Raw genomic sequence first — 134,127 nt, forward strand, 5'->3', positions numbered from 1 at the left:
ATATATTACCTGTTGTCGAATCAACATCAACATCTCATTTACATTCATTGTCAAGTGATTCCCAGTATGCAACTCGTACATTACTGAGTTGATAGCACGGCCACTCACTGGGTACGGGTACTTGCTCGACTATTGACTTGCTCAGGCGCGCCTCGCGGTGCTCAATTCTGTCATCTTGTTTTCAAGTGATATAAAAAGTAATGAGAATACAAATTATTATCATTAACCAGTTTAATTTAGTATAGGTGAAATAGAGATCGATAAGGGAACTGACAGTCCTTGGTTCTTCTGGTTCTCTCTTTTTGTTAACACATTGAGTGCTAGGGTTTTTTTTAAAACAGGGTACAGTCAGTGCCTGGATTTTTAACCATTTTTGGACCTTTTTCAAGTAGTCACAAAATATTTTCAGTGATCACCGTCCTCACGGTGATCCCCTCATTACACACACAGGGGTCTCGTACAATCCGGGGAAAAACATTAAAAACATTCGGTAATCCGTTCCATAGTTGCAGCCAGTTGAAAATAGTCAAAAATACATAGTATTTTTTCATATTTTTTCCCAAAAACGGTCATAACCGTTTTTGCACACCTCGTTTGGATTATGAAAAACGGTCCGGACCGTTTTTGACACTCAATGTGTTAAGCTCCGCCCCATTTAATTATTTATTATACTTATGTGTGTCATAGAGATCAGCCAATGAAATCCTGGAAACATCTGCATCACCCACGTGGGGCAGTGTTGGAGGCGTGGTTATGGCAGAAGTTGGTAGGGGAAAAAACGGGTGATAAAAATGGGTTTGAGTTTTTCCATGACTATGTAGCAACATAATATGAATACAGGGGAAAAGAGGACTGTGATTTTGATCCAGAATGAGTCAAATGAGAATGATTTGAGGGGGTTTTGTCGGGGGGGGGGGTTCATTGTCAGGGGAAGAGTGGCTGACATTTGGATTCTAATTTAAGTCAACATAATAGCACCAGGATCCCCTGCTATGAGATGTCAGTGCAGCACCAACAGAGGGGAAGAGAGGGTGTGGGGGGGGGGGCAAGAGGAAGGAGGAGGATGAGCAGAGAGAGAGGGGAAAGGAGGGTGTTGATATAGAGGAGCTTTGGGGGAGGTTGAAAGGAAAAAGTGTGAATGGGAACGGAAATAGAAAAGAAAGACAAACATAATTCAAAAGAAGAAGTAACACTGTGACATTTGGATAGTGACTGGAAAAAATCAGTACGGCCTGTTTTTTACCAGCAGGCTAAAAGTACTGATACACCACTTTACACACCAGGCAATCTAATTAACAGATTTGCAACAGTCACAACGCACACCTCATGCACAAACAATGAAATTCAAAGAGGATTTCAGAAAAGTATACGATTTTACCACATAGAGCTACAGTATCCTAAATTGATCTACAATCAAGTCTAGACTGTGGTGCTCAGAAGGAGTTTATTAGTGGCTTTTAGGCAATTTAATATTGCAGGTGCACTGTAATTTAACTTTTTTCATCCAGCTTAATCAAATATTTGCAATAGAGAGTAGATCATTGATCCTGTTGACCTGCCTCATGTCTCAGCTATCTGCCTCATGACAGCTCCCCTGGCCGGGCTTTTGAATGCAGAACTGCCAATACCTCACCCATCACTGATAAACATTTGGTTCCCTCTAATTAATTCTCTGACACATGAGTGCAGTGTTATTAACATTAGAGATAGATTCTCTTATACGAAAGGCCATGGACTTTATTCACACAGCAGGCATTTTTGTCTTGCTCTGGAGGCGGCTCTGGAGGTGGAAATGCCCGAGTATGACGTAAGGGCAAAATGGCCGCTATGTGAATATGGTCAATATTTAGATTTAGGATGCTTTGTTAAAACTCAACCTTCCAAAAATAAAGCTGTTTTCGACAGCAGTTTTTGTGCCATCAGTCTTGAATGTACAATGGCTATTGTTAACATGGATTTATTTCTGGGGTCCCTGATGTTTTTTCAAGATCTAAGATTGAATTGGTATAAGAATTAAAGTCTTTGACAGTGTTTGTTTGTATACATCAGAGTGTGGAACAATGAGAGACTGTCTATGTGTACAGCCGTGTTTATCCACTATAAGTGAAAATACAGATTTTTCACAGCTAGAGTAGTTGAAATGACCTGAGATACTGTATTTTTAACTTGTATGCGAGAAGCATTGTTTAAATGAAAAATTATTGTATATTGTCATATTTTTGATCCTTGAATTAAAAGGAGAGAGTTACAAACTGGTTGATTGATTGGCAATATATTGTCTTGTTTTTTTTTCCATGGATTTGTTGGGATGATGACAGCATCTAAATATAACTTGTTTGTCCCCACTGGTGGCTTTCCGTCAATGACAACGAGCACTGGAGCGAGACTGAACATCTGGCCACTACATGCTGTGGCAAAGACACCATCACACACTGAACACAAGCTCTTCACACAGACAGATATGTGAGAATCTATAAGCACACACACACACGCACACGCACACGCACGCACGCACACACACACACACACACACACACACACACACACACACACACACACACACACTATTAATTGCTGGTCTATTTTACTCACTCGGTGTGGGATTACTGTAAAATCTGGAGAACCACTTTGAGACTTGGAAAAAATGTTTATAATTGTATTTGTGTGTGCACGTCTGCGTTTCTGTTTATGTGTGCTGGTCAAGGGTGTCTGTGTGTCCATGTGTCTGTGTGGTTTGCCTGCACACTCACACTTCCGTGACAGAGACTGCCCACTAAAACCAGACTATAAACACTATGTTCCATCATGTGGGACCTGATGTTTACTGGATCCTGGTTCTTCCATACCATTCATTCACCTTTCACACCGAGTCCTCTCTGCACTGTTTCAGCCTGTCAGTGTGTCTGAAAGACTCGATTTTATTGTCTGGCTTGTCTGTCGTTATATGAGAGCGTACGAGCCCTTATAAAACTCTTTAAATATTACCGTACATGGTCAGTGTCTTTGATGGTCAGTAAACTCAATTAATAGGCTTCGCTTGGCACTGAGGAGTAAAGGAAATAGTCATGTACCACAGTGTGTGCCTTGTGGTGGGGACAGAAAGATCCCAACCACTTTCAACCTGGTGTCCCTATTTTGGGTTAGGTGAAGATTATCAACAAAAAAAAATATGAAAACAGCCAAAATAGTAGATCTACAAGCTCTCGACGCGATGAGTTGTAGAATGGCTATTAAATACGGTTAAAGTGGTTTAACCGTTTATACGTTATATACGTTGTTGACCAGAGTCCTCTATACTAGGCCCTCTTCTGTTTTCACTCTACACTCAAAATCATCACCGACAATAGCCAATCTACAAGCTCACCAAGTAGATCTGCTACTAAGGCCAGTTTTGCGGAATGTTCACCCCAGATTAGGGATATTGTGGTTCATGTGGTTAGGAAACAGACATATTCAGACTTAGATACACACACATAGCATCCAGGACCTTGACTGGTTGGATCTCCATAGCAACAAAGCCAGTTCAAGGGAAATGTGCTTTTGGAAGTTCACTGGAAATTCTGTTATCTGATTTCCTTCAGCATTCTTATTCGCCTGCCCCCCAGACCTCTGATATTAGTTTCAGCCTTTAGGTGCACCCCCCCCCCCCCCCCCCCCCCCCAACACAGAGGGCGTGGGCGTCTGTGTTGGGGGGGGGGGGGGGTGTATCTATAGTCTCACGTTGCCAGACGATCAGAGATGTCCCTCTTAATACAACGTATTAAGAGACTGAGTTGTTAGTCTAGTGCATCTCTGTCAATGTTTGTATTGAACTGCATGTGTGTGTGTGTGTGTGTGTGTGTGTGTGTGTGTGTGTGTGTGTGTGTGTGTGTGTGTGTGTGTGTGTGTGTGTGTGTGTGTGTGTGTGTGTGTGTGTGTGTGTGTGTGTGTGTGTGTTGCACATATACAGTACATGCACAACACAATGTATCTTTGGGCAACACAGTAAAACTAACATCTTCTCTTCAGTGTATTTTGTCCCAGAGACCGGAGGCATGGAAGCATTCCTAGCCATACACCACCCACCCACACACACCCACCCCCATCCCTCTTCGTCCCTGTCTCTCTCCCTCTCCATCTCTCCTGGCAAAGCGCTGAGGGATCTGACCTCCAGGCTTTGAAAGACAATGATTCCAGGGATGTGGTGGAAACTAAGATTAGAAGCTCAACAACTCACTTACTGCCTAAAGCCTGTAGGAACTCCCTGGAGAAGAAAAGACCCGACAGTTTTGCAGTAACCCTTCACATGCACACATATGCACACGCATATTTATAGAAGCTCACATAAGGAGGTGGGCAGAGAACAAGAAGCCCCCTCCCTATCTCTCTCTTTCTCTCTCTCTCTCACGCACGCACGCACGCACGCACACATACATGTATGTATGTGACGTCGCTCACAGCCCTCTCTCTCCCCCTTTATCTACCTATCAAATGTGAACACACACACACACACTCACACTCACACACCACTCCATCCATTTTGCCCGATAATGTCTCTGTCTCTCATCATGTTGAAATTGCTCTTGAAAAACCCTCACCAAGGCACGCCTCTTTAAAACAATTCAATGGGCAATCCCATGAAGCTGTCACCTTCTTACCACCTTGCTAGCATATCACTGAAGGTATAGCCTTTGTTACAAGCGTAATATTATCAAAACGAGGGATCACACACACGCACACAAAGCTATGCCTCTAAGTGTCATAAAAGCCATAACACCAGCTCTTTTATGATTCAGCCCTCAGCAGTGAAATGCCAATATCTCATTTGAGCAGTTGGCAGGCTGATGGAGTAGCAGGACAGGGGGGCTGGCTGTTGGGGTTTAGAAATGTCCAAGTGTTTACCAATCCTCGTGGGCCCTCTGGATGTGATGGAAGAATTGATATGACTCTCAATGACGTACTGCCTAGCCCCCCTCCCACTCCCCCTCCCGTGCCACACACAACACGCAGATAAACACATACACATACGCACAAGCATATGACACATGTTACAGTAGTACGTGTGGCGTGGGCAGTGGTACACAACTGTGCTGGATCGACCATTACTGTCATCGTGGTCATAGCCTGCGTCATCGGTGCAATCATCATCATCATCACTTTCATTGTTGCGTTCCTCTACTTCACTAGGTGAAATAGAGCAGAGAATGGATAGAGTAGCACATTACTTAGTATATCATATCCATGTAATGCATATTGGATATACAGTGCCACTCTGATGGCTGCTGTTGTCGTTTGGCTGTAGTGGGTGTCACAAATGTCTTTGTGTGCGCGTGAATGCGTGCGTGCATTCATGTGTGTGAACGAGGCAGAAAGTAGCCTATCACTCGTAACTCGTAATAATCACACTGGGGCTGCTGCTACTACAGTATACAGCCGGCAGATATTTATGTACCTACGACAGATTCTTTTCCTTTTATGGACTAGCTATAACTGTTAGAACACCATTCATCTTCTGACTCACCTTTCTTCTTGTTCTTGCACTTGGTTGTCCCCTCCCCCCCTCTCTCTCTCTCTTATTGGTATTGTTGGTATAAAAGGTGGCTGTGACCCTTGCGACTCTGATAGTAATTCATTAGATTTAGAGATTATCTGCCTCTGTTTGTCTCTGTCTCTCCCGCACACCACTCGGTACACCCCAAACATCCTCACAGCAATGCCGCACAACAGGATCCCCCCCCCCCCCCTTTCATGAGTGCTTCATTATTTATGAAGAAGTACTCCTGGCATCAAGTTCAAGCTCTCTGAAAAACTAAACATGACCATGTTAGACAGACATGCATAGTCAAGTGAACAGCAACATATTTATGGAACCCGATAGACTACTAGATCATAATAATAATAATAATAATAATAATGATAATAATAATAATAATAATAATAATAATACATTGAGTATAACGAAGACACTTTACAGAAAATTAAAATAACTATTAAAGACAAGCAAATAAAAGAAAGTAGGGCATAATGCCAAAAAATATATATAGTAATTAGAATGATAAGCTAATATGTACAGTCCTCTGAATTGAGGAACATCATGGTGTGCATTACTCTGTTTTAGATTTCTCCCAGTCTTTATTAGCATTATTGGCTAGTACCAGCCATTTACAATCACTGTTTCTTGTTCTGCAGTAAAGGTGTGGCCTCTGCCTCCCCTTGGTGGTAGTCTTTCAATTCTATGAAAAGAGGGTTTGGCTTTACTGCAATACTGTAAATGTAAAACACAAAACAATGTTACACTATATGCCATTCTCTACAGTCATGGTCAACCAATGTTGATAACATTGTTGAATAATGTCACTTGTATTTGATTTGAAATCTTCGCCCCTCTTATTCCTCTTCCTCTGCCTTATCCTCCTCCTCACATTCCATCTCTCCGCTAGTTGTGCTTCCATTGTTTCGAACACGGAAGAAGCCACCTGATGCCTCTTTTATGCTCTGACATATATGTGAAATATGTTAAGCTAGTTGAGTTTAAGCAGGTGTGGTGCCACAATCTTCGAATGCTCCAGAGACAGTGTGTAATTCAGCCCACAGAAATTTGAGAAGGGGAGGCTGTCATCTTCCACTGGAAAAGCTCTTCAGTCCACATGGTACTCAATCAATCAGTACACAGTGTTCAAGATAAAATGTATTTTAAAATAGCTTTTTGAATTTCCATTTCATGCTCAGCAGCAATAGCTCATTTGATTTCAAGTAAGGAAAATGACTGGATATCTGCCCTATTTAGTACTCTGTTTAGGCAAACTATGGCACAAGGTGGCGCAAGGTCTAAAATGCTGGGTGCTGGTATGTTCGGGTGTGTCCAGCTCCAATTTCGCTAGTTAAACAGTGCTTTATTCAGGGAGCAAAGTGAGGCACATGGTGCAAAGTGGTTGTATTTTAATCTCAGAACTATGTGTTTTGGACATAGTTAGACCAATCAGAGTGTCGTCTCCCACTCCCTTTAGTTATGTGCCCATGCACTATGGCATTAGCACATTGTTATTTAAATGACGCATACGGCAAGTTGGAGACGCACACTTTCTGCAAAATAAATTAATATACATGTGCATTAGCACATTAGCTTCAGGTTTTCACCATTGTGTGCAAGGTTCCAGTATTGATGTATAAACAATTGGATCAACTGGAGGGATCACCAGCTTTGATATTCACCTCCCATTTTGTTTCCTCCCTATTCATTCACCTCTGCCACTTTACTACTCCCCCTCCCTTTTCCTTACCCTTTTCTATCTCCATTTGTTTTTGTCTTTTAGCGAGCCGCACAGAGGCCTGCATGCTAATGACGTAGCGGTGGATTGGCGCATGCCGCTGTTGCATGGCTCACTGGAGCGAGGATGCATCACCTATACCCTCTCACAAGAAACATTCACCTGAGGTGCCCCCTCCTTTCACACCATCCATCCCATCCCATCTTCCATCCCCCCATTATGCCCCGGTGCTCAAACCCCACCCCCCGTCCCCCGTCCCCCGTCCGTCCGTCTCTCTCTTTCTCACCATCTATCTTTTTTTATCCCTCTCTTTCACTCCCCCACTGATCCCATGCCTAACACCCTGGATATATTAACATTTCAAATGCAGTCTAAATGGAAGCTAACCAGGATCCTGGGGCAGCACACTGCAATTATTATCTCTGCCAGGCTGAAGGCCGAGGGATGGAGATTATGTTTTCGCCCCTCTGTCTGTCTGTCTGTCTGCCTGACTGTCCAGAGCTAATCTCGCAAACCGTTGGACAGATCAGAGTCAAATTCCTTGTGCATGCTGTCAGTAGGCCAAGGGAAGACCAAAGAAAGTTTGCGCAGACAGTATTTGCCCCAAATTTAACATGGACAACTAAGTTAGTAACTAAGTTACTTTTAACAGCAGTAACTAGTAACTACTATAACTAGTTACTATTTTAAACTAGCTCCAAAACTGCATGTGATAAACATGCATCCTTCTATAAATGAGTCTCTGAGAGTGAGTGAGCTGTAATTTAGCCCACATAAATTTGAGAAGAGGAAGCTGTCATCTTCCACTGGAAAAGCTCCCCAGTCCAGATGGTATTCAACCAATCACTACACAGTTTTCATGATAATAATGTATTTTAAAATAGCTGAGTGAGCGAGTGAGTGTGTCCCTACATCATGCGTTCCCAACAGGCATTGTTCCCAACGAGCATTGGCCTGATTATACAAATTTGTGATAATCTATAACAATAAGCTGGCTTCCAAAGATTGTATGTGTGTGCACATGTACTGTATGTCTGGGTGTGTCCATGTGGCTGTTTTGTATCTGTCAGAGATCAATGTTAACATACAGTGGTAGGTGCGTGCGTGCATGTGTGCGCGTGTGTGTCTGTGCGTGCAGCATAGTTGCAGACAATGTTGTGATAACCCTACTTTCCCTGTAAGAAACCACAACTCTACTGAAGTTGATTTAATAACAAGAATGAAACGGGCAAGTACAGGTGAGGTGAGGAACCCATGCCAGGACGAGTCTCTTGGTGAGGATATAGTCTCAGGAGCTGGCGGCTGCTGAGGCTGTGCTCTGGAGCAGTTGGTCGTCCCCTTTTCTGTCCTACTGTGGGTCCCTAAAGAGATTAATGTAAAGCTGGAGAGACGTACAACTGTAGTGAGGAGGAGGACTGGGGAGAAATGAGGATGGGGAGTGGAGGGCAGGTGGGGAGGTTTAGAAACAGAGTTAACAGGTGAGGCATGCAATCGCAGATGTGTCTGTGATACAAGGAGGTTGGTCTCGCAACTCCTGAACTTGCATTCTCAAGTTCATGTACTGTAGCTCATCAAACATCAGGTGCGAGGGCACCCCGGTGGATCACAGAGTAAGAGCACATACAGTACCACATAAATAATCCTCCACTCATTCCCGCAGCTGAAATCGAATCGAATCTTAAACGAGGCTCTTTGCTGCATGTCATTCCCGATTTCTCTCCCGCATGTCTTGTCTCTGTACTCTGATCATTATCTCTATCCAAATAAAGTGGAAATGCCACACAAAAATAAACATCAGGTCCCTTGAATACCAAAAGAACCTTCTGGTTGACATTTTGATTTTGCCAACGATTGTTCTGTTCACAACAGCTCCCCACACGCCATCAAACATTTTATCCCATTATAAAAAGACATTAAAGGAGGTAGGGGGGGCACTGAATTCTCTCGGATGTCGCAGATGCTCTGTTCTTCAAGTTCTGTGACAGCTCTCTGGCTCATTGCCCGTCACTCTTCAAGGATCTGTTTACCCCCCTGATTGCCGGAGAAAACAAAACGCGACTGACGCTTTATTTCACAGAGATGAGAAACAATGTTTTGTGTTCTGGCAAGATAATTAACTGAATTGTTAATTATCAATTAAGAAGAATTACGCCTTCTTCTTCCCGAAGAAGGCGTTTGATGCGCTGGCAAAGAGAAAAACTATTTTGCAGGCAGAGTTTCGTGTGGCAGTTAAGGAGGGGTGGTGGGAGAAAATGAACACAATTGTGGAAAATATGGTGAGGGTGTGGTATTTGCACGTCATTGTTTAAGTCTCTTTTTGGAAGTAAGTCAGACAATAAATGTAACTTTACGGACAAACAAGATAAACGGAACTGAGCTGCTGCTGTGACCATAGGTGATCACTATTGTTTGGTGTGTGTGCAGCATGTGCAGTACAGTATACTGTATGTTTATTTATTTCCCTCTTTCTGTCACTACACTGGACCAGGATTTGCCCAGACAGCGAGAGAGACCGAAGAGAGAGATGGAGAGAGACTGAGAGAGAAAGAGAGAGAGAAGAGAAGAGAGGGAGAGAGAGAGAGAAAGAGTGAGCGTGTGTGTGTGTGTGTGTGTGTGTGTGTGTGTGTGTGTGTGTGTGTGTGTGTGTGTGTGTGTGTGTGTGTGTGTGTGTGTGTGTGTGTGTGTGTGTGTGTGTGTGTGTGTGTGTGTGTGTGTGTGTGTGTGTGTGTGTGGAGAAAGAGAGGATTTCGGTTGACATTTAATAAGAACACCTCAGCCCCATGGGATTAGCTCTCTGACACAGAGGCCAGTCAGCTATTTACAAAGGGGCTGCAGGGCCACTAGAGCTAAAATACTGTAGAGTTAGGTAAATCCTTTCAAATCCTCTGTGATGTTGAACTGACACATGAGTACTTCATTGTTCATTCAGATGCTTTTATCCAGCATTCTGCATTAGTTTAAGTGTCTGTGCGTCTAGTACCTTTTGGTGTCTCTCGATGTCTGGCAAATCCAGGTGTACAAAGTCAAAATCAGGCACAACACACGAACACAGTCTGCGTGTGTGCTGTGTGTATGGGTTGCGTTAAGGCTGCCAGTCCACCGGAAACTGAAAACCGATGGCCTCAGGCTATTGTGTACACAACAAAGTACAGACAGACACAGAGAAACAGATGGAGGACGGAGAGATCAGGACATGGAAGCAATGAGAGCAAAGGAAAGATGGGGATCTTATACACAGTAAAATCCTCTGTGTTCATTTAACTCTCAAAATGTTAACCAAATGGACCCATAACGGTCCATTCACATGTCTATTTGGTTACATTTGGATAAATTGTTAAATTTGGATACATTGGATAATAATCCTCAGTGACAAATGAACACTGAGGATTTGTACTGACTCAGCAGCTGACACACTCCACTGCTCCACTTACAGTAAGACACCATAAAACAGAGAGTTTACTACAAAGGAATAATAGCCAATGTATTTGCCATGTTACTGTTAATTGTTACTGTCTGGACATATTATTTTCTGTTTACTTTCTTGCAAGGAGAGAGAGAGAGAGAGAGAGAGAGAGAGAGAGAGAGAGAGAGAGAGAGAGAGAGAAGGGATAGAGCAGAAGATAGACCATAGAGACTAGGGGAAGGACTCCCATCTGTGTCTGAAAAATGACTTTGTTGTTCGGCAGATGCCGTTTCGTGCTGAGGAAAGCTGCAGAACCACATTACTGTTTCATGGAACGAGTCACAGCAGACAAGCCAATTTTGTCCCGACAGCCTTCCTCCCAGTGCTGTCAGCTCTGGGTGCACGTTGGAACGGCCTTCATTTAGCGCGTGCCTCCTGTTCTTGCTTGAACGCGTGGTCATTTAAAAGGGACTGGACCATAATGATGTGAGATATGAAGACGTACATCTTCCCTCGAATGTCAAATATATAGGAAATAACGAGCCGTGACTCAATTCTGCAGTCAGCTGACAGCATGGAGGTGCGTGCGTGCGTGCGTAGAAAGACAGAGGGAGAGAGAAGAGAGAGGGATGGAAAGGGAGGCTGTACACATGCTGTGCAGGCTATACATACATACATATACAGTACATACATAATCCCTGTTGACTTGCATGCACCTCCCAACTGGTTTGATTATGTCTCATCAGTGTAAGCACTAAGCTACCACTGGGCTCAGTCACTGTCTCAGTCACTGTGTCTGTCTCTCTCTCTCTCTCTCTCTCTCTCTCTCTCTCTCTCTCTCTCTCTCTCTCTCTCTCTCTCTCTCTCTCTCTCACACACACACACAGACAGACTCTTTCACTTTCTAAGACGACATCATTAAATTCAGGAAAGAGATGCAAAACTTCATTATATTATTTATCTTCAACTGGAGCTCCCTCTGCTTTATGGCTCAGCAGGGCTTTCTCTCTACTTTATATGGATTAAAGAATGGATTTAATAAAATAGAGAGAGGGGGAGAAAGAAAGGGAGAACATCAGTGGTAAAGAGAGGGATGTGAGTGCAGGACACAGGGAGAGACACAGATAGAGAAATACTACACCTTATAAATGTTTTCTCTATACCAAGTGATTACAGTGATAGAGTGTGTAGTAGTATAGACTCTGATTTGAATGAACTCGCTGGTAGGGAAGTCACTCCCTTTAAAAAGAAGTCGACCTTCCTACCCACTTACAACCTTAGCCCCTCCATTGTTGCTTTTGTTCAATTAATAGACAGAGATCTGGCCAAATTATGAGGACACCCTCGAAAACGGGATGATGCATCTCAAGGGGCTTATCCTCCAACTGACATTTCTAAATAAGATTATGCCAAACAAATAAAACGAGAATCTCTAACCTGACCAAAAGTGAAATGGAAGCTCTTCGTGAGTTAGAATCCAGAAAAGACATCATCATGTGCCCGGCTGACAAAGGGGGCGCCGTGGTAGTAATGAGTCAAGACAAATATGATTTCGGCATCAAATCTCAGCTAACTAATACAAATCATTATGTCCCACTCCCTTCCAATCCGATCACCAACATCAAAACTAAGATAGACACTTTTGTTGATGTTTCTCATAAAAGAGGCTTGATGAACAATTTCTGTCAAAAGACCACCCTGTTAGTCCTGTGTTTTATGGTGTACCTAAACTACATAAGTCTATCACTGACCCACCTCTCCGTCCCATTGTTTCCTCCATAGGCGGTATAACAGAACCCTTATCCCAATATGTTGACCATTTTCTGAGAAACCATGTTAAATACCGCAGTACCGTCACACCTTGGGGACACCACAGACGTTCTGAATATTATTGCAAACTCAAATGTGATGTGACAATGATGTTATACCAGCCAGTGTAGCCACGCTGGATGTACAGGGCCTGAATGCATCCCTCATGATGTAGGTCTCACAGCCATTCTACCTCCTCTACATTTCTTTTATTATTATTATTTTATCCAAAGACTATTTCAAATATGCTGGTAAATTCTATCTCCATGCAGTCGCAGGGTACTGCTATGGGCAGTGCGTTTGCTCCCTGCTATGCATGCCTTACTATGGGCTTCTGGGAAGAGAAATATATCTATAATCCCCAGAACAACATATTTCACTGCAAACTTGCACTGTGGCGCAGATACATAGATGATTTTGATTTGGAAAGGCACTGAAGAGGAACTAAATACTTCCTCACATATGCCAACTCCACTACCAACTACCTGTCTTTCATCTTGGAGTATGACAATAAAATCAATTTCTTAGACCATACCATTTTCAAAGGGGAATACGGTAAACTAGAAAATACAATCTACTATTAGCAGGAATACCCTTCTCAGAGCCGATAGTAACCACTCCAGTCGGCTTATAAGTAACATCCCCGTCTGTACATTTTTGTGCTTAAGGAGGAATTGTATTAGCTCTTGCCCAGATTTCACTAATAAAGCCACAGAATTAACAAACCGGTTTGTAGAAAGACGTTATGCCAAAGCAGAACTCGATTCTACATACTACAGAGCATTACTGACGAGAGACTTTATTAAACAAGAATTAATTGGATATAAACATGTCCAATTTGACTGTATATGTGTTGTTGCATGACACAGATTACATGTGTTTAAGACATGCAACATGACCTGTGATCCACAAGGCCCACAGCCTCTATCTAGCGGCGTTACAGAAATATAGCACCATCTAGCCTTTTTTTTTTTGCCCCCTTTCCACAGCCACGACCCCTTTGGTGTTACAGAGAGGACCTCTGTTACAAATGTGGCACATATATGATAACCCAGAGTTTCCTTAATTGCACAGCATATTGGCACTTTAATAATTTGCACAGCGTATTTTGCACAGTCATTATTTTATTGTTGAATACATTTGATTTGTTTCCTGTTTGACTGAGATGGCCACTCAGCCAAAGAGTTCCACCTGGGGAGACAAAAGTGTGGCAATCATGATGGGCAGGTGCAATGTATGTAATGGGTGCATTAGAGACTATTTGCAATATGGTTGACGTGCAATATAAGTTTTATTGTGTTGTGTATTGCGATGCTGCTATGACGAATGAATAAATGAATGAGTGGAAACCTGGTCAAGACGTCTCTCTTCTCCTCTACTTTTATAACATCTACCAGCCTGCTAACCGCAGTTTATGCCTCATCTGACACGACAATTGTTATGGTCTGATTGAATGCCTAACAATTGCCTGTGTGTTTCAGCATGATTGGGCTGGACCATATTAGGATAGCTGGGGGGGTTATGATGTGCTGGTGTGATTGAAATTATGTTGTAGTGTGAAGAAGGAATAACCTGTTAATGAGACTTGTAATACTTGTGTTTTAAGGCTATTTATATTCATGTATTTACTCTATGTTTAGTTAGGTATTTCTTATGTTTTAGAAACACCCCTGTCAATGGTGCAGTCTAATGGTTTAGTCCATGCTCATTAGCTCCAGCTGGCTATAAAATGCTGCTGCCATTCTACTAGAGAAGAGCTGAGGGTGAGAAGCTAAATGCCACCAGGTTTAGGTGTTTCTCCTATATGTCTTTGTCATGTTCTGTGAATAAATACACCTTCGGGTTAAACCCTACCTACTACGAGTGCCTCTGTACTGTTCCAGCTGCTAACACGGTACTCTTCCCACCTGGGTTGGGGTATATATATAAACGAAAGTGCACGCCCATTTTTTGAGGGCTGTCTATAGACGGGTTTCCGAGCGACGTCATCACAGAGCCGAATGCGCAATCTGCGCATGCCTGGGGGTGGAAGGCGCGTTCGAAAATACAGCCCTGAGCGGCAGTGAGCGCACTGGCCAATACAAACTAATAGGCGAGTGTGCTCCGGTGCGTAATTTCCAAACGCACCCATAGGCTTCCCCCCGCAGCTGCGCGGTCATATTCCTCTCAATGTTTACTAACAGGAAACCTGTCTATAGGACTGCATGTGTACTAGCCTGGTAAACCCTCCCTCCGGAAATCTCATTTCCATTTGATTTCAGGAGTGAGTCTGGCCTGAACGCCCATTCTGCAATATTGGCTGTTTCCGCCAAACTGACGAGCCTATCAGCGTCGTCGCACATCGTTCTGTGATTGACAGCGACAGTTGGCCAATCAGGTGGCGAGTACGAGTGAGCCCGAATTTGACCGAGTGCAGCCGACAAAAATGGAACGATCCGCCATTGTTTCTGTGGCCAGTTACTTTCGTTTTTAAAACGCTCTCAAACTTCGTTTTTGAGGCACGGAATTTACTTTTAAGATATCGTTTGGATAGAATTTAGTTGTTTAACTTCATATATGTGGTCAATTAATCATGACAGAGCCTATTTAAAAATTAAAATTTAGAGAACCGGGAGGGGCGGGCAGTGCCACGCATTTATCCGAATAAGGCAACCTATTTTGGGCATGGCCGTCTCAAAAGTCCCGTTGCGTCACATTAGTCTGGAGGTCTGCTGATTGGCTGGAGGGGAACAACGATCATTGGCTGAAGGGGTTGTCAGTCAATGATATTACTCCCGCCCAACTCCAGCCCACAGCCAATATTGCAGAATGGGCGATCAGGCCAGACTCACTCCTGAAATCAAATGGAAATGAGATTTCCGGAGGGAGGGTTTACCAGGCTACATGTGTACACACAGTCAAAAAGAAACCCAAGCAGCCATCAAATAGTCTGTTTCTCGAACCAATACAGGCATTATTAAAAACACAATCATAAAACACTGGCATGTCCTGCAGAGTGATCCACATATGTCCTACTGTATATCTGCTCTGACCCTCCTCTTTTCTATCTCAGATGCTGGAGCAGCCTGAGAGACCGTCTTGTGCAATCTGATCTACCACCCCCCCCCCCCCCCCCACATGGCTCCCCAAATCTCTATTACATTACGAGGTGGTGACACTATCAAGAAATTGCTATGCAGAGAGGCCTACTGGATACACACTTTCAATACTCTGGAGCCTACGGGCGTAAATGAGGAGCTTAGCTGATCGTGTTTTCTATAAACTCTCTACAAGTGCCCTTTGCAGACGGTCCCTCAGGCTGTCATTCTCTCCCTGCAGGGGTTCTCTATTAAATTGTCTCTGTCCCCTTTATTCTATTCCCAAATTCTGTTTGGTCTTCTGCTTTATACATGTTTTTTTAAGAAATATGAAAAAATGTAATACTGTATCTATTTATGTAATTTTGACAACCTTTTGTAATGCTGATATTTGCTATTTATAGTTGACTTATTTTGCCTAAACTGTAGGTCACTATTGGAAAATCCTCCACTTGAGTTCTCCACGTGTATAAAGATGTATGTATTCATTATTGCTGGCCTTTGGACATTGGCTAATTGAAGGGCCTGCTCCTGTTCCTCACCTGTATTTAAGCCATTTGTAGTCTCTTCATGGTATGACCTGATGAAGATGTATTGACATCAAAACGTTGTCATGTTATTTGCTCGCACCTTGTTATTAAAAAGGCTTTAATTGAAACAAAAATAGAAATAAATACATATAGGCCTATTAAAACATCTGTGCACATGAGTTGGTGTGTGCGTGCGTCCATGCATGTGTGTGTGTGTGTGTGTGTGTGTGTGTACAGAATGGGTGAGAAAAAACAATTAGATTAGCAATGTGTTTGCTTATGTTTGTTCTGAGAATGTACAGATCTAACCCCACTGGAACTCCAAGAGAATGGACACGAAAGAATCCTCGTACCTAATGGAACTAAAGAGGCGCGATGTGCAGAGTCAAGACTACATTAAGCAGCATTAGAAACAGAACAAGACATCAAGGAGCGTATATTTCCATGCCATATCACCTAATGTACTCTTGTTCTCTCTCTAAAATTTCCCTCTCTTTCTCTGGTCACCTCACCTGATGTCCAGGATGGAGCATGTCTATTGCCAACTTCACCCTGGAATTTCTCAAATATCCTGCTGGAATGTACTCACATGGACTTGAATAGTGGCAACAACACAAACTGGGTCAGGTTTGTGTGTGTGTGTGTGTGTGTGTGTGTGTGTGTGTGTGTGTGTGTGTGTGAGAGAGAGAGAGAGAGAAAGTGTGGAGTTTATGTGGGCACTCGCGCACATTTCTGTGTGCCTGAGGTATCTAATTGCCTTTGTGTGTGCATGTGAATACTTGACGATGTCGAGCATATAACAAGCCTGTAGCAAAGTCGGGAAAGAGTGTGACTTCCAAAAAGCAATAATAGTCGATGAGCTCCGTAACCGTCACAATTGCTGGTGTCTCTCCACATGTGTAAACATAGCTCCTGGCTGGATTTAAATTTCCCATGTGACATGCAGATACAGCTAGTCTCTGCTCTACAGTAAATCTTTTTAATGTAGCATAAAAAGTTGATATTGCACAGTGAGGTACTGCTGTACTTGTTTGTTGAACATGAGTGTCTGTATACTGTTGTTTTATAGTAGGTTATTTTCTGTGTGTGTGTGTGTGTGTGTGTGTGTGTGTGTGTGTGTGTGTGTGTGTGCGTGCATGAGTGCTAAGTCATGGAGTTTTACCAAAAATACTAGCATAATTCTATTACCATAGTTGCTTTGTTGCTGTATCCAAATGGCATGCAGACATGCTGTGAGTGTGCTGGTGAGTTTCACACGCACGCAGGGACACGCACACACACACACACACACACACACACACACACACACACACACACACACACACACACACACACACACACACACACACACACACACACACACAGCCCCTCTGTCCTTGCTCAGTGTTGCCGTCCAGTCGTCCTGTTGTCACACAACAGGTGGAGTTGAATATGAAACAGATGAGCCAAGCTTTCAGACCGCACACACACACAATAATATTTAAAACTACTTTCACATTCACAGCTAGACAGTATGTGTGCGTGCGTGCGTGCGTGCGTGCGAGAGAGAGTGGTAGAGAGTGATAGAGAGAGCTAGCCGGTGGTAGAGAGGTAGAGAGAGAGCTATCCGGGGGCTCAGACATCCAGCAGTGCAAATGAATCAAGCACTAGAGTAGGCTAAATAGATGACCTTCCTCTCACACTAAAGGTGGCTCTCCACTAAACAGACACACAACACGCACACACTGGACTAGCTCTGTTCTCTAGTCACCCCAGTGTGAGACATTCCCCACGGTCCCAGAAAAGGGTTTTGTCTCGCACTCAAATTAAGTGCTATATTTTGGAAATGAAATGGTGCATGGTGCATGGTGTGTGTGTGTGTGTGTGTGTGTGTGTGTGTGTGTGTGTGTGTGTGTGTGTGTGTGTGTGTGTGTGTGTGTGTGTGTGCGTGCGTGCGTGTGCGTGTGTGCCTGTCATCTGGAGACCCCCCCCCCCAAAGAAAATCCTGTGGGGACCCCCCTGGGGGTCCTGACCCACAGGTTGAGAACCACTGCTTTAGACAACAATGTGTCTCACACACACACACACACACACACACACACACACACACACACACACACACACACACACACACACACACACACACACACACACACTTCAGAGAGACGCGCAGCCAGCCAGTCGCGCACATCCCACAAGGCGGGGTACGAAGCTCTTATGGAGCTTTGGCGTTTTTGTCTACTCTTTTCTACCCCACCTCCCATTCTCTCATTATTCTCGCAACAACGGGTCGATATGCCTGTCGGGGCTTTCGCAGCTATAGCCTTGAGCTGACGGGGATCTAACCTAACCACACGCAGGCAGCATTTCTGGATATAAAAGTGGAGTCGGAGTGGAAGGACAGGCTGATTTGCCCCTTTTGCGCCCGCGGGTGTTTCCACTATAGTGCGTTGTCACTGACAGAGCATGATGCCGCACAGGGAATATGTGTGTTTAAGGGCTCTGGGCAGTCGCTTTTAAACTTCACCAGTTGAGCATTAACCTGCGGATACAGCAAGGTGACACCATATTGCTGATCATTTTTGCTGTTAAGAACAACTCGAGTTTGGCTGATCTTGATCGAATCCCAGCAAATTGGAATTTGGACGACAGGGCAGAATGCAAGTCTATAGACTCTTGCTGTAAGTTTTAATTGGAATTAAATCATGGATTTATTTGACCATGTCTGTTAAATGATAGCAACGTGTGAAAGGACTGGCGGTGTCATATATGGACCTTTGGCACAGCGTGATTGAGAGCACCAACCCACCGTCTCGCCACAGTGCGTAAAGTGACGGAGCTGTGGAAATGGGGGAATGAGAAACGGGGGTCTCTCATTCTTTACGGAATCTTTCCGCAGCACATAACCTACCAAAGTAAGTTCTCACCTACATCCACTCTTTAAAAAATCACCTAAAATAGACTATACTTAACTTGTGGCTGTGCGTAACTGGTGCAAATGATTTTACATTGCTGTTTACTTACATACCACATTGCATTCGCTTGCGTCGGTCAAATAAATGGATACAGGATGTGGGCACATCTGGGCACCTCGGTGTATATTGGCTCTTTTGTCCAAAATGTAAATATATATATATATTTGAAAAATGGTCTTAAGTAAAGTAAAGTATACATGATTAGAACATGCTTAAACTTTCAACAATTAAGGCCTGATATTTGTACAATTACAAAAAAATGCTACAAAACCTGTCATCTTGGGGCACCAGGGGCATACACAGAAGTTGAAGGGTATAATTAAGTCTGATAATGATGTACCGTGGTCCGTGCATGTTCACAATTCTCATCATCATGATGCCTTACATTACTTGAGACTTTTTTACATTTTGGACAAAATAGCCAATTTTACGCTGAGGTGCCCAGATGTCCCTAGTGCCCACCTATCCTGTTATCAAATACATGTGTCCAACAGTCCATAACATTTCAATGTGTCCTCCTGTCTAGTCGCAGGTTGCAGTCAGGGAGCCTGCAGAGCGCCATGCTGAGACAGCTCCTCCTGAATTCCACCGACGCCCCAGACTTCAACAACCTGGTGGCCATGGCCCAGACCTCCACTCACACCCCCGCCTCCTTGAACACCTCCTCCCACGATGGTTCGGTGAGTGTGGCCTCCCTCCTCAGACCCACCGCAGGGAGAGGAGGAGGGGGGCTACGGGAGGGCGAGTTCAACAAGCCTGACCTGGGCACCTATGTTGTCATGTGCCTGGTTCTCTTTCTGCTGGTGCTGCTCATCGTGTTCTTCATCAACTGCCAGCTCCGGAACTCTTTCTTCGCTTCCATGCCCTACGACAGGTCACTGAGAGAGGCCCGGACCACCTACAAGTAGATCCATAGGCGTCAGGGCTTTGGAACTACGCTTTTAATAACTTTGTGGGCACTCCAGCCATATGTGGATTGCTGGGGTAGACGGAGTCGTTGCATTGATGGGTTTGCTTGCCTTGACGTTTGACCCATTGGACTGAAAGGTCTGTAGCTATATGGACGACTAGGGCTTCGTCATGAATGGCGCTTAGGCCTAGCCCTAGGCTACTTAAAAACAACCCTCCCTCCTGTGATTAATTCCCTTTTGCTTGCAAATATGACCTGCCATCTGAGCTGGACCATTTTCAACCGAGTGCTTCATAACTCGACAGGAAAGGCACCTGTGGAAAGTGGCACGATACAAATGCTTTATGTATGTTAGCTTGATGTATATAAAATGTTTTATATGACTGTAAACGGAATTGTCTTGTATTGTGCAATGATGCAGCAAAACACTTGCTGCTTTCATTCTCATGTCCATTGTAAAACAATTAAACGATAAAATTGGGTACTTCTTCACATACATATTTTTAAATCTATTTTCAACTGGAAAATAGGTGGTATAGGTGTTTAGTTTCCGACATGTATAGGCTATTATAGGTTATGAGAGCCATATGGCTCTCATAACCTTAACCTCTCCTCTGGTCTACACTCTCCGAGGAAGTGTGCGCTATAAACTGCGTTTTAAATGCATTGGGTTTGCTGGTGGTGAGGTACAGTTGTCCCAAATCTTGTTGTTCCCAAACAAATCTCACATTCCATCACGGTCATATCTCTGTAATCCTCTCTCTGTGTGTGTGTGTGTGTGTGTGTGTGTGTGTGTGTGTGTGTGTGTGTGTGTGTGTGTGTGTGTGTGTGTGTGTGTGTGTGTGTGTGTGTGTGTGTGTGTGTGTGTGTGTGTGTGTGTGTGTGTGTGTGTGTGTGTGTGCGAGAGAGAGAGAGAGAGAGAGAGAGAGAGAGAGAGAGAGAGAGAGAGAGGGAGGGAGGGGGGGGCATATTGCATCTCCAATCTCGGACACAAACCTACCCTCAAATCTCGAGATTGTATATAGACTATTGTGAAGGAATTAATGCAACACATGCAATACTGTTCTTTGTGATAGCAGCAGGCTACTTACATGTTCAACATTGAGCTGACTGACTGCTGCTATAAGATATTAATCTCAACGGTGTCTCAGTTAAGCCGGCCTCTAAAGTCGTCCTGTGACTGTCAACAGTAATTTAGGGCAGCAGAGAACAAAATAGGTTTCAGAGAATGCTCGCACGCGCGGACACAAACTTGGAGACGCTTTGACCCGTCGTGCCACAGTATGATGGTATTATTCAACCACTTGGTGTCGCCCTAAACCTGATTATGCATTAAGGTGATTAGGAACTGATATACGATGCTGAATACATACAAATGATCCAACAAATGACCTTTTGAATGGCATGAGTTGAATAGTTTATTTATATTTATTTAGGGTTTAGGGCTACTTCGGCAAAACATGCAGTCATAATACGCCACAGAACCGTGCACTTACTGACTGTAGACGGAATGGTTTAAAGGTGCGACTTTAATTCACCAAGTGTCAGATAGTTTCAGGAAAATGTCTACATAGGAGGAAGTCATCATTGAACATTGACTCCTAAAACTCTCTGTAGTCCTCCTAACTGCCAAAGCCCCCTCTTTATTATCTTTGGACTTTTTGGAATTTTCACGTTTGGAATTTTGATTGATTGATTGAATACTTTATTGGTCAGAAATGTAAAGTAAACGGATAGATAGATAGATATGGAGACTCCAGCAGTCCAGCTCCAGTCCTCCTCAAATCAAATTAGCATGACATTGTTGTCAAATCCCCATGTGTAGTTCTAGAGCGCATGACCTCTCCACGTTACACTGGAATTGGTCTCTTGTAGGTGTTTGCGACTCCAGCCTGGCTGTTGGTTTTTGTTTTTCCCAAAATAGGAAAACTGCGACCTCTGGCGGCACGGAATTCTATAGGCAACCAATTTCCCTGTAACACCCCCACCGCTCCGGCCGAGCCAACCTGTCAGAACAGGAAGACACTTTGGTGAACGACGTGGTTACGCTGGCTGGTGACTGACAGCCTTCTCAGGGGAAAAAGTTAACTCAACTTACTGTTGCAGTCATGGAAACTAATTTGGGACGTACTTTTGTGGAATTTCACTGGTGACAGGACAGGAACACGCAGTCCCTGTCGCGTCGAAATAACTTGTGGAAGTTGGGGTGTAGGGTGCTTTTTCTTACACGGATATTTAGCAATACAAAAGCGAGCTAGGCTAGCTCGGGCTAACATTAGCTGGTTACTAACACACTGAAGCTGGACTTATACTTTGCGGGGACTTTGGTATGGTTCCGCTTGAGTAATATGCGTCGTTAATGTCCGAACTCTAAAAGTTTCAACAGCTGGTATTCATACTTTTACTGCCACTGTGTTTGTGGCTGTTCTTTGAATTTCCCTCCATTACTAAACATAGGCAGGCGGCTTACGGAGGGGGACTGTGCGCTTGGGGTAGTTGGCTCCGTACCAAGTCATTAGCCACTTTGTGCTAATTGTGGCTAGTTAGCCCAGGCACTTTTTAGCTTATACTCGGGTCCAAGACAACTAACTAGTCTTCTCTCCAGGGAAAAACAACTTGTGGGCGAAGTTTTTTTCTTTCCCTGTTCGAGAACAGGCAGGTTAACGTTACCACCCTACACCTTTTATTTTGACAACCAGTTTGTGGAAGCGCAGTGAATCCCAGGAGTAATGGATCCATACTCTGGAAATTCTGCCTCGGCTTCTGTTCCCAAGAAGGACAAGAAAGCAAAGAAGAACTACGAGGATGGAGATGGGAAAAAGAAATTTGTGAGTATCTCCCTGGTGTAGTCTTTTGCTGTTGTATTGCACAGAGTTGAGTTCCGCCCGGGTACAGCATCCTATCATGAACTTAAGTGATGGTTAGAACTTTCAGTTTCCTTCCTCCCCAGTCCCCCAAGTCACAGAACAGAAAACGGCAATCGCATCCCAGTTCTAAAGGCAATCTCAACCATCTTGCCAGTAAACCTCGAAAACATACCATTGCCCCCTATACACACCACCACAACACGTGCGTGTTTTGTGAACATTATGATGAGGAAGTGGCTGTTTCAAGTGTATATTTAGTGTTGCAACATTAACAAGTTGCAACACCGTGTATTGCATTCAACACCAGTTGAACTTGTCAGTTTTTAGAAGTTGTGTTAAATGAGTAAATACAAGCACAGCACGCATGGACTTGTGACCATTTCCAAAATGTTACCACTTTGACTTTACAGTGTTGGCTGTTGTAGGCTATGTTTTTATTTCGAAATATATCACTGGATTAATGTTCTTTTAGTTTAGACAAAATGACTAACCAACATTAATGTTACACCCTTAAGGCGTGGCATTGGCCCATGAGATCTCAAAATCGGTTAGTTCTGATGTCATCATGTGTAACATGTGTGATTCACTGTACTGTGTCCCTCCACTGTGTTGTCTCTGCGAAAGGGACAACACGAGGAGTGATCCGTAGGGATGCGTGTCATCAGGCATGGCCAAACATTCCAAACAAGATTGCGTAATTTAACCCCTTAGCCGGGTCTAGCAACAGTTGAAAACCGATATGTATGCGGAGACAAACGGTGTAACCATAGAGGGGCCTGAGACACACCTGGCCACTGAGTGCAATAAACCTACCACACACACACACACACACACACACACACACACACACACACACACACACAGGCACACATGCACGCACACGCACACACACACACACACACACACACACACACACACACACACACACACACACACACACACACACACAGGCACACACACAGGCACACATGCACACACACACTTTTCTGAGTCCTCCAAGTCCTTCATTAAAGGTGATGCTCAGTGACAGTCTGACATATGTTCCAAGCCCACTCTGTGTTCTGGTATGTTGCACCTTGCTGGCAGGGATGAACTTAAAAAACAAAACAAAAAGAACAACCCACATTGCCAATTTGGCCAGGTGTTTCAAGTCTTTTGCTATCAGGTGATTGTATTGAGTTTTTGCATTAGACAGCTTTATTCTGCATAGTTCAATGTGACTTGATGGGCCCAACACCTGTTTGCCTTGCAGCAGAGGGAGGAGACAGTATTTTGTCTTTATTAAAGGCATAGCAAAGTTGATTTGAGGAACTTGGAAATTTAACTGCATGGAACCAGCTCAACTAGCTTAATTTTCCATTGCCGGTACCAAGTACTTTTGCCTCATGAAAAACAAAAAAACATTACAAGTCGAGCCTGTTCCATAAAAGCAACAGTAGTCCGAATAGGATCTGATCTGTCTACAGTCTACAGTAGCCTCTGGACTAAACATATGATAGTGTGGATTATGCCAGTTTAGGCCACCTTGTGTGATGTTTCGATTTGTAGCTCCTTTAATATATAAAACTACATTGAAAGACCTCACTTTTTCTCTCTGTGCTGTGGTTGGTGCTGTCTGAGAAATGCGCTTTCTTGGAGTGAGATCAATGATTCTTACATATATCATACAATTATTACATAATCGCCTAATTGAAATTATTTGAGATACTCGCAACTATTTTCATTTAATTATTTCCATGTTGAAAAATGTTCATACATTAAAAAAAGATAGTGGAAATGGCAAATCTACATCTGCCAAGCATTGTGAGCTTGTAGATCTGCTTTTTCCACTATTTCTCAAATGTTGAGTTTAAAATGATTAAATATGGCCTATTTTGGCATAGTGCATTATTTATTTTGATTATTGGTATCGGTCATTGTCAGTCATTTGTTTCTTTGTGGATTTAAGTTACTAGAGGTTCGAATCGGGCCACTACGCTACTTTCTCTTGTCCCTGACATCATCAGTGCATGTTGAAAATCTCCAATATACAGTATACATGTGCATTTGACACGGTCGGTTTCCATTGTGTCTGCCATCAGTGCATGTTGAAAATGAAATCTCCATATAATTATGTGCATTTGGTTTATGTTGTGTATGACATCAATGCATATATTGATCTCGATATGTGCATTTGGTTTATGTTGTGGATGACATCAGTGCATTTTGATCTCTATATACACAAATCCACAGAGCGCTGCCATTGGTGCGGTGTCAGACTCGGTTAGCTGCTGCTGCGCGGTGTCAGTCAGCTGCAGTCACTGACTGCTCACGATACTCTTTTACCTGCTTTTTACAAACTTACTAACACTAACTTTACAAAGATGTACAGAAAATCGTGACGAACCTGTGTAGTTTATGGCTGCTCCAACAGCCAAGCAGGTAAAGAGTAACGTCAACAGACGGACAGAACCGCAGCAGCAGCTGATTGAGTCTGACACCGCAGCAATGGCGGCGCCACCTACAGGGCAGCGCTGTACTCCATATCTGCATTTGATGTTTGACAGTGGGATTTCACGTCATCTAGGCCAGGGACCATGGTTGACGTGGAGCTCCTTATATGGATCCTTATATCTTATGTTATGTCATGGCGACACGGTTTGTTTGGGTCTGATGCCATACTGTCACAGTCAGCATGATATACTGTGCATGCCATATTTGGGGTGTTTGCGAGTCTGGATTGCCTGTTTCAGCTTAACTTACATTATCATTTTGAATCAATGAAAGTGATGTTGTGTGACTCCTGTGTGCATTCAGTGAATCGGTTCTACACAGTCGGTCTTCTGAGGACAACGGGGGGGGGGGGGGGGGGGGGGGCATAACTTAAGGTGTAGCTTGCCTTGCAGTCTGCAGAGAGATGCCTCTGTGATCTCATGAGGCCAGGGCTGCTGTGCAAGCTTACAGTGGTCTAGGTCCACGTGATAACTCACAAGGCAAAAGCATACTTATTTAGTTATTCAGATCTTAATTTTCACATTTGAAATTCAAATATAGTTTTGACGATCAAATATGTGTTGACAGCCCTAATGCACACGTGGGCTAGTTCATGATAAGAGTAACAATCGGCATGAGTCACAGTCCCGAGATGGATTGAAAACAAACATTTGCATTGTGTGTCTGTGTGACATTGTGAGTGATTTGTCTCTGTAGTCTGTATGGGCTCACCTTTTGTGTGGTGAGTATGGCCTTGGCTTGACTAATCTGCTAGCGCTGCCTGCTAGTTGAACCCATACCTACGATGATATAATATACAACATGCTCATACTCAGAGTTAAGAGAGAGGTTAATTGCCATTGTGATGTAATACTTGGGTTTCCTTAACCTATGATGTCGTCTTTTGTCAAATAGTGACAATGAGACAGCAAGTATGTCATTATTAATGACAGACTAAGTGTAATTTGTGTGTGTGTGTGTGTTCCTGTGTGTGTCTGTGTGGGACTGGGAGATAGCCTGTCTGGTAAGCATTCCAAGGCTAATACGCCCTCTCTGAATCTCTGTGTCATGTTACGTGTGAGAGAGTTTATTGTAGTCTCATGCCATAGTAATACCTTAGTCATCATCTCCTCCGTTCCAGAGTGAGAATCCACTATGGCATTTATTTGGAAGCTATGACATGATACAAAGTAATACACTCAGCCTGAATTGTTGAGTTGGACAATAAATATATTGGAAAAATGTATTATGGAGGTAAAAAAGCCTCTAGAAGTTTCGACACTGACTGATTCAGTTCAAAGTGATGTCATCCTCTGTAATGATCCGTCTAGCCACCCAACAATTACTCTTTAGTTACTTTTATTTGTGTGTGTGTGTGTGTGTGTGTGTGTGTGTGTGTGTGTGTGTGTGTGTGTGTGTGTGTGTGTGTGTGTGTGTGTGTGTGTGTGTGTGTGTGTGTGTGTGTGTGTGTGTGTGTGTGTGTGTGTGTGTGTGTGTGTGTGTGTGTGTGTGTGTGTGTGTGTGTGTGTAATCCTCACACAGGCTGTGTGCTGTGCTCACTGCTTAGGTATACTGTATGTAACCTGTACTTATGTTCCACTGGAATGCCTGATTTCAGTCAACTTTGTAGCACAGAACAATTACGTAGCATGGCTGGCTTTGAAGCAAAAAACAGGTAGGTTATGTCGTAAACCCTGAAGCAGTCTAGGTTTTCTTTTTTTAGCTGGGAATCTGGGATCAGCATCCATATTATAATGTTTATGTCAACATTATATGATAGAACCCAGCAGACAGGCAGAGGCAGGAAGTTCAGGAACCCAACAGTCAAGCAACCATGAATTAGCCAGGGATCACTAACTTGGACAGTAGTTTGTGATACAAGTTTTATATCTCAGATTTCAGGCTGTGGTGTGTGGTGTGGTTATGTACTTGTCTGTTTTCTAGATCAAAAGTTAGATGAATGCTGAGGATTACCAAGATGCCAACTCTCCTCTTCTAATGCCCCTGCCTTCTTAAAATAATTTACTGTATGCAACAATTTGATCTTATAGACTTGAGATAGGATAACTGTCTGTTTTAGATTATATTATATAACAACATCAATAATAATAATAATAATAATAATAATATTATTTGAAATGAATAATTAATTATTACATTGAAAATGTAATAACTAGACCTTGGAATAGTCTTGAAAGTCAAAAGTCTTGAATTCAAATATTTTTTTAGCAGTAACTGCCACTGGGGAATTTTCAAATTTGAAATAGTCAAACATTTTTTAAGTAGGCTAATTAATTAGGGGGATTGAAGAAGAAATGGTGTCTCAAACATTACAAATACTATTCCAAAGCCTCCTAGATAGTATATCAGAGTCTGACAAAGGCACTTCTTTGTAGACTTACAGAACACAAACCAAAGGCTGAAGGAGCGTTTAATCAAGATTTGTATAAATCTATGTTCAGTGAAGACTGAAGAGTCATGTAATGTGTTTTGATTCCCTGTAAACAAAGAGCTTAATGATCGATCAGTTTCACCTGAGACGGTTGTAGATTTGGATACAGGTCAAGTAGGCATCTAAACATTGTGGACACCTCAAGCTTAAATTGGATTTTTTCCCCCCAAAATGTATAACAGATTAAGAATAAATGTATGCTTTGGAAAATGGTCTGAAATAATGTAAAGCATACATGGTATGAACATGCACGCCACGGTTCATCATTATCAGACCTAAATTTGCCCATCAACACCTTGTTTATCCCCAAAATGAAAATATTACAGGTTTTGTAGCCAGGTTTTGTAACTATCAACAACACTAGTGTTGATGATGGTCTGGGGACGTCCACTCTCGGTGTCTCTTTTTTCCCTCTACATCAAACCTCTTTGCCAAAAATAGCCGATCTACAAGCTCACAACACGTCATGCTGCGATGCGTTGTGAACTTGTAGATCGGCTAATTTTCAGAATAGGGATGCTAGGCTTCAAGTGGTTACATGGCGGCTTTCCGACATGTCGCCTTTACGACGTTAACGAACCCTATACCTAACCCTCACCCTAACCCTAACCGCACGCGGAAGCCACTAGTCGGAGTGGCGAGATGTCGGCATGGAAGACTGTTACCGCTTCAAGTGGTTAATGAAATAAAAGTTCCTATCACACAAAGATTTAGCGGCCACCCTGTAGTAACTCTGAGGACCCCCTAGGGGTCCTGGACCCCCTGTTGAAGACCCATGGTCTATAAGAAATGATGTGAATCTCAGGATCCACATAGAAACGACATGGCTCCAATGTGGATCTCAGACTTCATGTGACCAGCCTGTGACATCAGTCGTCTGAGGTATCTGTATGATGTATGAATCCAAATTTGAGCAAGGTTCCAGCGCTATCACAGCCGTATTGACTTCCATCATAAAATTAAAGTTAATATTTAAAAAATACAATACATGAACAACACCGCACCACACAACACCCCCCACACACACACACACACACACACACACACACACACACACACACACACACACACACACACACACACACACACACACACACACACACACACACACACACACACACACACACACACACACACACACACACACACACACACACACACACACACACACAGAGAGTGAGAGAGAGAGAGTATCTGTCATAGATGGCTAGCCTCTTGCAGAGCCATGGCATAAAAATAATAGGTCTTCAGGGGGTGTCTGGTGGGTCAGCCAGTTAGTGCACAGAAGGAATAGCTGACCTACTGTACAGTATGCTGCTTTATCTCTTGATGTTAATGGCCCTCACAAGGGTGACTTGGATGTTTCATACATTTTTTACACATAACAGAAAAACGCTAGAGGAAAACCACTGCCGCTGTTGGTGTGAATAGAAACCACTTGGCCCTAGGTTTACACTGAGCACAGTTTCACATCATTATTGTTCTACCCTAGATCTTTCTTTCTTTCTTTTTCCTTTATTTATTCAGGGAAACCCATTGAGGGCAAGCTCTCTTTTTCAAGGACGCCCTGATAACAAACATTTGAATCACATTACAATGTCAGATCAGCACTATACTTCTGATCAAGCATTCAATCATCTTCCTACACATCCCTACTGTATGTGCTCCACTGCACCTATACTTCCTGGGGAGCTATTGAGTCAACTAAAACATTTTCAAGATTCAAGATGTTTCTTTGAATAAGTCGGAGAATCCTGTAATTGACTTGCCAAAAATAGCTGATAAAATTATGCAAATCAGTTATTTTCAATGAACGGCACCGTCATGCAACAACAGATAAATACAAAAAGGTTTAAATCTTATGCTACATTTTAAAATGTATCTTTTTGTTGTGTGGGGCAATTTCAAAAGTCCTCTACACTTTGTCACTCTCTGACCTCTTCTCTCTCCATCACCCGTCCAACTCAGGGTAGCAGAACACATATTGTGGCCAAGCTAGGACGCTGAAAATGCCAGTGTGAAACTGGAGTCGTTACTGTGTAAGGGGCCTCTTGGCTCAGAATCAATCAAGGAAAGACTGTAGGAGGGAGAGTCCAGAAAGAAAGAGATGCAGATTAGGAGATTCCACAGTGGATTATAAGCCTGAGTGGGGTTACAGTCATAAAGGTAATGAGATGTATGCCATCTGGCCTCAAAGCAGGGTCCAAAATACCTGCCAAATATTGGTATATCTGCAAATGTAGCTGGTAGATTAAAAAATGTACTGGCCAAAAATGATAAATTGTGTTTTACTATTCAGGCATGCAAACTTTTCACCATTTGAATCCATAGGTCATAGCCATAGGTCATCTCTGCAAATACTATTACTAGAGTACTGAGCAACTCTATAGCCTAACACTGTTCTTCCCACCCCCAAAAAGGTTTTAGGGCCCCCAAAACACCCATACCCAGTTTGCATGCCTAACTATTGCAATTTGCTATTAGGCCCTATTAGCTACTATTTAGCATGTCATCTTGGTCTCGTGTGCGATTCTCAATCAATATTGTAGTAGTGTACAACAGTAGTAACACATACATAAATATTAATTTCACTGTTTCAACACTAAAGTGTTATGAGTATTAAAGCCTTGCTTAGCTAGTAGGGCTGTGAATTGTCTGCTATTTCACGATTCGATTCGATTTCGATTCTTGGGGTCACGATTCATTTTTTTCCCGATTTTCTTTAATTTATCAAAAATTTGAAAAGTAGTTTGAACAAATGTAAAATGCCAACATTTCTGAAAAACAAAATGAAAAGGAAAGTGTCACATTTGGTTCCTTAATCCATTAAGACCGGGAATGCATCTGTGTCATTTTAAGATTTCTTTGGCTATTCAAAAATAGCAGATCTACATACTATTTTTTGAATAGCCAAATAAAAGAAAATGACACCAATGCTTTCCCGTTCTTAATGTGTTAATTAATCATGAGTCTTCTGCAAAATGCCTAACATAAGTTCTACATTACAAGATGGGAGAAATGATTGGAGAGGCATAAGGCAGGAGCCAGGCTGCAGCTAGTCTCCTCTCCACATGTCCCCGTTATTTGTTTTCATACTCTCCTTACCTGTGACTTCTTTAGAGCTATATACAGTAATCATGGATTAAAGTTCTCAGTCGCTCCGACTGATTTAGTCATTTGGATTCCATAGAAGCTTGCGTGTCTTTCATGGAAGCACGTTGCGCAGTGAAAATAGCCGATCTACTGTACATGCAGCGTGACACATTGAGAGTGGGCTATTTTTGGTTATTATTTTAAGATGCATTTGAAGTGGTCAAACTAGCAATAATGTTCAGATGCAGCTTCGGTAAAACCCTAATGGTCTCAAAGCAAAGGTTAAAGCCTCAATCTGTGATTTCTTCACCTGGTTGGCAGTATGTAGAACTTTAGAAGACATCAGAATCCCCATTTGAGTTACAAATGTTTGCTTTAAAAATATATATATTCAAAGACCCACGATTTTCCCAAAAAATAGCAGATCTACAAGTTCATAGCACGGCACTCAGTAACATAACTGGCCCGGACTTTTGGATTTTTTAAAAACCTTTTTTTACCTCTTGGGAAATTTTTGAATAGCCCAAAGAAATCCAAAAAATGACACACAGATGCGTTCCCAGTCTTAATGGGTTAAAGAGAAGACAGAGGTTGAGGTGGGTACTTAAGTAGATATAAAGGCATCCCTGAGGAACAGTGATAATGTATTTTTCTTTGTGACCTGGGAGTTGTGGCGGATGAGTTTCATTTAGTTTTTCACAGTTTTTTTCATCTATCTTTGTCTAATATGAATTCATTGATAGCCACCAGCATAGGCTACAGCCGAGGGGAGGATTGAAGGAGAGAAAGTGGCGAGAGGAGGAGAAAATATATCGTATTGCATTAGTGGCACAGTTACATGAGATTAGGGATAGAAAAGAAAAAGTTAATATTTAATAGGGTTGTCCGATATTGGCTTTTTTACCGATAACCGATATACCGATATTGTCCAACTCTTAATTACCGATACCGATATCAACCGATACCGATATATGCGGGGATTATTGTGATTAGGGTAAGCTCAAATTTCATATCACACACACCATATACAGTAAGAACTCCTGTAACTTATTTATAAAGCAAAAAAAAAAAAAAAAAAAAAAAAAATTTTTTTTTTTTTTTCAAAAACTGATACCGATATTTTCCCGATATCAATTTTTATGCTAATATCGGCCGATAATATCGGGAGGCCGATAAAATCGGACATCCCTAATATTTAATATTTAAAGTTAACATTTTCCTGTTTGAATCCCATGGCATCTCAAGAAGCTTCGAAGTAATTGGGTTAGCCGGTCAGCTAATTATTTTTAATCTAACAGGCTAATTTCTTTTCTGATGTTTAGGTGAATGATAGACAAGTATTTGAAGACTCAATACACACACATTGAAGTCTAAACCAATAAGCGCATAGCTGTTGTGGCGGTTGCTTCCTATCCCCTGCGGCTGGCTTGTCAATAGCAAGGTATTGCAACATTGTGGCTATTATTTGGGACAGCCCTATGGTGAACTCTCTCTGCTTGGTCAATGGTTATTCAGAATGATACAATCCTTCACTAACAAAAGGGTGGGACCATAATGAAGCAAACATTAGTTGCAGCAAAAGTGAAGTGACTTTGCAAACCTTACTGGCCCATACAGTACAGACAATTTGTCATATTTGAGTAAACTATTGAACATGTATGGCATAGGCTACGTTGACGAACCCTAACTCTAGTCTGGACACCTCTACACCAATGCCTTCAAACACGTCATGAGATGGCTTTATTTTATTGCCAACCTTTATCCCAAGCTTAGCTCAGAAACTGCTTTTGGCTTAACCAATCACAGTCTCAGCCGACAGTCCCGTCCGCACAAGCTATGGGATAGAGGCAGTGAGAGAGAGAGATAGGCACTGCTGATGCTCATTTATGTACTCCATTGCTTATTTCTCTCCTCAAATTTCTTCAAATACATATTTTAAGTTTGATAAAGAACATGGCAGCCCAAGTGTGTCTCCCTAATGAAAATCAGATGCGAGGGGAGGAACATAAGCTAGGAATCACACTGGTGAATCAGGCTTCATATATATTCATATTAAAGGCTTGCCTATGTCATCACACAGTGCGTTTGACAGGAAGTAACACACAAGAATACACATGCATTCTGTCCTCATTATGACCATGGGTATGCTCTTAAAGTGTGAAAAACATTTTTAATTTAATTAGGTCTTTATGGGGTTTTCACAAATAGCACAGAAGTCACAGCTAGTAACCCATTTTGAAAGTGAGGTGATTGTTCAGGTAGTGGAGTGCAGACAATCTGACAGGCACAGCAAACAAGCGGGCCTGTTGCCGTGAAATTTCCGCGCAGTGCTTGTCTCATGTACATGCCAGCCAGGGTCAAGAGAGTTGAAATGTGTTGGACCTTTTACTGTGCAAGTGCGACCCCACGGATCCAAGTGAATGCAGGTGTTATGACGCTCCATGTGTGAAGAGCCCTTGGCCTCTGTCCATTTGATGCCGCTGCAGACTGCGGGAGCAAGACAGCAGTAAACTAGAGGCATGTGAAGCTCTGTCTTCTGCAGCTGCCTTTCAACTATGAGACATTGGGCCTATGAAACATTATAGGTGGAACAGTAATTAACACGACAATTTCACAAAAATCATTGATCACCAGTATCACAGCAATATAATGTGAGATTATTATTTTTGTCTGGCCCATATGGGAAAGTGAAATGCGTGGTCAGCTGCCCCAGAGTGTCAGGGCCAGCAGTGGGACATTTTTAAGGTCAAGTACTTCTCACAGAGGTTAGTGGACCGTTGTTGTCCATCTCCCGACTGCCTTCCAGGCAGAAAAATGAGCACGTCCTGTCAGTAGCTCAGCTGATGGTTGCGTCTAGTTTGCTCTGCAGCCTGTTCTGACTGGATATGAGAGCCGAGTTGTGCAATAAAAATTGCTGCTGGCCTATTTGTCAGGACAGGCACTCGGTGGAATGCACAGTCAACCACAGCACAGCACAGAAATGGCACAGCTAGCATGGAATGTCACCTCCACCTGCTTGCATTGAGTCTTCCTTCAAATGTTTTCTTTTGTCCTACTGTGCTATTTTTGGATTAGTTTGCTTCTTTCTCTCTCTATCCTCATCTTTTTATCCCCAAAATAGACCCACAAAACCTCTTCTTAGCCCAGGCCTTTTGATAGTACAGGCAGATAGTACTGTCTCAGAGGTAGGTAGGCATCCCCACAGTGTATCACGTCACTAGGTGTGATATTCATTGTGCGCACACACTATACAGACAGTACTTGGTGAATGGAATAATCATATTGTACGGTGCTAAACTTGTGTTAGGGTTTACCTCGGGCATGCATGCACCATGTTGGAATGGATTGTATCGTAACATTATTTGTCCAATCTGTAATCTTTATGTAGAGAGTATGTCAATATAATATAACTAATACTATTAAACTGGGGTGGTTGTATTTGGTCTCCCTGCTCTTCTATTAAGACATTTAGATCCTGGGTCTGGGTTTGACACGACTTGTTGACAGGTGGTACTGCCTGAAGGTCAATTTCCCCCGCCCCTGAGCAAGCAAGCAGGCGGGCTCTATTAGCTCAGTGGTAAAAATGTCAGCACTTACATGGGGTTCAGATCTGGTGTAGGACATGAAAATGTAGAGTGAAGCCTGATATATATTTTCGCCGTACGACAATGTTGCTTGCCAAAATGGGAAGATGCAACACATTGTGAACTTGTAGATCTAATATTTTTGGCAAGCAACGCCGTTGACATCGTATAAATAAGGGCTGTACCCGAATCAGAATTGAATTGGTTAAATCAGATTCGCGATATTAATATTAATGTGATCGTTTTATATAAAGCTCTATAAAAATAGTACTTTTGCAAGCGTTTCAGTGCTGATCAGAATCATCAGCTTTATTGTCACATCACAGGTTTACAGTTAAGTAAAAAAGTGGGTCAAATTAGTTTTCGTGTACTTCCCATCGTATCATTATTTTCCATAGACCATATTAATAACACAGTCAAGTGAACATGTTTTGAGCATTTAAAATCAATGCATCTGTTAAGATATAGGCGGAGGTTGAAAGAGAACACACTTCCAAAGTCGTCTTCGTTCCTACTCTTATCTATTGTCATAAAGTGTGTGTTATGAGTGAAAGAATAAGATCGCAGAAACAAGCGGACAAAATTAGTTTTCTCAGACCGGTGGCTGGTGTCTCCCTTAGGGTGATAGGGTGAGGTGTTCAGTCACCTGGGAGAGACTCAGAGACTCAGGCACTGCTCCTTCCTATGAAAGGTGCCAGTTAAGGTGGTTCGCGGGCGGCTAGGGTTTTGACATCCACCATATGGATTTTATGGCGACATTTGAGGTGGTTGTAGAGACTCAAGTGTTACCTTTCGGTGCCATGACGCTGCGATAACTTTAAAAACTTTAAGTTTTAAATTTAAAAGTTCCACACACTGAAATGTGCTTCTTTTCTCGTGTAAGCACAACATAATTCTCAGCCATGCCACTGGGATTTTCCTCAGTGTCGTCGCTCTTTTGAGGTGAGGATGCATTTGCACACTCACTTGTAAACCTGTTATGCAAAGTAGCTTGGGTGCTTCTTGGGCTTTATTTATAGTTTTACAGTAGAGACAGACAGGAAACAGGGAGAGAGATGGAGAGAGACATGCAGCAAAGATCGTCAGGAACGAGACTCGAACCCACGATGCGAACCCACGATGTCAGGCTACTTTGGAGCCTAGGTGCCCGGACCGCTACACCAACAGTCCGGGCCAGTTATGTTACTAGTTACTGCAAAAGGTAGTTACGCTACAGTAACACATTACTTTGTAGTTACCGCAAAAAGTAGTTGCGTTAAGGTGACTCTCCACCAAACAGACTACTTCAAACTGCAACAGACTGGTAGTCTGTTGGCAAAAGTTGGCATTTAGTTCAGCAGAAGCAGTCGGCCGATGTGCACATTGTTGTGCAAATGCATTTGAGCTGGCAGGCTGGCCTGCCAATGTTGCCAGGTCTGCTTATTATAAGCGACCTTGGACTTTTTTTCCTGTAAAGTCGCTTGTTGATTTATAGTTGCTGGTTGCTTTTGTTTGGGCTTGTTTCTGAAGTGAAGTTGCTTATTGGGCTTACTTTCAAGATTCTTTTGAAAATAGCTGATGCAATAGGGCTCAAGTGGTGAAATTGGTCGCTTCTTTTGGGCTTGTTTTCATAGACCTCATCGCTTGTTTCTCTCACAGAATCTGGCAACACGCTCAGCTCGACCAAAACATAAACACAGAGCATTGTTGCACTATTGTAGCCTACTGATTTGCGTTGGAGTTGATCGATTGGTATAGGAATTGAGAGTTGAGATGGAGAATATGTTATCTAGTTCAAATGTGCGACGGTAAAATGTCTCTGGCTTATTTAGGCTTGCTTCTGCACCAGTAGTAGCAGATGAGAGGTCTACTTTACGGAGCCTGTATGACCAAACAAGCTAAGCCAATCAGGGTGCTCTACAGAGCCTTCACCCACCTCTCTCCCCCTTCGTCACTACTCCACGGCTATCGACAGCTGTACCAGTCGGCCCAATGACTGAACATGCTCGGTTTGTCATCGTCGCGTCGATAGAGGTCCCGACGGACCTCTACCCGACGGAACAGCGATATCCGACACGTTTTTGGCAGCAGACGCTTTCCAACGCCGAGTCGGCCCAAAATCGGTGCGGTGGAGAGCTGGCTTTACAGTAACGCATTACTGTAACACGTAAAGGTTGTTACACACCGGGGCGATTTTTTCGTGCGAATAATGCGTGGAGCGAAAAAGCGAAGCGAAAAAGCGTCTTTTAATTATTCGGAACGAGTCCGAATTTTGCGTATATTCTCTATTTTCGCCGGTGTCGCCCGGTGTGTAAGGACCTTTAGTCCCAACACTGCTTACCACCTAGAGCGAGCTTTTTACTGGGGGAAACCATGTAGTAGTAAGTTGACAATGTCTATTTGGTTATTAATTATATTTGTCTGTTTCTACACAAGATTACCAAAGCTTGCCATGCTCCTGTGCATACTTTGTGGAATGTTGTCATGGGTGGCATTGACAACACAGAGAACAGTGCATGACTCAGTCTTTGATATGGTAGTGAGCTTCCTCTTTGCCTGAAGAGCAGCTCCCCTCCCACAGCATAGAACTTTGAACAAGTGCCCGTGTGTGCATATGGTGCGCTCTCAGCTATTGAATATTCTCCGCCTGTTACGGGTTCAGGCATTGTGGAGGATCCTGCATTCCTCCAGTCATTTCTACATTCTCATATGTTTGATAAAGACCTTTCTCTAGGGGTAAAGTCTGCACACTTTATTGAATTAACGGCTTGGTCCAGACAATGATTAGATTTGTCAATTGTTTGTCTTTTTCAGTCTCACATCGTGGGATTAAATAAATTGCTGACTTGTTTCACCACCTGTGGTGATTTAAGGCATAATTTGCTTCCTTGTTTTTCAACTACAAAAGCTGTTGTAGCCATATATCAAGTTTGTGTTTACTGTATGTAGTGTAGACTCCTGCTGGGCTCGGAGGCCCACAGTTATTAAGCTTCTCAAACACTGAATGCGTTGATGCTGCATCTAGACGCATCAGATCCGTAGGGGTTTCTGTGGTGGTGCTGTATGTAGTCACTTCATGTCTTGTTTTCCTTCCTCTTACTTTTGCTTAACCTTTTTTTTGTTTTTACTGTTTTGTTACAAATTACAGAAAATCTTCATAAAAACATAAATGATACAAGTAATGTATGTTACATAAGCTGTTCTTGAGGGTAAAATAGTTATTTGCACCACCGTGCATGGGCAATACGTTAAATACGTTTTAATAATTATCTGGCAAGACAAATGTATAATTACAGCAAGCTAAAAAGTCAAGCTAATGAGGATCATTTCCGACCTTTGATCTCAACGTAATGACGTCAGCACATACGGCACAGGAGTGCTGCTTTGATTGGGTGGACTGTTCCGTTGGATGGACCAGATTTGCATAAAGTTGTTTGAATGATATCCAACTTGCAAATCAGGTCTGTCCAACAAATACAGTAAATGGTCAGAAACCTCACAACCATCGCATGCTCTCCATTGAGTCCATTGAAAATTAATTGGATCCGTTGACTGATGTATTTGGTGTGAAAGAAGCTTTATTCAGTTTTATTTGTCCACTCACAAAGAACTTAATTCTTACTCTTGGTTTTTAGTTGTATTGTATTTTAGTTGTGTACACACACACACACACGGACACGGACACGGACAGAGAGAGTTCTGGAGAGCCTTTTTAGTTTTCAGCTTTATCTTGGTTTTCTGTTTTTAGTAAAACATCCACTGAGATATGTTGATGTTTCCACACGTGTATTACTGCATTTCTCAAATTTGGTGGAAGTTATGCAGAAACAGCAACAGGATGCTGCCCTTTTCTTCCTCATTTTGATGATTTGACTTTCCTCCTCTGTACTCTCTTCCCCTCCTTTCCATCTATTGTACCAGGACGTACCAGTGGGGCCTCTAAATATGTTCACACACACACACACACACACACACACACACACACACACACACACACACACACACACACACACACACACACACACACACACACACACACACACACACACACACACACACTCACACTCTCCCTATCAGGGCTTTGGAGACAAATGTTTATTACCATTAAGTGCAGTATGCCATCTTGTTACAATGCAGAACACACTCTTATCAGTGGAGGGCTGGCGGCTAATGAACAGAGTTGAACTAAAGAGACTGGATATACTCCCAAGATGGCCTTCCTTACCTGGTACCATGGGAAAATCATAAGACATTTCCAGAATGTTGTGATTGAAAAATGAATTAATTCATGGCTTATCTTGGTGGAAAAAGTTGCTAAATTAATACATTTGCCGACCTGGTAACATGTATGGATTTTGCCTAGCAGGCCTGCATTTTCACATCAAAGTGTGCGGGTACGAAGTACGCAAAATTAAAAGCTGACGACATTGAAGTTCACTGCATGAACTCTTTGTCTGTCACTCGCTCTCTCTCACTCTTCCCTCTATCCCTTTGTATGGTGCTGTGTGCGTCTTTGGGTACTTAGAAAAGCTCTATATAAATTTGAGATATTATTATTATAATTACATGTATGCCGTCCCATACGCGGGACGGATAGCAGCTTGTACACGATTCATTGGCTACTTCCGAGCTATTGTCCCATAGCAAGACAGATAGCTTCAACTCTATTGGCTACTTCCTCACAGAGGCGTACTCTACGATCCAGCAAGGATTTGTTTACTTCAACGGAGAGAGTACAGTGTGCGCGATGCATAAGTATTTTCTGCAACAGCGGTTATACCAAGTACATAATACACGTGTCTATACAATTGTGAATAAATACCACCTATAAATCTATACTGTACACAGCAGCAACAAATTGTAGGCTAATCGACAGATCTAATATGGATAAAAAGTGACACCGCCACCCGAAAATAAAACGTGTGTGCACGCGCCTCTGAACTTTATTGAAATCTTACTTTAGACAGATGGCCATGTGTTTTTTATGGTCTGCAAGACTGATATTAACGTCGGTCATCACCACTCATCAAAGATCAACTGGTAATAATTGAACATCAAATGATAGGGCCCGGAGGGCCACGGAGGGCAGCGATTCAGGAGTCCAGAGTTGTGTTGGCTGGACCGCACTTAAGCATCGCATCGCAATAGATATGCATTTTCAGAGCAATGTCTATATATTGGCTGGCAAGTGTTGTGCATTTATGGGGATACAATTTAATTATAGGGGTGTGTTGAATTAAAACCAGCCATGAATCACAAGCTAGCTCAGATATTGTGTGTGTTGTGTGGTTTTCCAGTGCTAATGAGCATGTGAGCAGTCTGACTGTACTTCACTGTCTTATTTTGTACATACATGTACTAGGCAATAGGCCTATGTCCATTAGGGCTCCATGATACTGATGAAATCAGTTTTATATTTGATTAAGTACTATAACGTATCAATATAATATTGTTATTGATCATGGTATCACAATATTTCAATGACTCATAAAAAGCTGAAACGATATGGGCAGAAATGCTGTGCACGAAAGTGGCACGAAAGCGTGCGAGTATGGTACTCAAAACATTTTCCCAATGTTGACAGGTCTGCAGATTATAGTAAAAAAAAAACATCCTATGGAACATACTTTTTTATAATGTAGTCAAGTACAACTCTGCAGTTTTGTTTTATAGCTGTACTGGAAAACATTCTTTATGTGAAATGATTCACAACGGCTAATCACAGCGTCTTATTTGTGTGTGTTTAATTGCCCTCTTGACCTGCTCTGTTACTTCCTGAATCCAAGTACCCCCTTTTATCAACTCATAACTAATGGAAATTCAGTCCCTGATGACTGAATTTCGGCGTACGTTTGTGAGAATTGCACATATTGTAAATAATTAGTATTTACTGTATAATGTATTGTGGGGCATTCCCGCACACTTTTACAGCAATGTTAATATAATCAGAGAGTCAACGTGAATGCGGGACTCGGTACTGGCTGGCACTGTATATATGGACCTCATGCACGCCGCTCTCGCTCCCTCTCTCCAGAGCGCCCTCCACCTTCCGTCTCCACTGGCACTGGCAATAGCGGCAGAGATAACGATATCTAACCTGCCTAATTCTACTGATCTTTAAAATCAATATTAAAACTGCAGGCTACTACAGTTTGTCCAACTCTCATCCCATGCTCTCTCTCTCTCTCGCTCTCTGTCTGTCTGTCACACACACACACACACACACACACACACACACACACACACACACACACACACACACACACACACACACACACACACACACACACACACACACACACACACACACACACACACACACACACTCACACACACACTCTCTCTTGAGCCTCCTATCATAGTGTTGGTCTGATTTGTGTGGATTGGAGTCTGACCTCTGTGACCCCTGTTCTAATACAGCAGAAGCCTTGGCCCTGAGAACGGCTCAGTCCAATACTGTTTGTGTGTTGTGCTAACAGATTAGCACAACACTGACTGTATACCTTGTTCCTAATGCACAGCTACACAAGCTGTCTGGGCTGCTAGGCAATTTACTGTCAAAATATGTCAGTGTGTGTAGGACTTTATCCAACCGTAAAACATGTTGGTTGCTGGTGGTGGTATCATGACTCAACACCATTAACTTCTCTTTCAGCATCTGGCAGTATTTACAATTGGCAACTCAATGCCAGTGTATGTGCTTGATGAAAGCCAGTCTTGAGCTTGTCATTGAGCTGTCTAGGATGTCTTAGGCTGAGGTCTCACAGGTTTATGTGTTACGTGTGTGGATGCCTACCCTGTGCAACATAGAAAATAAAACCTATTCTAAGATGATAGGCATAAAGTCAGTCCAAGTTTTTTTCTATTGTGCAACCTGACAATGGGCTTTTAAATTAGCCATTCCCCATGACTCTGCATGTGACACTTAACATGTAACATGAGGCGTGAGCTGAGGTTAGGGCTGAACGATTAATCGTTTTCAAACCAAAATCGCGATTTGAAACCACGCGATTAGCGAATCGCAAAGGCTGCTATTTATTATGATCTATTATAATCATAATATGCAACGGGAGCGAGTCTGACCCAGTGTTTACAACACTGCAACAAATTGGCCAAAACAGCCGACCCACAAGCATCAATGGCAATTGTCAATTCAGAAAATTTAGATCGGTGTCTATGTACTGTATTCGGCGGGCGACACTATCAGATTAATAAATAGGCATAATGATTAGCCTACGTGACGTTGTTGTTGTCCCCTCCACTCGTCGTAGCACGAGCTCATTAAAAGTTACTTCCATCAGACCACCAGTTCCAAGTCTGTGACTGCAGATATGGAATCTTCTTGTTAGCGTTGTAAGCACAACATCCTTAAAATCCTTATACAGAGATTAAAAGCCGACTTTAATTTGAAAGAAAAAAAACTAAACAAAAAAACAAAAGAATGTTCTTCCTGGCAGCGAACGTTAGCAAGTTAAATAACCTTCTATGTTTAATATTGACAATGTGACCATCTGGGAGACCAAGTAGAAGACACAAAGGATAAGGTAGGGGTTATGCAGGGACATTCTCCATTTCTTTCCTCGATTTTACTTTCAGCTAGAGTGGGTCTTTTTCACTCCCTCACTTCCTGTCCAATGCCCCCCCCTTCTCCCCACATAAGCACACACACTAAACCTTAAACGAAAAGTGTGTCACTATCTGTTTAGGGGACTAATTAAACTGAAATTTAAATATATAATAATTACTGACTGCCTTTCATGCAGGCCTTTGGATTGATTTCGAAAGTACCTTTGGTGGGACTCAAATGAGGAGGGGCTGCTGAGCCTGTGGGGGATTTGTTTTGGTGTCCGTCCACTGATTACTTGGATTTACAGAAAACCGTGTGCGCTTAACCTCCGATCCGCCGGTAGTCGGAACACGTCGCTTTTTCACAGGTGAAATAAAAATTACATACCGCCCTAATGCTACGGGTAACCAAGGTGATGTCTGTTGTTGTCTTGACTCGTTGTAGCTTGATTTTGTTCAAAAGATTTTTTTTCCCAACATAACAGCTCGAGCAAAGTACTCCATGTCAGCAGAGAGAGACTCTTGTAAGTGTTGTAAGCGTAACATTTTGAAATCCTTATACAGTGATTAACTCATTTAGACCTGAGGCAGATTCTAAAAATGCCTACTAAATCCTGACCTGATCTATTTTTCTGAAAACGTTTTTATTCTAAATAAATAAATACATATACTGTATATAGCAACACACAGAGGCGTTACCGGCTTGAAAGGCAAAACAACACGTATAGGTGTTCCAGGTCTAAAACAAACAAAAACGCTGAAGTTTTATTGCCGTAAAGTGATGTTATTCTTTGCGACTGCCCCTCCTTCAACATAACGACAGGAAGACTATGATGTTGTCGTACTGAAATGTGTCTGAAAGGGATTTTTTGTTTTTGTTAATGTGCAAAAACAGTATATTTTTTCAAACTGTACGAAAACTGAACCTGTGACCCAAACTCTGAGGTTCAAACTGAATCGTGGGCCTATTGAGACATTGCATTCCTAACACAGAGAGCATGCACTGAAGACTGATTCATGCTGTTGTGGTCAGTACTTTACTATTAGACAGCATTTGGCGACTGAATTTCCCTCGCTGGATCAATAAAGGGCTTATCTTGAAGCATGTCAGTCGTTGGCTCCATTATGGCAATAATACTTCTGCTTCTTGATGGCCTAAATTATAAAAGCATGTCAAGCTGTTACTACCACCCAGGACATGCACAGGACTTGGTTTAGTTGCAAACAATGAGAGAGCACACTTATAGTTGAGCCGTTTTTTAAATCACAGCACGCAACCACTGTACTGTAAGTATTCAGCTGAATAGCCAGAGACGCGGCGTCTGATTGTCAATAGACATGAATGGTTTAGACTGTCTGTGAGCGTGTGTAATTAGCTGTTTGTGCTTTGGACTTAATTAGGATTATGCTGTCAGTGTCAGCCTCTCTGCTAATCTTCCTGTGCCCTGCGCGACCACAGTGCCTCTGCATGTAAACAACACAGGACTGACTGACATTGCTGAAATTGTGTGTGTGTGTGCATGTTGAGGGGGGACATTTTGCGCAATTAGTATTGCTATAGGCCTGTCACAATTATTACTTAATCGCCTGATCGCAATTATGCGAGCTAATCACAATTATTTTGTATAATCATTCAAATTGTTTCCATTCATCCAGATCATCATTATTTTCACAATTATAATCTAATATAATGAGTCAATATGAATGCAGGAGGAGTGGTTGGAAGCACTGTGGCAGACACTTTCTTCCTCACGTGCTTCCTTTCCCTCTCTCCAGGAACATGTCTGTCTCCCCCCTCCCCCCAGGGCTTAATTAATGCCGGAGATGACCGGAGCTCAGCTACAGGACCTGGCTCCTGTGCTCTGCTACCTCTAGAAGGAGCTCCGTCACCTCATATGCACATACATACTGTACATACAAAATGCTTTTTTAAAAACTATTATTAATTAAACGTTGTCGTTTTCCCCTCCATGTCCCTTCCTGATTTGCCCATAATTGAAAAAAGTACCATGGACAACGTTAATTATTGTGTGTATGTGCGAAATCAATACAGAGACAGACAGAACACAACACTGTTTGGTTTCTCCTAAAACAGTAAGGTGCGTTCGGAAGTACACACTGAGCAGGGCTTGTGATTGTGACTGTTTTGTTCACCTATGTGCCTGAAATGTAATCATTGTGACAACAAAATATAATTGAGAGCGAAGAAGGAGAGACCACTAGAGCAACTCAGACATTTAAGCCTTTTTTATTGACTAGAGGTTCGGGTCGCTATGCGGCCCTCACACCTACATCTCACCGCCAATCCAACCAATTTGGCTGAGTCAAAGTGTCGGGGGCTTTACCCGTTGTACCCGTCTGTCTGTGTCCCTCTTCTGCCTATATATGGAGATCTCTGATGGACAACCACACTCCCTCGAGTCCTTTCCGATGCACGCGTCGAGTTTGAGGTCGATCGGTCCCATATTTGCATATGGCCATATATGGGCATAGAGGTCGGATCTGTGGTTCTGGACAACCGGATCTCCATATATGCCTATATATGGGCAATTTGGGCATATCTTATCATAGTGACATGCCTATATATAGGTGTATCGGGTTTGTTTTTGGTTATGTCTAATCGCCGGTCCTCCCATTATCCAATTTTAGTATAGGATAAAAATGCTAGCAAAGGTGGCTGACGTTTCGATGTCAACTACATAATGGCGTTTCAATGTCAACTACGTCTGATGTTTCGATGTCGTTTCAATGTCAACTACATCTGACGTTTCGATGTCAACTACATATGTTTTGATGTCGACTACATCTGACGTTTCAATGTCAACTACATCTTCCTCCGGGTCTTTACTCTGACTTTTGCTTTTAACTAGGAAATTGTTGGAAAAACATTTCCAGAAAGACAGATTACTGTTTAACTTTATTTGGACGCTGTTCACCTTGTAGGCTCACTGATTAAAGATTGCATAGAAAACGCTGGAATGTCTGTGCAGCAACTGTGGGGTTTCTTTAGTTTTTTTTATGCGTTCGGACATATAGCACTGAGCGCACTGGCCAATACAAACTAATATGTGAGTGCGCTCCCTGTGCGCATTTCCGAACCCTAAGATAGATGTTGTTTGCAATGTACCATTATTAAGGTAAAGATCAGGCGTGTCTAAGGGTGTCACGATACTCGATACGTACGATACATTGATAGTTGCTCCGTCCTCTCTTTTTCCCCTCTACACCTATACCTCTCGCCCAAAAATAGCCGATCTACAAGCTCACAACGCCTTGCAGCGTGAGGCGTTGTGAGCTTGTAGATCTGCTATGTTTGGCTAAAGTTCACCTCAGAAAAGGGATGGGGTTAAGGTAAAAAAAAAAAAAAACCTGTTGAAGACCCCTGGCTTAGCTTATTATTCACATTTCTTGTTTGTTAAAGCTCTTACCTGTTCAAACAATGTGAACATACTTTAAGATGTTTAAGAACATGTAGCCAAATAACAGTTGTCTTTTGATCCTTTTTTATTACATTTTCAACTTTGTATTTAGATTTTATTTAGTTATAGAGCTTCACAAGAATGTTGTTGTTAACTCATCTTAAAGAAGAATCTGAAAATGACAGTTGTTGTAAGGGCATAAAACCCTTTTTGTTATTCTCATTTGATATTATTCAAATAAAAGGGACTTATTGAGAAACATGTGTTTTTCTTTACAAATCAAGACAATAGCCTAAATTAATAATCATATAGCCCTCAAAGCTGAAAAAAATGAAGTTTTGAAAATATATATTGTATCGAAAATCGAATCGAATCGTGACCTTAAAATCGAAAGTCGAATCGAATCATGGATTAGGCGTATCGTGACACCCCTAGGCGTGTCCCCTCAACGCATCAATAGAGTTGATAGAGACTCACCTTTCGGATTTGTATGTGTCAGACGCTGGATGTGTGCCTAGCAACATTATTCATAAAAAATTACATTGTGTAAATATTTTGTGAAAGCACTAATAGTCATCCCCACAACATGGTCCTAATATCGATGTTATGGTATTTAACTATGGTAGTTAGTTAAACAAATATTGCACCCGTTGGAGGACAAGCGGGGGCAGACAGAGCCTTAGACATAGAGAGACAGAGATGGATGGACAGAGGTGAAGGGAGGAGCAGTGAGACTGAGGAATGACGGTAGCGCTCGAGGGAAAGGGAGGGATGCAGGGCCTGGCAATGATGGAGCCCTGGTGGATGGGGAGTGCTGTTGACCTTTTGAATGGTTGACCACACCAGCCAACTGAGCTCTCTCTCTCTCTGTGAATAAAATGAAAACACACTCTAGAAGTTCACAACACGTAAGATGTAGATCATTCAATTATCTATTATTACATGAAAATGTTTAAGAATCAGGGAGGGAGTCTTCATTCTCTACTGCACTGACAGGGCCCATACCTTTGCAAATTAAATGATTGAGTAAAGCCTAATTCAATAAGCCCGATTGCAATGTATACTCCATAGTGTGACTGTCTCATGCATCGGACAATCTGCAAACAAGCACACATGTTGCATCCAATGTGTTTTGAGATTATAGATCTCAAAACGCAAGACTTTTGTGATCCCTCTAGTATGTTTTAAAAGGATTACCATGGACACTTCCCAGACATTGCTCCTGCTTTGATGTGTAGCAAATGTTGTTGCTCTTAATTTTGTATTGGGTCACTTTGTAGATTTTTTATTTTTTTTCTCCTTAACTCATTGAGTGCCACAATCCGTCAAATCCGTCACGTGGCCTGACGCCCAGAGCGCCACGATCCGTCAAATCCGTCATAAAAAAATTTTCAAAATAAAAAAAGAATTTCAAAATAAAAGTTTTTTTTTTTTTTTTTTTTTTGGGGGGGAAAAACATGTACAGAACCCAAGATATGATGATTTGAAGATTTGCTGCTCCATCCACTCCTTGTTTAACCTATAACTTAAAAAGGCTGTATCTCGCTTCCTAAGCACTTTTTTTTTACAATGAATTTTGGCTGTGGCACTCAGAACCAAAATTCCATTAACATGAATAAATAAGTTTGGCACTGAATGAGTTAAGATCAATGCATTTCTACACCCCTAGAACTGGCATTAACTTTGTAGTAACTTCACTCTTTTTCTCTGCTCTCATGCTTTTGCGGTCTTAAAGGACCACACTTCCATTTCATTTTCAAACTATCTTATATTATTGATCCTCACTAATGCTTATTATAAGATGGCACGATTTATGTCTACTCATTCTGTGTCTCAGAGGATGGCTGTGAACAGTTCAGACACAGAGTGAGTAGAATGAAATGGTGACACCTTATAATGAACATTGGTGAGGACCATATCATATATATAATGATAGGTTGAAGTAGTCCTTTAAGTTTCATGGCCCCTCCCTTTTATGTCGCTCTCTGTCTTTCTGTCATTTTACTTTCTATCTGGGTCCCTTTCTTTCTCAGCAGGGGGTTATTATATAGGACTGAGTCATGTGTGACCAGCTGGTTTTGTTGTGTGGGTCATAACGCTGCCTCTGTCTCCACTGAGGCAGAATGCTGCAGTCATCATCGGAGGAAGTCAACTATGCGTGCATAACATATCAGCTGTGTGTGTGTGTGTGTGTGTGTGTGTGTGTGTGTGTGTGTGTGTGTGTGTGTGTGTGTGTGTGTGTGTGTGTGTGTGTGTGTGTGTGTGTGCGCACTGGCACAACAGACAGTAGGCTGTGGATTTGTGAGGGTAGCGCAGAGAATGTGAGTGTGTGTGGGGGTGGGAGCAGAAATTGTGTAGTCTCTTGTGGTAGAGTACAGGTCATATGGTATATGGACGACGTACACTGTGTGTATCTGAGAGGTGTGTGTGTGTGTGCACGTGCTGCTGTGCTCAGCTCTGGTTGCCAATAAACAGAGGTAGCACTAGTGGCCATCAGGTGCAGCCTCATCACCTTTATATAATACAGTATACTGTATATGTAATGATTTATTGAAATGTTAAAGGTAAGACCACTTTGGTAGAGGTTTTGGTTATGTACGTAGTTACCTTGCCATGATGTAACTCCAGAGGTGGACAAGAAATAAAAAATAATTGCTCCATTGATTAGAAATTGATCATTCAAAAATATGCTCCTCATTGACTTACATTGCAGGGTAAAACAGCTCTCAAAGTCACTCTTTTAGCACATAAATGAACGCAAACAAAGTTGATTCAGACAATACAGAAAATCACAAAACCTAGTACTCTAGTACGTTTTGTTTTTTTTAAATAAAAATAACTTCCTGTTGAATTTGACCCAGACTGGATCTGCGGATCCGGATCTTCAATAGTAAAATCAGCAGGAAATTGTTCTTTTTAATTTTTTTGTTTAAAGCATTTTTTTATCTGAAGCCCAGAGCTATTTGAAGCCCAGACCTTCGAAGGTCAGCTCTAGTGTACCATGAAAGATGGTACACAAGAGAGCTGATTCACAAAAAAGATAAGTCATTAGGACGTCACGTCATTGACATTTCCAGTTGGCATTGATTTAACCAAAATTCACCCTAGCTTTTACTGGCAGCTGTCTGTGTATAAAGGACTTTTAAGGTGAGGTGAGACTAGTGTTGGCTGGGTATCATTTTTAGATTTTTGATATACCGGTGCTGATACCTATACCTGGGATGTGTTACCGATATCAAAATTATACTTTTTGACTGGAGAGTAGCTCCAGTCTAATGAAGAGATGTGTAGTAATGATCGGAATGTGGGAGTTAACCTCTCTAGCCTTATAAAGAGGGGCGGGGCGTCAGTGGAAAAGGGGCGGGGTTGGGTAAGAAATTCTCTGTTTGTAGGAAAAAGGGGGCGGGTAAACTAAAAAAGGGTCTGGAATGTGTCATCATTTGTTGGCCGTCCACCGATTGGTTGTGATATTGCCCTGACAACCAACAACAACCAATCAAACCTATGACTGTCCCTTCGGGCTATAGCATCTAGCTCCATGCTAGTAGCCCCTCCCCCGTGACAATCTTGTGTGTGTGTGTGTGTGTGTGTGTGTGTGTGTGTGTGTGTGTGTGTGTGTGTGTGTGTGTGCGTGTGCGTGTGTGTGTCTGCAAGGCAACAGCGCGAGCATTGTTACTCCTCCTCCCTCTCTGTCCCTCTCGTGTCTGTCTCTCCCCCTCTCTCCCTCCCCCTCTCTTTCTCTCTCCCTCCCCCTCTCTTTCTCTCTCCCTCTGTCCCTTTCTTTCTCTCTCTCTCTCGCTCTCTCTCTCCCTCTCTGTCTGGGACGCTCCGTGCTCACTTTTTGTCTGTGTGTGTGTGTGTGTGTGTGTGTGTGTGTGTGTGTGTGCTCGCGCGCGCGAGCCCTGCCAGCAGCCACGCTAGTAGTAGTCACGTGACAACAACACACACACATGTTGCACACACACATTAAGCCTGCACTTTTTCTTCACGGCGCTTGTGACTCAAAATGAGGAGTTTTTGTTTGTGTGTTACACACTGGATTGGAACTATTTTTGCAATATTATTCTTCACAGTTGACCTCAAAGAAAGGTAGGCCATAATCTTTTTTTGTTGCTGGCTGGGGTGAGGATCATGACGCTGCTGTCTTGACTTCTTGTGGTGTGTGTGTGTGTGTGTGTGTGTGTGTGTGTGTGTGTGTGTGTGTGTGTGTGTGTGTGTGTGTGTGTGTGTGTGTGTGTGTGTGTGTGTGTGTGTGTGTGTGTGTGTGTGTGTGTGTGTGTGTGTGTGTGCGTGCGTGCGTGCGTGCGTATGCGTGTGTGTATGCGCGTGTGTAGCATGCGTTATTGTGTTTGCCAGAGATGTCGTATATGTATGGTTCCTCATCCGTTTATTCCGTGTTGTTCAATACAAAGCATTTTAATTCGATCGACGGCCATTTCCTCATACAGTTACAATGTATCAGAGTGCAATACACCTCCCAACCGCTAGGGTCGCTTAGTTGAATGCATGGAGAAAATTTGGAGAAAGAGGCCACTGATCGAATTAGAATGCTTTTCATTGAACAATACGGGTGACACGGGTACTTCTGATGGCCCATATATAATTGTAACATCCATGGCCATGTGGTAAGCACTTTATATTTGGAACCTGAACGTTTATGTAGATGTACGGGTTGTAATGGAGAAAGTGCAAAAAACAGGTTGACGTTCAGCCATGACGCTGATGACGGACGATGCGATCGTGTTTCCACAGTGTGTTTCTTTTTTTCTGTATAGTTATTGTTTTGACAAGGTGTCACCTGAACTACAACAGTACTAGGCTAATGTTAACCTTGCTAGTTATAGTGTTATGTGCACACTACAGTAGGTCTATGTACATTATGTGAAGGCCTGTTATGTGCGCAATAGGCCTACCTTTTATTATTTGACAACTTCAGTTACTAGTTCCTTTGTAGATTTCGATTATTATTACAAAACTTACATTAACCACTTCACCTTCATATACATTTTGTCCATTCGAAAATAGCTGATCTACAAGCTCACAGATCTTGTAGATCTGCTATTTTCAAAAGATGTCATACATTTGACAACTTTTGCAATGGGATATTCTGCATAATGAGTAGCCTACTTTCTAGTTTTGGTACTTTAAGTACATTTAGATACCAATGTTTTTGTACTTTTACTCAAGTACATTTTTAATTCCGGACATTTACTTCTAACATAGTATTTCTGCGTTTTCTACATTGCAGTATTGATACTTTTACTAAAGTAAAAAATGTGAATTCTTTTTCCACTGACTGTATGTCCATGTCCAACCACAAGGTTAGTGCCAGGGACCAGCATAACATTTGTGGTCTAAAAATGTTTGCAAAAACATTCCACGTTTTTCACATTTTGTCAAAAGTTTTTGTAAATAGCAGATCTACAAGCCCACAACGCGTCACATACTCTCACATTGGATAATATGTTATTCAATGTATTAATTCAGATCCAAACTATGGTAAGTACGTAGCTACAAAATACTACATTTCACCATAGCAGATCCAAACTATGCCATCAAAATGTATTGAAAGTATTAAACGTAAAAATGCTATATGTCACAATAGCAGATCCAAACTATGCTAAGTAGGTAGCTAAGCTACCGATCGTCCATACTGCCAGTAAGTACATGTTTACCATAAATAAATAAACTTCCTCTATTGTCTACATGACGAAAATGTGCTAATATATGTAGGGCTAAATCACCTGTTGTCGTGGGTTCCTTTTGTGGACCTGTAATGTTCATATAATCATCATAACAATAACTTGATATAACATGCTACTTGTGGCCACAATTAATTTTGTAAGAACAAATAAAACATTATCAACCTGTAGATTCATGTTACTTGAATGCTGTGATTGGTAAGCTAGGAAGACATAATAGTCTACTATGTGGTCATTAGCCTAAATGACTATCTAGGCCAGTGATTCTGGCTCTTTAATTTATAGGACCCCCGTTTCATATGTACCAGGGCACAGGTCCCAACATTTTCAGAGAGAGAGAGAGAGAGAGAGAGAGAGAGAGAGAGAGAGAGAGAGAGAGAGAGAGAGAGAGAGAGAGAGAGAGAGAGAGAGAGAGAGAGAGAGAGAGAGAGAGAGAGAGAGAGAGAGAGAGAGAGAGAGAGAGAGAGAGAGAGAGAGAGAGAGAGAGAACACACAACTTTGTGTGCAGCTCATTCACACCTCGCGGTTAATTCGCTCATGCGTTAATGTGTCAATAACGCGCTAACTTTGACAGCACTAGTTCTGTGTCTTTCCTCCAGGATCCTTCTCAGATCATGAACACAGAAGCCACGTCCTAGCTCTCCAGTCAAAATGACATCTATTGTATGTCATTCCTCCTTGTTTCTATACCTTTGGCTTAGTGTTTATTAATAATTCTTTCCATTTAGCAATGCTTTAACATCTAAACTTAGGGGTGCAGCTAAACCACAGGCTTTATCATGATAAAGTGTCCCTTTTAGTTGCTGGTGGTTTATTTGTTACAGTACATTTGTACATAATGTTGAATTTCTCTCTTTTTAGTTTTTACCCATCCTAACTAATAGGAGCAGTTAGCAGGGGAGCAGTTAGGAGTTAAAAGGATCCCTGACTAATAAGCCAAATATGCGTTAATACATTATAATTGCCCTCTTTAACTAAAATATTTTATATTAAAAACCTTACAATTTTTTATATTTTATAAATAGGCAATCTTTTACTCAAGGGGGAGTCGGGGACAACGCTGATGTCATTTGTCCATGTGTGGTCCAGCCCTAAGGAATATTATTTGCATGTCTTAATAAAAAACTACTTAATACTTCCTTTTAAGTGTCTAATTTTAGTTATAGAGGGCTATTATAATGTATTAAGGCATATTTGGCTCATTATCCAGGGATCCTTTTAGGTGTCTTGCTCAGGGACACTTCAACACATAGACCGGAGCCAGGGGGTGAACCCAAATAAGCCCCCAGAACCAGGAGGGATTTGTTAAGCGCTAGTCTCTCTGACTCTGGTAGTGCAGTTTAATCCAGTTTGACCACAGAGGTTCATGGCTATTTTCAATATTTTTTAAATGTGCTGAAACTTTTAAATTAAGTTTAAATTCTCTGTTCAGACTGTATAATAATGTATTCTTTGTCTGCAGGTGCTACTTTAACACAGGTCTGTCTGTAGTCTCTCAAAATGAACTAATAAGTAACGCTAATGATTAGGCTCAAGAGATTAAGTTTGATGCTTTTTATTTACACAGCAAATCCAAGATGGTGGGTGAAAAACCAAGTTGAAACCATGAATTAATCACTGGTTAAAGTTAATCACAGGTTAAGGATTTAATCGCCAATTTGTTAAGCAATGCTTAAAATTAAGTGCTGCAACACAAGTCGGATTAAAATAAATCCTAGATCAACAAATCCTTCATTAGCTCTAAACTATGCTTTATTTAATCCTTGTTGGTGCAACTGGGCCTCTGTTTGAACCTACAGTGGGCTGCTCACAGCACAGAGCGGAGTAATTCTGTCAGTCACTGCAGCGTAGTAGGGGGAGAGTAGGGGGAGAAAGAAAGCTATATGGTTTACTTTGACAACAGCTTTTTTTTTAACTAAGTACAATATTATACTGTACCTACAATATGAGCTGCTTCCATTTCCGCCCTCTTTTTCTGGTAGAAAGCCTTGAGTGGAGACCTCTCCCTTCTGCTTTATTTACTTCTGTAGACACTGCTCTCAACCAATAATTTGATGACCGGCGGAGTTCCCGGTAGGAGACTCAATGGAGACCCTTTTGAGTCTCCACCGTCATCAAATTATTGGCTCAGGAATGCGAAAAATAAAATAAAAATCATGGCGTGTGTGCAATTGATAGAAAATAAGTCATTTTTTGGGTGAACTACTCCTTTAAAGCAGACCGGAGGCAAATTGTTAAGTAAAGTAGGCTTTGCGCATGCACATCTTTAGTTATGAGTTATTAGTTACGCGTTTAATAGTTGTTGGGAAAGTCTCCACACCGCAGCAACCTTAATGTGTGCACATTGTACAGGTGTGTGTGATGTGGATATAGATGTTGTGAATAGCCTTGTTGATGATAAAAGAGATTTCGATTGTAGTTGGTTTTGAAGGGGGTTGTCAACTTGTCATTGTTATCTTGTAGAGCCCCTTTTGTTCCTCCTGACCGATAAAACCCCCTCTGACGCATGCACACACACACACACACACACACACACACACACACACACACACACACACTCTGACGTTGAACCGAACTCAATCGTTTTCAATGGCCATTCAGTGGCTCCCAGGGAAATTGAATTGGTTCCCAATGTTTTTAGCCGCATGCGCTAGCGTCGGCTCTATAAACAGCACTAGTCTTAGACCGACACCCGAGTGAAAAGTGTCGACACCTGAGTCAAAAGTGTCGACACCTAAGTCTCATTGGCTGTCCTGGCTGTCCATCACACTTCCCCCATTTTAAGCTCCCCTTTTAAGCCAATGGGGAGACGAAAATGTAATGGACACGTTAGTCAACGAATTAGACGAGACAAAAATGTTAGGGCGGGACGAATGGAGAAGAGATCCAATCAGAATTACTCTTTTTGAGGGACTAGTTGGGAAGGGAACCAATCAGAACGATCCTCATTGTTAGTTAGGTCTATCCACCCGGAAGCAGACCATATTAGGGGCCAGCATGGACGAACACAATTCACAACAAGGCAACGCACGGAGTTACACGACACAGGAGGAGGGTTAGCCTAAATGCTAGCGTGCTTCATTAGACCTAGTTTGGCTATTAAGTTATTATTTTGCCATGTTCACAATGACTTCAATCTTAGCTATTGTTGGGAAGACCCGTGTGGTGTCACAAAATGTTGCCACCACTTATATAAAAAACATTAGAGCCTTAATCTGCGATGCTAATGTTGCCAGGTTTGGCGAGAGAAACAAGCAATCCAAAAAACAAGTAATCAGGTCTATGAAAAGATTGGGGCCAAAAAAGCCTGCCCCATGCGGCTTTATTATGACTTAGGTCATTCTTGTTTTTCTTTAGATTTATATTCATGTATGTTGAACTGGTCAGGAAATGAAACAAATGGCACAGATGATCATGCTTCAGGTCGCTGCTATGTTGAAACCTCTTGTGTCTGCGCAACAGTAATAAACGCTTCAACCCGGTGTTATGTCAACATTGTTACTTGTAGAAAAGCGTCAGTGTCTGCGCAAAATGGTGACATCCGCTGGAATGATTTCAACTAGGGGTGTTCGATATTGTGATAACTATCGTCGAGACGATAGAATGTCCCCACGATATGCGTTTTCAGAGATATCGTATCTATCGTCATAAAGTGAGTCACTCAGTCATAGAGTGTGCACTCACATTCTATGATTTGCAGTTCTATACCTTAATTTATACTTCTGCAGTACGACGGTTTCGTTCGCCAAAAATAGCAGATCTACAAGCTAACAACGCGTCTCGACCGCACGTCCGGACCGCATTGATTGCTTGAAGATCTGTTGTGTTCATCACAGATGCTCCCAAAGTCCCCGCCCCCTTTCTTCTTGGCAGCGAGTGGACCGTCGTACTTGTTAGTCTGCACAACAGCAGTAATGGACGGAGACTGAGTCAGGCTCACCGACACGGTGCAAACTAAAGTTAATTGCAAAGTTTGCAATGTTCGAACGTCACTCGATATAACTTTTAACCTAACGCGGGTGAAACAGCGAAGATATCACCGCTGCCCGCATAAAGAGTGCACGCACGCACATGGACCGACGGACCTCGCGTATCGATTACAAACAATTCGTACCTCGCTTACAAAAGCTTATCAACACCATGAATTAACATTAGCTGGATGCATATCAATGATCCATTGTGTGACCTGCTAGTCTACTGTTACTAGGTAGGTAGGTGTAATAGGCTACTGTCAGCAGTGGTGGAAAAAGTACTTAATAAGTAAAAGTATCAGTACTGCAATGCAGAAATACTCACAAGCTCACAACGGGTCGCAAAGCGCCGCCTTGTGAGCTTGTAGATCGGCTATTTTCAAATAGCCGAAGTATATAGGGATAAAGTGGTTAATGCGTGTTTTGTAATAATACAAATCTACAAAGTAACTAAATTGTAGTGGAGTAAAAGAACAATATTTGCCTCTGAGATGTAGTGGAGTAGAAGTAAAAGTACTGAAAATTTAAGATAATCCAGTAAAGTGAAAATTCCTCAAATTTGTACTTAAGTACATGTACTTAGTTACATTCCACCACTGACTGTCAGATGTTCTGTCTGAAGCAGTCTGTTACACTAACTCACCATCAAGCAGCCTACACTGAATGTCACATGATACAACAGCTGGATAAAAGGAATAGATTATCTATCTATCAGCAGCATAAAAACTAATATTATATCTCTATCTATCTATCTATCTATCTATCTATCTATCTATCTATCTATCTATCTATCTATCTATCTATCTATCTATCTATCTATCTATCTATCTATCTATCTATCTATTTACATATATCTATCTATCAGCATAAAAACTCATATTATATCTACATATATCTATCTATCTATCAGCAGCATAAAAACTAATATTATATCTATATCTATCTATCTACCTATCAGCAGCATAAAAACGAATATTATATCCATCTATCTATCTATCTGTATGTAGATAAGATAAGATATGATGATTCATTATATTATATAATATAATGATTATACGTGCCCCATGATCATATCTTATAAAAATGTTATAATCATATAATATAATATAATTAATCATCATATATGTTATTAATAATCATAAAATAATAATACTCCTAAAAACGAAAATTAAAAAAAATATGATGATATATATCGTCTATCGTGATATTTCTTGAAAAATATCGTGATAGTTTTTTTTTCAATATCGAACACCCCTAATTTCAACATGGATTTGTTCATAACATAGCAGGGTAAAGTAGGATGAGTCCCGTGGACGCATCAATGGTGAGTTTAATACGTCCTGTCTTAATAACATGTCAGAGATGCAGGACATGCTTTGCTCAGCATCACCACGTATGATTTACAATTTAGGCATTTAGCTGTCGATCTTAATCCATAGTGATTTACAGTAAGCAAGGTAAAACACATACATCAAATACATAGACAGTGTAGTGCCTCAGTAATCTAGGATCAGAGGTAAACCAAGAACCTGGCACCAGTCTAAACTATAAAACCAATTTTTTTTTTTTTTTAACTAAATTGAAATATATACAGTATATAAACTATAGGATGCCACTGCAGGTCAACAATTGAACCCGGCATCTGTGTAAATAACATGAAACAACATCTAAATTACATTTGAACCTTTGCATAAGACTGCATGGTTGTCAAGATTAGGTATTCAGATTACGGTGGAACACACACACAGTCACACGCGCACACACACACACACACACACACACACACACACACACACACACACACACACACACACACACACACACACACACACACACACACACACACACACACACACACACACACACACACACACACACACACACACACACACACAGATCTATTCAGGCCATAGTTGAATTATGTGGCCTTACCACCAGTGATTCAGATGTATTTCCTGTGTGAGTTTTAGAACAAATATAGGGACAGATTTAGCCCATTCTAGGGGTGTGTGATATGACGATAATAAACCGTGATGGATTTGGTTCCTAACTTTAAGTCATTTTGGTGGAGACCCCCTGGAACTATGTTAATTTAATTTGTTACCTTGTAGGGATATTTTTCACAGGGAAAAGCAACTTGTTCAGTAACTTGCAAATATGCTAATTACTGAAGAAGTTACTGATGAACAAGCAATGAACTTGTTCAGTAACTCGCAAATCTCACAGGTTACTGTTCAGTAACTTATAAATCTTGCAGGTTAGTGTTCAGTAACTTGCAAAATTGTCTTAAAAACCCCACATGATAAAAGAATCGTGATAAGATTAAATACATTATCTTCTCTGAGTTCCTGCTATTGTTACCTTTGCACAGCATTCTGGAGCCCTTTGGTGTATGACCTTTTGTGTGCATGTGCTTGTCTGTACATTTGTGTTTGACAGGCTATACATCCGTGTATCTTGTCCTCTCGTGTTGTATGTTGTAAACTGGTGATTGACAGCGAGTGATCTGGACTCCCACCTTCTCTGCCTCTAGGGCTTGACATACTTGTTGCACTGTGATGCGTTTTGGGCTTGTAGATCAGCTATTTTCGGTGTGCGACCCTGCCATGCAAATAAGTATAAATCTAGCTTTACTTTTGAAGGCTGCATGCTCAAGCTCTCTGTCTTTCCCTCACTCTCTCTCTTTTTAACTGGCTTTTTTCTCTCTTTTCCTTCTCTCCTATTTTTCTGCTTCACTCACAGGTTTTAGAAATGGGGGTAATTACTGTGGGTCTTGGAGTGGGGGCAGCACAGCAGAGTGAGTTCTTAGTAATTCCCCCTGCCCCCCGTCAGTCTATCTGCGCACACAGTTAACTCATGAGTGTTAGTTTAACTCTGAGAGTGTACAAATGGACCGTGTCTCACAACTATACATTCACCGCTGTCGCGAAGGAGAGCCAGTGATGGATTGGAAATGTTACATTTCCTTTTGTGCCTTTAGACTGTGTCTGGGCACATAGTGGGTTTTGGAGAGTAAGGGGCATGCACGCGCAATGGACAAACACATGCACACACACTCACAGGCAGGATGCCAGTGAGCATATCTGTGATGACAGGTGCAAAACCTGTTGCCATAGAGCAGAGAGCACACACACAATGCGACGGGTCCTGTCTGTTGCTGGTGCTAGTCACCAGGGAAGCAGCCAATTATTAAGTACAATCATTAGGGGTGGGCTGGGGTGGCAGGGATGACAATTGCTTTATCATGTTGTCACGGTTTTGATAATGAAGGGGAATGGAGCAAACAAGGTTGTGTCCTTTCCTGTCAGTGTGTCAACATTTCATTCTAGTCTAACACACATACATGAGTGTGTGTTTGTAGCAGGGCGTTATGACTACGTGAAATTATTTTTGTGTATATATATTATATCAGTATTCAGTATGTCACATATTTACTGAAATAAGATTAACCACTATAAACCTGCCTTGAAATGCAACCTGGATTGTAGATGGGCAATTTTTGGTCATTTTGAATAAGGTCATTTTTTATCTCCACTTAAAAAAAGAAATAGGTTAAGTGGTTAAAACACAACTTGGTGTGCAAACCCCGCCTGCACCAATATTTCTCACATTTGTCCATTCCACCGACATGGCCAATTATGTATTTTTTTATTTTATTTATTTTTTTATCCCACGATTTTTCCCACCAGCCTAGGGAGCGCAGGGCCGAGCGCATGCCTCTTTCAATGCATGAGAGCCAACTGACCTTCTTGTCACCTGACAGGGGGGAGTTTCCCCGGTAGGACGTAGCACGTGGAAGGAACACGTTATTCCAACCAGTTCCCTTCCCCTCCATCAGGCGCCCCGGCTGGGAGGTGGTATAGCGAGCAGGATTACTACATGTTTTTGTGTCGGGTATTAACTACCCTAGGAGACACGGGGAGAACATGCAAACTCCACACAGAGTAGGCCCTTTCGCCAACCCCACCTAGGATATGGGCGCTGATGACGCAGAGTAGAAGACACGCCCACAGCGTCCCCGGCGGGAATCGAACCCAGGACCTTCTAGCTGTGAGGCGACAGCGCTACCGACTGCGCCACTGTGCCCCTCCAATTATGTAATTTAATTTTGACCTTGACCCTTATCATTTTCAGCCAAAAAGTTTCTCATTTTTTGGGCTCCCTACTGATCATTTCCACCCAGTTCCATGAAAATCTGCACATCCTTTCTCAGGTTATTTTCTTCACAGCTGGACAAAATTGGAGAATTTCATGCACAGCACGATGAGCACAGGGGGACTAGCAGAATGTGCAGACTGGCACAGAAGCAAACTGTCAGACAGATGGATAGGCATATAGAAATAGATGGACAACAGCGCAGAAGAGACAGACAGGGGAGGTATGGAAACATGGAGGCATGCATCAGACAGAGCTGACTGTATCTGCCTCTATTGTTTTCTTCTTTTTTTTAATTGTACTGGGGATTATTAGGTAGGCATGGGGGCTAGATGGGGATTTCTTTCTCTCCATTGAAGTCCACACGAGGACTGAGAGAGAGCAGTCACGCAGCAAACGTGCCCCACTTGGACTGACACACTCATAACAACCGTTATAAACATGCACAGTCGTACGGCACGCGTGCACGCACGCACAGACATAGACACACACATTCACTCAAAAAAAAAAGTCAGTCAGTGGGGTCAGGTAGGCCTACAGGAGCGTGAAGAAGTGCAGCTCAGAGAAGAATAGAATGTGAAAGAAAAGGAAGAGGTCTAATTTGGCATAAAGGACTTACTGGTGACAGACTGGTTACTGTAGCACACTGACTGTGTGTGTGTGTGTGTGTGTGTGTGTGTGTGTGTGTGTGTGTGTGTGTGTGTGTGTGTGTGTGTGAACGGTGATGGTAAGGGATCCACTTCTGCACAGCCTAGATGAAAGTATGACTCATCCCTCACACTTTGCTAACGGTCTCCCAGTCCATACCTTCATTACCTCCTCCCTCTCTCTATCTCTCTCTCTATCATCTATCTCTGTGCCCATCTCTTTGTCCTGCTCTTCCTCTCTGTGTTGCAAGTTGTTTTTCCACACTTGATGCTTTGAGTTAACACATAGCATGTGTCAGCAGAGCCAGCTGTGTTCCTCTGGGACATCGCTCTTCTAGCTCCTTGCTGGCTTTCCTCTGTTTACGAACACGGTCAAGGTCAAACAGCCCTGGGCTGTAAAGTTTACTGCTGGCGTCAGAGATAGGAGGAGGAGTGAAGGGGTTCCTTTCTAAATCATATAAAAAAGACAGCAAGCATGACAATGAAAAAAGAAAAGAAAAAACATAAGACATTACACTGTGTATAAAATATAGCCACACAAGTAAATATAAAACATAAAGACAAGTAGACAAGTAAAACTTTTAGCAGCAATGGAGAGTGTACATAAAATGAAGGGACAAGGGAGTACAGTATGTGCAGAGCGTTTTGTTCAAAAAAGAAAGTGTTTCTTTTCTGTTTTTAACAAAAATGGGTGTTTACATATTGAAGGCATTTGGCCTTGCAGTTTTGTTTTGCCTGCCTGTCTGTTTTTTTTTTCATTGTTCAGGGCTCTGATAGCCTTTGAGACAGAACTCTTGCTGTGTCTCAGTGGTGACCTTATAGTTAGATAATTCATTTTGGGTGGGAAGAGTTTAAGGGGCGGGCGTGTGTGTGTGTGTGTGTGTTTGTGTGCGTGAGTGAGTGAGAGGGGTATGTGAACGTGAGTCAGGTCTCAGCACTGCTGTCAACTTCCTGTTGCAGCTGTGTGAACAGGAAGCCACATGGCCTTACATGGGCGTGGCCCCCAAACCATGACATCTTCACCCAACGTTCTCTGAAGCACAGCACCGCCCGTGCGTATCCGTGGCAACGTTGTAAGCACAGATGTCAACACAGGTTGTGTAGTGAGCATGGTGTCATTTGTTAAAATCAATTTGTGTAAGTCACTCTTCGGCTCAGTGAGAACAATAGACAGTTGTGCTTTGCTTGAGAAAGAATTGAATGTCAACTATAGGTGGGGTTCAAAATAAAGATGTTTGTTGATACCCCTTGCCTTTACAGTACTTGAGTAAATACAATGAAAAGGGTGAACAAAAAATGTAACTTTACACAGAAAGAAAGACACACACACACACACACACACACACACACACACACACACACACACACACACACACACACACACACACACACACACCAGTCAAATACTCTCTATCCATCAGTAGAAACACCCATAGTGGAGTCATTTTCTTCCTTTCTGCTTCTTTCCATAAATAGATCTGTATTGATGCTAGTGTCCCCTGAAGTCACTGGACTAAAGTAGTCTTTGTGGCACTATTATAATATACTAATGAGCTGCCTACAGTATCAGGAGCAAGGGAGAGTCCAAAGAAGGAAGGAACGTTTAGAAAGAGAAGCAGGGAGAGAGAGTGAAGAGAGAACAAAGCAAAATACATCTTTGGAGGTAAAAGGGGAAGATGAAGGCAAAAGGGAAATACGAAGATAAGTTAAATTAGCCGAGACAGATAGAGGGAGTTAGAGAAAAGACGAGACAACGTCAAGCTTATTTTGGTCATTATTTTATTAGTGAATGTGACCAGTTTCCTTTTAGCGGTAGGGCTCTAATGATGGCTTTGTTGGTCCACTATTGGTCGGTCTGTCTCAAACAAGATACAGTATGCTGAATACTGTATCTTGCTGTGCACCTTCGTATTCCCCTGAGGATGGCCCCTACTATGACTCAAATTTCCATTGATTTGCACACAAAATGTCTAAAAATCGAATTGGCGGATTGCCATACCACTTGCTCTCTTACTACACAGTAAAATCCTCTGTTAATATGACGACTATGTACAATGATGATCATCATGCTTGTCACTCAAGCACTCAACAGATCTACAAGCTAATGTGACACGCTATGAGTTTTTGGCTTCACAGGTACATATTTTTTAAGTTTAAGTTTAACTCTGCAGCACACTTATAAAGTTGTAATACAACTTTGTTTTTAAGGGTCGATAATTTTCACAATAGCTATTGTAGGCTTATAGCATTTCTTTATTTTGGTTTACAACTTAATTTAATGTTAAGATATTTATATTTAAAGGAGAGTGATTACACACACATCACATTAAAGCACTTTATAAATGGAAAAGGAGTTCAAAATATGTATCTGACTGCTTGTATCAACTGTTGAAAAGTAGCCATGTGCAGTAAAACTGAGATGCATCGAGATGCTTTGTAGAATCAAACAAGTGATTTGTAAACGAAGGCCAGTGAAGATTCACACATTTACTGACTGGTAGTTCTTCCCCCAAATCTACTATCCACTTTAGCTGGTGAGCCAAAAAGAGTTTGTTACCTTCGTTTGTACCCTAACCTTAGGCTAGACTGTTAATAAAATAATAAGTATTTTTTATTTTATTTAATTAGGTAACCAAATAATTATCTTTGCTAACTGAATGCAAAACTATTACTAGTTAGTGACATTCCTAGTTTACATGTGCTTTATTATCCAGGTTACAGCCCACTTTTGGCAATGCTGACTTCAAAAACTCATGTAAATGAGAATGCTGGTTTCTTTTCCCAGGAAAAGGGATTAAGAGAAATTGGGATAACAGCTGGAGAAACCAGGATACTTGGCCATGTATACCACCCTTACCCCAAATTCTGAAAAGGTTTTTAAGAGCATATTTAGGGGTTTGGAAAACACGGAACAGGGATAGGCCCGTTAATGGCCTGTTTGAGTAATAAAATGATGTAATTGAGCGGGGTTTTATTTCTGCTTTCCATATTGTGCATTATACGTTTTTTTTATTGTCACTTCAATCTGCCCTGTTGCATGTGTCGTGAAAATCCCATAGCAGTCGTGGCTTGTCATGCTGAACCTTCACTTCCTTAAGTGTGCAAAGTTACTTATTTCCTGATACGACTAAGGTCCCCTTAGGGAACAAAGTACGTTGACCTTCCCCAATGAAAACACAACAAGCAGCATGGTGATGATCAGAATGTCCACCCTTCACTGGAGCACAATTCCATTAATAAAACTAGAAAAAAATAACCAAAAAGCGTTTGTCCACTTCCTATGTGAAAGCCCCCTTTACCCCCAGACAAATACAGGTCCAGTGGGCAGCTAAACATTGTGGGTAGCTCAATATTAAATGAGCAGTTGTTTCCAAAATTGTGTTTTGTAGCATTTGTAGAAATAGTGGGCCTTAATTGTATTTTAAATGTATTAAGAAATAAAAAAAGTATTATACTTATTTTGCCCCTCATTTTAAAAGAAATGTACAGATACAATTAAACATTATATATATATAGAAATGTACATATACTATTAAACAATATATATATATACACACACACACACACACACACACACACACACACACACACACACACACACAGTGTAATATATGTATAGATATATATATAGGGGGCTGACTGTTCCGGGCCATTTGTTTAGCCAGCCACACTCAATGGCAAGTAGCCTATGTGAAGTTATAGAAAATGAAGGCTTCCGTTAATAACTTACTATGCAGCATATTATGCATAATTATGGCTGTAACAGTTTTCATAAAATGTGATTAAAAACAAAATCACAATATATCGTATTGCCAGATTCTTGGCAATACACCGCCCTATTATATTATTAAAATGTCATAGAAATAAGTGATTTGTAAAATGAGATGGTGCACTTAAATGAAAACTGTAGGCGCACCAGTGCAACAACCAATGTGAAAAGTTATCCTGGAGCCCTGAATAAAAGATTACACCTACTGTACACACACATGCCAGAACCAATACGCACGCACGCACACACGCACACACGCCAGACTACTTCTACTTCTGGACATATTAAAGCTTGAATGGACATGGATATTTTTTGGTCCTATTAACATATTGTACCTTGCAGATTGGTTCAAATATTGTTTTATTCTTTCAAATAAATTCAGGATTGTAGCTTTAAGAGGGAAACTGCTTTTAAAGAGACAACTAGGAAACCACAAGACAGCGGAAAGAATATCCAGAAAAAACAGATGACAGTTTTAACATTTTTGACGCTGTTGGCCTTGTCTTTGGCTTCATTCCTGTGTGATTACCCACAATCCACTGTGCCTGCTGTCAGCTGTGCATTTCCGCTTTGTGGGCTCGAAGGGTATCAGCCTGTGTGTGTGTTCTGTATCTGTTATTTAGTAGCAGGCCTTCTCTCTCTCTCTCTTTCTCCTCTCGTTGTCCATCTACCCCCCGAAAGGGACTGTTCATCTTTTATTGTAGATGGATACACCAAATTCACCATGACACGAGCAAGACAGGAGGTCTCATTAACTTTGTTAGGTTTAATGACACCTGCATGGTAAAAGAGGAACTTCACAGACACAATTTGTTTCTCTCTACTAGGTATGGGATGATAATCAATATTATCGTGATTAAAAAAACGCTCACAATAATCGTATCGCAGAGATTTAAATTTATCGTGAAATAGGCTCTATGCACAGCAGCCATATTGGAAAGAAATTGGGCCTCTTCCTTACTTCCTTCATAGGCGTTACCAATGATACTAATGAAGGCTCTGTTCCATTCTGGTCACAACAGAGTCAGGGTGCTGATATTGTGCATGTTTGTTCACTGGAAACACTCAGACCAGTGGGTCTCAAAGTGTGGTCCAGGGAACCTCATGGTTCCTTGAGGGGGTTCCAAATGGCTCCCTTACGGGTGTGTAACTCTGAGAGTGTCCAAATGGAACCTTCCATTTGGACACTCTCAGAGTTATGGATGTCCTTGAAATTAAAACGTTTGAGAACCACTGTCTCGACGCGTTGTGAGCTTGTAGATATGATATTTTTGGCAAATGTTCCACCCCAGACTATGGATGCTGGGGTTCAAGTGGTTAACAAAAGTGACATTTTAAGAGTTTTAAGCATATTTTGATTATTGCTATAATATCGTAAATTGCATTTTGGTCACAATAATCGTGACATGAAATTTTCATATCGTCCCATCCCTACTCTCTACCTGTCTACCAGCATTGGTTGGAAAGCCCTCTGGCCAGAAGTGAGCTTGCTGAGTGCAGTTAGTGAGAACAGATATAGGCTGATCTGGCTGCCCCTCCCTTCTGTGTTAACATCTGTCACACTCAACATTGTTTGGAATGGGTTTACATTCTGGAACTTCAGGTGTGTGTGTATCCATGCATGAGTATGGGATGTGCATCGGTATGCATACACATTACACATGCACATTTGGGTGTGTGTTTGCATTTTTTATTTGCCTACAAATTTGCATACGTGTTCATGGGCGTGTTTGTTGCCTGCCTGCTGTATGGCCTGTGCTTGACCACGTGCATCTGTGTGCGGAGGAGTGCGCCTGGCGCAGGGTGGACAATGAGTCCATTACTTTGACATTTGCGCATGAATGTTAGACAGTAGTGCTGATAAGAAATTCTGAGCACTACTTTGAAAAGAGCACCGGCGGTGGCCATTATCAGCTGAATGCCAGAGACATAGAATGCACATACCTAGAGACTAGCGTGTTCTCATATAGGGGCCACACCCACCTTGACTTTCAAGTGTTATCTTGTACTCCCAGATCTATGATTGCAGTAAAGAAATGGGGCTATTATGGAAGTGTTTGTTGCAAGCCTGCATGAATCTGTTTTCTAAGGTGCCTGTGTAAAGGTTCAGGAGATTGTAAGAATGGATGGAATAGAGGGTAAGTAATAGGAAAGAAGAACCCAGACCTGCATCCAATCAAGTGAGAAAAATGTATAGATAGCTAGGTGAAGGGTGGTAAGGGTCTTGACTTGAGACTGTAAAGACATGCATTAAGAAGGAAGAGGAGGGATTTGGAGGAGGGTGCTGGCTAGTTCTTTTATCATATTACTCGCTCAATATTTGCTTATGGGGCGCTCTCCCATAAGCGAATCTCTCGACCATAATATTCAAAGAACAGGTTTGTAACCTAACGCTTTGCGTTAATGGATACCAATTACTAATCCTTGTTGGTAGGTCTGACCTGGTAAGTAAGAGAGGCTGGAAGTGTTGGAACGAGGGTTTAGTTTGCTGGTCAGGCTATTGAGGATAGCCAGGGGGCGAGAGCTGCCAGGGCCCTTTTTGGAAGGATATAGCCGTATTATGCAGTACCTGGGGTTGTTTTTATTTTTGACCTTTTGCCTCAAAGTATTTACTTGTTTTTGCGTGTCTTATATTTGTTAAGATATTTTTTGGCCAGTCTTATTTTTGTTTTTTGAAGTAGGTCTGCACTCACTGTACATAACATCCTGCATGGACAGTTTTGGAGTTGAATAAAAACAATATTTTTGGAGCCCGAGCCCGAGCCATCAGCCAACCTCACAATCAACCTTTCCAACTTTTCCTCTTTATTGATGGGGATCTCATACACAGTTAAAGGCAACATGAGTCTTGGGAGTATGCCAAACTCAAAGCACCACAACCGGATTTTTCCTGGCAACAAGGTGTTTGCATCTTTACTGGCATTTCTGAAACAGTTGGTACAGGTGTTCTGCCAACAAGAAATCTCTGATCTGTGACTTGAGCCTTTACAATGGAGAGAGATGCTTCTGTATTTGCTGGGCTTGAACTTCATCCTTGCCCAATGACCATGTGATGTTTTGATGAATATCTAAATCTAATAAATACTAACTGGATATTCTGACTGCTGGTTTAAATTTAGTTAGGGGCACTGCCATGCAAAATCCACTTTGTAACCTTGAATCGGCTAAATTGAAGTTGCCCTTTTTGTTATATTTGCCCCAGACGAGGATTATATGTATTGTGATGAAGCATTCTCAACACCATACCTATGTGAGACTGGGTTCTCATCTCTCACCAGGATGAAGACAAAACCTTTGTTACAATATGTATTACTGTATGTTGTGCAAATCGTCTGTTTGAAATGCAAATAAAAGGCAGGAGTTATTAGTTATTCTGTCTCATATATGTATGTTACATACTGTATGTGTTTTAACTTTTTGTTTAGAATTGCAAATAACATTACATTAGCCTATAGTGAGCTGTCCATGGTGCTGGGTACTCTGTAAGAGTGACTCAGGGGGTGCATGGCTGTTTGGGAACCACTGCATTAGGCATTTATCAGTACGTTGAGGTATTTTTACTTTACTGGAGTACTTCCAATTTTCAACACTTTTCCTTCTACTCCACTACATCTCAGATCCCAATATTGTACTTTTACTTCACTACAATTATTTGAAAACTTTAGTTACTAGTTACTTTGTAGATTTTGATTATTATTACAAAACATACATTGACAACTTCAGCACTTTATATACTTTATCTACAAGCTGACGACGCGTCGCGTTGTGAGCTATGTTTTTATAAGCCCAGAGATGTCGCTGACGTCATGAAAAAAGAAAAAAAAATCTTTTGAAAAACAATGTTCAGAACCCAAGATATGATGATTTCAAGATTTTCTGCTCCATTCACTTCTTGTTTAACATCTTATTGAAAAAGGCTGTATCTCGCTTCCTAAGCACTTTTTTTTTTACAATGTATTTTTGGCCTTGGCACAGGGATGATAAAGCCAGAAATAAGTTTGGCACTGAATGAGTTAAGCAAGCACAGAAATAACACCTCTAACATCTATTAAGAATGCAGTACCGCACAATTTAACTGCTGATATTGAATCTAAGTGCTAAACTTTTAAATTAAATACAATGTTATTATTTTGTTATGGACTCGAAGCCTGGATCCTTAATCTTTGAACCAGGGCATTAGGGGTGTGCCGATATATCGTCCCGCGATATATCGCGATACGTTTTCGCGACGATATGTATCGTTTTGGAAAAAAAAAATATCGTTTTTGAAAAAAAAAAATTTTTTTTTTTTTTTTTTTTTTTTTTTTTTACAATCATAATAATCAGGCATGCAAACGGCCCCGAAGTGAAAAGAGTGACAACATGTTTTTTTTTCGGGTCAGGTGTCATACTATTTGGATTCAAAACGGCTATTGTAGCTGAAAAGCTACAAGTTTGCATGTCTGAATAATGCAAAAACAGAATTATTTGTTTGCATTTTCTTTTTTTTCCCTCCATATATTTTCATAATAAAAAAAGTGCGTATCGTATCGTATCGAAATCGTATCGAAGTTGTGAGCCAAATATCGTATCGTATCGTTTCGTGAAATTAGTGTATCGGCACACCCCTACAGGGCATAAATCAATTATCGCCTCTTCTCTTGGGTCCTTGAACAACAATACAGTGAGTAAGAAGGAAGATTGTGGTGGAGGTGCAGAAAAAAATCTCGATCTAATCTAAGTATTAAAATGTTGATTCAAGCATATATTTTATACATACAGTCACTCGGTTACAAACACTTTTGGAAGGGTCAAACCAAAAATGAATAACACTTGGACTTTTGGAAATACTGTGATAATTGTACTCTGTTTTACTTTGAATCCAATATCCTAAATATCCCAACTCTAATCTTAGAGAACAAGCGGCCTCTCTAGACATTGAGTGTTGAGTGTTTTCTGGTGTGTCACCATGGTTTGGCTGCAGAAAGGGAGAGGGGATGAATAATGTAGGTGTAAGTTTAGGATACTCTCCATAACAGCTGTGTTTTTCTCCACATCACTGTGCCAACTCCCTGAATTAAATTAGCGTTGACTCCTTGTTAACCAAACTAGAATTCCCCTGTTAACTGTGGAATTCCCCTAATGTTTGCAGCTAACAATGTACAATTGCTTTGTTTTTTTGTGTCTAGCCCGGATTGTTTGTGAATAAGTAGATTGTCTTGGGGTGCACAGGAAAGCGAGATGATAAATAATGGTGAGAAGCTAGATGTAAGAGCAGCACAGATACACAGGCTCTGGTAGTAAAGTTGGAAGACAGGTACATAACTGTATTTGTTCATTTGGATGGGACAGCGCATATTAATTAACAATACATACTGTACAGTACATGATGTAATGTAAATACTCCGTATTTAGCAAGAATGCTAATATCCATCCACCCCACTGGTAGCTTTCATGCAAAGGTGGTAGTGTTAGGTGTCCGTTTTATAGTACTCTTAAGAGGCCAATGAAACAGTGTAGATACTCATACTGTAGCTGTAGGCTGATTCGAACAACAGGTATTGTTTTTGCGTGCATCATAAAGCATTAAATATGTGTCAGTATCTACTACTACTACTACTACTTTTTTTACTCTTATTTTTTACTGCCAAAATCGCCTCCAGAAGTCTACCGGCTCCTCTAGCCTTTAAGAAACTATTTCCCCATTTTTAAGAGGTTCTTAATAGCTACAACTGTGCTTGGGACACCATACTCTTAATAACTTAGTTATTGGAACCCATTTAAGAGACCCAAGCACAGGGTTGGCACCTGAAGGTCAGAAAATACAAACGTATTTTGTATTTTGATAGGCCTAAAACATTAATAGGCTATACAACATTAACCATACAGTTAATATTTTTTCTTTAAGGCGTTTGGGTGGTGCAGTGGTTAAGTCCCTGCCCACCACCACGGAGGTTGTGGGTTAAAATCCACCGTGGTGCATCCAGCTTTGTTGAGCGTCTATGCAAACACAATTGACCCGTGTTAGGGGGAGGTAAGCCGGGAGGGAGTGTAGGCTATTGGTCATTGCATGTACTCCTATGGGCTGGGGCAGCACCTGTCAGCAGGGAGTGTTGGGCGGGAGGAGTAGGACGAAGGCTCTACATCCTCCCGGTGGGGGCTCCTCACTGGCAGGTGATTCAGTAGGATGCAACAGCAGTAACAACACAGACATGTGTGTGGGCCTGTGGGGAGGAATTAATTGGAATGATGAGGAGAAAAAAGGGTAAAAAAGAATTGCCTACTACTAAAAAACTGGGGAACTGTGGGAAAACTGTAGCTAAAGCAGAGTAGTGAAAAAGTGATGTGCTGAACTGATTTCTGTGTGTGTGTGTGTCTCTCAGATGACATGTCCGAAGGAGTCACTGTTCAGTTTTGTTTGATGTTGTGTCCTATGCCACCGTGACCTCAGACATTAGGCTTCAACCCCACACAGCTATGTGTAGATGCTGATTAGTTTACAGATAGTAAATAGCCGTTGTCCAACAAGCATGTCATGCCGCTCCTGTCCTTCATATTGTTGACCAACAGTGGCACTCACTGGTTGAGGTCGGCCCTTCAGACACTTAATCTTAGCTGTCAGTCATTGTAGCCTTATCATGAGACATGGATGGCTGCTGGTCGCTGGCTCGTCTTTCAAATTTGAATACGAGGCATACACTTGATCACTTCACAAAACCTAACACTGCACACATAGACCATGAGATGTGTCGAGTGCAGTGTAGCTGCTTTGATAAGGAGTCTTTTAAATAAATCCCCAAGCACTGTTATAATAAACTTATTGTTACAAGGGTCTGTTTCGATGATTATTCAAATAGAATAATCACCAACCTCATGGACCTCAGGCACCGGCTATGTTTTACAGTACTTTACCTTATGTTTGAGCATGTGTGAACCTGTACCTCCCAGTGTTCATATGTGCCATTATAGATGCTTGGGGTTTCCATGGGGGACATTATTGGGTGCAGTATGACACCTAGTGGCCAAGATGTACAAGTGTAATTTGAATTTCCCAGCTCTAATTGTCTTGATGTTTTCTCCTTACCCGCCTCCCACCTGGACTGTAATGATTTAATACTTATAGGTCACTTTTCATTCAGCAATTACCTTCTGAAACTGTTAATTAACTGTGCTAATTGTGTTAACCTAGACTGGTCTCAGGCTAATATAGATACATGTCCTTTACTGACCCGCGTTGGTGCTGTAGATGTGTGTTCTAATGAAGTGGTCCACTAGTGTGAGTGATCTATCTACCTGACAGTCATTCTCTATGTCCTGCCATCAATCAGTGACAGATCCCTGGACTCAGTCCACCCTTCTGATTGATTTCTGTTTAATTAATTCTTCTCTCCCATCACCGTTTTCCCCTTCTCTTCTTTCCTCTTCTCTATTCTGTGGCTTTTTTCCCCCTGCTCCCGCATCCCGTGCAGAAACTCAAACGGCTGATTCCTGACGAGGTAGGTTCGTTCTGGCGTGCACAGCTGTGTCCCTCCCTGTGCACCGCCACCTATAATATGTTCTGTGTATGTGTTCAACAAACCCAACACACTAACGTCCCTTCATGTCACTGTCTGTCACACTAACTTAAACTCACTGTAACAACTTGCTTTGTATTGTATTGTGTGGTACTGAAGGTCCGTCACATACCCGTACCGCACCAGCTGGAAAGTGCATGCTTGGGGAGATGCACACTCACTGACAGCATTGCATACTTGGCGCACATTGGCTTAACTAAGCTTACATGTGCCCATCCTGTAAAGGAAGTGGTTTACAGGAAGCGTATGCACAGCGGACAATACACTGTGACTAAGACACATATTGAGGGCTTATGACACCATCCATAAAAATCAGAATGGAATGAAGCCGCATCAATATTGGCTTCTTACGTTCATTGTGTTTACCTGCCCCAGTTTTACGGTTTTACCATTGCCAGCGATCTACATAGGCATTTAAATAAAATATTGACAGCACATTAACAAAGGCCATTATATCCTTGTAAAAGGCAATGACTTCAGTGCTTGCTTCAACCTGCATGTTGCCTATGTTTTTCTGCCAATGGTGACTGCAAGCTGATGTCCGTCATTTGACCATGTTTGTTTGTAAAGGTGTCTGCAGATGTCATGTCACATGTCGAATCCCTTATCAACTTTCTTACAGTACAACTTAAAAATAGAACACTTTTAATCCCTGATTAAAATGGGTTCACTAAACCCTGTCATGCTCAATTACCCAGCTTATTTCAATTCATTATGCATAGTATTTCTTTCTTTTTTGATTGTGAAGGTGATCAGGGATTGGTACCTAACTTTATGATTCTTTTAGTTCACCTTTGCTGGTTTCTCCTCTAACCTATGCTCTCTGCCTCCACGCTGATCCAGCTGGAGCGTTTCACCAGCATGAGGATGAAGAAGGACAAGGAGAAGGTGGGCTCTCCGGCGTCTGCGCCCAGTCACCGGCACTCCTCGGCATCCAGCTATGAGCTCAGCGCCCAAAGTGCTCTGCTACACGACCTCACTGACGAAAAAGTCCTGGAGCTTTTTGAACAGATGCTGGTGAGAGAGTGTGTGTAAATAAGTGTGTGTATTTCAGACATGTGTTAAGAGCGTCAGCTGATTCTGATTACTATTCAAATATTTGCTGCGTTATGAACAAAAGTAATTCAGTGGCCCCGGTTTGAAAAAGCCTGCAAAGGCAGCAATCCATTAGCTGTAAATGATCATTTGACACACTAATCATGTCAACAACAACCCCATTAGAGCTTGTTTATTTATTTTTTGTTGTATATTCCATTGTGTGAGCGAGTGCTACCAAGCTTTAGAAACTTGCCAATGTGTTGTTTATTGGCACAGCAGCTAACAATGGACCAGAAAAGTAGTTTGGCAGTGAAACGGGCCCTGGCACAGAGGTCCCACTTTCTCATTTTGTATCGCTCAGCTCTGTGTGTGTGTGTGTGTGTGTGTGTGTGTGTGTGTGTGTGTGTGTGTGTGCGCAGGTAAAGGCTGTTTTTGATTGTATGACAACAGAAAGTTTAATGCTGGAAATTGTCCAAATATAATCTTTCCCAACGTTCAAAACGCAGGAAAGCAAACCATATTGTGATCGACAGATGGATCCTAGAGGGGCAGTGATACGTGACTGACAATGTTTGCTTATGTATTTTGTATTTTAAACGGCACAAAAAAGACTGTGGCACAAAATAGATACAAAGCAGGAAGATTATATCTCGTAAATCAACCCTGTGGGTACCTTGAACCAAAGTTATTATAGTTTTTGCACTTTTTTTTTCAATTTCGTTTTGACCCTTTTTTTCTATTTCTGTTTCTGTTTTTTATTGTAATATGGATTAGTCGGTTGCAAGATTCAACAAGGTCAGACTTTTTTTTTTATATCACATTTACAAGCTGACATCAGCGTGTTGTGAGTTTATAGATGTGCTATCATAGCTATTTAAAAAAAAAAATTGACAGGCTAAAACCATGGACATTTTCTATATGATTTTAATTATTTTTGTAAATACACAGTTTTTAATTCAGTTAACGGGTTAATCAGACTAATCGATTTAGTCAATTATAAAAAAAACATCAAGTCGAGTTTTTTTTTTTTCTCTTAAATTTTTATCCCGCGATTTTTGTAACCCATTTTTTTCACCCGGTGCCAATTTCCTAAGTGATCCTGGGTTCTACTCCAGCCCTACACCAGTCCCCCACAGACTAGGGAGGCCAGGGCCGAGCTTATGCTTCGTTCAGTGCATTAGAGCCAACTGACCTTGTCACCTGCCAGTGGGGAATTTCCCCGGTAGGACGTAGCGTGTGGAAGGAACACGTTATTCCAACCAGTTCCCTTCCCCTCCATCAGGCGCCCCAGCTGTCATGGGGGAGGCGGTATAGCAACCAGGATTACTACATGTTTTTGTGAGAGTATTAACTACCCTACGAAACACGGGGAGAACATGCAAACTCCACACAGAGTAGGCCCTTTCGCCAACCCCACCTAGGGTATGGGCACTGATGACGCGGAGGAGAAGACACGCCCCCAGCGCCCACAGCGTCCCCGGCGGGAATTGAACCCTGGACCTTCTAGCTGTGAGGCGACAGCGCTACCGACTGCACCACCGTGCCCCCCCAAGTCGAGTTTTTGATTGTTCATTTATAAAAACTGTTATTTGCTATAGAATAATTGCCCAAACCTACTATACGCGCCACCCCCCTTTTCTCTCTCTCCCTCTGTTCCTCTTTTCATCTGTTATCTCCTTTTCGCCTGCGCAGGTGGACATGAACTTGAACGAGGAGAAGCAGCAGCCACTGCGAGCGAAAGACATCGGCATCAAGCGAGAGATGGTCTCCCAGTACCTGCACACCTCCAAAGCTGTCAGTACTCGCCCCAAATATAGCTAATACACTGTAAAATCCTGAGTGTTCATTTAGCAAATGTAACCCAACGGACTTAGGCCTGTCACAGTTTTTACAGAATTGCCTAATCGCAATTATTGTCATCATAATCGTTTCCATGTTCATACATTTTCAAACATTTTCCAAAAATAGCTCTACAAGCTTACAACATGCGTTTTAAGCTTGTAGATCTGCTATTTCCGCAATTTAAAAAAAAATGTTTAAAGTATAAAACCATTAAATATGTCAGTAATTTCTTTGTATTTTTAAGCTATTTGTCATATCTGTCCTGTGCAATTTCTGATTATGAAGCCTATAAGGCAAACATAAATTAAATGTTCAAATGTTCAATGCCAAAAACACAATTATCGTTAATCGCAATTATTTGTATGACAATTAATAGTCAACTTAAATTTTGTTATCGTGATGGCCCTAAACGGACCCTTATGGGTCCATTTGGTTACACACAGCAAAATGCTTCCCTTGAGAAGACATACAGAATAACCCAACTGCAATGTGTGGAATATAAATATAATGATAAAATAACAATATACTTTATTTGCATAGAACCATTTAATGATGTACATAGGGGTCTAGCCCAAGTGTGTTATGGTACTGAGAAATACAGTCTTTTGACAATAAATGCATTTCTATCAAGTCAGTGTATACAGAAAATGCTAGCAAAAAAAAGCAGCTGTCTTTCCCCCAACACCAGCTTCTATGGTGAAAGGGTAAACGATGCTTTGAGAGCACCAGGTGCGGTATAATGAAAAAAAACTCAAAAGGCGGCAGAAACAAGCACAGGTGGCCATAATTAATAAATAGCTCACTTGAGTGTAAAATGGTCTCATTGTGAGAGAAAGCTAGCCTGATTATCAGACAGAAGCTGCGTGGAGCTTACTCAGAGAGTGGGCGGGATCTATGGTCTGGAACCAGGCTAAGAGAAAGCAATACCCTCATTCAAATTAAGCTTAACTGCTGCCTCTTAGTTGTGAATGTTGGAATGACCCCAGATATACTGTAGCTGGCTAAGAAATACCGAGCAGCTGTGAATGCAAGAAACAAATGATTTGGATCATCTGTGTGCTTTGTGCGTCTGTCTGTGTGTGCCTGCCTGTCTGTGTGTATGTGTGTGTGTGTGTGTGTGTGTGTGTGTGTGTGTGTGTGTGTGTGTGTGTGTGTGTGTGTGCACACTTTATCTGTGTTAGGGTCAGAACCAGAAGGAGAGCACCAAGTCAGCCATGGTGTACATCCAAGAGTTGAAGTCGGATATCCGAGACACACAGCTGTTGAGTGTTCTGGAGTCACTACGAGTCTCACTCAATAACAACCCTGTCAGGTGATGAACACACACACACACACACACACACACACACACACACACACACACACACACACACACACACACACACACACACACTAAAAGGCACATTACAGACTCATCCTGTTTAGCTTACTACCAGGATGACTGCTCTCTCTGTCATTTGTACATGGGTAAATTGCCTACGCTCAGAAATGTTACCCTCAGATCAGACTCCAGCCTGCACATTTGATATTATTGATCTGATAGAACAATTGTCTAAGGGCCGCAGTTTGACCTCTCATTCAGTGCCCGACTTATTTCTGGCAGTTTGGCTCTGAGTGCCAGAGCCAAAATTCATTGTAAAAAAAAAAGTGCTTAGGAGCCGAGATACAGCCTTTTTCAGTAAGACGTTAAACAAGAAGTGAATGGAGCAGAACATTTTCAAATCATGATATCTTGGGTTCTGAACATTTTTTTTCCCCAAAAAAATGAATGAATAAATAAATACAAATTTGATTTTTTTTCTTTTTTTTTTGACGTCTTAGAGACGTCCAGTGGCACAGGGCTTATGATACAACGGACGTCTTAGACGTCGAGTGGCACTGAATGAGTTTTAACCACTATTGCACCTTTCTCATTCCCTTTCAGTCAACTAACAAACCTGAATATAATCTGTACAGTATACAGTACAGCATAGTTTACATACGGCATCAGCATACAGTATTCTACCTACTGTATGTTTTTACCATCAGACTTCCAATTACTGCCCTTGACCACTGTGCTGAACCCTGTGGCCTTTTGTCCATTTTCCAGCTGGGTGCAGAATTTTGGACAGGAGGGCCTTGCCCTGCTGCTCAGCCTGCTGAGGAGACTGCAGGAGGAACGAGACGAGTACCCGTAAGAGAAGCACACCAACCCTAGGCAATATAGCCATGGTATATTGTATGTTGTTACTAATATCTAACTGTTCCACTCCTTCTCTACCTGCTTTGACCAGCAACAATCATGGAGTGAAGTGTCAACATGAAATCATCCGCTGTCTCAAAGCCTTCATGAATAATAAGGTATGGTGCCAAACTGCCAATACGTTTTCACTGTACCTGACCATATTTTAACCAAGACGTGTTTAGATTAATTTAGTGAATTTCTCTTAAGCAATACTGTTAAAGCTAGATTTATTTTGAGTTAAATGTCTTTATTAATGAATAGGTTTCTTTAGGTTCCATTTGAAAGCTGTCATTGTCAACAATACTGTTCCTCAAACTAGTGCTGGTGGTGGGTGCAATTTATTTTTACCACTATGTGGCACCCTAAACTGAATCTGGCCCTACTAATTTGGTTCATGATCATCTTAGGTGCTGATTACATTTTAGATTACGTAAAAAAAAATCTCATATGTATTTAGCTTATAGTCATGGATACTTAAACCTAAACACCAAGAGAAATCTGGAATATCAAACATGGAAGAAAAAAAGTGGATGATTCATTAGGCAGGACTAAATTCAGCTCTGAGACTGGGAAGCCTTATTATTGCAATGGTTCTCAAAGTAGGGTCCGAGCACCCCCAGTGGTGCTTGTGGGGGTTCCAGGAGGCCCCCAGAAAAATGTGTAAATATAGCATAAAAATCTGTTAAACCACTTAAAACCTATATACATTGGATATTTCAAAATAGCAGATCTACAACTTTTTGAAACATTTTAACAACATAAAATATTGTATGGGGTCCCAGGCACAAAATATGTTTTTGATGGTGGTCTGTGGCCAAATACATATTCATTTGGGGGTCCTTGACATGAAAAGGTTTGAGAACCACTGCCTGACTGTACACTGCTGTGAAAAAGTGATCATAGAGGCATTCTTAGCGGGTTTCCTCTCCTGCCCCCATCCCCCCTCTCTCATCCTCCCACTGCAGTTCGGACTGAAAGCCATGCTGGATTCGGCCGAGGGGATTCCTTTTCTGGTACGAGCCATCAACCCCAGGGTACCACTCATGATGACGGACGCCATTAGGCTACTCTCCGCCATCTGCATCGTGGATCACTCAGAAGACCTGTAAGTACTAGTTAAAGAGTTGTACAGTTTACCACGTCACATGACTCATTTGTGTGCTGAACTTCCCAAGCAGTTGTGAACATGAGTTAGTCTATTCCAAAGCTCGGAAAGCAGAAAACCCCATGACTCTAATGTCGGATGTCATACCGACGATGCTTCATTGATGCTTTCCCTCAACTAGTACGTCCAATTCACCGATGGATGGTGCCTCACATACAGTATACCATGGGCACTAGAGTACACATTACTCTGTATTTTATATACATTTAACGTTCACTATCTCAGTCATGTGCATTCAAGCGGTGTAACGTACAGTCTTGTTACGTCTGCAGAGGGATGTTTATTGAATCACCAACAGTGCGCGGGCCCAGGGAAATAAATGAAATTCACAAACTCGTCACGCTGCTGAACTCGCATTACTCAAACTACAGACAATGATAAAGTAGCGCTCACGGCCTATAGCAAACAGGGGTTTGCAGAGTCATGAGTTGGCGTAATGATGTTCAAAAGCGCATGAAAAGCAACGCATGTAGCGTGGTAGAGAATAATGTCATTCAACTTAGGGTAGAATCTGCTGTGCGGTTAACCCATTAAGACCTGGAACGCATCTGTGTAACTTTAAATTTCTTTGGCTATTTTTGAAAAATCTTGAAAACATTTTTTTTTTTTTTTTTTCCAAAAATCTGTTAGGATTTAGAAAAAAAAATTAAGAATCGCCTCAGGTCTTAATGGGTTAACAGGTGGGCTTGGGCTTAATGGATCACAGCACCACAGTGATAGCGTTTTTGGAACAGATGGTTACCCAGATAGTCAGGGGCAGGCAGACGGCGCCTCCCGCTCACCCCTTTGGTCCATCTTTACAGAGGACGGAGTCCTTTAAAGAGGACGACTGGTGACCCACTCAGCAGTGCAGACACCATGCTGGAGCTCGTCCTTGGAACAGGTTGAGTCAGTGGTGCACAGACTGCCTGCTTGCCTGTCTAGCTGTCTGTCTGGCTGGCTGTCTCGGAGGCCGCAAGGACGTTTGTGTTAGAGGACAGAAAAAAAAACTGCCTTTGAATCTGGGGGAAAAATAAGCAGTGATTAATGTCCAGGCAAATGAATTGAGATAAATGAAATATTCAGTACCATATATTTAGCTGAATTTGATATTAATCAGCACTATGAACTGAGGTAGGGTGAAACATGCAAGGGTATTGAAATTGAGATAATTCCCTTGCCAGGTGTGTATTCTCAATCCCTTCAAGCTTTATTGGCATGAAAGTTCAGAGACATTATTGCCAAAGCGATTAGATATGAATTAACATATTATAGTATGAAACAATTTCAGCATTGTGATGACAAATGAAGGAAACAAACAAACATCAGTAAGTGATGAATCGACTAATGACAGTTGTTAAGTTTTGTTTGTTTTGGGTTTCTCTTACACTCTGAATTGCAGATATATTTTGCTGCTTCCAAGGCATTGCACGTTTTTTCTTCAAGGAGATTATTGCATTTTGATTTGTTCAGAGGATGCATCAAATACTTCTCATCTATATTTTATTTAAGTAAAGAACGTGGTTCTCATTTCACTATATTTGCTGCAGTGTTATTTGCTACTCTCTCTCTCTCTGCCTGATGAAGCAGACAAAAACAAACGCCTATATTATAAGCCTGTAACTGTGTTGTGGGGTTGTTTTTGTGATTGCAGTCATGAACGTGTTCTGGAGGCCATAACAGTGGAGGCAGAAAAACTGGATATCGAGAGATTTCAGCCTCTACTTACGGGCATGAGCAAACATAACATCGCTCTAAAGGTACACACATGCACACACACACACACGCACACACACACACACACACACACACACACACACACACACACACACACACACACACACACACACACACACACACACACACACACACACACACACACACACACACACACTTCCTGAATTCTGAAACACTTTGATTGCACATTATAACTTTCATGCAAGGTTATTGGACCGTACCAGCTTTTCAAACTATGATTCAAATAAAATAAAAAGCCATCTCACTAAATTGATGCGAAAATAATAAGGTCAAGGTCGTTTAATGCATTAACACAGCTCTACCAACAGCATATAGTGCAAGGACATACAACAGTACGTTGCACTGTTCACTATACATTTGTGTATAATATAGAGGCTGTTGATGTGTCATGACCTTAGTTTATCATAGAGCAACACAATGTCTCATGCTCCGTCCAACAACACAGCAGTTAGACAATAAATTTAATTCACGCACAGTACTATTTCAATTGGTAGTTTTAGTTTGACACTTTTAAAAACCACATAGTACGGACGATCCTCATTGAAAAGGGACGTCATTACCTTTTGTGTTGGTTCTCTGTAGAACTTATCACCCACACCATCCAGCTAGCCTCCCTGTGGTGTGTGTCTGTTTGTGTTTATATCGTGCTATGTTGTGTGTGTTTGTCAGGCTGGCTGCATTACGCTCATCAACGCTCTGATCAGTCGAGGAGAGGAGCTAGACTTCAGGATCCACATCCGCTCTGAACTGCTGAGACTGGGACTCAAAGACCAGCTGACGGTAGGAAGCATGCACACACACACACACACACACACACACACACACACACACACACACACACACGCATAACTTTTTATTGATCTCTGTGTGCTTGTGAACTCTTACACACGCACACGCACACACACACACACACACACACACACACACACACACACACACACACACACACACACACACAGTGCCGACTCTCAAAAAGTTTTCTGTTGACTGTGTCTAAACTCGGTTATTTGACTGACACACTGTCTCCCTCCCGCTGTCCTGATGACGTGCCTCTTCATCTCCCTCCGTCCTCCTGCCGTCCGTGCCCCTGCAGGAGGTGAGGATGATCGAGAATGACGAGCTGAGGGTGCAGCTCAACGTGTTTGATGAGCAGGCGGAGGAGGACTCTGAAGAACTCAGAGCGCGCCTGGACGACATCCGCTTTGAGATGGAATATCCTTCAGGTCAAATTAGCATAGGAATGCCTGGTATAGGCTAGGGCCATGTTAACAGGTCTGCCGGCATTTAAACACAAAAAAGGGTTTTCTCCTCATCATCACCTCTTTTTCAGGTCACTATTTTCTATTATGTCGTTAAATTCAAATCACTATTGATTATTGTGGTCAAGAATGAACCTACAGTAACATTTAAAAATGAGTTTCAGCTATCAGCATAGAGCTGAATTGAATTGACTCCTCGCACAATGTTAATCATTCATTGACAGGGTGACCCCCTTAATCTTCTCTGTAAATTAAAACGTGATTAATCATTCCTTTTTACGGGTATACTGTATCTTGCTAGGCTTTAGGCAGGCCCCGACATTAGACACTTTGTTGTCTTTGCCAATCAGCAGGCATCAGCGTGTTTCATTCTTATTAACTGAAAACAAACTATGAAGCAAATGTGACAGAGCATTATTGCTCTTCAGCAAGTCTGAATCCTTTTATTAATGACAGATGAAAATGCAAACAAGACTGATGACAACGTGGCTCCCATGTGGATCTCAAACCTCATCCATAGTTGGACAAGTTATCAGCCCAATCTGACCGCCATGGGTCATCTGTGCTCGATAATATCTGACATTGACAACGTGTCAGAGTGATGAGGTCAGTCAGCTCGATATTTGGGAAAGGTTTCAGCCAGATCCAACGCCCATCCATTATGAAATGCAGTAGGTACTTCCTTAGAAATGTGTTGCTGATCGGTGCTTGGACACACACACGCCTCCCTCCTGAATGTTGTCAACAACAGGCATACAGAAGTTCCCAGATTGAACAAAATAGGCCAACAAATGATTCTTTTTGAATAAGCATAGACTATATTTTATGTAGGTTAATGCACACTAGTTGTCAAGGTACTCGTCATCTTCCCCTTGTAAATCATGATATAATTAACCCATTGAGACCTGAAGCCGATTCTACATGTCTCCTAAATTTCAACAGTTTTCTGAAAAACGTATGTTTCTATGTCAGTGGTGCTCAATCTTTTTCATGTCAAGGACCCACAAAATTATATGTATTTGGCCGCCGACCCCCATCAAAATATGTTGTTCCAGGGACCCCCAGAAGCAAAGATTTGAGTTAAAAATGTTCGCTTTAAAAATATATCTATTCAAAGATTTGAACACATTTTCATGATTTTTCAAAAATAGCAGATCTACAAGCTTGTAGCGCGGCACTCGGTGCCGCGCTATGAGCTTGTATATCTGCTATTTTTGAATAGCCCAAAGTGTAAAATAATGCTTATTAGCTCAAATCTAAAAATGACACAGTTCCAGGTCTTAATGGGTTAAGACTTCTTAATCTTCTTAAATCTTCTCATGCCGTTTCACAAATCACAAATTAGGACTTGACCTGACAAAAATGTTCAGTTGTAAGATTTATTTTGTTTGAATCCCTATATCATATTATTATTCATGTTAAGATTAATAACTTGCTTCTCCCATATCAAGTCCAAATAAAAATAAAATAACCACAAATTAAAATTAAAGCAATCCTTCCCAAGCAGCCAGTCTACCTCCTGAGCCACTGCCGCCCATAATGTTTGGGTGAGTGAAATTTGGCACATTTGTTTTCGTTGTTTTACGGTCCCTGGAGTCACACAACTCTGAAATAGTTTAGTATAATCACCAAGTGTGTGGTCTGATCGATCGAATTGTCTGGTGTGTGCAGGCTTATGGTAAAAAAAAGAAAAGAAAAGAAAAGCTAAATCTGTTGCTATGTCTGTGGTCTCCCAAATGTTTTTAATCCGTTAAGATTTGAAACTCCTCTAGTGTGCACTCTGTGTCATTCGAGGTGCTTTTAATGATCAGATCACCATTCTTGCATGTATTGTGAGTGCATTTTGTTTTTGTTTTTCCCCCTGAGAAGTTACCATAGCTCTACCAAAATGTTTTGTATTTAAATGGAGTAGAAATGAAAGTTGAACCGAAGAACCAGTCTATTCTGTATTTTTGCAGACAGTTCTGATTTTCACCACCAGGTGTCTCAATGGTACCGGTAGGGTGGTGAATTCATTATCTCATGCACAATAGATCTGATAGTAACCCAGTGTTGAAGCTCACTGACAGACACTGAAATGAAACCACATACCTAAACCTTTAGGCAAACTGGTCTGAAATACACTTTGAAATACAACAGTTTGCCTAGCCTGCTGTATTTGAACTTTAGAAAGAATGTTATAATGTCAATCATGGTGTTTTTTCTACCAGAGGGCCTATATGCCTGCCTGTAAACCTGCCGGTTCTCTATAATACTCAGTATAAATGTTGCCATATAGAAATATGAATCCCCTTCTCACTATGAGACCAAATATTTAGAACATGTGAATAGTTAAATATGTAAATACAGTATATATTGATGTGTTTGGCATTGGTCCTTAATGGGTGTTCCTGTACCGATGTGAGGGAGGTGTTTGATATCCTCCAAAACACAGTGAAGGACTCAAAAGCCGAAGGCTACTTCCTGTCCTTGATGCAGCACCTGCTGCTGATCCGCAATGATTATCTGGCCAGGTAACACACATGCACACACGTAAACACACAAACTCATCAATACATAAAGATTTAAGGGCCCTAGGCTGAAAAGGCCCTCAGATACTCTGTGGCTTATAGATTTTTGTCTAATGAATAATGGATGAATGAATGAATAACATAATACGGCCTGCAATTCCAAGCCACTTTCTGTGGAGTTCACGAAAATGTGTACGGGCACACATGAGCATGGGCAACTGCAAATATGCATGTTGAATTCTCATACGTGTTTGGCTTTGCAAGTATGCCCTCAGTAGTACACCATGCTAAATACAAGACCAAAACATAACGTCACTGTCGGGCAGAAACCTTGTACTATACTGTTTGTCCAAAACAGGTACTGTTTTGTGGAATTATTTTTATGGCTTTTATCAGTGAATAGCTAGGATCTGTTAGCTGTTGTACAGTAGATCACATGTATAGTCCATGCTTGTGTATGAATAACAGAGGATCAATACACACTGTATACCCAGGTGATAAAAAAAAATAACTTTTGAGGAAATGGAAAAAAGAACCTGTTATCCAATGTAGTTATTATTTGGTCACAAGCTCTTATACTTTTCAGTGGTTAAATATTTATAAAACCCACACACAGACCTTCAAGCTGGCATCCCTATTTTGGCAGCCCTATATGTATGTATAGGAGAAAGCTTTAAATTATTTTCAACAATTGCGGAAATAGGCGATCTACAAGCTCACAACATATCACAATGCTATTTTCGCTACTTTGTGTGACACTGTCATGCAACGACGTATAACATTGGGCATTCATTTATGAAACATTATAAAGAGATGAAATATGGACAAACAAGGTTTCTGCCTAACTGTGACGATATGTGACAGCCATATGGAGGATGACTCTTCCTTATTCTTTCTTTCCATGTCCCTCTTTCCTTCCACCCCCTCCTTCCTCTCAAATAGCTTCCCCCTTTCCATTCCCAGTGTTTATTTTCCAGCACGCCATCCTACAGCTGTGAAATTAATACATGCAAAAGAGTCCAATTCCATTTTAATAGAAATGAGCACCTTCACCCGTTATCACCAGAAATATGCTAATATGCCTCGCAGAGGCCCCCGGGGGGTTTAGCCGAGGAGAGAATGAGTGGAAAGCAAGATGGGGATAGAATAATAGAACGAACAAGTCCAGAGATGGTGAGCTAGCGTTGAGTAAGCGCACACGAGCTCACACACGCGCACACACGCGCACACACATACAGTATGCACACACAGTTGTGCTGAGCTGTCAGCGTCGCTGGAGAGGTCTTTGTGTCAATTGCATTAGACAGGAAGGAAGTTGCGCTTGATGTTGAACACTGTGGCTAGGATGGGGAGGACTGGGGAAGTGGAAATAATTTTAGAATAACATTCTAACAACGGTAGACCCGTCTATTGGGACAAGCTAGCTTTCCCTGCATTCTTGCCTTATCCAATTGCACATAACCATCATGTGAATCCATCTGTCGGCTCTTTCCTTATAGCTATACTCTGCTTCTGCCCTCGCCAACCCTCCTCCCCTCTCTAATGTCCTTGGCTGGAGTGGGTTCTCTTTGTTTAGTTTTCTTTAACCTCCGTCCGCCCTCCTTTCCTCGCTCCCTACCCTCCATTGCCCTCCAGGTGATCAGAGCAACACAATAGCACTGGTATGTAATAGAGTCCACAGAGAGACAGAGGGAAGGAGAGTAGAAGAAAGTACTGCTTGGAAATTACACTGGTGGAAAGGGAGAGATGTGGAACGAGGGAGAGGCACAAAGGAAAAGCAGGCAATGGAGAAATGTGCTAAATTGGTAGTTGGACAGAAGAGGAAAGAGAGCGAGAGCGGTAGAGGTAGATTGAACGAACGTGTGCGGCCAGTGACTGACATGATGCATGCTACTCGGCCGTTTGTTATTTTCCTTTTGGGCTCTGCAGTGTGTTTCATTCTTGGCCCGGAGATGCAGTCCTGAAAATGAACCAAAATGAGGACTGACACAGGCCAACACAACAGCACAAATGCACACAGATACACATTCACTTTCCCCCCGACCCACACGCAGTATGGTATGCATGCTTGCTTTATACACACACATAACTTTTTCCGTTAGCCGGTATTTACCGGCCACTGGCTGAATACATTTTCATTTGGCCAGTAATTATAAACGATGATGGTTACTTGGCCGGTAAAAAAATAAAAGTGGAAATGCTACACTAACACAGCATGCAATTATAGATGTCAATGGGTAGAAAATCATACCGTTCAGTCTTGTTGACAAGATCAAGGATGGCAAGGATTTACTCCATACTGGTTGATGAGGTGACTTCACACAGATTTGATGCTACTCCATATATGGTTTGAGATAAAGGACATTATTAAAGAGGAGCTGCTAGAATTGAGCACCTTGCCATACAATTGGACTTCATAATAGTGAAAGCACTGGAAGTCATCGGCGTTGCTTTCATTCAAACCTTCCTAACTGTTAAACTGTCCGATCACTTGTCATCATCCAAAGCCCTCAGGGTGGTTGGTGTGCCTCATTCAAACATTTCCACAATGGAAACAAGTCTGCTGGGATTCCGGCCAGGGTACAAAGAAAATATACTTTTTTATATATATTTTTTAAATGCAAGTACTGTACTCCAGTACTTTAACTCAAGTAACATTTTGACTGAACAACTTACACTTGTAGTGGAGTAATATTTCCCTTTTCCAAAACGGACACTAGATGTCTCTCTTGCTCCACGGATAAACCTCAGTTGAAAGAAAAAAATGGTGAAGTTAAGGGAGGGAGGAACAAATATGAGAGAGAGACAAAGGAAGAGAGAGAGAAGAAATAAATAAAGTATTGAGTTTGTGACTCTGGGTGCGTCACACAGGGTCAGAGAATCAGACACCTCCAAAATTGAGTGTCTGTGTGAAACCAGCTAGATCAGACACAGGACGCTGCACACACACACACACACACACACACACACACACACACACACACACACACACACACACACACACACACACACACACACACACACACTCTCTCTCTCTCTCGCACTTGCAATCCCACTCACACACAATCAATCTTTGTGACAAGAAAGTGAAGTTGTCACGCTCATGCGGACAGCCAATCTCAGTCGCAAAGACAAAGTGACACGTGCGGCTGTGTGTGTGTGTTGTCATTGGGGAGAAACTGAACACTGCTCTGAGAATATAACACACATCACACCCTGTTCTAGTAACACTTGTAAATGTGGTGGTGTTTTTTTTTTTTTACCTGTCCTCCCGTAGGCCTCAGTACTACAAGTTGATGGATGAGTGCATTGGTCAGATTGTGCTTCACAGAAATGGTGCCGACCCAGACTTCAAGTGCCGTAACCGCGTAAGCCTGGACATTGAGGGTTTGATAGGTGAGCTACAAGCACCCGTGCACTGGACCCCACACACACACACACACACACACACACACACACACACACACACACACACACAGAGTATATAGCAGGAATTGAATGGGCTGGAGACAAATACCACAATTCACATATTTCCCCCATGTTGTTTGAAGGCCATTTGATTCATGTGGCCCCACTTGAGGGAGAGCGCTTTTTGAGGACACGGTTGGACGATTGAAATGAAGTCACTCTCTTTCCCCCATCTCACAAATGAAAGCACTTGCGAGTGAACACGCATGGAAGCACACTCACATGGTTCGATATTCACATACATACAAACACTTAGCCATATATGATGGATAGATGACAAAGCAGGTGGAGTGCCTCAGACACACCACCGGATGGTGCCAGAGAGAGAGAGAGAGAGAGGTCAGTGTGGGTTGTAGACTACAGCTACAAGTCTCACCATCGTACAGTATGTGGGAGCTTAAAAGACAGTATAAATGCAGTCTTGTGAAGCTTTTAACAACAGAGAAACATGTATCCCTGCTTAAATGACTGTAGTTTAAGCACCATGGTAAAATGATACCTTTTCCCAGGCAATGAAGGTGTGGAACTGAGACGGGCGTACGCCGTGATGCGTGTAGTCACATCGTTGAAGATTTGAATCTGCCTCATGCCACCTGTCATACTCTCACATTATGTTCCCTGTCTGTCTTCACTACGTGCTGTCCAGTAAAGGAGACAGGTTATCCAAAACAATGCCTCCCCCATTATATGCAGTATACTGTATATATTGTGTCTGTAATAAACACAAGCATAGTCCATTGACTAAACTAAAGTTAAACTGAGAGAACAGAGTGGGCGTTGAGAGGCCATGTCTCCAGAGTTCAGAACTCCTTCATGGCGTCTCTCTGTTAGAGTAGGAGGCTCTAATTGTACTGCTTCTAAAAGTGTCCTGCTGCGCGCGTGTGTGAATGTGTGCGCGCGCACACACATATACTGTACACTCTCACACACACACACACACACACACACACACACACACACACACACACGTACACAAACACATTGGCTGGCCTCCTTTAAGGCTGCCAGTGTTATTATCGGTGGAAAGCAGCCCAATTCTGCCCTGCATGCATTATTTAGTGTTTTTCTTTGAACTCTGAAATTCTGCACACAGGTTTTTTCTCTCTCTCTCTCTATTAGAAGCCTGTCCCATTTAGCCTCGCTGCCACGACAGACGAAAGCAACCCCCCTCCATCCACCCCTCCCCTCATCACACACCCAGTAACTGTATATACTCAAACAGAAACACACACACTGAAAGATATGTGGGCTGCAATATTATCTTCCATTTCTTTTCATGGTATCCACCAGCCGTATCTCTCCTTCCTCTGCCTAACGTGTGTGTGTGTGTGTGTGTGTGTGTATATATATATTCTCAGCCTGTGGACATCATCAACCTTTGTAGTCTCGTCGCATTGCCAGATCTATCCCCACTCTACGTTGTGGTGTGCCAGTGAAACCTTTGTGTTGTCTATATATATACATATAGATATGTATATATATGTATACATACACACACACACACACACACACACACACACACACACACACACACACACACACACACGTGTCTGTGTAGTTTTTATTCCTTTGCACACTTGCCCATTATTTTCGTTACCACTTGGCATTTCTTTCTGTGCACACCTTCTCGTTTCACTTGCCGTTAACTTTTATGTTCCCTGGCTTTTCGTGCAGCTTTCCATCTGAGCGTTTTCAACGCCTCTGTATTTCTCTCTCCCACGTCTCATACCGTTTCCACCCACTCGGCTCTGAGGCACCATGGGTTGCTGTCTTTCCTTCAGTCGCCGCGTGGCACTCGTCCACTGTGCCAGATTGCGCCCTCACTGCACACAGTGTGCCCACCTGTACACCTCAACACTGTTCCTGCTGGTCAGTCTTAACTAGTAGACCCAGCTAACCACGCACACAGCCTGGCACTGGAACAGCAGACCCTCAAAATCACATGGAAAAATAGCCGAGGTGGAGGGGCCGTGTTTATTTTTCTCTCTTTTCCATTCTGTACTGAAACTGAAAAAAGGAATAAAAAAAGTTAAAGAAAATGTGATATGTAATCTTTGAGGAGATGAAGAGAGAGAGAGGGAGAGGGGGAGGGAGTGTGGTTGTCTGAGTGGGTGGTGTGGGGTAGTGATGGATAGAATCAGGATGCAGCAGATAGGATCTTACTATTCGAGATTACTCTGCAATAGGCTCTGTGCATAACTATAGTTCCTTTTTCCCAAAGGTGGCAAAACATCTCCTGTTTCGGGTCACTTTTCCATAGCTTAATTTGATTGGCTCAGCAGCAAATTTGAATCGGAATCACGTGACACCTTCAGATGTATTTCCGGTTAAAATCTGCTGCTGAGCCAATTAAATGAAGCTATGGGAAACTGACCTGGAACAGTAAATGTTTATGCCACCTTCTGGAAAGGGGAACTAGTACAGTTATACACAGAATCTTATTGTCTCAACCATCTCTACTTTGAGAGGTGTGATAAGAAAAGTGGAGGGAAAAAATAAAAACAGTTGGCAGAGAGAAAGACGCCAGCCGTGCGTAAGAAGCACGTTTGCTCACGTTTGTGTGACTGTGAGTAAGTGCACGTGTGTGTACGTGTGTGTGTGTGTGTGAACAGCATGTGCCAGACCAAAAGGCGCAATGTCTTCACGGCCCAGACATGAGCAGGTGCATTGTCTGAATCCCATATCTTACCCCCCTCCTCCTCCTTTGTCTCTGCTACAGACAACATGGTGGATCAAACCAAGGTGGAGTCCAGCGAGGCCAAGGCCACAGAACTGGAGAAGAAGGTGAACTTTAAGACACACACACACACACACACACACACACACACACACACACACACACACACACACACACACACACACACACACACACACACACACAGTATATATACAGTACACACACACTGTAAATCCTGAGTGTTCATTTAACTTAAAAAATGGAACCAAATGGAACCCTGTCAGAGAGTTACAAATAGTTAAATCAAAACTGGATTTGACCAAGTACATGGTACATATGCAGACATCAGTCAGACAGCAGTAGTGTGCAGCTGTAACATATTGAAAAGTAACTGTTTTGGACATATGAGGTTTCCACCGGACAGCAACGATATGGGAAAGAACAAGGAAATGATGTACTGTAAGTGCTAACTTATCCATGCGTGCGTATGCACGCACGCACGCACACACACACACACACACACACACACACACATACACATACACATACACACCCACACACACACACTGATACTCAGCGGAACCCTAATGAGATTCTATTCGGCTAGTCTCTTCGCCTGACAAGCGGCGACAAATGAGAAAGAAGAGATGAGAGGAACGGAGGCGAACACGTACACACACACACACATCTGACAGGCACCCGACAGAGAGATGCTCTCTAAGGCTGGCAACAGACAGACGGACACACACACAAACTCACACACACACACACACACACACATATGCGCACATGCTCACGGAGGGGGTAAATGCCTTGATTGTGGGGGGGCGCTACCCCGGTGTTTCTGTCCTATTATAGGAGTGACAGGATAATTGCAAAGAGGAAGCACAAACTAGTCCCCACCACATGCACGCGCAGGCATACATCCATACACATGGCAACATGTGCACTGACCCCACACACACACACACACACACACACACACACACACACACACACACACACACACACACTCTCTCTCTCCCCCACACAAACACACACACACACACGTACACACACACACACACACACACACACACACACACACACGTACACACACGTACACACACACACACACATACACACACACACACACACACGCACACGCACACGCACACGCACACACGCACACACACACACATGCACACAAACACTTAGAATCAGATGTGCCCCATAGTGCTATAGTTGGGTATGATGGGGTAATTGCACCCAGTCCCTCTGGCAGGGATTAGGGATGAGGCTGTCAGGAAGCTGACAGTGAGAGGAAGGAATACACTGTCTGCAAATTAAACGGCTTTGTGTGTGTGCGCGTGTTTGTGTGCACGCATGTGAGTATTTGGAGTTTGTTACAAATCCTCGAAAGTTGATGAATGTGAGAGAAATAATAAGTCAAGTTTTATTTATTTATTTTTTTCAGTTTCTTAAAAAACAAAAAGGCAAGGCGTGCATTATAAGTGAAGTGAGAAGAGAAGTGAGATTATTTAAGTACGGCGTGGGAGCCCGAGACATTAATTGGCCTTCAATTGCGCTGTAAAGTATACAATGAAATTGAACGCTCCATGCTGCAGGAATAGCTTCTACAGGTCTTTGAGATATGGAAATTGCCTCAGCTGCCAGAAGGAAACTAAACACGCGCACACACACACACACACACACATTCTTTGGAGAACAGAGGTAAAATGTTAGCTGTTGGATTGAATATGCAAATTATCATCCCTCAAATGAATGATTAATGAATGGTTTGACCTTTTGCAGCCTCTTGGCCAAACTTTGCCTACAGTCATTTGGCCACTCCAGAGTTTTCAATATGAATTAGTGCTGCTTCATTATGGCAAAAATCTGAATCACAATTATTTTGGTTAATATTGAGATCCCAATTATTTAACAATATTAGTTATTGGCTTTGGAAACCGCATGCATTTCTTTAGCCTTTTAACAATAACTGTCTTGATAGAATCGCCTGTCATAACGAGACCAATCAAATGGTTTCACTACAGTAATTACCGTAGCGTTAGTGGCACAAACACACACACACACACACACACACACACACACACACACACACACACACACACACACACACACACACACACACACACACAGCGGTCTCCTTTAGATATTTCATACATATGCATGCACAAACACACACCCACATAGACACGTCTCCCATACATATGCGCGACCCAGCCCCTTTCTTCATTAAAAACAACCACTAGATGAGGGTCTCACTATACTTTTGATGACTGTTTGAACAATACTGAAATATAAATATGAATTGCGTCACAAGCAAAGTGTGGGCACAGCTAGAGAAGCTTGATTTGTTGTCCACCCACTAAAACATTTTTTGAACATCCAATTACCTTCGCTCCAGGGCCGGAGTGGGACTCCAAATCTGGCCGGGAGATACACGCCCACCCAGGCCACCCTGCGCGCGCGCAGCGCGCGCCGATTTTTTGGGGGGGCCCTTTTTTGGGGGGGGCCTTATTTTTGGGGGGCCTTACAAAAGGGGGTCCTTTTTGGGGGTTAAAGGTAGGGGGGAGGCCCGCAGCTGCACTGAGCTGCAACCAACACTGACTGCATTGAATTGAAATTGACTGTGGTTGGCCTGGCCTGAGCTTAGGAGAGATTTTTTTTTGCTGCATCACTTAAGCGCCGCGCTGGCTGTGGATGGCTGGCCTGACCTGATATTTTTTTTTGATGCAAAAAAAAAAAAAAAAAAAAAAAAATTTTTTTTTTTTTTTTCTTTTTCAGGCAGGCCACTAGAGGGCAGGCCACCGGGAATAGTCCCGGTCCTCCCGACGGCCAATCCGGGCCTGCTTCGCTCTAAATATAGCTGATGCTTCGCTACTTCAAAAATATACTTCGAAAATGTACTTCTTCCTTTCCATGTTGTAATCATAATCACTGTATTTTAGGAACGGGTGCAAAGTAGCATGTGAATCTCAATCAATAAAAAGTGTTTGGAGTCAGGATAACAAATGCCTAATCACTTTTTCTTGTTCACTCACATTGACATATGTCAGGAAAGTGTATGAGTGAGTCTGGGCTTTTGTTGAGGGGAGAAAAGGCACTACTGTAACGGAAAGGAGTGCATTGGATTTATAACAAGACAGAATGAGAGCGAAACAGAATGCAGCAAAATAAAGTAAATTATCTTGTTTTCATAATTTTGGAAGCCAAAATTGTAATTGAAAATAAAATGTGATTAATCATCCAAACCCTAACACTGCATTTATATTTTCAAGCCATTCCACAACTGTTCACCTCATTCTCCACTGCCCAAAACACTCATTTCATATCAGTCTCCACTGCCCAAAACACTCATTTCATATCACCAACACCCTGGCAACACCAGAGAAAGCTGCGCAAGGTGGAACCCTGCTTCACTTGTCAACGAATGGGTTTAGCTGTGCTGTGGCTTAAAGCCAGTGCCTCCACTGTCTTTAGAACTGGGCCAAATGTGGTTGGACGGCACCTCAACCAGCTGTGTTTCACAATCTGGTCAGGCCGAGCAAAACGCTGGCATCAGACTCCGATACAAGGCAGCATCCATGTTTTGATTTATTTTGTTTCACAAAACAACTGACTGAAAAAACAACAAGAGCGCTATCAGCTGGCTGTAGTTTATTCCACTGTTCCTCTCCTCAAACTAATCAGTCGTTTCAGATGTGTGAGATGCACTCCAAAAAAACAACTGTTCTCCTAATGAATATTGGCTAATGAACAGATTTACAGACTAAGCCATACCTCGGTTATCCCAGTAAGGCTGAACACAGCCAATGTAGATAAGGTATTGATTTGAACAGGATTGATGTTGAGCCGAAAATATTCCTATTTTACCGTCGAGCTCTAATGAGTGCAAGTTGGATTCCTGCGTAAATGTAGACTAGAGGGACTATGCTGGTTTTGGTGTGTATGCGTGTCAGTTTACAGTAGCTATCATACATGTGTTTTCCTTGGTGTTCAAGTGAGTGTGAGTCGGGAGAGTATGTTTCTTTGTCTGACATGTACTGATGCATATCTGATTGCAGGAACCTCTGTGATCTGTTTTCACTATGCTACTGCCTAACTATTTCTGTATGTCTGTATTTATTGTGTGTGCACGTGTGTGTGTGTGTATTTGTGTGCATATGTATGCATCAGCTGGATGCAGAGCTGACGTCGCGCCACGAGCTGCAGGTGGAGTTGAAGAAGCTGGAGGGAGACTATGAGCAGCGTCTGCTGGAGCTCAGCCAGGAGAAGGAACAGCTGGTCTCTACCAAGCAGGACACAGACAGAGAGAACAAGGGACTGCAGCAACAGCTTAGCACTCTGAATGAGAAGGTACACACACACACACACACACACACACACACACACACACACACACACACACACACACACACACACACTGATGGAGGTCCCTACAGCTTCAGGTCAATGTACAAAGAATATAAATAAACCGACAATGCAGATACAATACACTACTGTTGATCAGCTTAGGTCACAGGTGCAACAGGAAGGAGATGTCATGGGAATTGGATTCAATGCAAGGCAGTAGAAACCATACTATTGCTATAATACCACAGTTTAATTATTAATATGTGTTATTACAAAAGAAGAAGAAAAAAGAGAAAGTACTTTACAGCACACTACAGTAGCTGTTGCTAGGTTACAGGAAAGTTAAATAAGGTGGATGCTTTTGGAGTGCTGTTATTGGAAGACATTAATGTTCATTGACAATGTGAAGTCAGATGTAACTGGTATAGTGCAAAATAATAAATGCCTTGGGACAACAGTCAAGATTCCTTTCAGATGACTTAGTAAGACTAATGTAGCAACGCAGGAAACAACTCGACACATGCTGATGCTCAACGCCCATTTAAGCACGCATAGCCAACACCGAGCCATGGCCAAGAAAAAAGTGTATGTATGTATGTATGTACTGTATGTATGTATGTATGTATGTACATGTATGGAGAGATTGGAAAGGATAGGAGGGATCAAGCAGTGCAGAAAGAAAGAAGGATAGAAGGTTCTTGACCATGGCTCTTCTGGGCAGGTGACACACAGATTCAGTACTTTGAGGCAATGCAGCCCCCAGCAGGTGGGGAAGTGTGTACTTTTGGTTCGTTGGACGGGATCTAAAAACAAGTGACTTTGAGTTAGCAGGCCAGGATGCACCTTTTGCTCAGTGCACCATGGGATGTCCCCTAGGTTATAGAAAAGTTATAAGAGGAAGAGAATTTCGAGTTTGCAGGAAGGGGGGGTTGAGAAGAATGGAAGGAGAAAAGAGGAAGAGACAGGGAGTATGTAGCTGTCAGAGCCCCTGCTGCCATACCAGCTGGACTCTGCCTAACAGTGACACTCGGTAAACACATGCATGCACGTACGCCACATGACCCACAACAGTCTGCCTGGATCTGGTGTGCATGCGTGCGTGTCAGTTACAGTTGAACACAGATCGCCAGGCAGGCCAGATACAAACTGGCTGATGCTAGCAGAATCATTTCTTCTGTACGCACAAGCACACACACACACACGCGCGTGCACACTCACGCGCGTGCACACTCACACAAACACACACACACACACACACACACACACGCGTCCAACATCCTCAACATTAAACAGCCAACCATCAAAGAGGCTTCTCATCCTGCGATGCCTCTCTGTATTTGCGTCTGAGGCACTGCCCAGCATAGATTTCTTCATATGTAGAGATCTCTCACTGTCCCTTCGTGTGATGCCACTCCAAGCACTTCATCCTTTGCCTTCATAAGACAGCCAGCCTTTGAGCCCCCCCCCCCCCCCCCCCACCATGTCTGTCACTATCCGTCCCTCCGAGTCACAAGACACAGCGACAGACGTGCACAGATGCATGCAACCACCAGCAGATGCACTTGTGTACCTGACTGTGTATGCACAAACTCACAAAGCACATCTTCTGAACTGTACAGACGACTGGCACATGTGTTTTCTCGTCAAACAATTGACAAGTGTCTGTGTACTTCTGCGCACAAACCCATTATTATTCCTATGTGTACTTTTACCTACACACAATTAAAATGCACACGCTCATACTATTCATTCTCTTATGGCGTAGTATAGACCCATGTCACATCGGCCATTTTGACTGATAAACACAGCTAAAGATAAATAACATTCATTGTGGGTGTGTTACATTTAGGTGTTTGTGTTTAGGTGTTTTTGGTATAAATCTGTGCCACTGTGCCTTTTTTTGCAAACTGTTAATAAAGTATTCAATCAATCAAGTGTGCGCCTGTACCGTTGACTTCATGCTGACACAAAATAAATCCTCAGTCAAACACAATTACAAGTAACAGTAATACTTTCAACTGTGTTCACCTGTCAAAATGTTCTACTGTGAAAAGGGTCCATTGGTCACTCAACTAACTCTAAACACATAGATGGATTCTCTGTCACCTCACTGATATAAATATAGAACGTCAGCCCCTTTCTTCCAATCTAGACATTCGTCCCATCTTTCCAAACTTTTTTCCACCCTTTAAAATCCTGTGTGGGCTAGATATTCCTCTGCTGATGATGTAACTCTCATTTCTCTCTCCCAATTTGCCATGCTCTATCATCTCTCTTTTCCTGTTTTCTCTCCCTCTGTGGTCTTTTCTATCTCTCTCCAGATTGATAAGCTGTCTAAAGACCTGGAAGAGGCCAAGACCAGAGTTGTCACGGTTACCGTTCCTGTGCCAACCCCTGGGGCGCCCCCTCCTGCTCATCCTTTCCCTGGCCAAACGGGTGTGCCTCCTCCGCCTCCCCCACCACCCCCACCTCCCCTACCAGGCCAAGTGGGGATCCCACCTCCCCCGCCACCACCACCACCACCACCCTTACCTGGGTATGCTTGTAGCTTTCCACCCCCTCCACCCCCTCCGCCTCTACCCGGCCAGGTGGGTGTCCCTCCACCCCCACCGCCACCTCCGCCCTTGCCAGGTATGCCGGGACCACCACCACCTCCTCCTCCTCCTCCCCTCCCTGGCATGCCAGGGCCCCCACCCCCTCCGCCCTTACCCGGGATGGGACCGCCACCGCCACCACCACCTCCTGGGGGTCCCGGCCTTCCACCGCCTCCTCCACCCGGCATGATGGGTGTCTGGACAGCCCCTGCTCCCCCACCACTCCCATTCGGTCTGGAGGCTAAGAAGGAGTACAAGCCTGAGGTGCAGCTGAAGAGAGCCAACTGGAGCAAGGTGAGTGGACCAGAGCGTGTAACAGTGCCACCATAACATATGGCCTCTCTCCCAGTGTTGATTTTGACAGCAAATTTTGATTTAGTTTTAGTCATAGTCTTTTGAATAAAATTCCATTTAGTTTTAGTTTGTGTCTAGTTTTAGTTGACTAAATACCATAAGATTATATTCGACTAAATATACAGTTGATTTAGTCGACTAAAATGTATTTTGGTGGGCCTTGATGGCGGCGTAATGGCTGATTTTACCCTTGGTTGCATGCTGAAAATAGCCGATATACAAGCTCACAACGTGTCGCGCGGCGACACTTTGTGAGCTTGTAGATCTGCTATGTTCAGAGCGCAACAGCCGAGTGCAACCAAACATAAGATGATTTGCCTTAGTTCTACTGGATCTCTTCTCCACTAGTCCCTCCCTAACATTTCCATCTAGTTTTTATTTGTTGACGAAATTGTCAATATGTTTAGTCTTAATTTATTAAGTCATCGTAGCTTAGTTTTTATTTAGTTTTTGTCAGTGAAAAAAGGTAGTTGACGAACATTTTTTGTCATAGTTTCAGTCGACGAAATCAACACTGCTCTCTCCGTTATACATTGTGGCCATAACAGCGTTTGTCTGAACAGTACGTATATGTATGTTTGTTGCCGCGTGCATTTAAAAAACATTGTATTGTGATTTATGAGGCTTAATTTACTGCACACAACACATACTGTAAGTCACAGGTGGCCAAAAGACCAGATCTATTAATGTTTTCATGCTACCAAGGTTCAAGGTTCTTCTTTATAATTTATTATTACTTATTATTATTTCTTGAGTTCATTGCACGTTTAATTTAAATAACATGTTTATGTGAATAAGAAAATGTTATTAATTATGTATTGTATGTGTTAAAATATTCTAAGCTGCATTTCTCTCACCAGTGTGAAGGTAGCACAATACACAAGTATGTATATATAAATATATATATATATATATATATATATATATATATATATATATATATATATATATATATATATACATACATACACTATATAGTATCAGGCGAATATCGTTCCAAAGCTCAGCCTCCCAAAATATATTTCATGCCCTAGTGCATTTATCTCTAGTGGGAATATGGTGTGAGTTGGATCATTTATCATTTATAAGTGAAATTTCACATAGTCTAATGGGGAGTGTGCATGACGCTCCACTGTGTGCTATAGCCAAGGGTATATCCATGTTAGTGTGTGTGGGTGACACTACAGTAAGTATGATGTGTTAACGGTGAGATTGTGTGTGTGTGTGTGTGTATCTCATGACTATGTGCATGATGCTTCTCCTCTTTCTCTCATCTGTGATGGTTAAAACATCAAAACGGCCCTGTCCCTCTTTAGCCTGAAGCTACTGTTTAATGGCTTCACTCGACTTCTTGAGCATTCAGTCTCCCTCTCCCTCTCTCTGACGAGGATGTCACAGAAATTGTTTTTTAATAAGCCTGCTTCTTTTAACTGGGCTGCTCAAAGATAATTAAATTGCGGCAAGAAAGGACAGCGTTCTTTTGTAATTTAAATTAACACCCCCCCCCCCTCGCTCTCACCCTCCTTTCGCTCTCTCACACTTTCTCGGTCCTTCACTCCCCCCCCCCCCCACACGCACACACATACACACTCCCTGAGGCTGCGTCCATAATGAAAGGCATCATATCTGTGAACTTACTACCCCCTCTCTCTCCCTCTCTCTCGTTGTCTTTCTTGCTGTGTTCACGCTGTCTTTTTGTTAGGAAGAAGAAACACACACACTCACTCACACACACACACACACACACACACACACACACACACACACACACAAAGTTAATTGCAAGTTGTGACTGGAATGAAAAGAGAGAGAGAGAAGAAAGAGTGGGTGGTGGGTCAGGGGGTGAAGCAAGGAGGAAGACGGTAGGAGGGAGGGTACTGATGAAGACGAGGCTATCTCTGTCTGAATCACACAAAACTAAACTTTGTGTTATCCATCCTCCTGTCTGACACTGTACCTTTTTAGCGGTGCCAACCGCTCTAAGCTTGACTTTGTCCGTATGTCCGTCCGTGGAAGCACGGGATGAGCACGGGATTTCAAACAGCTATAACTCCAGTTTGCAGCATGCCACCAAGTCCAAATATGGTATGTGGACTTGGACCACCAATAGGGACGAGCATGAATTGCTGAAGTTATCAAAGAGGGGTCCAGGGACCCCCAAGCACGGGATGAGCACGGGATTTTAAACAGCTATAACTCCAGTTTGCAGCATGCCACCAAGTCCAAATTTGGTATGTGGACTTAGACCACCAATAGGGACGAGCATGCATTGCTGAAGTTAGCAAAGAGGGGTCCAGGGACCCCCAGCGTATGTTATGTTTGTCCCTCCGTGGAAGCACGGGATGAGCACGGGATTTCAAACAGCTATAACTCAAGTTTGCAGCATGCCACCAAGTCCAAATATGGCATATGGACTTAGACCACCAATAGGGACGAGCATGAATTGCTGAAGTTATCAAAGAGGAGTCCAGGGACCCCCAGCGTATGTTATGTCCGTCCGTCCGTGGAAGCACGGGATGAGCACGGGATTTCAAACAGCTATAACTCCAGTTTGCAGCATGCCACCAAGTCCAAATATGGTATGTGGACTTAGACCACCAATAGGGACGAGCATGAATTGCTGAAGTTATCAAAGAGGGGTCCAGGGACCCCCAAGCACGGGATGAGCACGGGATTCTAAACAGCTATAACTCCAGTTTGCAGCATGCCACCAAGTCCACATTTGGTATGTGGACTTAGACCACCAATAGGGACGAGCATGAATTGCTGAAGCCCCGCCCCCTCTGTCTTCCCATTGGCTGGCATTTAAACAGGCATAACTCAAGTTCACAGCATGCTAGGGAGTACAAATTTTGTACATGGACTAAAACCACCAATAGGGACGAACTGTAATTACTTAAGCCCCGCCCCCTCTGTCTGCCCATTGGCTGGCCTTTAAACAGCCATCATTCCAGTTTGCAGCATGCTACCAAGTAAAACTTTGGTAAGTGGACTCAGACCACCAATAGGGACGAAATGAAATGAGTTAAGCCCCGCCCCAAAGGCACCGCTTCCTTCACACAGGGTGTGATTTTTCCCTCTCCTTCCATTCCTCTCCTCTTCATCAGTACCCTCCCTCCCTTCTTCCATTCCACCATCCATCCGTCCCTTCTTCCATTCCACCATCCAGCCGTCCCATCTTCCATTCCTCCTTTCCTTCCTCCCTTCTTCCATTCCACCATCCATCTGTCCCTTCTTCCATTCCACCATCCCTCCGTCCCTTCTTCCATTCCTCCCTTCCTTCCTCCCTTCTTCCATTCCTCCATCCATCCTTCCCTTCTTCCATTCCTCCATCCATTCCTCCATCCATCCTTCCCTTCTTCCATTCCTCCATCCATTCCTTCATCCATCCTTCCCTTCTTCCATTCCTCCATCCATCCTTCCCTTCTTCCATTCCTCCTTCCTTCCCTTCTTCCATCCCTCCATCTGTCCTTCCTGACTCTCCTTTGTCACACTTGGCCACTCCCTTTTGTTCTTTCCATTCATTTGCTCTCTCTCTCTCTCTCTCTCTCTCTCTCTCTCTCTCTCTCTCTCTCTCTCTCTCTCTCTGTCTCTCTATCTCTCTCTCTCTCTCTCTCTCTCTCATACAATAATATATATAACATTTACATACAGGTATTAATGCACTGGTAACACATATGTAGTTTATATTATACTGTTGCAGAACAGTAATATACTGCACCACAGCACAATTTGGTGGCAGAGTCATATTTAGCTGTCAGAGGAGCTGTTGTCCTTTCACCCCGGAGAGCTGCCATTTTCTACTCTGGGGTTAACATTGGGAAGTTTATTTTCTTGTCTCTTACTGAAGAGAACTTCTCAAAGTGGAGGAGGATGTGCATATTTTGTCTCTATAAGCCCTGTGGAGCAGTGACCACCTACACGCTTCTCTCCGGCAGTCATGCATCTTATTGTTTCTTCTGCCTGTTTTTTATATTATTTGTATTATTATTATTTCATAATCACATTCACCTGGGAGCCTACAAAACTGGAGTATGTGAAAATGTAAAATATTTACAGATACATTTTCATGGACAGGCTGGGGAGATGTTGCTTTTTCAGCGCGATACACATGGATGAGATCACGTCCCTCACCTGCATCTCTTCCTTGCGTCTTATCTCCTAGTTAACGACGCAAGGGAGAGATGTGAGGTTGAGATGAAAAGACATGAATCGATTTGTCAAATGAGACGTCCTTGCTCAGTGAAGTGTCATTTTGAAGTGACGTCAGGTCAGTTACTTACAGTATGAGGTGTTACACAGCTGGATCGCCTGTCACTGGCCTTGTAACAAACTAGAAGTTCGGGCCGCTACGCGGCCCGAACGTCTAGCGTGACGCGTCGTTCACTTTGCAGTGCCACCTTACAGGCACCTCACAGTGTGAGAGAGAGTTTTGTGCTCTCCTAAATCCACGGCAGGCTTTGAAAGTACCCACTTCAGAAAGAGGTGACGTGCATCACCTCTCCAATGACCAAAACCCACTATGGAAGCCGTCGAACTGGTGCGATCTGACGGCATCCTAGAATTTATAGGTAGGATGTGATGTCATGTGATGTCATGCTGTCGTGAGATTACGTCACACTGGCGTTGTCATCGTGATGTCAGATTACGTCACACCGTCACACTGGCGTCGCATACGGACAACCGACATGGCGCAGGATTCAAATTGTATATATAGATAGATAGATAGTTCTGTGTTACAGTATGTTGACTTTACAGTTTGTACAGTGTACAGACATAGTCAGCAATGTAGTTTTAGTTTTGAAAAGCAGAAGTCTGACCGGCATTACGGTCAGAACATAAACAACAGTCTACTGTAGCATTTTGTCCGTGTCATAACTATAGAAAGCTACAACAAACGCAACCACCTGACAATTAATGAATGGAGAGAGAGAATACACACTTTGTAATTTCTGGCAAGTCTGTGGCGACAGACAGTGGGTTTGTCCCCAGAAACGACAATTTGTCCGAGACAAATGATAGATTCGTAAAAGGCGTGTGAAATTCATTGTGCGCTAAAAACCAACACAGCAGCTACAGTCTCAAGAATACCACGTTAAAGACTCTGTGTCAAAAGTGATCTATGTTAAAAACTAAGGTGCTTAAATATATAAACATTGTATTAAGATATAAACTACCTAAAAGTGCAAAATAGCTTAAGTGCAAACTGCATTGTCATATAGTCCGGGCCATGTAGACTTCAGTGTGTGTTCATAAGTCTGATGGTGGCCAAGAAGAAAGTATGTCAAAGCACGTTGGCCATTGGTGAAAATAAACAGCAGTGATGTATTAAGCTACAGTAAAAGACTTAACACTTTAGCAGTCCAGTCAGTGGAGTGGGCGGAATGTATGGTCTGGATCCTGGCAACCGATGTACAGTATACGATTCTGGAGCCATTAAGATAGCAGAGTTCCATTAATGAGGGATCGGTAAACGCTTAGTTTGGGGGCCAATGGAGATGGCACAGCACTTTCTGTCTTAATGGCTCTGGGTGCTCATGTGCTGTAGCATACCAAGTGCACAAACACACAAAATATATGCTTCTTGGGTTATATGGATGTAGGATTGGGACACTTTCGCTTTCCAATGTATCAGACCTCTCTGACAGTGATGTTCGTCAAACTGTGTAGTCTAAAGCATCACCCTTTGTTCTGGCTATTAATCAGTTTATACTCTCTTTCTGTCTCTTCTTCTCTTTGTCTCCTCTCTTTCTCTCCTTTCCAATTCCATCCTCTCACTCTTTCAATCTTTTTCTCTCCTCCCTCCTCTCAGATTGGACCAGAGGATCTAAAGGAGAAGAGTTTTTGGGTCAGCGTCAAAGAGGATAAATTTGAAAACAACGAGCTCTTTGCCAAACTGACCCTTGCCTTCTCCTCGCAAACCAAGAGTGAGTGAGTGTGTATGCGTAGAGGTGTGTGCAAGTGTGTGCGCAAGCCGTGCATACATGCTTGTATGCCACTCATGCCTGCATTTACCCCTCCGGGGTACATGAAATCAATTTCTCCATTCCATATTACAATATTATGATATTAACAATTTTTCTCTTTCTGCCTTTATGCCACTTCCACTCGTCTTCCTCCACCAGCCTCCAAAGGTAAGAGTGACACACAGGCACATGCGTTATTTCATTGTTTTTCTTCCCACACTCTTCTCTCTCCCTCTCTGTCCCATGTGAACAACAGACTGAGCCCTTACATTATTCACCAAAACACTGTCCAAACACCGATGCACACACACATTAACACATGGGAGTTAACACACCTGCTCTCCAGAGAGAGAGAGGGAGAGAGAGAGAGAGAGAGAGAGAGAGACGAATGGACAAAGGGTGGTAGTGGAGGATATAGTCTGACTTATACTTAATCAATCTACAAGCTCACAAGGTGTTGCGGCACAACGCGTTGTGACCTTGTAGATCGGCTGTATGACACAATACGCCATGAAGTCTAACTCTGGCTTAAGCACCAGGGCACTGATGTACTTTGAATGGCCACCTGCTGTCCTGGCATGACACACTAACACACACATAGACACACACCTGTCCACCCCTATCACCTTGTCCCGGTGTCATTGAGCCTTCTGCTCGGCTACTCCATATTCATATCATAGCCAGGACACCAGGACTCTCTCTCACACACACACACACACACACACACACACACACACACACACACAGTGTGTGTGAGCACGTGCATGTGTCATGTTATTCCAACTGACCTTCAGTTGAGATGCAATCTCCATACACACATATATTCTTGCACACTTCATCTGACATGTCATAGACGACTACACAAACGCACACACACACACACACACACACACACACACACACACACACGCACACACAGGTTCACATGGACTGCTGCTAGCTGTCGACGTCAATGAAATGTCAAGGCTTGCAGCGTTCCCATCTGCATTCACCTATATAGTGGCCACTCAGCCTGTCTGTCTGTCAGAACCACATCTGTACCCCCCACCTGCATTTTGATTGCATGAGACAGCCTCCTGTCCTGTTTGATGGCCGATAACCTTTTCTGAGAACTGACTGTAACCATTCTCTGGCCTTTTCATAGCCGTGTGTGTGTGCGTGTGTGTGTGTGTGTGTGTGTGTGTGTGTGTGTGTGTGTCTAATTGGAGCATACTGTACTGTATACTTTGTCAAAGTGTGTGTGTTGAATGTATCAAAGTTTTGAAAGAAATGGAGGAGAAAAGAATGAGATTTCACTGAGCTGGTTTGTATATGGTCTCATTTGTGTCACAAGTGTTGGAAGTTTCTGCTTGTGTGTGTGTGTGTGTGTGTGTCCAATGCAATAATCAGCAACCAGCCATGGATATGCAGATTGACCCTTCACCTCTCATCCCTCCACCACAGACACACACACACACACACACACACACACACACACACACACACACACACACACACACACACACACACACACACACACACACACACACACACACACACACACACACACACGCACACTGCATTGCTCAAGGCTCGGTTATACTCCTTCTGACCTCTTCATCACTCCTCCATCCATCACTTATTATCCTCCACCTCCTCCTATCCCTCGTTACCAGGCAGAAGCAAACCTCCGCCACAGTGAGCTGCCGCCGACCTCTCTAACCCTTCCCCTCCCACTCAAATTCCTCTCCCTCATCCATCCCTTCCTCCATCCCCCCACGCTGGCCAACAGCACAGCAAGGGTCACATGCGCACACACACACACACACACACACACACACACACACACACACACACACACACACACACACACACACACACACACACACACACACACAGGGTGGCGTGCCTAGGGCAGGTTCAGAGGTGTTGACCTTTGATGGTCGGTGGCAGAACAGAGCTCTGTTGGATGTAGATGTACCTTCAGGCTGCTGATGACCCCACTGGACCCCACCTCACACATTCCCTCTCTACTCTTGTATTCTGTTTTTTGCTCATGCTCATTTCTCTCTGGTTAATGTCTCGAGTCAAGTTTATTAGTTTAGTCCAGCCTTTTTATCACACCTTTTCTCTTTTCTCACTCTCCTCACTGTGCAACAGTGAACACTCTCAGCTAGTGTTCACTACATCCGTGGAACAAATTTGCATGTGTGCAAAATGAAGAATTCTCTGGGTTCATGTGGGAAGATGTTCCATTTCTGCAACTGTGTGCTTAAGACATCACGTTCAAACAGCAGGAGTGGCCATTTAAAAGCTCAAGTAGACCTTGCACTAAGCCCCCAATAGCGATTCATGCAGAACATAATTAACGAGAAAATGTATACTTATAATATCACTATAGCATAGTGAAACAGTGCTGCTAGGAGACATGAGTCTTTCAGTGGCGCTGCATGTACCACCAGGTTTGTCCTGCCTACATTATTTAACCCTTTACTGGTTGTATCAGTTGATCATCAATTGATGATGGAAAAATATATATATCTTGACTACTTTTTGTTCAGTAGTAGTAAAATGCAGTAGTCGTGAATGCCCTAATATACTCTGTGTGTGTGTGTGACACACACACACACACACACACACACACACACACACACACACACACACACACACACACACACACACACACACACACACACACACACACACACACACACACACACTCACACACACTGCTTGCTACACTGTGACTTTCATTGAAGTTATTAGATGGTTGTTTTCAAAGACAAAGAGGACAGTTGATGCAGGCCAGGATGTCATTGTCGATTAGGCAGGTGGGCGTTAATATGCTGCCAAGGTAGCAGAACTGCTGGACAACCTTGAGGTGTGTACCTTTGATGCTCAATTCCGGCAGTAATTGTATTAGCTCTTAGATTATTAAATGATTTAGTGTTATTTATTTATTTATTTGTTTATTTTTGTAGAGCATGCATGCCACCTGCTCTCTCTGGCTTCTGCAATTCTCTGTTTCTGTCTCTCTCTCTCTCTCTCTCTCTCACTCACTCACTCACTCACTCACACACACACACACACACACACACACACACACACACACACACACACACACACACACACACACACACACACTCACACTCACACACTCTCACACACACAGACATCACTGATTACAATACCCTGCCACACAAAAACTTGTCATGGTACCATTTATATGGTATATTTATTTATTTGGGTTTTTGACTTCCACGTTGTATCCGTGCTACCTGCTCATTACCTCTGGCCTGAGTGCTCTTAATACACATTTTCTGTCCCTTCTAATGAGTCACATGTCTGACACCAGAGCACACACTGTGTGACCTAGACATTGTTTCTTTTTTAATTGCAGTCATGGAGTTATCGTGGGAGGATAAGGTCAGGGCTTCACTTGTTAGGCCATGTGTCCACCAGCGACCCGGAAAAAAAGCAACAACCACTTTATAGCACAGAGGGCCGACCGGTCCTCAAGTTAACACATTCACATCAAGCGTTAAGTTGCTCCATATATGCTTCACTCCTATTGGCTGGCGGAGCTCTGAAGTAGCATTGATGAGCACTGTTCAGACGATGTTGAAATTGTTTCAACTTCAGAACAGGTCGTGCTAGGCGCTAAAAAGAGGTCGGGTCCCTATTTTGGGCTATGAGCGCTGAGAAGTGCTACATTTCCATTGGAAGTGAATGACAAAACTTATTTTACAGGTCTCCCTTGGGAACATAGCCTTGATATTATTTCCACGGCCCTAGAAAGTAGAGACGCAAAGTATATTTAGCATTTTCAATAGAAATGCATGCTTATTGAAGTGAGCTTTTGAATGTGATTGAAGCCTCACTGACAGACCAAGGTATTGCATGCTGCACACATTATAGTAAGTAGATCTAGATTCTACATCCAGTTATTTCTTCAGCCAAATTACACCGAGTTATTTTGTTGGTTGGCTTGCGGTTACATTACAGTATATCCACTATCCTTCCATCTCTCTTGTCTGTTTCCCAGCCTGTTTGTTTTCATTGGGGTTTATTTTTTCCTTCTATTTATACGCAAGGTCTGTCATGGTTAAGATGTTTTTCTTCACTGTCAGTTTGTTTTTATGCTAGCCTGGTTATATTTCCTTTGCTTGTATGCCAGTTTGTGAAGCATACAGCTTATCCCTGCATTCTCACTGCCACATAATGTGTCTTTGAACCACTGGTGTCCATTTCCTTCTCTTTAATATTTGTATTTTGCTCTCGTTCCTTTGCTGTGCCTCTCTCTCTCTGTCTCATGTGATAACTGTGTGTGTATGGATGTTTTCTGTTCCGGATATGTATTTTTGTGGCTTGTGCCAACCAGGCCATGTGTTTTAATGGCAGGGGTCTTTTGAAGTCTGAACTGCAGATAGCCCAATTAGCAAGAGAATGAGAGGGAGCGAGAGAGTGAAACGGAGGAAGAGAAATACAAAAAAAGAGAGTGAGAGATGAGCAGAGAGAAAGGCTTGGCTGTGGAGAGCGGTGGTGATTAATTCGGTTAGGGAGAGAAAAGGGAAAAAAAGGTCCAGGAGTGTATATGATTATTAATCCTCATAATGGGAAGATCATTTTCATATCCCAACTGTCCTGCCTTCACCCCTCCTTCTCTTTCTCTTTCTGTCTGTCTTATCGTACTGTTTACTACTGTTATTGGGCGACCTCAATTCTTTCCTCAGCCACAGATGAACAAGGAAGTCGCTCAGTGGACGCCTCCACTGAGTATAGTTATAAAAATAACCCCCATTCTTTCACATGCGCGCACACACACACACACACACACACACACACACACACACACACACACACACACACACACACACAATTCCCATCTGCTACTGTTAAGTTTGAACTTGTACAGTTTTATTGTGCATACTGTTTACGTGTGTTCAGTATGTATCCATTGAGTGTCTGTGTTCACTGAGTGTACATTTTTAGAGGGAATGTGTGTGTGATCTCACCCGCATTAACAAACCAATTATAATGAGACTTTTGATCTCCCTATGTTGTGAAGAAATCAATTTCCTCCCCAGCAGGGAGGTGCGTTGGTGTATGTGTTTGTGTCGCTGCACAAGTGTGTCTGCTCTCTATTAGTTCACTTTTTCTCTCAATGTTCTAGCTGGGCATTGATGCAGATACGTGTGTGTGTGTGTGTGTCTGTGTGTGTGTGTGTGTGTGTGTGTGTGTGTGTGTGTTTATGTCTGTGCCTTTTCTTATTGGCCCATCAGTAAAAGGCAGAAATGATAAATGACCAAGGGGAACAATACCTACTGTACACAATGTACAGCAACACTTTTGCTTAATAATGAAAGGAGTGCGTCACCCATTTTCAACGTTAGCTTCATATAATTGCTCACTATAAGACGGCATAATTTCTGTCTACTCACTCTGAGTCTCATTGGTGGGATATGGACAGTTCAGAAACCTGCCTTACAATGACGTCACCGATGGAGATTCCAAGCTATAATAGAAACTACAGCCTACATTTTTAGCCCACTATTTTTTTACCCATTTTTCACCTAGGCTTGTAATCCTGGGCGCTACTCTCCCTCTGCCAACCTGGGGAGAGCCCCGAACTGAGCTCATGCTTCCTTCAATGCATGAGGAGTAAGCAGGCCGCTTCTTATCACCTGACAGGGGGGAGTTTCCCCGGTAGGACGTAGCGCGTGGAAGGAACACGTTATTCCAACCAGTTCCGTTCCCCTCCATCAAAAGTATCAATAAACATAATATTGCGTCAAGTGTATTGATTATTTAGAACATTGTAGACTCGTTTAACGTACCCAAAGTGGATTGAATTAAGGACAAAAGGACAGCAGCTCCAATGAGAACATTTTGGTTGTGTACTGCAGTGGTTCTCAAACTTTTTCATGCCAAGGACCCCTAAATTAAATTATATTACGGCTATGTCGGGCGTAATTTTCTCATTTTTTGTCAAGATTCTTTGAACAGACCAGCTCTACAAGCTCACATGTCGCATTGCACATTGTGAGCTTGTATATTCAGATTGGCTATTTTCAAATAGCCGATGTGTAAAGGGTTATAGTGGTTAAACTGATTTTGATGCTACAACTTCTAATAAAGCAAAACAAAATTTGCTGGAGAAACCCCCTCGAGGACCCCTGAGGCTCCCCGGACCCCACTTTGAGAACCACTGGTGTACTGTATGCTATAGGTCTCGCCACACTTCCCTCTGACTCCTCCAGAGCCCCTTTAACCAATGTCCCGTCTCCCACTGGGGGTGACGGCCAAGAAACAATAGTTTATTGTCCTGTCGTATGTGTATGTACAAGCATGTTTGCTTGTGTGTGGTGGGTGGGTGAGTGTGTATGTCTGTGTGTGTGTGTGTGTGTGTGTGTAAAGCAGAATTTAAAATGACATATGGGAGTGTGTGGGAGTAGAGCTACAGTACATTACCCCCAGAGACTGTTTAGTGCAACACCAATAAAGCAACCAGACGACTAGATGAGGAGCTGGTCCTCTTAATTAAGGCAGTCTTTGTTACATGTGTGTGCATGTGCTTGTGTGTGCATGTGTTTGTTAGCATGGGATAGTTCTAAATTAGTATTGACTTTGAAAATGGCTTATTTGTAATTTGTCGCATGCATGCATGTACAGTATGTGTGTATGCACTTGTGTGCGCGCCTGCCTGTGTAATCCGCATAGCAGCAGGCCTTGTTAATAAATCATGCAATGTTCAGTCTGAGAGAGAAAGAGAGAGGCAGATTAATGCAAGGGCCACTAATGCTGGAGAAAAGAATAGAAAAAAACACTTCTCTACTTTATACTTTCTTTCCCTTTAATTCTTTTTCATTCTTTGTTTCTTACCACAGACATTTCTCCTGTAAGTTATCAAATCCCCAATTTCTCTCCCCTCTTGCACCTTTCTGCTCCCAACAAAATTATAGGGCTGGATTTGGTGAGACTACCTGACTTCATTAGTGTGTGTGTGTGTGTGTGTGTGTGTGTGTGTGTGTGTTTCCGCGCACACATGTGATTGTGTAGGCCTCTAGCCCGAAAGACTTACTGTGGTAAAGTTCTTGCTCATGTGAGGTAGGAAGGCTTTTTGCACAGTTTAGCTTTTCAAAGTGAAAGATTGGACGTTTATGAGTTGCTCGTTTGTTGTGCTCTCACCATTGATGTGAATGCCGTATGTATGCGTCTGTGTGTGTGTTTGCACGTGCGAGCGCTAAAGCGTAGCCTCCTAACTGTGCCTGCTAAGCCCCTACATTAGCGGTGCATTAGGCTGGCTTAGTGTGTTGTGAGCATGGCGTCATCCAGCCTCCTCTCTAAAGTTGAGAGAATGCTGCTCATTCATGGGTCCTTATCAGGTCCAAACACATCTGCATGAGCTGCTGTCGGCTGACGCTGCCAAGCGCAACAGCTTATTTCACATGCACAAGCTCAGCACAGACGTATGTGTAGGCGCACACTCCTACAGTACATAAGTACCCCAAATGCGTGCGCTTTTGTCCCTCTCTTTCTTCCTACATTCCATCCATCCATCCATCCATCCTTCTATCCATCCTTCTCTCTCTCCTCTCTATTTTACATGTAAATGAACTAGGCTGTGTGTGCTTTAATCTCCCTGCCGCCTTCTTTCGGTGCCAGAGATTATCCGTTTTGTTTTTTTAACGGACCGGGCCAGATCCCAGCTCCGCTCCGCTCAGCTCCGCTACCACTCCGCCAGCCAGCCAGCCAGCAGCCCCATTACCATGTAAATGTTCCTGTAGCAACATCACAGTATGTGTGTGTGCACACTCTGTACACGCCGTGTGCGTTTAATTGGAGGATTGGCCGATATGGGTGCAAAGCTGGTTACAGATGCTACATACCACAGTGTTTGTGGCGCTTGAGTAGGGCCAAGTGGAAACAGAAGGAAGAAGATGGCAACGGAAGCAGGGAAGTGTGCATTTGTGTGTGTGTGTGTGTGTGTGTGTGTGTGTGTGTGTGTGTGTGTGTGTGTGCGCGCATAGATGTTTTCAACATTCCATTGTTGTTGGAAGATGTGTGAAAATATCCTGCCAGCTGTTTACACCACTGGCAAATTTGAAACACTATAAATTGTAATAATGGAAAAAAGGAAAAAAAACTCATACAGTCGTTTTCTACCAAGGAAGTTCACAATGGTTGGAATATTTGGCTTACTGTGTGTATAGGCCAGTAGACCAAGAAATGTGGATAAGAAAGCAAATGAGCAAGCTGCCGTTGACACCCACTAGATCGAAGAGTCGGTTGGTGCAAGATTGGATGGGCCAAAGGGAGGGGGAGCACTCATTTTTGTTTCACTCTCACTCAATTGATTTTTTTTTCCATTAATATTTTTATTAGAAGTTAGGCACAAAATCAGTTCACATCTGCATGACTGCACATATCAAGCTTATTTAGGTACACATGAAGTGACAACTTTCCATCACCAACACAGGATCGTTTGTCTTGCTTACTTCCTTACATTTTTTCACTTTTTTAAACACATAAAATACAGAAAGTAATAAGAAAATTAAAATAAAATAATGTTGAGAAGAACATGGCACATAATCTTGCTTTTGAAAACAAATAATATGAAAGCAAAGACCAAATAGAAAGAGAGAAATAGAATAGGAAGTAGAGAAGGAAATGAGAAGAGAGAGGGAAAGGAGAAGAGAGAGAGGGGGGCTCAATCATTCAGTGAGTAGGGATTAGATGGAGTTAAACAATGTCAAGAAAGGATCCCATTTCTTTTGGAATGTAGTTAGATTACATCTGATAGAACATCTTATCCTTTCTTTCGACGGCGAGAACTTGAGGCTCACCCAAGCGTGCCAGCAGGCAAGCCATGCCCGCACTGAGCAGCTGATGCCCGCGCTGAGCGGCTGCACGCGTCATCGAGTGCACTGTCCGAGCTGGCAAGCCGTGGGGACAGAATATGTTATCATCTGTTTTCGAAATTGCACATATGCAGGACATTGAGTGAAGCAAAACGAGCACACCCCCCCATCCCCGAGACGACCAGACTGTGCCTCCCTCCTATTCTCATGTGTTCTTATGTCATCAATTCCAGTGACAGAGCTTAGATATCATCCAACTTAGAACTGTCAATCTTTCTCTATAATCTCAATTGAATTTGAATTATTTTGTAAATTTGAATATATTCCAATATATTAATGCTCAAATCTAGACCATTTTGTACGACCCCCAGCTTTCATGACTCTTCAACATGCACACTTTTATTTACTAAAACTTTTGTCCAAAACTCATGCTCATTGGTACACATTATGTGCAGTCATGTGATCAAGATTTATCAGTAAGATTTTTCACTTCCAAACCCTTTGTAGGCAACCCGGGTTGGCGGAGACCTCAGAGGAGTGCACTTTTTCAGTTTGCATTTGTATCCACATTTCCTGGTCTGCTTAGAAATGTATACATGAGCCAGGAAAAGTTGGCGTGCCACAGGCCTATTTCCTTTTATACTGTATTTACTACTGTTATAGTATATACTGATTTTCTTTCTTCCAAGAACTACATTTAAGTGTGTTGAAAAGCTGTATTTCTATGGACAAACTCATTAGAAATACTGTCACTGCCCCACTGACAGTCTCACCGCCTTTATCTCCCTACCCTTCTGTCTCCTTTGCCAAATAGAATAGCAGTCTTTGTAAATACTTCACCTATTAGTAAAAGCTTCTGGTATATTGTAACTAAGACATTAGCTGCAAAACATAGCTTTATTTTTTTTTAAATGTACATGTATGGATTACATAGATTACCATGGAGTTCCACATTCTCTTGACTACTTTCACAATTCCTGGTTGTTGAGTTGTATTCAAATCACATCGAGAACAACATGCTAATTATTTTTGGGCAATCTGATTCAATATTAACTCATTCACTGCCACTGACCAAATTTGACCCATCCACTTCCTTGTTAACTTAAAACTTAAAAAGTCTGTATCTCGGCTCCTGAGTACTTTTTTTTTTCAATGAAAAATCTCTGGCAGTGGGCAAACGCGGAAAGCAATCATTGTGGCAGTGAATGAGTTAAGTCACTCAATACTAAGGGAGGTACATGGTCCTGATGCGTCAGGACATTTTGACACATTTAACATAACATTTTGCACCCACTGCTCTTGTCTTTCTATTTCTGCTTACAGTGACATCACTGTGCTCCTTTTAACTCCCCCACTGTTTTGTTTTTTCCCTTCATTGTGTGCACATCCTTTGAGTGTCAGGAAGTGTTGCAGAGGACAAGGTTTGCTTGTCTTTTTTCTTTTATTTTGATACCAGAGGAGGAAAGCGGTGAGCGGTTTGGGTAGAGAGAGAGAGAGAGAGAGAGAGAGAGAGAGAGAGCCCGGGGTGGGGTGGGGGGGTAGTACCAAGGCCATATCTATGTTTAGAAAGCATATTAATCAAGCAAGAATGAAAGAAGGAATAGAGTGGAAAAGAAAGAGGTGCACCCAGTAAGAGGTGCAGATTGATTGGGTTTGCCTGCATGCCTCGCTCCACGGCACCACTAGCAAGTTACTCCCCCTGTTTATATTTCACAGTATTAGCTACCACTCCCTGAGGGAGATGGCGCACACACACACACACACACACACACACACACACACACACACACACACACACACACACACACACACACACACACACACACACACATACACACACACACACACACACACACACACACACACACACACACAGCACCCTCAGCCCAGAGTGTGATGGCACCGATAGCATGCAAAGTATTAAAAAATATACACACACACACAAAAATCTACACGAAGCAGCAAAGAGAAGCATCTTCAAAGACTGAGATGACAAGATAGCAGCATTAACCCCCATCTCCTGTCCTCCTCCAGTCCTCTCTCTCTCTTCTCCTGTCTCTCCTGCCTTTCTGTCCTCTCCCCTCTCCTCTTATCACAGCTGGCTTATAAAAGAGCTCTATGGGAGAGACAAGTGTGGGGGTGGGGTGGGGGGGTAGAACCAAGGAAATGCGAGAAGCTAAGGGGAAAGAAATGAAGATAAGGCTGCAAGCTGGCCTTAAATGGAGAGCGGGAGTGATAGAGGAATTTAGAAATATCTTCTTGAGTCTCAAGCCGTTATCTAGCAAGTAGTTGTTCCACAGTTGCCTAGTGAAATGGCGGCAGGGCGGCTGGTGAGTTATTAGGCTGCTATTAGACTATCAGCACCATTATTCTGAGGGTTCAGACCCTCTCTCCAGGGCTTTCCCTGCAACCTACTTCCACAAAGTCAGACAGCTGCACATATTAAAGCCATCAATTACACCTTTTAATAGGCGATGTTCGCACACTTGCGGCCTTCTTAGGGTACGTGTTATCTTGTTCTAATACTGCTCAACTGCTATGAGGGTGTACGCACTTGCTTGTGTGTGTCTCGTGGCCGTCTAGAATGTAATACATGGCGTTTTGGGTGTCCTATCTATAGTGCTATTTATGTGTTTGTGTGTATTTGTGATTTGAGCGTGTGTGTGTATTTGTGATTTCTGTGTGTGTGTGTGTGTGTGTGTGTGTGATTTAGCTGTCCAGCTGTGGTGGCCGTTATGTGGCCCCTGGCGATGAAGGGCTACATGGCTGCACATGTGGCCCAGTGGCATTTACACCAGACACCAGTGGTATTTAGTGGCCTCGGTGGGTGAGGCCACGCTCCATTTTCTGACCTTAATTTGTAACCTTTCAGGATGTCTCTGTGCGTGCGTTAGTGCGTGTTGACATTTGGTGTTTTGTTACGCTCACAGGTAGAGCGATGATGTCTACGTATGATGCTGTGTACAATATAGGATTTGTATACTAATTGGGTTATGTGTGTGTACGACCGCATGCCTCTTTGTGTGTGTGTGTGTGTGTGTGTGTGTGTGTGTGTGTGTGTGTGTGTGTGTGTGTGTGTGTGTGTGTGTGTGTGCATGCATGCGTGCTGTTGCCCCCGCTCCATTCCACAGTATCTGTGTGAGTCGTGTTCTTCAGGACGGGAGTTCTGCTTCACCCTGCAGGCACCTTAATTTTTCACTATGCTGTATGCCACTAGCCCTATAACTCTCTATATCGCTACCCCTCTCCCTTCCACTCCTCTCTCTCTCTCTCTCTCTCTCTCTCTCTCTCTCTCTCTCTCTCTCTCTCTCTCTCTCCCCCCCTCCCTCCTTCCCTCCCCCCTAATCAAAGCGAGGAGCTCTCTAGATTAGCGCTCGGGAAAACGTCCCTAAAGACATTCCTTCATTTTGTCCATTTTCAGGTACTCACTCGATCTCTCTTTCTTTCTCTCCCTAATTCATGCCTCCACCACCGCACCATCCTCCCCCGCTTTGAATTTTTAACCTCCCCACTGAATAAGAGATGTAGTCGTCCTCATGGGGAAGAGGGGGCAGAGGTGTGTGTGTGTGTGTGGGGGGGGGGGGGGGGGGGGGAGTTGTCCCTAAGCATGCCTTCACATTTTATCCCCCTAAAAACTCTTCTCTGTTGAATAATGCATGGCCATCCTTCCCTCCCCACCCTCCCTTCATCTCTCCCTTCATCTCCCTCTCATCTGTTTTCCCCAAGCGCTCATCACTCCACCCGGCAGATTAACTGGCAGGGTGAACCTGAGACTGACAGGGGACGGCTGAAGATGGGTTACAACAAAAAAAGACATACCAAGGCAGTTGGGTGCACTACTGTACTTAATGGTTTTCAGTGGCAAATTAGATCATGGGTCTAAAGTTAAAGGTGTTCATTGTCGATGCTGGGGTCCCTTTCTGACCCGTCAGAAGAGTTTTTCATCACAAGGACTGAGAATTAGGTTTCACTGAGACGTAACGCTACAGACCAATATGTGCACACGTCCATGTTGTTTTTTCACTTTTTCCCAAGCATGTTGTCAAAAGCCTGCGCTTTGCACAATAGGGATTTAAAGCTGGACAAGGCCTGAATCCAAACACCCAAAATTGTAACCCAGAAGGCTGACCAGAGACCCATAATCTCCCCACTGTAGAATAACTTTGTCACTAGGAACTAAAGGCAGGCAGTAGGGAAATCAGAAAAATCCCTAGTTCAGCCTGAATCTGTCACATCTATCCAGTTCACACTGGAGAAGTACAGATCCAAGGCCTAGTTATAACAAAAGAACTGCCCCTTTGCAGCTCTGTGTTCTTAAACAAGGAGTGATAGAAACGCTCGACCATATAAACAAGGTACACAGTAAATAACAGTGTATTTAACAGGTGGCATCTGGCAGGGTTATGTTTCTTAGGAGAGTTTAACAGATGAGGTGTGTGTGTGTGTGTGTGTGTGTGTGTGTGTGTGTGTGTGTGTGTGTGTGTGTGTGTGTGTGTGTGTGGTGTGTGGTGTGTGTGTGTGTGTCAGTGATTTTTTAAAGTTCTCTATGGGAGTTGTTTGGCTCTGCTTTCCAAAATTGTATTTTTTGTGTTGTGTTTTGTTGCTTTTTTGTTTTCTTCTTTTAAAGTCTTTAGAAATTGATTCTCTGTGATCTATATTCTTTTATACCCTCTCACTGCCAGTCTTTTGTTCCGTATAACATCAGAAAATACTGAAAGCTGAAAGCTCCAATGCTCCACAAGCACTGGACCATGGAACCATCAGACGAAAAGGCAGAAAGAGAGAGATGATCATCATCCTTGAGATGGGGAGATGAAGGCCGATCAGGATGGGGGTTGAGTAGACGAGAAGACCGATGGCATTGACTGAGACGGGGAGAGAGAGCTGGGCAGAATGAATGAGGCTAACGTAGCAGGGTAACAACAGGCAGAGTGATCTGTGTGACGCAGGAAAATAGAGAGGCCGGAGAATGAAGGCGTGACAAATAAGATGGGTGGTGAAGTAGAGATGATGGAGAGATCCAGGGTAATGGAGAACAAGACAGGGGTAAAGTGTAATGGGGAGAAAGTTGCAGTGTGATGAGACGCTGAGGTGGGAATATAAAGGAGGGATCAAAGAATGAGATGAAGGAAGTGAAACGGTGAGAGAACAAGACAGGTAAAGTGAAATGAGGAGAAACTTCAGAAAGTGCAGAGCAGTTGGAGAGCAACCAGAGATGCTGAGACAGGAATATAAAGGAGGGATGAAAGAATGAAGGAGAATGCGATGAAGGGAGAGAGCAAGGCCAGATGTATAGATAGCTAAGTTATAGAATAATGTGTTAGTTGGTGTGACAGCACTGCAGGAGAGATGACCTGTTGTTTGACTACTAACCAGTACTGTCAGTGAGGGTGAAGGGGGACAGACAGGAACCTCTCTGCCTGTTTATTCCATCTCTCCGCCTCTGTTTCTCACTCTCTATCTCTCAGTCACTCTCTCTGTCTCCCACACCAAGTCTTATAATTTCTCTGTCCGACGCAGTCTCAGTGCCTGGTCCTCTCAGCAGGCCCCACCTAAACCCCACTCACTCTCAATAACATCTGTTATGCGTTGCTATTTTTCTCTCCTATTTCTTCCTTAGCTTCTTTCTCTCGCTCCGTTGTTTCCCCCTCGCCTCTCTCCAAATAGGCCATCTATGGTACGTAACTGCTTGCAGTTAGCGGTCAGTCAGCACACGTACATACACAGACACACTTGGCTGCTTTGGGTGTCCTTAGGGATGGACTAGTTAATACTGCATAGCACTTAGATGCAGCAACAAGACCTATGTTGCTGTGCTGAAGGCGCTGAAAGCAGGAAAGCATGCTAATTCCTTCTAACTCGCTCCATCTATCCCTCTGTGACCCAACCCCAATTCTGCCTGTCTGTTGATAAAAAAATAGAGCATTTACCATAGAAGGCACATCACACTATGTATTGTAGCACAACTCTACACTACTATGTGGGTAATAGCCTTTGAATATATCCTATTTAAGCCAAAAGGCACAGTGACACACTGTACTTGTGTGTTATTTTGGGGTTCAGCCATTCATTCCATAATTTGATGCCAAACATAGCAAGAAGGCAGTGGCTCAGGAGTTGGAGCGGTCGCTTGGGAATCGTAAGGTTCCCAGTTCGATCCCTGGCTCCCCTGGTATTGGTATTGGTCGAAGTGTCCTTCAAGCGAGACACTTTAATACTAACTGCTCCCCATGAGCCTTGCATGGTTTCCTCTGCCGTCAGTGTGTGAATGTCTGTGTGAATGTAATGCACATTGTTATAGCGCCTTGGACAAAGGCGCTATATAAATGATATAAATAAAGGCAATAAGCCAAAAGAGGCCGTTGTTTACCGTGGATTCCTACTAGAATCAGAGGGCTTCCGATCCTGTTTGCTTTTGTAAAATCTCGGTAAACCACGGCCTCACGTAGCTTATTGCTTTTCTAAAACGATTACCAAATATGGCAACATTGAAATCAATGACATATCCAAATTAAAACAATTTAACTACAATAATTTAACAGTTTTTTGAAAAAAACGTTTCAAAGTTTAGTCAGGTTCTCAAACTTTTTCATGTCAAGGGCCCCCAAGATGATATGTATTTGGCCGCAGACACCCATCTCAAAATATGTTGATTTAAAAAAAGAAAATCTGATCTACAAGTTCATATGAGCTTGTATATCTGCTATTTTTAAAGCCAAAGTATAAGCGGTTACACAGATGCGTTCCCGGTTTTAATGGGTTAAAGTGAAACCTTTTCATTTGTTAAACCTCGCACATACACAGGATGAAAAAGAGCTCCTCTTCCTTGCCATATGACAAACCATATTGTGAACGGTAATACTTGTATACATGGAAAGGCATGGTGAAAAGTATAAATAAGACATTAGCTCAGTGATACTGATACATATGCAGACCTAGGTGTGTGTTTATCAAGTATTTTATCACGGTACTCAGTCAATCAGAATGGACCAAGGACTGGAACTATGCGTTTTTTAAGCAAACGGCCATAATATCTAATGTGGCTGTATGGCTTTAAAAACTCGATGATGCATACTGTACATTCCACCCAGCAGTCCTCCTTTACCTTCATCTGCTCTGCCAATATGAAAAGTGCCATGAAATCCCATGGATCCAAATATGTTACACATTCATTGCCTTAAAACACAATACCACGCAAGTGAGTGGATTGTACACATCAATGTTTAAGTGACTTCCACTGTATAGACCACAGATGATGGTCATTGTCATTCTGGAATTCTGGAATATTAAACTAACCCCTCTTTGGAGGGTGATCACCCACTGTGTTTTATTTACCTTACTTTTTAAGTAGGTAAATAAATAATAAAATACACACACACACACACACACACACACACACACACACACACACACACACACACACACACACACACACACACACACACACACACACACACACACACACACACACACACACACACACACACACACACACACACACACACACACACACACACACACACACACACATATATATATACACACACACATATACATATATATACATATTACACGCATACATACATACATCCATACACACACACACACACCCCTGATGTGTTTTATTTACACTGACAAGCACCTGGAAAGCAGTATTTCAGTGGCAGACTGCCATGTGGGAACTCTGTCCATCACAGGGACCGTATGGCAGTGTTCTACCCAGGACAAGTGTGCGCGTCAGGGGAGTTGTGTGTCTGCTACTGTATGTGAGTAAAGATAACCCCCTCTTAAACAGTGTAAAGTAATGCTAGGAGTTCTTGCCACTCAACACAATAATTCATTATGCTCTACCAGACTGTGTGTGTGTCAGTCACTGGGGACATCCGTCTCTGTCAGCTTCATTTCCCACAATCAAGTGACCGAGGACAGACTGGCCTTCTGAGACTTGAGTTAAAGTGACAATACACGCACGCACGCAAGTGCGCGTTGTGTTATCAGGCTGAAGGATGGAATCCCTACGTTGTCATGCTCCGTGCCATAATCCAGTTTACAAGGATTAATTAGGAATTAAGAAGTGTAATGTTATCGGTGCATGATCCGTTCTCTCTCACACACACACACACACACACACACACACACACACACACACACACACACACACACACACACAATCCGCTCCAATAGAAGATATAGGCCAAGGATTAGCTAGAACTGCGCCAAGAAAATAGTTAACGATTTTTCTCTCACATTTTCTCATACTTTATTTCTTTCACTTATTATCCCTCTTGTGTTCTCTCTTTCTTTGTCTCTCTCTCTCTCTCTCTCTCTCTCTCTCTCTCTCTCTCTCTCTCACACTCTCTCTCTCTCTCTGTCTCCCACCTCGTTGTCTGCCTTAGTTATTATTATTCTCTCAGTTCTTTTTTTTTACCCCCTCCCACTCTTCCGTGCTATCTTTACAAATCCTTACGTTGCTCTGTCTCCCTCCCTCCCTCGAACGTCGCAGGAACATCTCTTTTCATCCTCTTCTCCTCCTCTGTCGTTCTTTTATTACCCGCTCCATCCTCCTCTGCTCGCCTTTATCCTGTCTTCTAAAGTCTTGTGTAGGCTTTCATTCAGCCTTTCATCCCGCTGAGCTTTGCCTGCCTTGTGAAAAGAAAGTGAGAGAGGGAGAGAGAGAAAGTGAAAGTGCGGAGAGTGCGAGAGTGTGTTCTATAGCCTTCTGTTGCTGCCGCATGCTGCTGTACGGTTGAAGGTTGAGACGTATTGGCACCCCCCTTTTGGACGGCCATCTTGTCTGTCTGACCCTTAATGCTCTCTTCTATTCTATTCTACTCTCTAATTCGCACAGAGGAGAACTGCTTCCATTACCTTGACCCCACCCTGACCCCTTTTTCTAAAGCAGCTCTGCTTTCAGACCACATATCTGAGTGACTTCCTCCTTTCTCTCCTTGAGACGCTGCACAGTTTCTGCATCTGTCTCCAAACAAATAACCTACCCATCCCTTTTGTGTGTGTGTGTGTGTGTGTGTGTGTGTGTGTCACCTCGACCTCACTGTCACTTACCTTTTTGCATTCAGTGCAGAGGAGACTTTGAAACATGGAGACCACTCTGTCCATTCATTTGAGGACAGACAGATTGATGAAACAGGATCGATGGATGGAGACTGAACAGAGACCGAGTGAAGAAAGGGAAAAAAATAAGAAAGGAGAGGAGACTGATGGGGTTGTTTATTTATGTCTGCAAGCGTGTGTGTGTGTGTGTGTGTGTGTGTGTGTGTGTGTGTGCATGCTTGTTTGCTTGCTTGTCTGCCTGCCTGACATATGCAGTGAGGTGTGTGTTGACTGTTCCCCAGGCAGACAGTAATGATATTGTTTTTATTAATGTCCGATTAAAGATTTAGTGTGTGGCTGCCAGCGGCTCTTAGTGCTTTTGCAACGGTGCGCCTCAACCTGTCTCCATTACGCATACACAACACATAAACAACACTCGGCACTCACACAAAATACACGCACACAGCACACACAAGATATGGGTTATTTCTCTCTCTCTCCCTGTTTCTCTCATGAGAATACAGGCATTGTGTCTGAGTTGAAATCAAAACAAGCCACAGTAGCATGGTATTCTCACCACGTAACCACTTTTAACCTCTTCTTTTTGTCTGTCGGTCGCATATTAGTACAATTAAGAATAACGAATATTATTCAAAATTGTAATTGTGTATGTATATTGAAGTATGTTGGACACGACTACGTGGAGTTAAAGATAGCCTGACTTGTTGGGGATGTGGGGATGACCATGGTACTCTTTTCCTTTCAGTACACACTTTATGGTGTGCTAGTCAATTTAAGACAGGATATAGACCAAGATATTCCTTACACAGCTGATCTGTATGTTCTGGGGAACCCTTGCTAAGCAACCTCCCCACATCGAACTGGATTCACACAGCAATTATGAGTAGGAAGATCATTATTTAAGAGTGGAAAACTCCTGCTCTTACATGGTTCTCTCAGCTTGGAATTATAGCAGCTCTTGAGAAATTGATGTTCAGGATTATATAATCAGGTTGATAGATATAGTCTGAAATGGAACAGTTACCTCAGTCACAAAAAAAAGCCTGTGAAACCTCTCACAAGGTAAAGCGCAATACATGCTCCTTCCAAAAATCTCCCGGTTCGGAAAGGCTTCCCGAACTATCGATCGGCGAGTCTGGACATCTGGAGGTGCACGTGTTCTGAGCTGGGAAGGAACTGGTTGGAATAACGTGTTCCTTCCACGCAATACGTCCAACCGGGGAAACTCCCCCCTGTCGGGTGATAAGAAGGCTTGTTAGCTCTCATGCATTGAAGGAGGCATGAGCTTGGCTCTTGGCTCTCCCTAGGCTGGCAGAGGGAGTGTAGCGCCCAGGGTTACTTAGACAATTTGCACGGGGTGAAAAAAAAATAAAGTGTTGATCATAACTGATGAATGCTTTTCAGTGTTATTATAGTTGATTTTGCTGTATCGCTTCAAATCTGTGTGTGTGTTTCTAACAAGGTCAGTAATGCCTCCAGGCCATTGGGCACCAAACTGCCAACAGCTTGCTGGTTGCTGTAACCCTATGTCACTGCATATACAACTCTGCATACACAAATGCACACAAAAAAAGCATCTTATCTGGCCCGTGTCTTCTTGACTTGCTTTATCAGCCCATCCTATCTCTCCTTATCCACTTTCCTAATCTGTCTGCTCCTCTATCAGACAGCCTCTATCCTCATATCTCACCACTCACCCTCTATTCTCTCCTCCACTCCCTTCATTCTTATCTCGTTTCCTCTCCTCGTACATCCAGCAGCTTTAGATTAGTTTCACGATCCTTCTCCAATTCCTCTCTCTCTCTCTCTCTCTCTCTCTCTCTCTCTCTCTCTCTCTCTCTCTCTCTCCCCCCCTCACCCCCCCCCCCATCTCCCTGTCTTCTCAGTGGTGGCTTTAATGCATTATGAAAATGGACTCGGGCTATGAAAGCGAAACAGGACAAGTTTGGCTGTTTAATGTGACTTCTTTCACAACTCATCTGCCTCAGCTGCGGACCTATGCCTTTTTGCATGTGCATGCCACAAGCGTGCACGCACCGTGCCGTTACTATGTTAACACTTTCAAGGGCTCTCACTTTGGCCGTGTGGAGGTACGCCTCGCTGCTCTCTCTGCTTCAACACTTTGGAACGGTTCTCCTCTCATGTGTGTGCATGTAGTTTGGCCGCCGAGCATTAAGTGGCATGAATAATAGAAGCGCATGGGGAGACAGAGCGGTACACATGTTTCCACTTTCTGTCAGATATGCCGTAATGGGGAAAAAACGAGGCGAAGGAGGCTCAACGGCTTGATATTCTTAGTTGTGCGTTGGTGTCGCGCACTGAAAATAGCAGATCTACAAGCTCACAACATTTGTAGATCAGCTATTTTCAACTAGGTATAAATCCAACTTCATGGAGAGATGGAAAGGCAGAGGTGGTGAAAAGGGGTTCATGAGAGGGAGGTTAAGTTCTCCCCTGTAGGGTAGCATGACCTAGCTTGTAAGCTCATTCTTCTGTATAGATCCCACCATCTCTCTCTCTCTCTAGCTCTCCCTGTCTCTCTCTCTTTCTCCTGTTCATCTTGTTCCCTCCTCCTTCCTTCCCTCACAACATTGTCCCACCATGTTAATTTGCGTGAAGTTATACAGTAGTTGAAGGGAGAGGGAGGGATCGTACCGTGGCGAGTAGGGAGATGAACTGATGAGAGAGATGAACCGATGATGAGTGCAACGGGAAATTAGATGAACTGATAGAGCGAGGACGAGGTAGGCGTGATCATAGAGAGATGGTGTCTATTGTCTAAGTATAGTGTTGGAGAGGAGGATAGCTAAAGCGTTTCATCTAATGTCGCCTTTAGGCCACAAATTCCAAGATATCTCAAAATGGAATGTGTGAAACTCGCTCATGGATGAACCCAAACCATGCTAAACCTTTTAGTTATAATTTTCAGCCACAATATCAAGAGTGTAAGGCTCTAAGGCCCCAGCCTTGGAGCAAAAGGTTTTTTCAGGTCAAGGACCCTTTAGCTGAGAGAGAAATGAAGCAGGGAACCCCCACAACATATAGTATTAAATTGTGTTGGAGATTAAACTTTTTCATAGGTTTCGTAGATAGTTTCATAGACTTGTTTGACAGCACTATCATCAGTGTTGTGTAAATTAATGTTTTTGTTTATTTTACACACTTATCTTTTCTATTGTGTTAAATTCATGTTAATGTGTATTTTCAGACATTTAACCACTTAAATACTTAGTAAACTTGACCTTTGCCTCTGTACTTGGTCTGCTCTTTTGTCCTTCTACTCCAAACTTCTTCGCCGAAAATACCCTACAAGCTCACAAAGCCTTGCGAGGCGTGGTAGATCGCTTGTAGATCTGCTATTTTCGGCTAATGTTCCCATCAGAATAGGGATGCTACTGTATAGGGTTGATGTGGTTAATACAAAATAAATAACAAAAAGTTTCTAACACACAAAGATTTGGCGGACCCCCTGTAGTAACTCTGAGGATCCCCTAGGGGTCCCGGACCCTGCTCTAAGGCAATGTCAGTCACTTTGGCCCACTTGGGTCCAAGGAGTAGCTCGGCCTGTAGGGGTGCTAGAGAGACTTATAGACACTTAGGCCTTCAGCTTCAGGGCAGTGAACTGGCGCTCTCAGCTGTCCTACTTCTATGCAAGGCGCTAATGAAATCCCGTCAGCATGGGATTTCAAAGTGTTGTGAGCCGAAACTTGTCATCATGAATGAGGCCTACCTTTTTAGTCCTTTAGTGCCAGATGTACCAATTATGTTGCTGTGTGTCAAACTTGCAAACCCATTTATTGTGCTGCCGATAAACATTGACGATTACTGCCCTCAATATAGAGGCCTCAGTCTTGTGTGTGGTGTAGTGTATGTGGTAGCTTTAGGTGTAGTGTGTGGTACCTAGGTGTAGTGTATGCGGTAGCTTTAGGTGTAGTGTATGTGGCAGGTGTGTATGTGCCACAGGGTCATGTCACAGAGCCAATCAGCAGTGAATCCCTTCATATGGGCTCATTTAACTGAAGTTGACAGAGCTGATTGTGTTTGCACTTGAGCTTTAATGAACATGAGCCACACTACTTCAGAGAACAGCATCGCTGTTTTAAAATAGCCTCAGTCTTTTCTCCTCTTGTCTCTTTTCTTCTTCCATCCCTTCCTCTACCCCTCCTCATCTTCTCTCACTCGCTCTTTCACTCTGATGTTGCAGGGTGAGTGCGTGTGTGTGTGGCTGCCGGGTGATTATTCTGAACACAAGCAGTGTGTGTGTGTGCGAGCGCGTGTGTGCGCACTTACTTGCGTCAGGGGTTTAATTGCGGTGTGCATGGAAACGAGTGTAATTAGCCGGCGCTCACTTCCCCGCCGGCCAGCTAACGACCAGCATCCCCTCCGCTCTCTCTCTCTGCCGCTCTGCCTCTCACTCTCTGACTGTCTCTCTCTCTCTCCCCCTATTCCCCCGCTTCTGTTCTCACGCCTGTCGCCACGACGACAAGCCTCACTTCTCCATTGTTTCCCGCTGCTCGAGAGAACAAAGGCGACTATTAGCTCCCAGAGAGAGGAGACGAGAGGCGGAAATGGAGGAGGGAGGGGGGGGGGGGGGGGGGTATTGCAGAGAGCTGAGTTTGAAAGAACCAGGGAGGCAGGACACAGAGAGAGAGAGAGAGAGAGAGGAGATAGCACAAGTGAGGAAGAGTTGGGGAGAATTACAAAAAGGCTGGGAGGAGGGGGGCAGAGAAGGGAAAGAGAGGGAGAACACATGAACAAGAGTTTGAGAGAATTGTAGGAGGAGAGACAGAATGCAGGATGAGGAGGGCATCTCCGGGGAGAAGGAAGAGAGTTTTTTTTTTTTCTTTTTTAAATTATTATCATTTTTCACTTGAGGAGAGAAAAGTGAGATGGAACAAGTTCTTAATTTAATTCGAGGAAACACGTCTACCCCTCTTCTCTCCTCTGCAACGCTTTCCTTCAATCTAACTCTTCTTTTTCTTTTTTTACTTGCCATCTCCCTCCCAACCACCCCACCCCACCCACCTTCCTTTCTTTTTCAGACCATATTCCAGGCTGAACTGAAGTATATGTGATCTGTATGATGTGCGAGCATGCAGATGTACATGCCAAAGCACCCTACTCGCCAGTATGCCCTTATAGCCAGTCTGCTGTTCGCGTTTGTGTGTGTGTGTGTGTGTGTGTGTGTGCGCGCGCGTGTGTGCCTGTTTAGTGTGTGAGGGTCATTAGTTGCGTGTGTAGGCGGGTAATGCGCTGTCTGCAACGCCGGCCGTCTGAATGTTAACAGATTGTAACGGGAGGGGAGAGAAAGCGAATTTGGTTTCCTGAGGAAAATAGAGCAAATTACACTTTTATAGCCCTCTGCCACCATCCCTCGGTCCTCCCATTACTCACTGGGCAGAGGGAGAAAGAGAGGGAGGTAAGGGAGAGAGAACAAGAGAACAAGTGATTGGGAAGATGTGCTCCGTGAGGAGCAGGGCTGCTTGTGCAATTGTGAAAGTGTGGGGAAATTGCATGGCCATGTTGCTAACTTCTGTTACATTTTGTCCTTTGTTTCCTTTTTCTTTTCTTACTGATTCAGGCCTGTGTTTCCCCTTTATACCACTGCAAGGCATTGAAGGCAATATAATCTTAGCCCCGTAGATACTTTTTGGGGAAAACTAAATGTATTTATTTAGTTTCCTGACATTTATAGAAACTTTTATAGGGCATTTTTAATGAGAGTCAACATCATTACATCATTCCACCTAACTGAATGTGGATATTAGAGTTGTTAAGACATTCACCATTTTTATTGGTGATGTAATGGCACTGCAATACCAAAGCATTTGTCTTGAGTATCAATTCATCACTCACTGTGAGCTTGCAGTAGAATTTGGCTAATTATGTGCATAACATTGACTCATGATCCAAATGAAATGTGTCTAATCCTAGCATTTCTTTGTTAATCTTGAGTCTGTGTACTCGACTTCTCTTTGCTTAAATTAGTATTGAACTAGAAAGGGGCACTCCATGGAGTGCATATCTCCACCAGGCTGAGTTGCCTGCTGTCTAAGTTGGGGTTTGTAGCTCTAAGGATCTGAGGAAGCTGTTTCGTTCTGTTATCGTTTTGAATCGAGAATCGTTTTGAATCGGAAGAGAACGGTTTTGAATCGAGAATCGTTTGTTTTGAAAAAATCGGAATCGTGACCCTAAGAATCGAATCGTGAGATAGCAGACGATTCACAGCCCTAATGCCAAATGATACCACTGGTAACTACTGATTGGTCAGAGACGTGTCCATGCACTGTTCCAGCTCAATGCCATGGACGGACATGGATTTCAGCTCGCAAGTCGCAGGTGTTACAGCTAGGGGTGTCACGATTCACTTACCTCACGATTCGATTCAAAATCGATTCCTAGGGTGCCGATTCGATTAAAATTGCGATTCTGCGATTAATTGATATTCGATTCGATTCTGCGATTTATTGCGATTTTCTAGGGTGCCGATTCGATTAAAATTGCGATTCTGCGATTTATTGAGATTTTCTAGGGTGCCGATTCGATTAAAATTGCGATTCTGCGATTAATTGATATTCGATTCTGCGATTTATTGCGATTTTATAAAAAAAAAAAAAAAAAAATTTAAAAAATTTAAAAAAAAAAAAATTTAAAAAAATTTAAAAAATCGATTTTAATATTTTGAATCGATTTTTAAAATCGTGGCATTAAGAATCGCGATTTATTCATGAATCGATTTTTTTTGACAGCCCTAGTTACAGCCACCTGTTTTATATTTGTACAATGGGTACATCTGTGAGGATGTCTCCTGTGTGTAGTCTAATCGCCAGTGTTAGAAATATGTGAGATTACACTGCATTGTGTTTATCTGTGTTTGCTCTGAGAGTGTACTAATTTAGCCATGTGGTCCCTAGAGCATTAAGCTCTGTACAGCCATAGCCTTAGCCTAATAATCCTTGCAGTATTAGGGATATGAGATATATAATTAATGCATCTATGTTGTGCAACTGCATGGCCTTATCTTATTATTATTATTATTATTATTATATATATTTTTAATTAAGAATCAAACTAGAAAGAGCGAAGGTTGAGGGGTCTCTTATGTCATACAGTAATTTTCATTCGCATATGAATAGTTTTTAACATCTTATGAACACGTCATGTCATTCACTGTCAAAGTACCGGCTACATGACATGTTATTGGATGACATCACACAGGGTTTCTTAACCACTTGAACACAAGCGTCCCTATTCAGGGCATGTGATAAAAGACAAACATTTGGCTAAAATACCGGATCGACAAGCTTCTAGATCAGTTGTTTTCAGCAGAGTGTTTTGGTGTGGAGGTTTCAGGGGTGGAAATGTGCGATAAGCAAGTTCCTCTCTCTCTTCTCCCCCCCCCCCCCCCCCATGAAGTAATGAACCACTAAAGAGCAGAACCTCACTGAGAAACGTGTCACTTATTCTCACCAGCAGCCATAGTGAAAGCAAGAGAGAGAGGTCGTGTTTGATTCAGGAATTAAAATCAGAGCTTTGTCTGAGTGAAACTGCAGTCGAGGTCGCCTCAAGGGCATCGTTTCCAGGCTGGGCTCAGACTGAGAATCCACCTGTCTGACCCTGCCGTCTCTCTTCACCCTCGGGCAGGGAGAAAGGGAATATCTCTCCTTCCTCTGTATGTTGTGTTTTAGCATGAGAGAGATTGCACCCCCCAGTCCCTCCTTTCCTCATCCCTCCATATTCACACCTGTCTCATGATGCTACACTCCCCTCTGTCCCTTTTAAACTCACTTTCTCTTTCCCCCTCTCTCTGTCTCCCTCCCCCATCAGCTGACATTTGCTGTCAGCCAGCCTTATTATTGTGTCCCTGCAGATTTTTGATTAGGATCCCTCTGTCTCCCCCCCCCCCCCCCCCTTAATGCCCTTCCGCACAAACAATTCTGTCCGATTATGTTTTTTCTCCAGCAACTGTTTTTTCTTTCTCCTCCTCTGTTCCTTCTTGCCGCATTCAGTTCAGTATAATCCAATTCAGTCTATCTACCACCGTCCTGCCCTCTGTTCTCTCCTCTCTCTCTCTCTCCCTCTCTCTCTCTCTCTCTCTCTCTCTCTCTCTCTCTTTCAGTCTCTCTCTCCACTCCTGTGTTTTTAAAGGTCAAGTCTACCTTTTCTTTCCTCACTCCCTCCGTCTCTTGCCCCCCCCCCCCTTTCACTTCCAACTTTCTACTGCAGTATCTTTCCCTCCCAAGGTCTCAGCAGCACTGCCTTTTAATTATACTCTGTGGGCCCTCTAGCCTGTCCCTGTAGACCCATACACACAGCACAATCACATGCGCAGGCATGCACACTCTCCTGCCCACACACACACACATGCCCATAGAGGAGACATGAAAGCCTCAGTCCAACTGTGTTGAGATTTGTCGAAGGCTAAAGGTTAATTTCTACTCGCTTCCCGAAAATAAATGATTTTTAAGCAGTTTAGCACGTTGTTAGCTTGTTGTTCCCAGCAAGCAACACAGCCTAATTGACACAGCAGTATCAATTAGGCTTTGAGCAGCTCTTTCACTTCCTCATTCCAACTTCAACTTGAGTCAAACTTCACCTACACGGTTCCCACCCCCTTCTGCTCAACCTTATGTGGTACCCTGTGTGTGTGTGTGTGTGTGTGTGTGTGTGTGTGTGTGTGTGTGTGTGTGTGTGTCCATGCTAAAGTCCAGTGAAAGCACTGGACTCGTCACGCTGGCGGACAGCATAGGAGACAGGAGAGTGGAGGGTTGTCATGGCGATAAGAATCCCTCGAGGGCCTTTTTTCCCCTCATTTACTCTCTCCCCAAGTCTGTCCGCACTCTCTCTCTCTCTCTGTTTTTTTTATCTGACTCTTTCTTTCTCTACCTCTGTGTCTGTATTTCTGTCCCTCTCTCTCTCTGTCTCTCTCTCCTTCCCTCCATCCTTCCGGTCCTCACCTCTTGTCCAGCCACCGAGGGAGGTAGAGGCGGATGAAGGAATGCTAATTTTATCGCCACAGCGACAGCGAGCGAGGGAGGAGAGAAAGAGAAAATGTCACTCGTCTGAGGAAATGAGATGGCCAAGGCTGTGTGTGTGTGTGTGTGTGTGTGTGTGTGTGTGTGTGTGTGTGTGTGTGTGCACGCGCACGACTGTGTGTGTGTGCACGCACACGACTGTGTGTGTGCGTGCGTGCTTGTGTCGGTTGGAGTGTGACAGTTGGAGTGACATTCTGGGTTTTTGTTTTGTTTTTTCCTCTCCGCTTTTGCCTTGCTCCCCCGTGGAGTAAATGATGTGCATGTATATATATAGGTGTGTGTTGTTGTGTGCGGGCTGCAAATGCTAATGTGTGTGTGTGTGTGTTTTAACCATCCAGTGCCAGAGCTATTTTCTATGCTGTCTCTGTTTTTCAAGTCAATCATCCGTCTCTCCCCATCCTTTTTTCCTCTCTTTCTCTGGCGTCAGAAATGTAATCACGTTCGGGGGCCACAGTGTGTGGAGGGGGGGAGAGAGGGGCCGCAAAGGGAAAGAGAGAGAGGGGGGAAAGAGAGGAAGTTTGAAGTGAACGTGGAGAACAGGCAGAATAAGGCATTTGTATGTGTACCCAATTACCACTCCAGCCTGCCCAAAGTCACCTTCACCAGGAACGCACACACGCTCACTCTTAAAATAGATACTCCCCAGCTCGCCTCGCCGTGTGTGCGTGTGTGCGTGCGTGTGTGTGCGTGTGTGTGTGCATGGGCTTCTGTGGCAATGAGGTAGACTGAATAATAATACGCCATCCTCTCGTCCATCAGCTCTGGGCTTTATTACGTGTGCGTGTCTCCAAGTGTGATTGTGGCAGTATGTGTGTGCTCTGTGTCTGATTGCTGTAGCTGATTGAGTCCTCGCCCCCATAGGGTTCCTACCAGGGCCTCAGACTCTGATTGGATGCGTTGATGTGTGAGAGAAGAGAAAATTGCGTGTGTGTGTGTGTGTGTGTGTGTGTGTGTGTGTGTGTATGGACTATAAGCACAGTCCTCCCAATATGTCTATATTTCCCCACCTCCTTTGTTTATGTAAGTACAATGTATGTGTGTGTATACGCATATACGTATATGTGTGTGTCTGTGTGACCTCGTTAGCCACGGCCTCGTTCCGCCCTGCTTCTTAATTAAGAGACCGGAGGCCTCCCAGCACCGCCCGCTATCCCACAACCCACTGGGGCAGAAAGAGACACCGTGTAGAGATATGGAGAGAGAGAGAGATGGACAGAGATGTTTTAGACTGTGTGTGTGTGAGTGTGTGTGTGACAAAGAGAGGGAGGGAGAGAGAGAGAGAAATGGATGGTATGGAACCAAGGGATAGTGAGTGGTGGGGTTAGAGGGAGTACTGCCAGTGAAGGGGTGATCCTGGCGAACTGATGAGAGGTAGCAGGGAGGAGAGAGATGCACAGATATCCAGGGAGGTGAAGCAATGATGGACAGATATTCAGGGAGGTGAAGCATTGCTGGACAGATATCCAGAGAGGTGAAGCATTGACGGACAGATATCCAGAGAGGTGAAGCATTGACGGACAGATATCCAGGAGAGATGGGCAGATATCCAGAGAGCAGACATATAACAGATAAAAAAAAACAGCCATAGCTTTTTTCAGCACATGAACGACAGGCTTAACTACATACATTGTTATGTTATGAGATTTACGAGGGGACATTGAGGCGTTACAGCAGCATAATGTGATAAAAAAAATAAAGGTACCGGTCAATACAAAAAATAGTACTCAACAGTACACAAGACGCCAGCCTTACACATATACACTCATACCACAGACAACATCCGCACATGGACACCATCACACATGAGCAAAACTGACACAGAACCACATAGGGAGAGAGAGTTCTCATGCGTTGTACAGTCTGATGGCAGTTGGCACAAAGTTCTGTACCGCTTCGTTTTCATCTGCGGTAGAGTGAGCCTCTGGCTGAAGGCGCTCCCCCTCTTCTGCAGCTCGCCATGGAGTGGATGGGAGGGGCTGTCCAGAATGGAGTTTAGTTTATTCCGCATCCTCCTCTCTGCAACTACCCTCGTCTCTTGGCCAACAACAGAGCTGGCCTTCTTGATGATCTTATTGAGCTTATGCAGCTCCCGGGCCTTGATGCCATGCCACCTCCCCAGCATGCCACCGTGTAGAGCAGGATGCTCGCTACTGCAGACTGATAGAACATCCTCATTAGCCTGCTGCACACATTAAAGGACTTAAGCCTCCTCAGGAGGTACAGCCTGCTCTGTCCCTTTGCTGTAGACAGCCTCGATGTTGTCTTTCCAGTATTAACATATTTACATATTATGTGTTGCACAAACAACGATTTGAAAATAAAGGAATAATATAACAGCTTTGCTTTGTACAAAGATTACATTCATTTAGAATTGCACCTTTGGTGTGCGTGACTGCGTGCATAATGTTTTCTCAACAAAATAAGCTTTTTTTGTTTATTAGAACAACACTTTCTTCAGAATAACACGCATTTTGTATTACAATGCCTTTTATTCAAGACAATGCTTCATTTCATGGAAGTGAGCAGCTGCTGATTTGAAATTTAATGTATCTTAAGTTTTTGCGTAGCTTGAGATCTGCATGAGTAGCGTAACCTTCTCGTTTTGATCTGGTTTTAGAGCAAAAATGCCCACTCTGCTGGCACACTTGAATGACACCAGACACCTTCGCCCAGTCGGGTATGTTATATTTCAGGAAACATGTTAAATTACTATAGGTCTTTATATTAAAGAACAAAGAGCACATCCAGGGAGATGGAGGGGAGATGTACAGATTTCTAGAGAGATGAAGGAGAGATTGACAGATATCCAGAGTTGTGTAGGGGAGATGGACAGATATCCAGAGAGGTGAGAGCAATGATCCGATAGATTATCCAGGGAGGTGGATGAGAGATGGGCAGACATTCAGAGGCATGGAGGAGAAATGTTCAGATATCCAGGGAGATGGAGGAGATATAGACATTTATTCAGAGAGGTTGACGAGAGATGGACAGATATCCAGATAGGTGGAGGAGAGAGGACAGACATCCAGATAGGTGGAGGAGAGAGGACAGATATCCAGATAGGTGGAGGAGAGATATCCAGACACAGTAGGTGGAGGAGAGAGGACGGATACAATGCATTGGTCACTTGTCTTAGTTATACGTATTCTCAATTTCCTTTGTTTGTCAGTCATTTACATTACATGGATAGAACATAGTGTGTGTGTCTGTGTGTGCGTGCGTGTGCGTGCGCACCTTCTGAGCTGTAATCTGTTCCACCTCTTTCTTAACTCTGTGCGTAGTGTCTTCCGCTCTGCTGCTCACCATCTCCAGCAATTTTGAGTGTAGACTGATATACAGTATGTCTATTTTTATGTGTATGTCTCTACCACTTTCTCCCTCTCGCCGTGTGTGTGTGCTGTGTATGCGTTCTGTGTGTGCGCTGAGCAGTTAGATAGTTGGTTAAATTTTAATAGTGCTGCCATCTCTGGGTGGTTTCTCAGTGAGAGCCAATGCAGACTGACACACTCACTGAGCCGTGACAAGAGACAAGACAGATGGGGCAAAGATAGCTCTCACACACACACACACACACACACACACACACACACACACACACACTTAAACACACAAGAGTAGATAGAGCAAACCACAGTAGTTGTTTGGCCTACAACAGGTTGACCACAAGGGGCTGTCAAATAAATAATGTGCTGTTTAGAGGCCCCTCAATGTGGGACCCAAATTTGGGGTATGTGATTGTTGTTGTTGTTTTTTTAAATAGGCCCCTACCGCAAACTTTGGAAGGAAATCATAGCCAATCAGAATCGAATGGGAATGATAAAGGTTTATCACACGCTTCTGGACCACAAGGTCATGGGTTCGATCCCGGACACTGCCAACTCAGTGTATGAGTAGCACGGCTTGGGTGCGGCAAGTCATGCGGTAAGTACTGGGAGTATTGGGAGCAATCCATCTCCCAGGGGTCTAGCCCATTGTAACGGGGATAGACTCCTGCGTTCTCGGCCGATTCTGACAATAAGCCTCTCCGACCTTACTTATGAGGCCATTTTGAAAACTTTGGGATGGAGTGTCTTCACTGGCCTATTGAGAGTGTGCATGCACAGTTTGACTCCGAACCAGGCCAGTGCTTTGCTTGATTAGCTGCACACAGACAGACTCACAGACAGGGGCAAAAACATAAACTCCGCCTCCATCCTTCTCTCTCTGACCTTGTCTGTGACCCGTGCAATGCCCCCCCCGTAGAGGTCCACATTTCTGACGTGGTCCGCCCATGTGACACACCAAGTGCCATTCGTAGCAATCCTTGTGTAGACGCCCTCTCGGCCCTGTACAGCACGACTGACTCCCCTGTAGCCATGGATAGCCGCTCTTGAGGTCATCTCCTATGTTAGATTTCCACACTCTCCTCCTTGTCCAATTGTCCAAAGTCAGTTAAACTGTACAATAGTTTATAATTGTGTGTGTGTGTGTGTGTGTGTGTGTGTGTGTGTGTGTGTGTGTGTGTGTGTGTGTGTGTGTGTGTGTGTGTGTGTGTGTGTGTGTGTGTGTGTGTGTGTGTGTGTGTGTGTGTGTGTGCGCGCGCGCACACGCGTGCGTGTGTGTGAGCTCGCTTGCGTGCTTATGCACTTGTACGTATATGTGCGTTGCTGCTTATGTTGAGTGCCGTAGCCAGCTGTCTCCGAGTGTTGTGGTGTGATTTAAATGTCTATTACTTTTCCTCTGTAGATGAGCTGATTGTCTGAGGGGGTCTAACGTCTGGCTGACTCTGTTCTACGTCCTTTTTACACATTGGCATGTCATTACACACACACACACACACACACACACA

The 134,127-nt window shown here is 42.9% G+C and overlaps 2 protein-coding genes across 2 annotated transcripts; both read left to right on the forward strand.

The window, feature by feature from the left end:
• The first annotated feature begins 18,339 nt into the window (after positions 1 to 18,339).
• On the forward strand, positions 18,340 to 20,303 carry smim32 (small integral membrane protein 32). Its single transcript, XM_084041296.1, has 2 exons — positions 18,340 to 18,960; positions 19,547 to 20,303. Exon 2 carries the CDS (start codon positions 19,581 to 19,583, stop codon positions 19,926 to 19,928), a length of 348 nt encoding a protein of 115 aa, XP_083897422.1. The 5' UTR covers positions 18,340 to 18,960; positions 19,547 to 19,580; the 3' UTR covers positions 19,929 to 20,303.
• A 1,623-nt stretch (positions 20,304 to 21,926) lies between these two features.
• On the forward strand, positions 21,927 to 102,613 carry diaph1 (diaphanous related formin 1; the record flags this gene model as incomplete). The annotated part of the gene is made up of 19 exons (XM_084041715.1): positions 21,927 to 22,758; positions 71,055 to 71,081; positions 72,003 to 72,176; positions 73,890 to 73,991; positions 75,221 to 75,351; positions 76,129 to 76,212; positions 76,313 to 76,379; positions 77,229 to 77,368; positions 79,062 to 79,167; positions 79,835 to 79,945; positions 80,259 to 80,377; positions 82,821 to 82,937; positions 86,212 to 86,330; positions 89,122 to 89,186; positions 93,262 to 93,441; positions 95,760 to 96,326; positions 102,199 to 102,313; positions 102,512 to 102,520; positions 102,609 to 102,613. The coding sequence occupies exons 1-19, from the start codon at positions 22,660 to 22,662 to the stop codon at positions 102,611 to 102,613; spliced, it is 2,337 nt and encodes a 778-aa protein (XP_083897841.1). The 5' UTR covers positions 21,927 to 22,659.
• Between the last annotated feature and the right edge of the window lie 31,514 nt (positions 102,614 to 134,127).

The sequence above is a fragment of the Gymnoscopelus microlampas genome, assembly GCF_963454915.1.
Source record: "Gymnoscopelus microlampas genome assembly, chromosome: 18".
Classification (NCBI taxonomy): Eukaryota; Metazoa; Chordata; class Actinopteri; order Myctophiformes; family Myctophidae; genus Gymnoscopelus; species Gymnoscopelus microlampas.

What these genes read in the sequence shown, in the direction of transcription:
- smim32 (XM_084041296.1), top strand. Translation starts at nt 19,581, where the DNA reads ATGCTGAGACAGCTCCTCCTGAATTCCACCGACGCCCCAGACTTCAAC.